General features: G+C 38.9%; 3 protein-coding genes and 1 long non-coding RNA gene across 25 annotated transcripts; 2 read left to right on the forward strand and 2 right to left on the reverse strand.

Annotated features, from left to right (window-relative positions):
* The first annotated feature begins 10052 nt into the window (after positions 1-10052).
* Positions 10053-29765, forward strand: Ivns1abp (influenza virus NS1A binding protein). 4 transcript variants are annotated; one of them, XM_034512823.2, is made up of 16 exons: positions 10053-10198; positions 14805-15029; positions 16419-16548; positions 16962-17131; positions 17252-17327; positions 19174-19347; positions 19887-20012; positions 20407-20546; positions 21380-21487; positions 24995-25124; positions 25331-25555; positions 26108-26229; positions 26320-26446; positions 26522-26653; positions 26839-27012; positions 28458-29765. In XM_034512823.2, the coding sequence occupies exons 8-16, from the start codon at positions 20544-20546 to the stop codon at positions 28709-28711; spliced, it is 1275 nt and encodes a 424-aa protein (XP_034368714.1). In that variant the 5' UTR covers positions 10053-10198; positions 14805-15029; positions 16419-16548; positions 16962-17131; positions 17252-17327; positions 19174-19347; positions 19887-20012; positions 20407-20543; the 3' UTR covers positions 28712-29765. The 4 variants fall into 4 exon arrangements, with proteins under 4 accessions (XP_034368714.1, XP_076797447.1, XP_034368713.1 ...); XM_076941332.1 differs by lacking the exon at positions 20407-20546 and having other exon boundaries at positions 21380-21508; XM_034512822.2 differs by lacking the exon at positions 20407-20546.
* A 4534-nt stretch (positions 29766-34299) lies between these two features.
* Swt1 (SWT1 RNA endoribonuclease homolog) lies at positions 34300-90542 on the reverse strand. Of its 16 annotated transcripts, none has more exons than XM_076941318.1 (22): positions 90360-90509; positions 89614-89667; positions 86319-86417; positions 85125-85193; positions 83761-83847; positions 81687-81770; positions 78820-78878; positions 76936-77614; positions 73146-73205; positions 70998-71136; positions 69440-69541; positions 68655-68843; positions 67102-67195; positions 63678-63823; positions 61171-61334; positions 59860-59998; positions 55081-55229; positions 51372-51559; positions 46899-47030; positions 38976-39042; positions 37300-37364; positions 34300-35198 (listed from the first exon to the last, which is right to left on the reverse strand). In XM_076941318.1, the coding sequence occupies exons 3-22, from the start codon at positions 86370-86372 to the stop codon at positions 35069-35071; spliced, it is 2796 nt and encodes a 931-aa protein (XP_076797433.1). In that variant the 5' UTR covers positions 86373-86417; positions 89614-89667; positions 90360-90509; the 3' UTR covers positions 34300-35068. The 16 variants fall into 16 exon arrangements, 15 of the variants coding, with proteins under 15 accessions (XP_076797433.1, XP_076797440.1, XP_076797431.1 ...); XM_076941325.1 differs by having other exon boundaries at positions 59860-59994; positions 61167-61334; positions 76936-77515; positions 90360-90459; XM_076941316.1 differs by having other exon boundaries at positions 59860-59994; positions 61167-61334; positions 90360-90459.
* Positions 90543-90596: 54 nt separating this feature from the next.
* Positions 90597-116839, forward strand: Trmt1l (tRNA methyltransferase 1L). Of its 4 annotated transcripts, none has more exons than XM_034512776.2 (15): positions 90597-91172; positions 95736-95840; positions 97876-97989; positions 101260-101324; positions 102621-102750; positions 104454-104577; positions 104946-105025; positions 106690-106933; positions 107416-107628; positions 109029-109219; positions 111977-112055; positions 114351-114517; positions 115375-115437; positions 116152-116278; positions 116368-116839. In XM_034512776.2, exons 1-15 carry the CDS (start codon positions 90953-90955, stop codon positions 116618-116620), a joined length of 2175 nt encoding a protein of 724 aa, XP_034368667.1. In that variant the 5' UTR covers positions 90597-90952; the 3' UTR covers positions 116621-116839. The 4 variants fall into 4 exon arrangements, with proteins under 4 accessions (XP_034368667.1, XP_034368668.1, XP_034368666.1 ...); XM_034512775.2 differs by having other exon boundaries at positions 90701-91172; positions 95736-95846; XM_076941330.1 differs by having other exon boundaries at positions 90701-91172; positions 106662-106933.
* Positions 92375-97445, reverse strand: LOC143443688 (uncharacterized). The gene is made up of 3 exons (XR_013112870.1): positions 97366-97445; positions 94062-94154; positions 92375-92625 (listed from the first exon to the last, which is right to left on the reverse strand). It is a non-coding gene; the product is annotated as an uncharacterized LOC143443688 (long non-coding RNA).
* Positions 116840-120865: the final 4026 nt, after the last annotated feature.

Raw genomic sequence — 120865 nt, forward strand, 5'->3', positions numbered from 1 at the left:
ACCCTAATACAAAGGCATATGGATCTCTTTGTGAGTTTCAGGTCAGCCTTGTTATTGAGGGAGTTCCCAGATAGTCAGGGATACCCAGTAGGATCCTGTTTGAAAAACAAAACAAAACAAAACCCCAGGCAGTGTTTTTGCAAGCTGTTAATCCCAGGAGACTGAGGCAAGCAGATCAAGGAGTTCAAGACCAGCCTGGGACCGGAGCAAGTTCCAAACTCAGGTGGTCCACACCTTTAACCTGGGCAACACGTTCTGCTGGAGGATTACATAAGGACAGTGGAAGAAGGAAAGTTCTCTCTTCGCTCCCTTGCACCTACTTGCCACCACATCTGTTGGAACCTACTTCTTCTTCAGGATCCCAGCTTATACAGAAGGCCAGCTGAAACACCTAACCTCCTGGGACTGAACAATTACTAGATTCTTCAATTTTCCATTCACAGCTGCCCACTGTTGGGCTATTTGGACTGCAGACTGTAAATCATTCCAATAATTTCCTTTAATATATAGAGGCATTCTGTGAATTCTGCGACTCTAGAGTCGCAGTCTAGTACAGGGATGTATCTAGGAGGAGTTGAGGGGAGAAGTGTGGGTAAATATAATCAAGATAATTTTTATCGTATGCGTGCATTAGACCCTCAAAAAGTAAAATGTTATATTAATCAACAACAAGAACTGAAACGGAAGGCTTTCCCTGCCTTCCCATTGAGGAGCCCATTTTGCTGCCTGTGGTGTGAGGCTCAGTCTCCTCTGGTAGAGGTCTCACCGGAAGGGCGACTCTATCTCACCTTCCCTTTTACCGACCTGGAACATCTTTTATTTATAAACACTTGTTGCCAGTGCCTGGAACTGAAGCTGGTGCGGTTTCCCGTCAGTGCCCCATCATGGCTGCCTGTGGCCTGACGACTTTACTAATTAGTAACTCTAATGAAATTCTAAAAGAGGAAAAACTAGTCCTCAAGGTGTAAAGTAAAAAGAAACTTTCAGTATATCCTATTACCTTCTTGGAGAATACTGGGGTTTTAGGGGGAACGAGAGCGACTAGTATGAAGGCTCAGAGAGTAAAGATACCCACTGCCAAGCCTGAAAGCCCTAGTTTGATCCATAGAACCTCTGTGGTGGAAGAAGAGAATCACTTGTCAAACTAGCAAGTTTAACATCCATATATACATCATAGCAAGTATGCACATGCATGCATATATATAATTGTAGGAGGAGCTAAGGTGGGAGGAGTAAAGAGAGGAAGAGGAGGAGAAAAGAGAGGAAGAGGAAAAGGAAAAGGAGGAGCTAAGAGAGAATGAGAGAGGGGGACATGGAGGCTGATGTTCGCTTGTCTGTAGCAGTCAAAGGTAGTTTGTATATCTAGGTTGGGTATTGGGTTACACCTCTGATTGTAAGAGTATCTTTCTTGTTATTGATCATTACTAAATATATAAGCCTTTGGATAATCTAAGCATTAGAGTCTCATCTGTACCGAGCCGGTGTGGTTGGCAGAACGGTCCGGGCACTGCCCAGCCTTGCAGAGACAGCGTGGAAGATTGGCAGAGCCATCTCCCACACTGGTGTCTTATGGGTGGCAAGGCTGATGTCTCTAGCTGACCGTTTCTAGCTGCTGCGCACACGTGGCCTCTGGCCACACAACATGGCGGCTGAGCTCAGCAGAGCTGCTGCAGCCTAGACAGTCAGCTTGACTGGAGGCTGCTTTTTAAAATAATTACTACAACATATAATACTAGATACTTTTAAATATATATGTTTCAAAAGCCCTGCCAGGCATGAGACACATTCCAGGAATCCCAGCATCAGGGGGTAGAGGCCAGAGGATCAGAAGTTCAAGGTCAATTGTAGGCCAGTCTGGGATACATGAGCACAAGCCTGCCTCCCCAAAGCCAAACCCAAGTCCCTACAAGCACTACATTGAAAGGTGACTTATATTACACTATGGGACAGGGAATGGCTATTTTTTAATCATGGTCTCTTAAAACGAGTACAATGTAAAGTGACGTGTCTCATGGCTTTTTTGTTTGTTTGTTTGTTTGTTTAGGTTTTTCGAGACAGGGTTTCTGTGTATTGCTGGCTGTCCTGGAACTCACTCTGTAGACCAGGCTGGCCTCTAACTCAGAAATCCGCCTGCTTCTACCTCCCAAGTGCTGGGATTAAAGGCGTGGGCCACCACTGCCCAGTGCGTGGCACTTTCATACACATGTGTTGTGACACTGACTGTGCTGAGTTCTTACTCATTCCCCTTTCTGGTCTTCTTCCTGTCCCCCAAACCATGTCCCGTTATCTTCCCTTCCCCCCTCCTTTAGAATCTCACTCAAACACATATTAGTAGAATTAGAACCTAGATTCCCCTTATGAGAGAAAACATGCAGCACTTGTTGTTCTATGTCTGGTTTGTTTTAACTCTACATCCAGATCTCTGGGGTCATCAGCTTTCCTGCAAATCTTGTTTCACTTTTCTATCTGGAATGAGCACATGTCTGGTGTCTAACATTAGAGCAAAAGCACATTCTTAAGCCGGCAGAAACCAAGTCAGAACTTTGGGAAGTGTATTAAAAACAGTGTTTAGTTATAACCTCTACTTTTGTTCAGAAAATCGATTCTCCAAATAGCTTGGCTAAGACGTTTTAAAGATATGAGCCATGTCAACTGACCGTTTTCTGTAAATTTATAAAGAAGTGCCTCTTGCAATGGGGAGAAGACTTTTTTTTTTTTTTTGTCAAAAGACTTCAGGACCCTAAACAGTACCTTTGTGCTTGGGTTTATAACACATATTTGAATATGAAAGACTAACAAAATACACATAATTTCTTTAAAACCTAGTGAAAAGGGACGTTAGTGTACTCACTTGGTTTGCTATGCAAAAGAATAAGAACGTCCCATTATCTGCATGAGAAACAGAAAAATTCAGACTCACAGACGCCACCCAGCTCTGCCCTGGTTTGAACGTCCTCACCCAAACTCCAGACATCTAATCTACATTGTTTGGATACAAAGAGGGTAGAAACAATGTAGATTATTCGAATGTACTCAGCTGTGGTCTCTGGGGATAAGGACATCTTTAGGGGGTTGTTGGGGTCTTAATCCACTGGCACTGTAAATTTGTGGGCAAGCCTCAGGGTCTCATATATAGTCCAGGCTCCCCTAAATTTTCTGTGTAGAAGCAGACGACCTTGAACTCTGTCCTTTCATTCGCACCTCCCAAATGCTGGGTTTTAGGGGTGTACCACCATGCCCAGCTGAGACTCTGGCTCAATATGAAGAGAGACCTGAGACCTGAGCTAGGACATCGTTTCACCACATAAATGCCCTGTGTCAACCTGGAACTCAACAAAGTCCCCACCAACAAGGAGGAGTTTAATCTTTACCTGCCCTGCTTTAAACTGGGGCTAAGTACACTTTTATTCTTTGTACCCAGTCTTCGAGTATACGATTGCTCACTTTGTCAAAAATTATGAACAATATTTAAATAGTTTTTTTAAGTGTTTGAATTTCATCCATATATGTAGTGAATTTTAGTTTGTTTTCCCCATTCCCTCCTCTCAGCCCTTCCTTCTCCCCGGAGGGAGGGTGGAGTGGGGGGCAGTGTCCACAAGTTTCCTTCTTGCCTTCATGCTGCTCTCTGTGTGACTGGCATTTCCCACATTGAATGCCAGCATGAACCGTTAAGCTTTGTCTATTATAAGTACTTACTGAAAAAAGGCCACCCTTGAGAAAACCTACCCAGAATGTAGCTCCTTTGACGACAATATACAGATACCTGGTTACGTGGAGAAAAGGCACGGCAACGGCTAGACTGTTGTTACATTGTAGGTGATAGAAAGCCAAGTTGTTGCCTGGTATAGAAAAGGAAAAGGAAAGCAAACAAACAAAACCAAAAGACACTGATTCATGTTAAGTACAAGCCTTTGGCCTCAGTTGTGGCTGGATTCCAAGGCAGCACCCTGGGCACAGGTCTTTCTGTCTCTTGGCCTTACTTCCCTCTTTTTGGGACAGGCGGGCTTTTTCTTCTCCAGCAGAGGAGGACTCTAGCAGCACCCGTAACAGATTTTCCACATTCCTAGGCAGCCAGTGAGCAAGGATTCAGTCTCATTGGACCAATTCTGTAGCTAAAATGTGCTAGTCCAGAGAGAGGAGGGATAGCGTGTAAGACAGTTGGAAAGCACGGGTTTCTACAACAGCTCCTGTGTGACCAACCTTTCAGCTATGAAAGCTCACAGTTTTGAAAAAAACGGATCCAGGAATTCACGGAGCTATCAGCTCGTATGACCACCTCAAAGTTTTATCATTGATCCGTATGAAAAAAAAAAAGTGAGAAAAGGCTTTCTAAATTGTGTATTTCAAAACCTGAGGCTGTAGCCTTCACAGGGGACCTCGTGACCTTTCATCAGAACCACCTACATGGCTTAGTGTGTGCTTGTTAGAATCAATAACCAGGCAGTCCCTTGCACAGAAACTAGCACTTGCTAGTTTCCCACAAGTGCTGTGGGCTCTGGGAAGTACAAACAGCTGTGGTATTATAAAGGGAAATAAATAAATGGAACAGAAACAGAGTGGCAAGCAGAAGGCCCACATAACAGTCTGTTCCTACAAGCTTTTGCTTTACACGAGATGAAGGTTTGCTTCCTTTACCTCATAGAAGCCTACAGTCCTCCAGTCCAGAGAAGGCACATAGATAGCAGCGCAAGGTCACCGGGAACTGGGCCGTTCCTATGGCACTGCCTTTGCTCAAGTCTTGTGAACTCACGGTCAAAAGCAATGACTTGACAGTCTGAGGTGGTGGCGGCTCATGCCTGTAATTCTAACATTCCAGTGCCTGAGGCACAGGGATTACTGTGAGTTAGTAGGCCACAGTCATTGTTTCAAAAAAGAGGGTGGGGGGAGATTTGAATTGACCCAAACTTTTAACCCTAACCAGCAGCGGAAAAGTATGGTTTGAATCCTACATTGCTTCAGTTACCAAAACTAAGTACAAGGAAGGGTGGGAGTCACAGCCTTCAGTTAAGGAAGGAAGATAAAGGCAAGCATGCATTTAGACAGACAGACAGACACACACACACACACACACAATCTCCATTTTCCCTTTGAACTGCCGACCCTCCCACTTTTGCCTCTAGAGTTCCTGAATTACAGGTGTGTAGTGCCTTGCCCTGCATCAAGTGCACCATTTTCCTGTGGAGTAAGACGCGAGAGACACACCTAGGAAAGAATGCATTTCATTCCATAATTCTGTCCCTGAGGATATCAGTTTTAGAGACACATGGCAGATGGTAGGACTAAAAAGAGCAGAGATCTCTCGAGGATGATCTTTAGTAGTTAGAAAACCTTGCTCTCATGAAAATGTGAAAGTTCTTCTTTTTCTTTTGCTCAGATGAGCTTTCACTAGGTAGCCCTGGCTAGCCTGAAACTCGAGGTGATCCTCCTGCCCCTGCCTCAGAGTTCCGGGATTACAGGTGTATACCGACATGGCCAGATCCAAGGCTGTCCATTTTCTACTTTCTTCGCCTAGTTGACTTCAGATAACAGGAAACAGGCTGGGAGGAAGAGGAAGAATGTTACACCCAAGCAGCTCTGCCCTTGCTGCTGTTTCCTTCTGCAAAACGGCCCTTGCCGAGTGGTCAGTTTATACTAGCAACAGCTGCCTGGTTGCTGTCACTGAACTATATTGTGTAACTTTCATTCACTGAGTTTTAAGTGAGGTCACACAATAAAAGGTCTCTCTGGATCGAACCATGAAAATCATGTTGCATGTTAATGTCATTTTGTTTTTACCCTTGAGTTGTGACATTAAATCTCAGTATGAAGGTTATTTCTTTCTTATTTTCAAGAATCAAACTGAGTAACCAAAGAACTTTTTTTTTTTATGATGGGTATGGGGGCAGATGCTTGTCATCTCAGCACTTGGAGAATGAAGGCTGGAAGACAGGGACTTCAAGATCATCTTCAGCTATATAGCAAGTTTGAGCCCAGCCTGGCCCTTCATCAAACAAACAAAAAGCAAAAAGCAAAAACAAAAACAACAAAAAACAAAAACAAAAACAAAAAAACCCTTGGGGGTATTTTTGTTGTTGTTGTTGTTATTTTGGGTTTTTTTTTTTTTTTTCCTATAGAAAGTCTAGAGTTACAAGGCAGAGCGTAACACCTGTGGCCATGTGTCAATCAGCAGATTTGACAGGCTCTACCACTGAGAGAATGTGAAAAGTTTTATTCTGTGTTATTTTCAGAGACAGGGTATGTATCCCAAAGACAGCCTGGAACTTACTATGTAGCCAAGAATGACCTTGGGCTCAGAATCCTCCTCTCCAACCTCCTAAACCCAGAGCTTTGAATAAGCAAGGCGGCTAACTCTAATCAACTGAGCTATCTCCTAGTCCTAGCTGGGATTCCTTAATTCTTAACTAGAAACTGTAGAAAAGGAAGGGGACCGTCAGGGAATCCTCATAGAGGGGGGAACTTGAGAAAACAGTAAATGAGACAGCTTGCTTCATTCTGGTGAAGATGGAGAACTTGCCAGGAGAGTGGAATCTTTATAGCAGAGAATGCATATAAAAGAAATGATATTTTAGAAAGGCCCCAAGCTCTCAATTTTTATGCATTACAAATCATAACAATTTCTAGTGACCTACTTTAATAGGCTCATGGAAGCTGGAGGACTTTCCCCTAGGCTTCTCGTGCCTTTTTTTGAGACCACTCACTGTTTTGTAGTTCTTGCTCCTAAGATTTCACTAATGTGTCCTGAAAATACCTTCAAGGGCCAAAGGGAAGAAGAAAAAGTAAGAGAAGAAATTGAAACATTAACTACAAGGAAGGAAAAAATGAGAAACAGTCAAGCCAGTCACTCAGAATACGGGCGAAAACTGGATTGGAGGACACAGGCTGCGTTCTCTGCCAAGCTGGACTGGCAACGGCTTTCATTAGGCATAGGACAGACAGAAAATGTCAGCAAACCGATCAAAATAATGTCACAGGGCACAGACGTTTTAAGTTGTAAACAAAAGCCCGACTTACGGTTAACGTTGACTAATTTATTGAGCATCAGAGTTGCTGAGCAGGTAATGTTTAACTAAATCAATCTGCCATAATTAGCATGGCTACTAAGTAGGAGAGGTGGAGAGTTCAACCTCAGAGAAACAAAGCCGGCTCATCTACTTAGAGCAATAAGAGACCGACAGGAGTTTTGTTGTTGTTTTTAACTTTGTTGTGGGAGAAAGTTGCTAGGATGCTTGTCAAATGTTTTGGGGCCCTTTCCCAGAGACTGAAAGTCATCAGGCGTAGGGCAGGGTTTCTAATCTTAGTACTATTCTCTGCAGAGTGAGGGGATCATTTTGTTCTGAGCACACTGAAACACACTGTGTGCGCGGAGGTGTTTGGTAGCATTCCACGCCCTTGATTAACAAAAGTTAAGACTTACCTCCAAGTTGATTCCAGATATTGCCAAATGTCCCCAAGGACAAAGTCAGTCCCCTCCTTTGAAGATTACCTGTCCCCAGTAAAGCCTAGAGACTTGTATGCCTCGTTTGTATGCAGTCTCCTCTCTAAGTTTTAAAACAAAAGTGCCTCCAAACATGGCATCATTTGGGAACATAGTAGGTGCAGATTTAGCTAAAATAGGTCACACTGGAATACAGTGGCCCTTACTCCAATATGACTGATAACCTCTTTAAAAAAATGAAAAATTTGATGACAAGCATGCAAATGAAGAAAATATCAAATAAATATTAGAGTCCCGTGTTGGTAGTGTGTTCCTGTATTTCTAGTACTTGGGGGACTGAGACAGGATACTACGTCCAAATTCAGACTGGGCTACATAAGATACATCCCCCCACCACCACACACACACACACACTCATTGGAATTAAACTGCTGTCTAGTAGCTGATGTGCAACCACCAGAAACTAGCTGCATGGCCTGGAGCAGATTCTTCCCTAGTCTTAGAGGAAGAACCTCAGGCTAGTCCCTTTATCTCAGACTTTACTTCCTATAACTGGACACAAACATTTGTCCTTTAAAATAGTCTGTGGTAATTCGTTACAGTAGCCCTAGGAATTAAGTACGTTGAGAATAAACAAATTACTGGCCAAAGTTCAGTATGGGACAGTATTTGAAACATGATCAAAGAGAAACAACGAAGATGATTGTCACCAATTTCCTAACATCTGACTCAAAAGGTACACTCAATAAATTAATAATGGGCAGGCACTCTTAGAAAATCTGTGCATATGTGTTTGTGTGTTGCAGTGTTACAGCACCCTAGTGCTTTAGGCAAGCATTCTACTGCTGAGCTGTTCTCAGCCCAGAGAGCAACATTATAGCCTTTGTTACTGTTAAAGACAATGCAAATAATCATTTATGGCTCACTTTCAAGTTATTACACAGACCAAGATTATTATATATTTCAAGCTATTATACAGACCAAGATGCCTGAAAGACAGATACAGTATGTTAATTATGCCAGCACTCGTAGAGAAATACGCAAAGGCAAAAATGCACTGACTCTGATCACACTGTTGCTTTAAGAGAAGTGTTGACTGTTTCAGATTACAAAGACGCTATTTAGTGTCCAGCAAGTAGGACCATGTGTCCAGCAAGCCAGTCATGTGCCTGTCCCAAGTGGGCAGTTCATATTCTCTCACTGCTAGAAAGAGCTCAGCAATCATGTTCCCTAAATAGTCTCATTTACAACACAAGTAATGTACTATCAGAGTAAGGGGGGGGGGGGGATGCCAGTCTTTTTAAGACACAATCATACCAGCCGACAGCTCAGTTTCTACTTCCTCCTTTTGTTAAACAACAACAACAAAAGAAAAGTCTCCTGGCCTTGAGATCTTATTTTTTAAAAGTAATTAAGACCACCCGTCGAATTTCCATTTTCTACCATATATTAAAAAAGGGTAGAAGCATTGTTAAAGAGCTCCAAGAAATGTCTACAAAGTAAGTGGGATGATCAACATCAGGTCTAGACTGTGTAAGTGCCCTCTATAAACCAGCACAAGCAGCTATTAATCTAGAAACCTGTACCTAACTCGAATATGTGTATAGTTTGTACACTTTTGGATATAATCGCACCAAATTCCCTCATCTTCAATCAAGAGTGTGTGCTTCAGAGTCATAAGTGGAGCCTAGCTTAAATCACACTTGACCTAAACAGGCTACCTCCTAGGGACAAGGTGGGTGGATAATTGTGCCTGGCTCCTGGGTTTTTAAAAAGGCCCCAGGAGGTAGAGATAGGGACTAACAATTCTCCAAGCTACTCTTCTTTGTCAAAAGAAGGCAAGACGTCAGGAACTGTCTACCAGCGGAGGGGGGGGGGGGGACACAAAAAGTAGAAGTGAACACGTTTTTTTATGGCACACTGATAGTATCTCTTTAACCTTTTTCACCCACACACTGAACGCACACCCAAAGCAGGCTCAAAGAGGGGTTGCTGGTTGTTCAGGCCCTCCTCTGACTTATCCCTTCTTCCTGCATTATTCTCACCCCTCCTTCTCCAAGGCAAGAGCCTAATACCCAACTACTGCGGGGGGTGGGGGGGTGGGGGGGGCTGTCCCACAACAGGCAGCTCCAGTCTAGGCTGGTTGCCTAGAAGTCAGTGTGACGCCGAGAACTCTAATCGCCACGTCGGATCTCTGGAGAAGGCAGGGCAGGTGAAGGAGGCAGGAGGGAACCAGTTCCTGGACAGTGGAAAAAGGGCAAAGCGAGGGTGTGAGGCTCGGGAGCGAGCGCGCGCAATAAGTAACACTAGGAGCGGTCCCCGCCGCCCGGCTCTCAGGGATCACCTTGCGCTGACCTAGTTGAGCAGGGAAGGAAGGAGGGGGCGGCCGAGGAAAAGAGCTATGAAGTGGGCGGGGCCCTGTCCGGGGGCGGAGCCTTAGAGCGGGAAGCTCGCCTGTGATTCGCTCAGGCATTCGAGCCGGAAGCGGCCGGGAGGCGTTGGCGGCAGCGCACGTGGTGACGTGCGAGGGAGTGCGGCGCGAGCGCGCGCGGCGGCGGCAGTGTGTTCGGGACGCGCGTGGAGGTCGGTCGCTCAGAGGTGCTGGGCGCGTCGTGGCAGCGAGCGAGTTCCTGCGAGTACCCAGTGGTCTTCCTCTGCCCGTAGCCTCCCGCTCGGTCGCCCCGCTCCCCTTCCAGCGCCTTCCGCCTGCAGCCCGTCGAAGCTCTGGAGATGAATTTCGCCATCTCTTCAGAGATGACCCAGGTAACGCGCTGTACGCGGGCGCCGCGGGAGGAAGAGGGCGGGGTGGGAAGATGGTGGCTGTGCCCAGCGTCCCGCTGTCCCAGGAGAAACGGGCATCACGGGGCTCCGCACTCGTGTGGTTGCCGGCTGGCGGGGGCCGAGCGTGGTTGTCCCGGACCTTCCTCCGCCGGGGCGGGGACCGTCAGGCTTCGGCGCTGGGTGACGGAGGTTCCCAGGACCAGTCCCAGAGGACGGCTAGGAAGGATGACCCGCCGGATGAGAGCAGCGACCACCGGGGACTGTGGGCATCGTTTTCCGCTGTCAGGAGCGGGTGCCGGCTGCGGTTCGGGGCTCTCCGAGCTAAGACTCCCCGCGGCCGGCGCGTGGGGACACGGAGCTGCCCCAAGAGCGCATCGGTTCTGGGGGTTAGGCGTGGGGTGGCATGGAATCCCTGGTCGCCGTGGACCGCGGGGTCCTTTGTTCCATCTCCACGTTGCCCGCTTTTCTTGCCAAGCGCGGGGAAAAGGAGGCGGGAGGAGCGAGGGAGCGGCTGCCCTGACGTGTCAGCTCTGAGTGACTGCGACGCCGGCCAATCGCGGCCGGGGGTGTGCGGGTGCCTCTCGGTACCCGCCGAGAGCGCGCCCCAGGCCTTGAAGCGTGGGGTCCCCGGCGCGCCGCAGCACAGGCTCCATGTTCTCCCAAAGAAATAGGTGGAAAGCATGCTTTTCGTCCGTTCACACCCTCCGCCCCCCACCTTTTATTTATTTATTTGAAGAACCTCGTTGTAGATTCCAGATAAAAAGATACTGGAGAATGTCAAACTGGAGATTAAGGAAATTTGTACACACACCCCCAAACTTGAGAAATATTTTTGCCTTTTCCATCAATACGTTGCAGGTAAATGATTTTGGAGAGCAGACATTTCAATCAAAAAGAAATCGGACGACCTAAAAGGGAACGTTCTGTTTAATGTCTGTCAGTAGTGGAGGTTAGAACATCCCGATAACAAGTTCTTGGGAGTTTTGTTGTGGTCTCCTGTTTTGGCAATACACCATAGCTCTGGAATAAGAGTTCACAAATGCCGCACAGACTAGATCACCATAGCCATAGTTTGTTTAATTTTATTCAACACTAGTGGTTGATTTAGGAAAAGATAACTAAGAAAATAGTTTCGGGTTGAATCCTGTTAAAACTTTAATATCTTAAAAATGCTAAAGGACTTATTTGTAAGCTTGGATGTAAACATTGACTGGATAGAACTGGATTGAAACCAGTTCTATGCTCTAATGCCACCTGGCAGGCATTATATCAAACCTGCACTTTTATATGACTTCTTGCAGGGGGACCTAGGGTGGCTTTCCTCTGCTTTCTTAATTAAATCTCGAGTTAATTAATAGATTCCCATTTCTGTAGCCCTTGTCTGAATTTATAGTTGTCTTCTGACTTTGTCTTTTCCAAAGACAACCTTTCATGCTTTATTTTAGGGTTATTAGTAGGAGGTTGGTCTTGTTTTTAAATGATAGGATTTTGCATTTCTTGTTTGGATGTTTTAAGTGCCATATAAATGTAGTTTTCCGAATAAGTTTCTTTGAATGCCTTGGCCAGTGATATTATTAATGTTACTCACCCCAAAGTATGTTTTAGCTTTTTAGCAGTGTGATGGTGTAGTCAGATGCTGCAGGTAGAAATTCTCTAAGGTTGAGTATATTCCTACCTTCTGTTGGTGTTAAAAGTATTATTGTAGAAATTTCTGGGATTTTACTTCTCTTGTGTCAGTGACCACTGTGGTAATGTTTCTAGCCCTACAACAGTATTCTGTACACTTTTTATGTCAGCCTGGATATCCAAAGGGTACTTTAGCATTAGAGCATCCCAAGCTCGGTTCTTTTTTCTTTCCTGTTTTTCCTCGATACAATGTCTAAAAATGATGTGTTGATAGCAGACCACCCATGTTAAAATACCTTAAGTCCTTACTCAGTGCCTTAAAGACAAGCCAGCATGGGTGTATATACTCTTCATTTAAATGTCTTGTGTCCACGTTTGCTTCCATGCCCCCACCACACCTTTTCAAACACCCTTTCTTATAAACCTTCATCTGGTCTCCATACTTAGCATTGTTTAAATCTTAAAATAAGTTGGTAATTTCCTCTCCATGTACCATGTACATCCTGCAATCTACCTTCGATTGAAACCAGAACAGCCACATTTTCTGGACTCTCAAGCCTTCCCTTCTCCTTTTCCTGAGCCCGTTTCTCTGCTTTATCTGCCTCTGCAGTGCTTAAGGCTGCAGAAACTGAGCTAACTCCATTTTGTTCTAAGCATTTTATTCTAGTCTGCATCTGCTATGTTTGGTATCACAAGTGTTTGTAGCTCAGTGGGTAAATGCTTGCCTGATATGCTTGAAGTCCTGGGTTTAATCCAGCACTGAGGAGGGAATTCTAAATTACTTTATGATTGACTTCCTTGGAAAAAATTACCTTGAAACTTAAATATTTGTGGTTTACCTTAGCAGTGTTTTGAAAATGTGATGTTTCCTTTTGCTTAGCGGAGAGTGGGAAATGCTAAGACCTGCTGGGTTCTATTCACTTAAGCTAGTCTTCTGGGCTCTAGTGACATTTGAATTCCAAATAGTAAAAGGAAATTCCCTGTCTCCCATCTTTTGTACTGCCCACGATAAGGAACTGAAATGTGTTTAGCAGTATATATTTCTTTTGACCTCAGTTTCAGTCTTAAAATTGGACTGATTCAAACTGTATTTTAAATACAAGAAGTAAATTTTATATTCTTACATGACTTAGGGATGTTTGATCCTTGGTCTGGTTTTTGAAAGACAAAATTTCTCCCCATTTTAAAATGTTATTAGTTACTGTGCATGAGTTTTATATATGAAATAAGAAACATGAAATTTGAGAATACTTTTAAGTTTTAAAAAAAATTTTATGTGTATGGATGTTATGTCCAGAAGGCATCTAATATACTCATTTATCTTAATGAAAGTGAACATGAACTTTTAAAAACGAGTTTGTATTAACTTAAAGGTCATTTGGATTTGGGCTAGCTTTTTAGAGTTATAACAATGGGTAGGTACTACTGATAAAGGTGAAATTCAGATTAAGGTCTTTTTTTCTAGATGGTCTCTTGTAGCCTTCGTCAGCCTTGAAATTCACTTTGTAACTCAAGTTGGCTTTGAATTCTTTTTTTTTGCGTTTGTTTTTTTTTTTTTTTTTTTTTTTTTTTTTTTTTTGGTTTTTCGAGACAGGGTTTTTCTATGTAGTCCTGGCTGTCCTGGAACTCACTCTGTAGACCAGGCTGGCCTCGAACTCAGAAATCCCCCTGCCTCTGCCTCCCAAGTGCTGGGATTAAAGGCCTGTGCCACCACTGCCCGGCCGGCTTTGAACTCTTAATCCTCCCAACTCACTCCCAAGTGCTAGGAATATTGGCTTACATGCCCATTTCATATATTAAGATCATAGTAGGCAGAAAGTCAGATACTAAATAAAAAGACCTTATTTCATAACATTCAAAACAGTATTGTAGCATGTTCAAGTGCATATGCCAGAATTACCCCAAACATTCTCTACAAAGTTTTTTTTCTTAAAGTCTATAGTAATTTTACCTCTGCCCCAATAAATCTAAGTTAGAACAACCAAGCTATCAAAATAATAAACATTTGGCCAAGAAGTTGGCTCTTCTAAAGGACTAGGTTCAATTTTTAGCGTCATGTAGCTGATCACACTGTAACTCCAACTTCAGCGTATTCATTGCCTCCTTTTGGCCTCTGAGGGCACTGCACACATGGTAAACAGACTTGTACAGGCAAAACTCAAGTTAAAATGTTTATAAAACTTCAGTCTGTTCTCTGTACATGGGATGGGATTACCTGTTTTCTGAGAGCATTTGTTTTGTTAAAACTAGTTTTGTAAGAAAAGATAGGAACTTTAAAGGAGAAGAAATCAACATGACAGTGTGATGGAGTTGATAGAGTTTCTGTTCTTAAGACAGTCGTGCAACGCAGGCTGTCCTTAAAAATGAGCAAGACAGAGGATTTGCCTGGAAGCAGAGCACAGAACAGATAATTCTGGACAATCATGCATGTCTTCAGAGAAGGCTCTGAGTGTGGAGCTTGGGGAACACTGCTTCCTAGCTCTAGGGAACTGGCAAAGGCTGCATGGCTAGAGGAGTTCACTTGTCAGGAAAAGCAACATGAAACAAGGGCAGGGTTAAATACCAAGCACACTTTGGAGAGTGGGTACTGTTTATAGCATATATATGTCTGGGAAGAGTGCCCGATGGTGCTTTCATGGCTCCTAGAGCAGACATTGTCTGTTGCATGTTAGCTGGGGTCTAATAGTAAGTACTTTTAGAGTTAATATTTATGTTTGTCCTTTACTTTTCAGGTTAGTATATTCTTTAACAATGAGAAAGGATTTTTTTTTTTAAAGAAATCACTGAGTATTTGCATGTTAAGTAAAAAAAAGAGTTGTCCATAGTTTATATTTTTTAATGGAATGTGAATATTTTTTGCCTTTTACCTCAAAGATTGACTTATTTTGTATGACCTGTTCTGCCTATATGAATGGCAGACTGATTCTTCCAAATATCTAACTTAGAAATGCTATTTTTACAGATTATGATGCATGATTATCACAGAAGAAATTCATGTCTATAGCTTTTAAGGACTTGATTACATCATTTTCAAGCCTGCTAGTTTTGGAACCACCATTAAAGCCTAAGACATCTACCTTCACTCGGCCACCTATCTTCATACCGTAACAAAGTGCTTTGTTTCAACACTCCTTTGTCTTTGGATCATTTGCATTCTCAGTGACACATTTCTCTTCAGGAATAGTTGGTAAGTAAATATTCTGCACGGTTAGCAGTGACAGTATGTGTGCTGTGAGCTGGCTCAGTGGGAAAAGGCACTTTTCTGCACAAGCCTGGCAGCCCAAGTTTGATCCCTGGGAACACAGGTACTGAGGTGGAAGGAAAGAGTGAATTAAACAAAGTTGCCTCTGACTTACACACACACACACTAGGACATGCTTCCCCCACCTAATAATAAATATCTATCTCCATGTTTAAACAGGCAGAGAGATGAATCCTAACCATTTGGATAGGAAAACGTTTTTTAAAAATGTATTATACCGTGTGTGTGTGTGTGTGTGTGTGTGTGTGTGTGTGTGTGTGTGTGTGTGTGTCTTGGTTCTTTCATTTTATCATGTGGGTCCTGGGGCTTGAACTCAAAGTCCTCAGGCTAGGTGGAAAGCACCTGACCTGTTTAGTACCCATCTTGCAGACCCCTAAAAAGCATCTTTATCATTTTTTTTTGTTTTTAAATTTTGATTTTTCTTTCCTCCCTTAGTGTTCCTCTTTGTATATTTTGACTTGTTACTTTAAACTGAGTCTTATACTACTACTCTTTAACTGTGTTTTATGTAGTTACTAGTTTTATAAGTGAAGTTGAAAACTTGTTTGGAGAACAATAGGCTAGAGGTATAGCGCAGTGGCTGTGTTTACCTAGCGGACTGGAGGCCCTTGGTTCTGTTCCTAGAGCTGTATATAGGAAATGCTATCTTTACAAAGAACTTTAGGTTTTCTAGGGGTAGGAGGACATGCCTGTAATCCCAGCCCTCTGGGAAAGGAAGAGGGATTGAGGAGTTGAGGGCCAGTCTCAACTGTGTTCTGAATTTAAGACCAGCCTGGGCTATATGAGATGTGTCAAATGCACATTGGTTTATTTTTGAGAGTAACAGATGGACAGCAGCCAGGTCCCTAGATGTCTCTCTTAAGCCACTTGCTGTATAAGTTTGGACAGGAAAATATTTCATTTTCCTCTCTTCAGGAGGAATGTGTGTTAGACATGGAAACCAGGTTTGGGTTGTTGAGATGTTAGATGATGGCTTACAAAGCCATAGCAGCAAAGTCAGGATGAAGACATGTTTATCTTGAACCACTGTTGTTTCAGCTAGGATTTTGTGAGATAAATTTTTTGATATGTTGGTAGGATAGAATTTGGGTATCTTTGAAAAAATAGATACATTCTTTTTTGAAACAGGGTTTTACTGTGTAACCTGGTTGTCATTGAAAGCTGTGTATAGACCAGGCTGGCCTCAAACTCAGGAATCTATCTACCTTTATTTCCCAAGTGCTGGGATTAAAGGTGTGACTCATTTTACCCTGCTTGAAAATTTTTAAGAACTATTCACAAATAAAATAACTTAGCTTTTTTTTTTCTGTTTAGCCAAATTTATAAGGAAAAAATGATTCCCAATGGATATTTGATGTTTGAAGATGAAAATTTTATTGAATCTTCTGTTGCCAAATTAAATGCCTTGAGGAAAAGTGGGCAGTTCTGTGATGTTCGACTTCAGGTATTTTTAAAACTTAATTCATGACCTTTTGTTACTAAAAAGGTAAACTCTTATAAGTTGTATTCCCCCTTCAAACAGGCAATCAATGAGATGACTAGGGTTTTTTTTAGATTTTTTTTTTTTTAATGCATATGGGTGTTGTGCCTGCATGCATGTCTTTGTACCACATGCGTGCAGTGCCTGTGGAGGTGAGATGTAGGATGTCCTGGGTCTGGATTTACAGATGGTTGAGAGCCACCATGTAAGTGTAGGTTCTGGTCCTCTGGAAGAGCAGCCAATGCTCTTAACCATTGAGCCAACTTTCCAGCTGTGGGATGACTTTTAACTAGAAATGTGAGACAAAGGAAGGTAGCTGGAATGCTGAGTGCATAGTCAACAAAACTTCTTTCTCATTTTGTTTCTTGTTATTTCAGGTCTGTGGCCATGAGATGCTAGCACACAGGGCAGTCCTGGCTTGCTGTAGCCCCTATCTGTTTGAAATCTTTAATAGTGACAGTGACCCTCATGGAGTTTCTCATGTGAAGTTGGATGATCTCAACCCAGAAGCTGTTGAAGTCTTGCTGAATTATGCATACACTGCTCAGTGAGTACCTTCAAGTGAATCTGAAAATCAGATAATACCAAGTGTCTGAATTTGAAAAGCCTGGTCATAACTAAAAAAAAAAAAAAAAAAAACTTTTTTTTTTTTTTTTTTTAAAAATAGGTTGAAAGCTGATAAGGAATTAGTAAAAGATGTTTATTCTGCAGCAAAGAAGCTGAAGATGGACCGAGTAAAGCAGGTAGAGTATTATACCTTGTGACAGTAGCAGACTTATGGCAGGGTGTTCTGTGAAGCCAGGCTGTAGAAATGACCACAAAACATACTATTAGGCCCAAGAATTAGAAATTATGTCCCTTTCTGTCTCGGCGGAGCATGTTGTTTTGGCCCTTGGGCTTTAGTAATGCAGAAGGATCGATCACCTGTCCTCTTGACTGACAGTCTTTCTCAATGAACTTTCCATTCAATATTTTTTTTATTTAAGCTACTTGTATATTTTTCTATGATGATGACAGGATAGTATTGGGAAATTGTTACATAAAATGCTACATCTCTTTGGATATATTTATTTTTGATAGTATGTTAAATGACATCACTTACACTGTAAGATTACTCTACAGAACTGTAGCTCGGCCTTTCTGGCATGAGCATAAACTGAAATCAGTTTCAAGGTTGTGTGTTTGCCCTAGATCAAATGCAAAAGAATCTGTAAGGAATTAAAGTGGTATATTGACAGTATCTGATGGAACAGATTCATGTATGTGTATCTTCTACATGTGTGGGAAAGTGCCTGCAGAGATCAGAGGAAAGCATTGAGTCTCCAGGAGTTGTAAGCTACCTGCTTGATGGAGCTAAACTCAGGTCCTCTGGAAGAGCAATTAGCTCTTAGGAAAGCAACAAGTACTCTTGCCCACTGAATCATTATCTCCAACACCCCTAGTCAAAGGATTTTTAAACAGAGAAAATGGCTTTGAATAAAGGCCAGCAAACTAAAAATTTTCTTAAAAGGGTCAGGCTTTTTTAAAATAAAGTTTTATAAAGAATAGCTATGTGGATTTTATATATAATCTGTTCTATAGTTACAGTAACAAAATTTAAACCAGTAGTTTTCAACCTTCCTAACGCTGGGACCCTTTAATACAGTTCTTCATGTTGTGTCTCCCAACCATAACATTTTTCATTTTTGTTGCCATTTCATAACTGTTGCTTCTGTAGACAACCCAAGTTCAATTCTAAGCACTTGTAGATGTCTCACAACCATCTGTAATTCTGGTTCTAGTGTCTAATGCCCTCTTCTGGCCTCTGCAAACACTGCATGCATATGGCAGCTTGCATAGACATGCATGCAGGCAAACATCTGTACAAAATGAAAGTAAATCTTTAAAAAAAGAGTCCAGCAAGATGGCTCAGCAGGTAAAGCCGCTTGCTGTGTCAGTCATGGTGACCCCATTTCTAACCTGTGTTAAAGGTAGAAGAGGTACACCTACTCCACGGTTGTCTTCTGGTCTCCATGCATGAAGCACACACACATATATACACACACTGATTTTTCATAGAAGTCCTATGATGCACATAGAGTTTTCCAGCTTCTTCCTAATACAGATACTATTTTTCCAAATTTATTTCCTAGTTCTCTTCTGCTACATTTTCTATCTGCTATGTACTCAGCTTTTCTATTGCAGAACCTCATTTACACATAACCTTTCAGAAAGCCTTATCTGACTGCTGCTGTTGACAGCTAGACTCCATACTGCATTTCCATTGTCACATTTGCTCTGTTGTACGCCATGTCTTTGCTATTTCTCATTTGCTTTTTGTTGTTTGAGTTGATTTTGAGACATCTTGTTATGTAGCCCAGGCTGGGTTTGAATTTAGATTTCTCTTGTCTCAGCCTCCCGAGTGCCCCAGATTCTAGGCATGTGTGCACCACCATCCTCAGCTGATGTCATCATTTGTCCATGTTCTGTCCATTGTTTAGTTTGATTTGATTTTTGGCTCATTTTTGTATTTTACACGATGTTCACATATTAACATTGAATATTCAGTAAACTATGCAAATGTTGGCACGTGTGTGTTTCTTTTCTAAGGTCTGCGGAGATTATTTACTATCTAGAATGGATGTTACTAGCTGCATCTCTTACCGAAATTTTGCAAGTTGTATGGGAGACTCCCGTTTGTTGAATAAAGTTGACACTTATATTCAGGAGCATTTGTTACAAATCTCAGAGGAAGAGGAATTTCTTAAGCTTCCAAGACTAAAGGTACGGAGTAGGCCACATAGGTCATACATACAGGTCAAGTAGTGTAGGCATGGTCTCTGTCAGGTGAATTAGGGTGACAATAATGCTGATACATTGAAGTGATTGTTACTCTTACATAATGGGTTTTTGCTTCCCTGTTTATTTACTTTATTTAGGTTTACTGATTTCTTTGCAAATTGAGAAAATTGATGGACTACAACTTTTTAATACAATTATTTTGAGAATTTAAAACAGTGTACAGTGTTTTACCATATTCACTTCCAGATCCATACTCAACTTCACATCCTTTCAAATTTTTTTTTGGCCCTATGTGCTGCTTGTTACTGATGGATATGGAACACTCTACTAAACTGTAGTGAGCCTACAGGAGCCACACCTTTAAAGAAACGAAACTGTCAACTATCTGTAGCACCTCAGCTAGTGGTGGGTGGGCTCATGCCTTTCACCTTTACTGTGAAACTGAGCATTTAGCTGAGAATCAGAATTTCAAAGCTGATGTGGATGTCACTGATATTTGTTTTATTTGTATACAATTCTAGTTGGAGGTAATGCTTGAAGATAATGTTTGCTTGCCCAGCAATGGCAAATTGTACACAAAGGTAATCAACTGGGTGCAGCGTAGCATCTGGGAGAATGGAGACAGCCTGGAAGAGCTTATGGAAGAGGTTAGTTTTAAAGTAAATGGGATCCAACAGTTCTTACAAATTATTTTTGCTATAACATGAAGGATTCCCTTTCACTTTTATTTTATAACCATGACCCTAAAGAATTTAAATTTTGCTATAGGTACCCCTAAGCTGAGAAACAGGGGGGGTGTCCAGGTGAGCTGAATGAACCGTTCAGTTTGGTCTTCTGCTTTTCTTTTTTTTTCTTTTTTTCTTTGCTTATTATGTGCTGTTAACTTTCTTTAAAGTAGCATGTAACTTGCTTTAGAAATGGGAGGTGGTACTGACATTTTCTGTAGATTCTTAATTTTTCTTCACAGGTTTTTGCTTTAAGTTTGACAAGTAGGTAAAGCTTCTAATGGTTGTTCCTCCCCGTTGGTTTATCTCCCCATAGGTTTATTAACAAAACTAGGATCCCCAAGACTGAAGAGCCGAGAAGAAACCTCGAGTGTATTGACACGTAAAGAAGCAGCAGTCCTGCCCCAGTCTCCTAAGAAAAGTCCGCTGTGGGCAGAGAGCGATGATGATTTAATGGTGTTTACTCCTTTACAGGGTTCTTACCTCTAGATTTTGTGTTTTCAATGATGTTGTTCTTACATATAGTCAGACTTGGGCTGTTTTTTAAAAAATATACAAGAAAAACAAAATTTGAAAAACTTGGGACTGGTCCATGTTGTGCTGGTTGGAGTAGTGGAGTAATTGAGTGTATCATCCCGCAGAACCTCCACGCTCACAAAGCTAGCCTGCTCTGTTAGGCCTTAGTCACTGCCATTACTGCATTCCATAAAGGCTAGCAGATGTTCTTTCAATTCTGTGACTTCCCTTATGGGAATCAGATGCAGTAGTTAGTCATGTATTTGCATCTGAACAGGAAGATTGCAGCTTGCTTGAATTTTTGCATTTGTTTTTCCTTTATGTGTTTTCTTGATATTACCTACAGGGGAGAAGTATGTTTATTCAAACAATGCCATTTATCTTCAAAGGTGTAAACCATTCAGTGTTTTGTTGTAAATATGTGTATTTGAGAAACTATGTGTTGTACTATACCTTTTTTCTTAATGTCACATAATAGAAGCTATGGAAACAATGAAGATTTCTTTCAAGCCAATCAAGCCAAGGACTCTTCAGCCAGTGTTAGAAGATTTTGTATTTGATCTTGATTTTTGTTTTGGTTTTTTTTTGTTTTGTTTTGTTTTCACTTTTTACATTTTTACTACTATGACATGTTTTTCTTTGCATCGGGATCCTGCCAGAGTAAGATGTCAAGACGCACACTGGAGGTTACCTTGAGGCGGTTGTGTAATCTGCGGACTAGCAAGTAGCCATGGTGACAGTAGCCACATGGGTGTTCTGTTGCTGTTTTGCAGGTTCAAACCTTGTACTACTCAGCTGATCACAAGCTGCTTGATGGGAACCCACTAGATGGACAGGCTGAGGTGTTTGGCAGTGATGATGACCACATTCAGTTTGTGCAGGTACACATTGCACAGTCTGAGGTAACCTCAGGTTAAAATTTAACTGGAGAATTTTATAGCATTCTTAAATTTTCCTTTAATAAAGGAAAGTGGACGAATTTTGCTGTTATAACTGGACAGACTTTTTGGGGAGAAAACAAGCATATTTTACAGCTTCTAACATTTTTGCCACACCAGTAGAAGCTAACTCAGCAAATTAAACAAACTCCATTTACACCTTTTCTCAAAATATGGGTCACAACTAGTAATAAGAAAAGTAAAATAAAGCAATGTATTAGGTTTTTGTTAATTTGGTTAGTTTTTTTAAAGTTATTTGTAACACGCATGACTAATAGGACCAGTTTTAAAAAGATAGAGTTGATTTAGATTGCTGATGGCTGTGAAAGAAATTTTGGCTATTTAATTACTGAATACTCATGAAATAGAAACAATATCATGCTTTATAAGTTTATACAATGTTGAACTCAGAAATGGTTGATCATGTGTTAAAGTGTAATCTGATGTTTCTCCCACCAAATGTATTAAAGCAGTATAGTTTCCTTGTGCTGATTGAGTTACTTCTGTAACCTCTTATTAAATACACACTTAAATTCAGACTCATTTTTAATAATAGAGAACAAACATTTGAGGTGTATGAACAATTTTAACTTATGGACACTGACAGTATACAGAAAAGAAACATCTATTGTTTTTGTAAGTTGAAAATTAAACCAGTGCTCTGCATATATTTTATGCCCTCCAACACTGAGCAACACCATAGCAGCCCCACAAATTGTGAATGTCACAGTGAGCCAGTCACTAAACCATGCTCTTAGTAAGAAGAAAAGCACTCTGGAGCCTTCCTCTTTTCAATAACCACCCTACACCTTCCAAAAAACATGATTGTCCTAACTTGAGACACAAACATTTTGCCTATGTTTGGAATTTTTATAAAATAGTCATGTAATATGCATTCTTCTATGGCCTTTAACTCAGCATTGAGAAGGAATATACTGAAGAGTAATCCCAAGCCACAGTGTTGGCTTTAAAAGTTGCCTCAGTGGTAGTATACTGACTATATGCTTATGTTATCTAGATGGTCGATGTCTGTGGTATCCCATGGCAATAATAGTACTTCTAAAAATCTCGGGGACTTGGATTGACCAAAATCTGTTTGTATTCCTACCTGAAGTATCTGGGGTTGTTTTAGCTTTAATTATAAATATTGTAAGTTAAAGTAGCCTTTCTAATGGCAAAAGATTAAACACCAGCCAGTGGCAGGCTGTGATGCTTGATGTGAAGGCATAGCCTATGTAGCTTCTATTACAGGACCCTACCAAGATATACTTCTGAGAAGAGGCTTCTACCATAAGAGGGCCTGAGGGAGCCTGTGGGATGAGACATGAGGTGGAAGGTGGCACGAAAGCAGGCGTGGGACTTACAGGATTAGTTTTAGATGAGAAGATTATCCATGCAAGGGTGCTGCTCTGTGGTTGGCAGTCTAGTCTGCAAAACAAAGCATGTACAACTGATGCTTTTTCCTATAGGCAGCAAGAAGAATTTTCTTTTTAAAATATTGTGTGGTCTGGGGATGAAACCTAGGACCTTTGCATATGGCAGGCAATACTCTACCTGAGCTATGTGTACAGCAAGGAGAATGTAGACAAGAGCACTAAGTGGAAAGAGTCATTTTTAAAAGTTTATAGTGAGTTTAGAGAGAGATGTTCAGTTATATTTCTAGTTGGCATTTGTTTTAATCATAGGAAATAGCTAATTTTTAAGTGGGTGTCTCTGGGCTGGCTATGTGATCTCAACAGATTTGTATTTTTCAACTTTACAAAGTTGGCTTGGACTTTTTTTTTTTTTTAATGGTTAGACAGAGGGTAGATTAAAGTTTGTGAGAGCAATTTGCAGACTATTTCAGGTAATAGTTTTAAGTTTTCAAGAATGATGAAAAGCTTAATAATCTAAGGCTCTGGAGGAAAAAGGATCAGTTCTTTGCCTGTACATAGCTCTCCAAAGGCTGAGGGTAGGTCTTACTAGTGCTTTAGGACGGTTTGAGAGTGAGATCGTGGGAATGTGTGAGATGCTGACCTTTCTGTCTTGCTAAAATGTTGTGACTAGAGTTCATGGAGCAGAAAAGGTGAAGGGTCATATTCTAGATTTCAGGGATGAGAAGAGTAGGTAGAGAGGAAGCCTGGGAAGGAGGAATGTGATTAGAACCTACTCAGACTGTAAAAGCCGCATAAGAAGAAATAAATTAACTGGGGGGGTGGGTGGGTAATATAAAGATAGGGTTAACTGTGTTTGTATAGGAGTCTTGAGGATTGTGTATCCGGTTGTTTGTTAATGCTAGTCATAGTGTGGATCCCATTCGTGTGAACACTCTCTCAGTTACAATTCGTATGGTAGAGCAGTCTTATTGCCACAGCAATAAGACCTCTTTAGTATAAATATCATCAATTTCTTATTTTGTGATACTTGGGACTTACTTCCACAGACTGAGGTGGAGATTTTAATGTGTCTTGTAATCTTTACAGATCAGAAGCCTTTTCTTTTACTGTTTCTTTGTTGCTTTCTGTCTCCGCTAGCAATACAAGTTTCCATTAGAAACCACTTGTTTGTGCAGTCTGTCCCTGGGGACCAGGTTAAGTGGGTGAGCAGAGTTTGTAGGTACTGAAGTGTGGTACCTGTTCTTTTCATGATAGACATTTTAAGACTCAGTATCAGGCTATGATTACAGGTATGCTTCACCATCAGACGTAGCACTTGGGATTCTGTATGATCCTTTCTCTTGAAAGTGGCAGGGGCTAAGGGAGTTGAAAGCAATCTACAAAAGAAGCTCATAAAAAAGCATTCTTGATTAATTAATTAATAATTAATAAATAAATAATAAATGAATAAATAATCTTAATTATGATTTGAGAATCATAATTCTCAAAAAGTCTTTCATTACTATTCCTGTATTATAATTTTGTGAGTGGTTCTTTTAGTATCACTTCATTTCTGATTACTCTATGTGTGTGTTTAGTTTTTACGGTATCAATAGTAAGTAGCCCTAAAATGTACATGCTTCTGATTGCTACTTCCCTGTAAAATGCTTTCAGAGATTGGCAGAACCTGTTTGTACTCATTCTCTGCTGCTGGCATTGTGTGAAGGATACTATTATAGACAGTTTGGTTGGGTTGACAGTTTCTTATACTGAGCAGGTGAGATGTGTTATTTTCTCCTTCCTGCTCTCATATTGAGATACCATTCTGGTGTTGATCTGTAGTGTGTTTTTGAATTGTTTAAATTGATCTTTTTCTGAGCAGTCAGTTGTGTAGATGTAGCTGTTTCGTTTTTAAGTGATATTGGAAGTGTGGCAGGAATCTGTCAGCTGGAAAGTGTTGGTTTGTGTTCAGGTTAGTGTGCTGTGTAGGTGGAAGGCGCTCAGTGTATTGGCAGTGTTGCACAGTAGCTCGGGAACAGAGGTCAGCAGGAATGCTCTCTGGCTAGGTTTCTGTAGCTGCCTTTTGATTTTGCAGAAAAAGCCACCCCGTGAGAATGGCCATAAGCAGATAAGTGGCAGTTCCACTGGATGTCTCTCTTCTCCACATGCTTCAATGCAAAGTCCTAAGCATGAGTGGAAAATCGTTGCTTCAGAAAAGACTTCAAGTAAGTTTGTCTTCAGTTTATCTATTTGTAAGGATAGTTGTCAGTTTAATACTTTGAGACTGAATAAGGAAAAACTCAGCAATGCATACAGAAAACTATAGCAGAAGTTCCGTTCTGGAGACTGGAATACAATTTAGAATTCTCTAACCACCCCAAGTGTTAATATTGATAGTTCCATGGTAAACACGGAGCTCTTGTGTTCACAGATAATACTTACTTGTGCCTGGCTGTGCTGGATGGTACATTCTGTGTCATTTTCCTTCATGGGCGGAACAGTCCACAGAGCTCACCCACAAGTACTCCAAAACTGAGCAAGAGTTTAAGCTTTGAGATGCAGCCAGATGAGCTCCTAGAAAAGCCCATGTCTCCCATGCAGTATGCACGGTCTGGACTAGGGACGGCAGAGATGAATGGCAAACTCATAGCTGCAGGTAAGAGCAGAACGCTGGCTGTGACGGACAAGCCTGTGGATGGACACTTAATATTGACTTGTGGCGAGAGGACTCAACATGCTGCATTTCAAGGCAGAAACAACATTAATATTGAATATGCCTAAGTTTGTTAGAGGTCTGTTTTAAGTTAAATGGGGGTGATGTGCTAGACCATGAACCCAGGCCCTCAGGGCTTGCTAGGCCTAGCTAGTGCTGTAGTAAGTACACTGATATGTTAGACTACAGAGTAGGTAACCTTGCTAATTTTCAAGCCAGAATAAGCAGTTTGCTCATATAATGAAAGCTACTCCTGTCTATTAGGAACATTTAGTTAAATACCTTTCTTGTTAGGTACATTAATTAAAGACATCCTAGCTGGACCCTGGTGACTAGCCACATGGTTTTTAATCTTAGTACTTGGGTGGTACAATAAGAGGCTCAAACTGTAAGGTAGCCTAGGGGACATAGTAAGATGCCCACTACCACAAGTGGGGGGAAATCCAGCCATTCTGATCATGTTTCACATTTTAAGCAAACTTACTCGTTTGCCAGGTGGTTATAACAGAGAGGAATGTCTGCGAACAGTTGAATGCTATGATCCACATACAGATCATTGGTCCTTCCTTGCTCCCATGAGAACACCAAGAGCCCGCTTTCAAATGGCTGTACTGATGGTAAGTACAGTATGCTGTGAAACAATCCTTTAGCTTTGTTTTTTCTTAGGACTACCCAGGGAAAATTCTTACTTATCACTTTTGATATAGGGACAGCTCTATGTGGTGGGTGGATCAAATGGACACTCAGATGACCTGAGTTGTGGAGAAATGTATGATCCGAGCATTGATGACTGGACCCCTGTTCCAGAGTTAAGAACTAACCGTTGTAATGCAGGTAACAATACTCTTCTAACACAGCCAGGGTTTAATCATGATAATTGAGTTATTAACATGTTTTACTCCTTTCTAGGAGTGTGTGCTCTGAATGGGAAGTTGTACATTGTTGGTGGCTCAGATCCATATGGTCAAAAAGGCCTGAAAAACTGTGATGTATTCGATCCTGTAACAAAGTCATGGACAAGCTGTGCTCCTCTTAACATTCGTAAGTTGATCTCTTTGTTTTGTTTGGGGTGGGGGGATAGGGTTTGCCTGGAACTTCCTGTGTAGCCCAAACTGCCTGGCCTTGAACTTGTAGTTCTTTAAAGACCTGTGAATTAATAGATTGTAGTACACATTTACAGTTTCGATATCTTTAATAATAATCTTGGTTTACCTTAATTTTTATAGGTAGACACCAGTCTGCAGTTTGTGAACTTGGTGGTTATTTATATATAATTGGAGGTGCAGAATCTTGGAATTGTCTGAACACAGTAGAACGATACAATCCTGAAAATAACACCTGGACTTTGATTGCACCCATGAATGTGGCTAGACGAGGAGCTGGAGTCGCTGTTCTTGATGGTGAGTATCTGGGGTATTTGGAGAGGTGAATAGTACAAAGTGGCAAGAGTTAGTTCCAAAATTCCAAGAAGGGTCAGTAGATTTCAGGGACTGGTGAAATGGCCCAGTGGGTAGAATGCCTGCCTTTCTGCCAAAACCCTGAGTTGGATCCCCAGAACCCATGTAAAGGTGGGAGGAGGGAACTGACTCCACATAGTTGTCCTCTGACCTCCCTGTGTGCTGTAGCATGTGCAAACCTACACCCATGCTATACACAGAATAATTATGAATCATTTCAAAAATTCAGATGTATTCTGTCTCTTGTGACACAAAGGGAGTGATTAAGGATTTTCCCCTGTTAGTAACCTAAATATATTCTTTTAGCCATCTTTTGGTGAGTGTTCTTAACTAAGTTCTAAATTTCCCTCTGTCAGCTGTATCCATAATTCAGTCTTAGATTTTGAATTGATCTGTTTTTAGGATAGTAGCTTTAAGAATTTTATTTCAAGGCATAATCTCTCAATCAATTTTGTTTTGTAGACAGTGTCCTTTCACATAGTGTTTATTGATTGCTTTATTGTCTATAGAATTAATATCATTTGGAACAAAGCTGAATCTTAGCAAGACTTTGTGGCTCAGCTAGTAAGCATGTGGCTGACAGTAGTAACATCCTCCTGACCCAGAACCCAGACCTTTGTGAGCCCTACCAGTACATACAGTTGCAACTGTATTTATGCATGTGGGAGAAAGTGATAATTGGAAGAGAAAACAATAAAGCTGAAAAATTTCCCCCCATATTTTATTGCTGACATTTTTGTTCTATTTAACTATTGAGTATGTAATTTGCAAACATCGTATGTAGACGAAAGCTCTAGAAGTTTAGTCATTGGTCTGTTTTCTGTAACACTTGTGGTGCCACTTTGACATATAACCCTAGTCTATAACTTTGAATATGTAGAACTATGATAGTTTTTCACCTAACATTTCTACCTTCTTTGTGTCTCTTAATTGTTCATCTGTCTTATGATCACAGTAGTAATTACTATGGAATTATGGGTGATGTATTTAACATGGTGCAGTTTCTGCCCTTTTCTCCCCGTAGTCGCCTAATTTTCCATAGGAATGGATTCTTTTCCATTTAACTCATCACCATGGTTTCCAGTATCCTTGCTACAATAACAGACATTTTCTTTCTTTTTGTAAGATAGATTTTATTATGTGGCCCAGGCTGACCTCATAGTGATAGTCCTTAGTCTTGGCTTCCTGAGTGGTGACATCACTAGTGTGTGTTACTGTGCCTTGCCTGCATAGGTATTTAACGCCCCCCCCCCCCTTTTTTTTTTTTCAGAATGGACAAGCATTTCTAGTTAAGACTCACCCAATTTTGGAGGCTTTTTTTTTTTTTTTTTTTTTTTTTAAATGTGTTTTCTGAGCTTCTTTAGACTAACTGTCTTGTTTGTCTTTAGGAAAACTGTTTGTAGGTGGTGGCTTTGATGGTTCTCACGCCATCAGTTGTGTGGAGATGTATGATCCAACTAGAAATGAATGGAAGATGATGGGAAATATGACTTCACCAAGGAGCAACGCTGGGATCACAACTGTAGGGAGCACCATTTACGCAGTGGGGGGATTCGATGGCAATGAATTTCTGAATACTGTGGAAGTCTACAACCTTGAGTCAAATGAGTGGAGCCCTTACACAAAGATTTTCCAGTTTTAACAAATTTAAGAACCCCAAACTAACAGGCTTAGTGATGTAATTGTGTTTAGTAGAGGTACCCTTGTGAATAAGGAGGGTGGGTGGGGTAGATGTTGCTAACAGCAACACAGAGCTTTTGCATATTGCATATTATTAAACATGCTGTACATACTTTTTGTGTTTGGAACGGAATGCAAAGATGAAGGTCTGTTTGTGTATTAAGACATCTTTGGTTATTTTACTTTTTGAAGGTTGATACTGTAAAAGAATAAACCACAAATTGATTGGGAACATCATTTCAAGAAGTCCCTGCTCCTCCATATTTGTTTTGCCGATTTGCACATTAAATGACTCTTCCCTCACTTCTGTCTTAAGAGGCAAGAGGGTAGGGTTTACAAGTAGGCAGTTGGGTTTTTTAAGGGCCCCTTTTCAATAACTGGAACACTCTATTACAAAATACTTATTTAAATAGATAACAATGACTATTTTTGTTTTTATTAAAAGAAAGTTGACATGCCTACCAATATTTAGTCTTTTATGATTACATTTTTATAACTTTTTATATTCTCAGCAGAGTGCTTTATCTGTTGAAGTAAAATATGACAGATTCACGTTATCAAAACAGAGTGGCAGAGGAAAGGATGCAGAGTGGGGTGTTTCTTTTAAATGCTCAGAACGCAGACTTTAGCATTTGCCGCAGCTGTACTTTTTTCTTTTTTCTTTTCTATTTGAGAGTGCAGTATCGATGTTTATTTGGATGGAGTTGCTGAATAGTAACAGTAATAATTCAAACCCAGGTTTGATGAATTACTTGACTTACTGAAACATTTAAACTGTCTTTATTTATCATTAACCAAGCAATTGTAAGTGGAAGCCTTTGATTGAAAACAATTAAACTGTATTGGGTTTGTGAATGCACCCCTTTTCAGAAGTGTTTTGTTCAGCTTTCTTACCTGGATTAACTGGTTGGGATGACTCGGTGTCTGTGTAGTGCTACACCTAATTTATGGTGCCCAAATAAGCAAATCTAATGCTTGCTGCAGATGCAAACACATTAAAGGTACTTTGCAGTAAATCTGTGCACTGTGGGATTTAATGTTCAATTGTCACTCAGTTCATTACTTATCATGGGGGTTTTTGTTTTGTTTTTTCCCTGAAAGGATGAGTTTACAGTATTGGTGGACAATACTCATTTGCCATATCTTCTTTATAGTAAGGGATGGTGTTTTACATAAACCAAATCTGCCACCTAGCATAAGATGACCGTAAGTGGCTGACTTGGGATGTGAATGCATTTTCTTCAAATGTTAGATTGGTCCTTTGCCACCTCATTTTTCTGCTGTACATCCACCAAAGAAGAAAGGTAGTTCACCTGCTGTGTAGTTCTTACCTTTTCCTGGTTTGGTTTTGGATTAAACTAGTTTGGCAGGTTAGCAGATTTGATGTGGCCTAATAACTGTTCCTAATATGGTCTGTATTCTGTTCAGCCATGAAATAGTTTGATTCAGGAATCTTAATCACTTCACTGCATAAGTCACATGCTTCATGCAAATGCTTGATATGAAAGGTCGCCTGAATTCACTGTTGGTGACGTAAAGAAGCTGCAAAAACCTATCTCAATACAAAACAAAAACCCAGACAGCCTTCAGCAACCAGTTAGTGTTCATCTACATCTAAAAGTTCTGTTTTCTTCAGGGGAAGAGAAAATGGCATTGTCTGCATATCTGTTAAAAATTAGGGGATCATTTTACCATTATGCAGTTTAGTATGATTTAAAAATAGTATTGGCAATAGCACATTTTTTTTTTTTTTTTAAAAAAGCTCTGTATTGTTTAAAGGTGTATTCAACAACTGCTGGCTATGTCTCCAGCCCATTCTACACTTTTTGATCAAATGTAATAGTACACAAAATTTAAGAAACTTAGAACTTCAAAGTATTTTGCATGAATTTTCTTTTTAAGACAGACAAGGTCAGGATCTCATAGCACTAAGTTGGCCTGGTACTATTTTGTAGACTGTGTTAGCCTCTGACTAGATTCTTTCTGTCTCTGCTTCCCAACTGCTAGGAGTAAGGGTATGCAGCCCCAACACCAACTGAGTTTTCATTTATTCTGACTTTTAATGTAATATTTTGATGTTTAGAATAGTTTCCGTTTCTCCAAGTGTCTTACAATTCTCTAATTTTTCCCCAATACAATCATTTAACCCATCTTTGGCAGGCCAGTCTTAAGTCTTCAATTGCTTGGCCTTGACTTAGGAAAACTCTTGAGGCCAGTCTTTAGATGCTGACCACTGTACAGGGTACTTCGACATGATGGATACTGTTTACAGCAAGTGTTCATGAGGTTGGCATCTGGGAAACCTTTTCCTTTGCTGTGATGTCATTTAGGCTTTTCTCTTCTGATGAAATAATGTAGCTACCGCAATTCCATTTCTACTTGGCCCAGCAGAGCAGTGGCATAGCAACTTTCGGTGTCATATGGCCTGACCACTTACATTCTAAAAGCACACCAATGGGAGCATCCTGGATGCTGCTGGGGTGACCATCTCCCAGGTAGCTACATGTCAAAAATTGTTCATATTTTAAATAAGGTGAAGAAACAAGTGAGGGAGATATCCCTGTATGAAACTCTAGCTTCCACGTGGGCAGGGACCTGTTAAGTAGTAATGTAAGTAGAAAGCACAACACAAAAGGCTCCAGTTCTGTAGCATTATGGAGAAGAGGAAACAAATAGCAAACTTATCTGGCATAAACCCCAAAGTGGGAAGAATTATTTGTAGGGGCAATGGGACTTCTTACTTTAATGAACTGGTAATCACACAGTTGTTCATTCAATAAAGCTCACAGTAACATACAAGAGAAAATTTTTTTCTAGCTAACCCATAAAGTAGTTCAAGTAGGTTTAAAAAGAAGAGTAGGACAGACTGTATCTTACCTCAGTAAAGAACTAATTACTTTCACCGTGGAGGCATCTGTACTGAGCTGATAATTGAGCTAGTAACCATTAGTTCACAGCAGAATTAGAGGTTGAGAAAAGATTAAAGCTCAATAATAACATTAATCATAAAATAACATTAAACATTAATATTAATATAATAAACATGAAACTATGGGGCTATGGTAGAGTTGATAAAGTGCTTGCTTAGCGTGCAGGAAGACCTGTGTTTTATCTTTAGCACCTTATAAACTCAATGCGGTGACAAGCCTACTGTAATACCAGCCAGATGAGGCGAGGAAGGAAAAAGTTAAGATTTGAGCGCCTTCCCTGTAGCTGAAGCTAGCGTTAGACTAATAGCAATCCTGCCCCAGTCTCCTGAGTGCTGTGATTAGTTGTGCAAAACATAGCTTCACGGATATATTTATGTTTTTTCAATTTTATGTGTGAGAGTGTTTGTCTACATGTATACTGATGTACTAGATACATGCTGGCCAGAAGTGGGGTTTGATGTCCTGAAACTTCAGTTTCAGATGGTTGTGAGCTATCAGTCATGTTTTGTAGCTATGTCTGGCCTCTGGAAATAACTATGTAGACGAGGCTGGTCTCAAACTTGTGGTCTTGCCCTTTCTTTCTGAATACCTTAACTACAGGCATAAGCTACCATTTCTGACCTCCATGGGTATGTGTGTGTGTGTAGACCAGAGGTCCACATGTACTGAATTCCTGCCACTTCCTAGAGACAGAATCACTCTGAACCTTAAGCTCACTGACTCAGCTAGACTGTCCAGCAAGCCCCAGGGATTCTCCTGTCTCTGCTCTCCACTAACATTACACATATGCACCATTACTGGCTTTCTCATCTGGGTGCAGGTATCATATTCAGGTCATCATGTCGGCATAGCTAGCCTTTACCAAATACCTAATCCTGTTTCATGTAAAATTCTATACAGGAAAGATGGCTCAGGTTAAGAGCACCTACTGCTTTTACAGTGGATCCAGGTTTGATTCCTAGCACCCAACTGTCTGTTAGTTTCAGTGTACACACTGCCCTCTTCTTACCTCTGTGGGTACCAGACAAATACCTGGTACACATAGAGAACGGTTATTATAAACAAATGTTTTTGAAAATTCCCTATTTTGTACCATTTTATGAACTTTGCAACCTAAGTTGATCTATTTCCTTCCTAAGAGAGGATACTTTTTTGGACCAAGGAAAACGGACTAAAGAATACTCCACCAAGATTTGCAGTGGACAACTGTGACTGCAGACTAGAACTTTATAGTTCTATTTCACTTTATGACATTGTGGTAATAATGTCTCATAGAATGGTCTCATAGAAGACCATCACACAGATGGGCTACTTACTTGATATTTTGAAAGTCGTCTTAATGAAGAATAGTTTTCTCAGAGTCAATCCATGTTTATGTAGTGTCTCAACCAACTCTCAGAGCCCAGGTTGTATTCACATTCCCAACTTGACACTTTCTGGCCCAGCTATCTGGTGGAATACTTTACAGCCTTGAATCATGATAGGCTAGGATGCATGACTTCCCTAGCGAGTATTCAGACAAACACTCAGAGTACTTGCAATCTAGAAACTGGACAAGTTAGCCACCCTGTATGTTCACTGTTCTTAGGCTCTTTTGTTAATCTACCTACTTGAGTGACTAAACCTCCATGCAAGTGGGACTACACTATCCTATGTTTAATTCAGTGTGACCAGTTGTGGTCAGTGTTGACAAATTGACTACAGATTCTACCTTTACTTAGACTTGAAAACTCTGGTGTGTGCACTGGGTAACAAGCCAGTTATATTCAAATCATTGCACCTCTATTAGATCTTGGAATGTGCCACAAAAAGACATTGTTCTGGCATAAAGTACTCTGAAATACTGCCTTTCCTAAGGGATTTAAGACCATAGGTAGCACATTAAAAAATATCCAGGGACAGGGACATAGAATTCTGTCGGTAAAGGCTTGCCATGCTGACATGACAACCTGAGTATGACACTTGCACCCAGATGAGAAAACCAGTAGTGGTACATACGTGTAATACTAGTGCAGAGGAAGCAGAGACAGGAAAATCCTCTGAGCTTGCTAGACATGGTCTAGCTGAATCGGTGAGCATAAGGTTCACTGAGGGACCCTATTAGCTCAGGAAGTGACTCAAACATTCTCCACCTTATTTTTGAGATCACTGAGCTCTGGGATCTACCGGTCTCTACCTCCACAGCATGAGGACGATAGGCAGGTGCTGCTGTGCCTGGCTTTTATGTGGCAGCTGGAGATCTGAACTCAGGCCCTCAGGCTAAGTCAGCGTGGTGGTGGTGCATGCCTGTAATGCTTGCCTTGTAGAGACCAAAGCAGGAAGACTGCCACAAATTCAAGGCTAAACTGACCTATGAGGCCAGCCAGAGTAATGTAACAATCCTGTTGTTTCAAGAAATGAAGAGGAAGACTTACTGACATACCGAAGCTTCTAGCTGCCTAGGCTCATGGCCTTGCTGGACACTCATCTGCCCACAAACCTTAACGTGTAGGTTTTCTCACCTCACAACCATCCAGCTAAGCAGTACCTGTACCAGAACCAATTTCTGCTGGAAAGATTTTTATAATCACACCTTAAATTCATTTCAGAGACAGTATTTAGGAGTAAACTGAAAAGCAAATTACTACTAAAATAAGTTATTTATTGTTTGAAAAATAAATTAACTTTATAAAATATCAAATTTGATTTTATCTAATATATTATTAACAAAAGCATAATATACTCCAGTAAACATGGATTTCCAACTTAATGTATAACTAAATCAATTAAACACTTGAGTTTTAGGTAGGACAAACGGCTGCCATTTAATTCCCCAAATCCACACTGCTTCACATTTAAGGGGAAACATCAGAGGGGCTCCTCCCTATTGAAAACACACAGAAAAATGACATCCCCAAAACAGCTACAAAGAAGGTGCTAGTTCAAAATTCTACTTCATGTCCCTGAAGGAAGTGGTGGGTTTTCACACAAGTTTTATATAAATGACAGTTTATTCACGAAAGCAGCCCACGTGGAATGTGGTAGCATGGTCACATCTTAAGTCTTAAGGTTTGGCAGTGTCTGGTCATGTGCTCACATTCAGGGTTAGGAGAGATACTAATAAGGCTGTGGGCTGCCATCATGTCACAGTGATTCCTGCCTCAGGAACACTGAGAAGATGGCTCTCTTCTCCTTAGAGGTAGGAAGTATTCGTCAACTCTAGAAGAACTGGGTCTACAGTTTATACTACCATCTCGTTGAATCCAATGTAGTATGGTCAATACAACATTTTGGTTTTTGTAGCTATGAACATTTTTTTTTTTCAGTTCTTCTAGGTTTGGTTCAAAAAAAGCAACCAGGTTGAAAGTTACTGTGTTACTCATGAAGACAGATGCCATTCCTCCTATGAACTAAGTCCTGTGGTTGAGCATATCTTCACACCATCCTCTGCTTTTGGCCTCCATATAGACAGATGCACTGCATTGCTGCATGGTGTATTCCATCTCAATCAGCTGGTGACATCCAATGGTTAATTTTTCCCTAGGAGAAAAAGAAGTGGTAAATCACCACAAGACAGTCAAGAATCTCAGAGGCAGGCAGGTATCTGTGAGCTCTAGGCAACCTGGTCTATGTAGTGAGTTCTAGTCTAGCCAGGGCTACACACCCTGTCTCAACAATTATTTATTTTTAAGTGTATACACATATGTATGTCTATGTGTGGGTTTATACATGAGTGTAGTACACCAGAAGGACATGTCAGATCCTCTTGGGGTGGAGTTGCAGGTGGTTGTGAGAAGACCAAGTTGGATGCTGGCAACTGAACTCCAGTCCTCTCCAAAAACCGGTATGACTTCCTAACCCCTGAGCTATCTATCCAGCCCACCACCTGCATCTGACTCCTGGACACACAGAGTAGAAGGAAAGAAATGATACTCTTAAATTATGCTCTACCATCACTATGTGTGCTGTAGTACACACACACAAACATACACACACACACACACACACACACACACACCATGTAATTTTTAAATAAACAGTTCTACATCTGGACGTGGTGGCTCTTAAAATTGGGTGGGTAAGCAGGTGAGAAGACTGAATATGATCAAAATACATTGTATGAAATTCTCAAAAGAATAAAAATATTATAAAAATTTTGGCTTTGAGTTAGCATACACCTATTTCCTATATTTAAACTTAAAATTAAGTTTTGATTTTGCTTCCAATTCACAACTAATCAAAAAATAAATTAAAGTATTTTCAGAAGAGCCTTGTACAAAGTTCAAAAAGTAGAGATGAAAATAATTTTCTTACTATTTCTAAACCAAACCTAGAGAGGTTTATATTCCTATCCTTGGTCATTTATTCTAAAGTTCAAAACAAGCAAGCAAACATAACTTTCAGTAACTGAATCTACTTCTCTATCCTTCCTTTTTCTTCTTTTCCTTACCCTCAAGGTTAAGAGGGGGCTCCTTCTCCTCTTCAGCCTAGTGACACTGAATTCCCTGTATTCTGACAGCTACCACTCCTAGGTATTTCCTGTAGCGAGTTGTCAGTGCAGAAAGCTGTTTATAGTGATAGAATTCCTGAGTTCCTTTCCTCAAGACTTGTCTGCTGGACAGATAACCAACCTCTGACTTCCTTACTCTAGCATCTCCAGTGAGTCATCTTCCCTCAGCACTCACTTCTTGGTAATGGAACCCTCACAAACATGAGAAGCACTCAATACATTTTTGGATACTTCCTAACTTCAAAAAGGTTCTTCCTTGAGGTCTATAAAAGCCATTTATCTTAGTCTAAGTTAAAATGAAAACTATTTCTATTTTCTTCCTCTGATAGTTGCCTAACATGGCTTAAATATGTGACCTTCAAGACTCAGCCTTCCAAGTATCTGAGATTATAGGTATACACCACCACACCAACCTAACATCCTAAAGTTCTGAGTTCACACAGAATGGGTAGGATATGGCCCACATGAACAAAAGCTTTTTAAAGTCTTCAATAATCTACAGAAATAGATGATGGTACATGTCCATAATCCCAGTTATTAGGGAGGCTAAGACAAGAGGACTTGTTGGCTCTCACAAATTCAGAATCAGTCTGAGCAATACAGAAAGACCTTGCTTCAGAGTAAATAAGACTGTACATAAAATCATATATTAAAGAATCTTGAGGTCAAACGTGAAAACAATTTAAAACTATATAGCTGATAAACTAACAGGCTTTTTGCATATATGAAATATTTTGTAGTATTATGAGTTGAAAAAATCGTGAGAAATTAGGAAGATCACTTCAGTAAAGTGCTTGCCATGAAAGCCTGAGGGCCTGAGTTCAGATCTCCAGCTGCCACATAAAAGCCAGGCACAGCAGCACCTGCCTATCGTTCTCATGCTGTGGAGGTAGAGACCAGTAGATCCCAGAGCTCAGTGGCCAGACCCTATCTCAAAAATAAGGTGGAGAGTGACTGACACCCACTGCTGGCCTCTACAAGCTTTTACATGCATGTTAACACACACACACACACACACACACACACACTCACTCACATACCATAAAAAATGGCTTCACTCTCCCACAGTGATAGCAAACAGGGTAAAAGTTTGTTGTAGATATCTTATTATCTACATATAGATGTGCTTACCGATACTCAGTCTGAGAAACACAATCATAAAGTTCCTGGGCAGTAAATGTGACACTTTTGTTTACCTGAAAAGAACCAAAGTACAGTTATTAAGGAGATAAGATAAACTGAATGAGCAATGAAAGTATAACCACAGTGGGGCATATCCTGAGAACAGAATCTCAGCTCTTCAGTAACTAAAAGACAACTGAACCAGTGACTACAATGTTAACACCACACTCTGTGCAAACTTTAGTCCTCTTTCTACAACTCATCTATTCATTGAATTAGAAATAGTAGAAATGAGTGGACCTGAATGTAGTACAATTTTATTTGAAAGCAGATTATTCTGGCATTCAACTGGACAGAAAAAAATACTTCTATAAGCTATTGAGGGCTGGATAGATGGCTCAGCAGTTAAGAGCATTGCTCTTCTGAGGACCTGAGTTCAATTCCCAGCAACCACATGGTGGCTCACAACCATCTGTAATGGGGTCTGATGCTCTCTTCTGGTGTGTCTGAAGAAAGCTACAGTGTGCTCATATAAATAAAATAAATAAGTAAAAATTTGAAAAAAGGTCTGATTTAGGAAAAGGTTTGAGTTGCAGGTATTTCTGTCCCTCTTCCCTTCACTCACTCACATTCATTCATTGATTCATTCATTTATTCCTTTTCTTCCTCCCTCCCCACTTCCTATGGCTCTAGGAATTACACTCAGAGCTTCATGCATGCTAAACAAATGCCCTACCTTAGAGTTATTCCCTAGTCCATGGACATTTTCTGAAAATTTGTTTTTTAAAAAATCTGTTACAACCCAGAGATGTAATTTATAAAACCATAAATAAATGTAACAGTCTATCATTCAAATTGTTGCACACCTGAAACTAAAAATGAAAAAAATCTTTTCTTTTTTGAAATGTTACTTTGTCATTAGTATGTGGGTGTGTATGTTAGTGTGGTGCATTTATGCCATGTGTAAGTGTCAGGGTCAGAGGACAAATCGGAGTCACTGGATTCCAGGTATGAAACTCACATCACCAGGCTTGCACAGCAAGTGCTTTTGCCAGCCGAGGCATCTCACTACTACTAATGCAGATGATATTTTATTTATGTGCAATGAGTCACTAGTCTGTTTCAAGGCCTCTGGCTTCTGCTACACTATCAATACTGGATCTACACTGGAACTCCTCTCAGCCCATTGTTGCCCTGTGTCATGGAGTCCTGCAGCTTTAGATCTGCAGGACTGGCCCCTTGACAAGCTCCAGTAGTGTTCATAGATGGGATAGATGTTGGGGTGCGCCACTTCAAAAGCCCTGGATCTGGGCCTGGGTAGTAGCTGAGTTTTTCAGTCTGCCAGCTCTCCAGCACTGCCCAAGGGCAGCTCACCCAAGTGCCTATGCTGGCAAGGGGTAGGGCCAGCTTTCCTTGTATATCTAAAATATATACTATGCGTATATGTGTGTGTGTGTGTGTGTGTATATATATATATATTTTTTTTTAAACAAGTAAGAAAACATGTTATTGGCAAATTTTTATGACAATCAGAAACTTTAATTTAGGCCAGCCTATACAAGACAGCAAGATCCTGGCTCAAAATAAAAAAATCATTTAAAGAAAATATCAATAGCAATCTTATATTATTTATATCCAAACAATATATAAATATTATATGAATAATATATAAATACTTTTCATACCTCATACTTGATTAGGAAGTTATAGAGAGTCTCAACATCTTGGTAATTACTATTAGGAGCCAAAATCCTAAATAAATAAACAAATTAATTAATAATAAATTAACAGACCATGAAAATTAATTTTAAACAAATCTTAAATTTTCTCCTTCAAACTTATACATGTCATTCATGTTTATCAAGTTTATTCAAAGGACAACATGAAGAACTGTTTTAAAAGGTCACTGCATTAGGAAAGTTGAGAACCACTGATCTAGAAGTAGAAAAGATACACCATGAATAAAGTAGGTCAATCCTCAATGAGTAAATCCCTCTAACTTAGGTCACTAATAAAATGTTTTGTTTCAACAAACTAGCAGACTCTAGATACAAGTAGGCCGAAGTGCTGTCACTGTGCCAACTGATCCTTCTTTTTACAGACAGGGTCTGGTAGTACAAACCAGTCTGACTTCAAGCTGCTGCTCTTCCTGCCTCAGTTCCCTGATTATGACTATGAGCCACCAAACTGTGCCAACTGAAAGAAGAGCTTTTATAAATAATCTTGCTTACACTAAAGAGGTCAGCTATCCCAATATCCCAATTAGTAAGTCAAAAATATTTGCTAATAAAATAAATAAAAATTTAAATGTAAAAGTGAGTAAGCACCAGTGGATCTGAAAAGATGCTGTGATTATAGCCCTCCTTATTAAGAAATGGTGGACCTGTCTGTGGATGGACATGGCCTTTTCAAATGTTAAAATGGAGTAGGACTTATGCAAGGCCCTAGATTTGATCCCCATTTGAAAAAAATTGGGCAAGAGACTAATAGACAATTAACTTTTGGAAATTTCATAAAATCATACAAGAAATACAGAAATCTCAGATCTTGTGTCTGTAATTGTTTGCTCAGTGGGTGAGAGAACACTTGCAACACAAACACAAGAACATAAATTTGCATCCCTAGTACCACAGGAATAGTATACCCCAGTGCTGTGAGAGGTAGAGGGGTGGAGGTACTCACTAAAGCTTGCTGTCTGCCAGCTTAGCACCAGCCTAGCTTCAGGAGTGTCTACCTTAAAGAAGTAAGGCAGAGAGGGACAGAACAAAACTGTGCCATCCTCCTCTGGCTTCCACATACATGTACAGGTGGAGATATCTGCACACATGTGCAAATATACCCCCACACACACACACGGGGGGTGGGGGGTGCGGGGGTGAGAAATGCGCTTATATTACAAGGTATTTCAAACCAAAACTGTAAGATGTAGTAGAGGTTTTAAAACAACTAATAGGAACTATCTTTTCTTAAAACCAAGAACAGGTTTAATTTTTTAAAATCATATTTTATGGTTAGGCCTACATAGTCAAATTTGTTAGTTATTATTTGTTCCTACAACTAAATATAACTTAAAAAGAAAAAGAACAGAAAAAAAAAAAAGCCATCTAAACTTAAGAGACAGCCTCAAGGTCTGGGAAAATGGTTCAAAAGGTAAGGCTGCTTACTGCACAAGCAAACATTATGATCTGAATCTAGTTTATTAGCACCGCACATCTGTCACCTCAGTGCTAGAAGGTATAAACAGATAGGTTCTGGGGCTGACTGACCAGCCAATCTAGTCAAAATCTCCATCTCCAGGTTCAGTTAAAGACCCTGTCTCAAATAAGATGACGAAAACAACTGCAGAAGGCACCCCAACAAAAACCTCTGTCGCACGCATGCACGCACACACGCACGTGCACAGAAATGTGTCATGTTTTCTTTAATAAAAAAAAAAATTGCCTGTTTCTCCCTCTTTTCCTCTTCTGCCTAGGCTACTGAACTAAGAAAACATTTCAAATACTTCATTTAAAGTTACTACAGGCACAAAACTAAAACTCACGAAAACAGATGTGTAGTTTACATATAAAACCAAGCAGACTTAGAAGATGACTTTGTGGAACTGGTTCTCTCCTTCCATTGTTATGTGGTTTCTAGGGACCAAACTGACATCATCAAGCTTGTGCAGTAAGCACCTTTATCTGCTAGGCCATCTTGTCATCCTCAAATAGCATAGATTTTTGTTGTTGTTGTTTTTCTTGAGACAAGGTTTCTCTGTTTAGCCCTGGCTATTCTGGAACTCACTTGGTACACCAGATTGGCCTCAAACTCAAGAGATTCACCTGCCTTTGCCTCCTAAGTACTGGGACTAAAGGTTTGTGTCAGCTCTGTCTGGCTAGGGTATAATTTTTTTGGTCATTTCAATCTTATTTATAGAAGTAAAACATAAACATTGAGCTAAACAGGTTGCAATTCTCACCCTCACTCTCCCTCCTGTCCTTGGTTCCTCTTTCCATATGGCTGACTCTGTCTCTTTCTCTGTTTCTCCATGTAACCCTGGCTGTCCTAGAACTCAGAAATCTGCCTGCCTCTGCTTCCCAAGTGCTGGGACTAAAGGTATGCACCACCACTGGACCTGTCCTTGGTTTCTAACTTAGCAGAAACTCATCACTCGCTCACTCTCTCTCTCTTACCTCCCTCTCTTTTCTTCTTTCTTTTCCCTCCCTCTCTTCCTTCCTATCTTTCTTCTAGGACTTTGTTAAGATAGGGTCTTCTCATGTAGTCTAAGCTGGCCCTGAAATTTTGATCCTTGTGCTCCCCACAGTGCTGGGAATTATCAACATGTGCCACCACTCTTGTTGTCTATTTTATAGACACAAAAACATACCTAGAACACTTGCACTGGTGCTTTGAGTATTCAGTTCCCATTTTAAGCTATGTACATTTATAGTGTACCCTAAAGTGCATCTGTAAAGACCTGCTTTATTAATTTTGTAGGGATATCATATAAGCACAAAGTAAATGTATATATTTAACAATCCTCTATTAAAAGTAGAACATACCTGATTTTTAGAATTTTTAATCCAACCCCACAATTAATTTTTTCACTCTAAACAAAACTTTGTCATCTTTATTTACTACACAAAAGGTTTTGTGCTCATAAAAGTAACTGTTTTGAACTAAGAATGTAGCACAATGGTAGAGTGACTGTCCAAAATGTATAAGGCTCTGGATTTCAACTCTTATCACAGCAAAAATGTTACTCAATCTAGACTATTAACAAATGTAAAAAAATGGTAATAGACAGTACTGCTTTTTAAAAACCACCTTAAACACTTTTGTTTATATAAAAAGAATTATGTATGTTGCTCTAATAAAAAAGAAAACCAGTTACTAAGTCAATTGCAAATAAGGTAATTCAATTTCCTTTCCAACCCTCCTAAAAAGCACAAGAATCGGCAACACTGGTATGTTTTTTCAGCCTTACACAATTTTCTTTCTTTACCTCTGTCTTCTCGGTATTGAGATTAAAGCATGCACCACCATGCCTGGCAAAGAAGGATGTCCTCCCTGTCCAGACCCAACACTGGTCTCCCAAGCAACAGGCAGGGATATGTTGCGGCCCCAGCTGCCCCACGTTTGGGGGCCCAAGTGTCTCGGACCATTCTGTCAGTGTTGGAACTTGCACTGTCAAAAGCCTTGGGGGCTCAATTGTCCTGCACTGTCCCAAGCAGCTCCGGTCCACCGGTCGGGTTCAGCAAGAGAGAGAGGACGGACACGAGGAATGGAGACCAGACAGAGTATGATTCAATCCCATTTATTCTTTGGTCTCTCTTCCTAGTCCAAGGCCCAAGTCTTGAGTTCCTAGTCTCTAGTTCCTAGTCCCTAGCGCCTCCAAGTTCCAAGTTTCTTCTTCCAAGTGCCAAGTGCCTAATGTCTAATAACTAAGTTGTTCTCTCTAACCTAATTCCTAGTTCCAAGTTGTACTCTCTGAAGTGTCTGATTCTCTGTCTTCTCTTCTGTCTGCCTCTTATATGCCTCTTTTATATGTCTCACTTCTAAGCCACGCCTGTAAGTCACGCCTTTAAGTCATGCCCTTAGGCCTTGTCTCTAAATCTGATCTCTAAGTCATGCCCTTAAGCCACACACCTTTAAGTCTCACACACCCAAGGGAAAATCCTGGGTATCTAAAGCAAGATGTTATCAGAGTGTGCTCAGCTGTTGCAGGCTGATGTAATCAAGTCTCTTTTCAGGGTATTTGGCTCAAGATGGCTGCAAGGATGATAGCCGCCTTCTGTTGGCTCCCCACAGGGGTAGTCATTGCTATACTAATAGGTTTAAGGAAAAAGATAACTAACCTCTGTAACTTCAAAGTATTTCAGTATGCATTTGAAAGTAGCATGAGGATTTATATCTAATAAAAACTGACAGAGAGTAGTCAGATTGTAAGGGATAAATCTGGAACTAGAACCCAAGCTTCATCTTCATTTGCCTCTTTAACTTAAGGTCATGCTGATCAGGCCACATTTTTTTTTTTTTTTAGGTTTTTCGAGACAGGGTTTCTGTGTGTAGCCCTGGCTGTCCTGGAACTCACTCTGTAGAGCAGGCTGGGCTCGAACTCAGAAATCCACCTGCCTCTGCCTCCCAAGTGCTGGGATTAAAGGCCTGCGCCACTACCGCCCAGCACCACCACCGCCCAGCTGATCAGGCCATCTTATTGTAGATAAGCACCATATAGTGTACTGCTTTTAAGAAAAAGGGAAATAAATAAAGCTAAAAGGTGTCATTGAGCAGGTATCTGAAAATGAACAAAATGAAACTAAGCCACTTTAATAAAAATGAACGATAATGAATTTCAATCATTATAAAACTATCATTTATGTTTAATTTAATCCATCCCTATTATTTAAAAGAAAAGTTAAAACATTTCTTTTTTAAAAAAATTTTTTTTAAATTTAAAAGTCTTGCTAAGCAGCCTAGAATGGCCTTGAACTTGTCATGGTCCTGCCTCAGCTTCCCAAGTACTGGAATTACAGGTGTGTACCACTAAACTTAGCTAACTAGGCTTATCTGACTTAACTGGATGCTGATTATAGGAATATTTTAAGCACTGTATGTCTAGTTGCCAAAATGTATAAAATATATAATTATATTTTATATAATTATTAAATTTTTATTTATTCTTTTTTAAAAAATTGTTTCATCTGTATTTATGTATGTGAACCATAAGCATTCCTGGTATCTGAAGAGACCAGAAGAGGGCACTAGATCCCCTGGAAAAAGGGTTACCTACAGATGATTATGAGCTGTCCTGTAGGTACTAGGGGCCAAACCAAGGTCCCCTATAATAATAGCAAGAGCTCTTAATCGCTGAGCCATCTCTCCAGCCCTTTAGTTTTCATCCAGATGTCTAAAGAATTTGAATGCATATTGGACAGCTCACTGGTTAGGAGCACTGATTGACTGCTCTTGGCAGAGGAGCCAAATTCAAGTCCCAATACCCGAATGGCAGCTCACAACTCTCTAAAACTCCAGTGCCAGGGAATTGGAAGTCCTCTTCTAGCCTGCATGACCATCAGGCACCCACATAACTTACATGCAGGCAAAATACTCATACAAATAAAAGAAATACAATAATGAGATAATAATGATGACAACTTATGCCAGACCACTATGCCCATAACTCAAGCACTCAAAAAGCATTGTCAAGAAACAAATATGCATACATACATGAGTTCAAGGCCAGGGTGGGATACATATTGAAATCCTGTCTCAAAAAAAAAAAAAAAAAAAAAAAAAAAAAAAAGGAACAAAACAGAACTTTGTAATTTTGGTAGTTTCTTTGTGATCAATGAATGATAAGTAGTATACTTTTTATTCATGTCTACTTGTAGCTCAAAAGATTTTTTTTAAAAAGGCCAAAATGTACAATTGCAGAGAATTTCCTAACTACTTATACACAAATCCTCTGGAAAACTTACTAAAAATATAACTTCTTTTATGTATAAAATATAAATATAAAATATAAAATAAGTATGGATACTCTTATTTAAGTAAGTTTAGATTAAGACATTTTTTATAGATCGTAATTTTTTAAAGATGTATTTATTTATATTACGTATGTGAGTACACTGTTGCTGTCTTCAGATACACCAGAAGAGGACATCAGATCAGATGGTTATGGGCCACCATGTGGTTGCTGGGAATTGAACTCAGAAACTCGGAAAGAACAGTCAGTAAGTACTCTTAACTGCTGAGCCATCTCTCCAACCCCTAAGATTGCATTTTTTTTTTTTTTTTGGTATTTTTGAGACAGGGTTTCTCTGTGTAGCCCTGGCTGTCCTGGAACTCACTCTGTAGACCAGGCTGGCCTTGAACTCAGAAATCCGCCTGCCTCTGCCTCCCAAGTGCTGGGATTAAAGGCGTGCGCCACCACCGCCTGGCAAGATTGCATTTTTAACAAGTTCTCTTACAAACAAATCATAGAGCTGGTTAACGATACCAATTCCTCATTTTCAAAGCATAATAATTTATAAAACACTGAAGAATATGCTTCTTATTTATATCTTCCCTTGAGACAGGGTCTCCTGACATAGCCCATGCTTGTCTTAAATTCAGGATGTATCCCAATCTCATCTCGAAGTTGAAATCCTCTTGACCCAGCCTCTCAAATACTAGTATTACTTTCAAACAATCTACAGCTTAACTTTATAAAGCAATTAATATGCTAGCAGATGTAAAATGATTTCAAGAGGTAATATATTATGCAATATTTCCCAAGTTATTTTGATCAGAAACACTTCTGTCAAGGAACTCTTACATATGCTTAATTTATAAATTAAATTTCATTATTGATTATATATAAAAAGACACAGTATGTGTCACACTCAGTTATTTGTACTTTCAGGAAAGCTCTAGTAATACTGAGATGCACATTCAGCACATAAGAGGGCACTACTGCATCTTTTATTGTTGTTGTTATGAGACTGAGTTTCTCTGTATAGCTATGGCTGTCCTAGAACTCCCTTTGTAGACCATGCTGGCCTGGAATTCTACCTGCCTCTGCCTCCCAATTGCTAGGATTAATGACATGCACCACCCCTAACCCCACTCCAGCTACTACTGTATCTTTAACATGACTGTTTCCATGTTGGAGTCTGAGGTTGCACTGTATTCACCTTCCGTTCCCTGGTACCTAGTATAATGTCAACCCCAGCTGGTGCTCAGCAAGCATCAAGTGATTGAAGACAAAGTTTATATCCTTGCTTTCTTCAAGGTGTTGTAAAGCATGGTTTTATACATGCAACGTGAGCAATAGCACTTTAGTATTTATTATTCTTATTACTTGAAGTTAAAGGATTTATTGTATATAGAGACTGTATTTGACTCATGTTAGGATCTGCCATTGGTAAGACTTTGATAACTGCTTATCCTAAAAACCATTTAAACAAACTATGGTCCAAAATGAGATAAAATATCCTTTAAATATTAATAATGAGATGAATTTTAAAAAGCTATAAAAGGAAAAACTATTATTTCCTAAATATGACAAATATTTAAATCACACATGTATAAAATTCCAACAATCGTAAGACCATATTGCCTCTCACACTGTATTTCAGTTTGTTGTATTATGAAACTGTATCTGAGAAATTAGATTCTGTCAAAAATTAATTAATTTCTTTTAGAGGAGCAATGATAGTTGACATATTTCTTCTGTGAGCAAATGTGCCTGGCACTGTCCCAGAAGCTGTAACATAAAACAAAACAAAACTCTTCAGGAAGGGAGTGTCTAGTATTTTTTTTTTTCCTATAAAAGGAAAAGGTAGAAACATTTTGTGTTCTAAACTAGAAATCCATATTATCTACAGAAAAGAGAGAAAGGCAAATCTAAAAGCCAATCATCTATTAGGTGCAGTGCCATACGCCATCAATCCTAGCACTCAGGAGACAGAGATAGGCAGATCTCTTTGAGTTTGAGACCAGCCTGGTCCACACCTGACCATCCAGAGCTGAATTAGAGACTCTGTCTCATAAAAATCCAATAGTTTATAACTTGCTGGTAGACTTTTAACAGATCTAAATTAGGATGATAAATATAGAACTATAAAATTTAATACAATGTTTACCTTTGAATTCCTTCAAGAATATCCTTCACAGCCACCATTAACTTTTGAAGATATATAAAAGCTTCTTCAAATGATGCTATTTTTGAATTTGTCAGGGTTGAACTTGAATCCAGTGTTTGAAATACATCTGTGCTAAAAAAAAAAACAAAGGATGTACTCACTTAGTACTTATAGCTGTTTTCATTGATGACATGTAAAAACGTAATAATATGTCAGGCGGTAGTGGCGCATGCCTTTAATCCCAGCACTTGGGAGACAGAGGCAGGTGGATCTTAGTTTGAGGCCAGCCTGGGCTACAGAGTGAGTTCCAGGACAGCCAAGGCTATACAGAGAAACCCTGTCTCGAAAAAACCAAAAAAAAAGTAATAATATGACTAATCTTGTGTAATGTTTACCTATATAAGTTAGAAATAAAAGACAATGACATGAAAGAAGTCTGGGATAATAGCCACACAACAGATCTAGGCCACACATCGTACAGATTTAAAAGAATAAAAAAGGTACATTTCACTCTAAAAGGCCAAAAAGATAGAGGGGAAGCAATATTATTAACATATATTCAAGTCAGTACTCAAGAATATAAACAAAATGAATTATGTATCTAATTAAACAAAAAGCTGGAAGATTATCCTTGTAAATTAATAATTTAAATAATCAGTGAAACCTTTAATGTCTACTTAATAAAATACTAAGATTTTAAAAATATTTATGCTATATATAGATAAAAAATAAGACTAGGTACTGTGCTGCATGCTTTAATCCTAGCACTTGGGAGGCAGTAGCAGACAGGTTGAGAACTACTGATGTAAAGCCTCAGTACAGATCTCATTTGAAACAGGGCTCTGGCAAATGTAAACGGATAAGGTAAATGAGGGCTGGACTAGATTGGGCCATACCCTCTCCATAAAGACAAAAGTAGAAACTGGAGAGATGCATTTACTAGGCAAGGATTGAGGTTGACCACTGGAAGACAGAAAGGCACAGAGCAGATTCTCAATTAGCACTCCCTCCAGTCTTCTGCTTTTCCAGTTTCGGGCATTCATAACAGTTCTCAAATGGTTACTGCTTTAAGATATGTAGTTTTATGGTGATTCATTATGGTACCTCTGGGAAACTATTCATATGCCTAGAAGCAAAGGTGGACCTACAGAACGTTAACACTAACTACAATACCTTTTACATAACAGCATTAAAAAAACACATAAAGCTGAGCATGGTGGCATGCATGGTGAAAACAGCATTCGGAAGTAGAGGAAGGAAGATCTCTGTGAGCTTGAGGTCAGCCTTGTCTACATAGAGGACTGCATAAGAGAGCTTGTCTCAAGAAAGAAAAAGAAAGAAAGAGAGAGAGAGAGAGAGAGAGAGAGAGAGAGAGAGAGAGAGAGAGAGAGCGCGAGAGAGAGAAAAGGAAGGAGAGAGAGAGAGAAAGGAATAGAAAACAGAGAAACACAAATGTGTTAAAACAGTCCAAAATCTAAGTCATGTAACTTAAGAGTCTGTAGACCTTAGAGATCATGTGATCCGATTCTGCATTAAGATGAACTTTCCCAAAGACTAGATGGTTTCCCAAAGTCATTGTCTTTATTGTCCCATAGAAATTTTGGTACAGTTTTAAGTAGCAAAATTACTAAACCAAAGTGGTTGCCCATGTTTTTTATCCCAGCACTCAGGAGGAAGAGACAAGTAAGTAGATCTTCTAGGCCTGCCAGAGCTATGTAGTAAGACCATGTTTCAAAAAAAAAAAAAAAAAAAAAAAAAAGTAGCAAAATATTTTTGTTTATTTTTACACAAGGTAGAATGTGAAAATATAGCTTAAATAAACATTATTAATGTAACTTCTCTTAAAGTCACACTGAATAATGAGGTGGTTCTGAATAGAAACATTTCAAATCAAGAGTTATGTATAAAAGCTGCAATATACTGTCAGACTCATTAGCTTCAACATTATGAAGTAAACTATTCAACTGGCTAAGTAGTCAGTTTATAGACAATTATCAACTGCCAAAAGCAGTTTCTTGTTTTTGTGAGCACATGAATTCTGAGTCACTGAGAACAGTAATGGCAAAGGTAAAAAGAAATTGCGCTTATAAATCATTTTGTAAACTCAAACATACACATTTAAACAAGTGCCTCAGAAACTTGAATGATAAATCTCAGGAAAGCCTTGCTTTGTTTTGTTGTTTTCAAGACAGGATCTTATGTAGCCCAGGCTGGCCTCCAAGCCACAACTATTCTATCTCATCCTTCTGAACAGTAGGATAACAAGACTGTATCACTATGCCCAGATAAAAGATTATTTTTTTGACCTGAATTAGCAGTAGCACTCAACATCCAATTTCCTCATAAATAGACAACAAAAACTTGACCTAATGTAAGTTCAAAACTGCATTATTATCAAGCCACAAAAATGATGGCATTTATAGTTTGTGCATAAGAACTTATCTGTTTTTTTTTTTTTCCTATATTGCTGTAATAAAATACTCTGGCAAAAGCAATTTAAGCAGGAAAGAGTTTACTTTAGTTCCCAATTCATGGTAGAGGATTAAGCTGCAGGAGCTTGAGGTGGCTAGTCACACGCACACACAGTGAAGAGCAGAGAGGAAGAGATGAATGCACGCTGCTGCTCAGCTCCCTGTACTTCAGACATCCAGAACCCAGGCAGGAAATGGTGCTGTCCACAGCTGGCAGATCTTTCCACCTCAATTAAGCAATCAAGATAATACTCAACAGGCACACCCAAAGGCCCATCACCCAGATGTTTCTGGGTTCTGCCAAGTTGATAACAGTAACCACAAACGTGTTCTTACTAACTTTGTGTAAGAATACTTACCAGACCTCCAAATGAACATTTTTATATTAAAGAATTATATTCAATGAGTTCCACTGCAATTCTGGTATACAACTAGACTAGTGGAAAAAAAACTAGGCTAAATAAATATGTATTGTTATGGTAATATAAACATTGTTACTTACTGATATTAAGTCAATTATCCAGAAATAGCACAGAGCGCTCTAGCATGCAATACAAATGCATGAATATTATAGATCAATGCCTATGTTTTAGATATGGTTTTGTATTTAAAGCAGTCATTCCTACTTCCTATATATGGTCATTTTCTGTAAACAAGAATATCTGATTAGCCAAAATATCAAAAATATTTTGACTAGTAAAACAAACATAAAAAATTATTAAATTCATAAAAAATTATTAAATCTGTAATATAATCTTCAGTTCACACAGCTGCACTTATCTTTTTAGTATAATGGGTAAGAAAGCAAAATAGCAGGACATAAATTTGTTGAAAAATAATTACAGTCAAGGAGACAAAAAAAGCTCCAAGAACAAAGATAGATGGGTAGAGAAAAGGGAAGACAGATGAGATACGCTTGCATAAAATTTTTAAGTAATTGGATATATAAGTAAATAAATAAAAAATGAGCTCCTAATAGCCCATGCTGTAACAGACAACTGACAATAGATATTTCAGTAGACTGCCAATATACTCTGATACTTTTTAAAACAAATAGATGATCTTAATCCAAAATAATAGTCACACTGGACCTTGAACCAAAGTCGTATTACCTGGTCAATTAATTATATAAAGAAAATGGGCTTGAGGAAAAGTGTGCTTATCTATTCTAAAATCAGTGGCTTTAAGTTATGTAAGCTAGTCTAACAGCACCTTATTTGAAAAATTACTCAAAGAGAATGTAGCCCAGTGTCAGAACATCTGTCTAAAATACAACTGGTCCTAAACACTGGGGGAAAAAAAAAGAGAGAAAGGTAGCAAAATGGCTTAACAGGTAAAGATACTTGCTGCTAAGCCTAATGATCTGAGTTTGATCACTGGAAATCACACAGTAGAGGGAAAGAACCCACTTCTGCAAACTGTCCTCTGACCTTCACACTGTGACACCACCACACCCACATAGACATAAATATAAAATGAAAATTAACCAAGAATGATCTCTATAGTTCTTCATTTCAGAATTCTAAATTCAGTGTTTTATGTTTACATACTAAGGTACCCTTAGTTTATCTACCCTTTTAAACAACAGTATTTATCCACCTTTAAAACTTTTATATGAATTTTCTAAAACCCAAGGAACTTTTCTCAAGTTATTTCTAGTTTAATTACAGATTCCAAACTGTTGAATCAATCAATCTAAGTGACCCATTGGTTGTGAGAGATTTTTTAACGCACTCTCAGATTTACCTTTCTTCTACTGAATCCAAATTTCTAATAGTGTTTAGATATAGAAACTTTAAACGTTTCCAGGTAATTCTGATATTTACCCCTATTTAAACATAAATATTTCTAATGTATCAATCTGACAAAAGGCCCTTGGTATGACTGTCTAACACAATAAACTCATAACCCAAACACTACCTTCAGAGGAAATATTAAGAACAGAAACCCTATAAAAAGCAAACTTGTAATGACAAAGTTGAATGTCTTGGAAATTTAGTACCTGTTCTGATATATTGAAGTCCAAACATTCTCCAGGACAGACCAGATTTCTTGATGCTTGGTGAACTGGGGAAGATGAGAATCCAAGAAAACTGTGACTTCTTGGTTATGAAGCTTCATCAAAGAAGGGTCTTCCTGCTTTCTACTCATTGTGCTTTCTGAAGAATTTGGCTTAAGTTTTGTCTTGACCTGTGACATAAGAATTACACAAAATGTATTCTAATCCTGCACTAGCAACTGAGGAAACACAGATTCCAGTTTTTCAGACATGCTGGCTATTCTTTTTCTTTCATATGTACAGAATATTCCTACAAAAGCATTAGACTTAGAAAAAATATTTTCCTTTTCTATTTAAATCAAATGTGCTCAACTTAGAAAAATCTATAGAAACCTACTACTGTAGAAGCTTCCTCAAACGTACATATATGAAAGGAATCTAAACGGAGTCACCAAATCACTGGGGAGGCAATACTGCTATAAACATGTTATGTCACCATGTAAAATCTCCAATGCCAGGAATGAATTATATCTTGTTCAACTGTTGGTCAAAGGAGCCCCATGGGAATTGCCAAGGCTATTAGTTATCCTCTACAACAATGGTAAGGCCCTACTGCTAAAGACAGCATTCACATAGAACCACAGAACATAGAGAAGGTGAACTGGTGCCTAACTAGAGCCTTCAGTACAAGTGACTAGTATTTGAGGTACTGGAGGTACACTACATGCTAGCAGAAGAGAAAGGTCATCAGTATTTCCCAGTCACAATATACTGGCATAATAGTGACACAAATGTTATCGGAATAACCAACTACTTTCTGATTGGATTTAAAGCCCACTTTTAAGATGGAACCCATCTCTGATACTACTAAAGTGGTCAAGAACCCGAGACTAGATAGGCTATGGGTCTAGAGAAAACCTAGTACTATTATTCTGCTAAAAGAACAACAATAAAATGATGCTTAATGGCAGACAGCTGTACCCATAGTTTAGGGCCTTGCTCAGCTCTCATCAGAGATGCTTCTTCTTGCACTAGATGGGACCTAACAGAGACCCACAACTGGACAATGTGCAGAGAGTGAGAAACTTTCAAGTACTCGGTCCTGAATGGGATTTCATCATCAAAGCCCTTCCCTCGAGGCTCAAGGATCTATGTGGAAGAGGAAATGGAATAACTTTAAGGGTCAGAGTTGATATATTACCCCAAAGAAACTGTCTTGCAGACACAAGACTGAAGCACATGAATTCAGAGACACTGGCAGCACACACACAGGTTCAAGACAGATGAGGTCTGAGCACTAAGAGGATAGAGTGGACAGAGGCTCTCAAGCCTAACCAAGAAGCTATTTGCAACTAATACCTACATATAAAGGCAAAATTAGTTTTCTCCAATGGAGTCTCACTGGATATATTAACCATACTTTAAGGCTGACCCCAATGCCTAAGAAGAGTTGGCCAACACAAAACAATACTTTATTTCCCTAGGGTTAAGTTTCCACATTAATAAAAGGATTGGTTCATCAGTAACTCAAACTTCATGTCTTACTAATTTTATGTAAGACATAAAATGTCTTGTAAACAAAATGTCTAACACTATAAATAGTAACTGTTACTATTTATACAGACATGCTGTATACAGATCTTTAAAGGTTTTATATTAGCTCACTAAATTCTCATGAACACCCAGTACTATGACATAGAACCGAAACCCTATGAAACAGAAAGAAACTTCAGATTCCTAAGTAAAGGAAATAAAGAAATAGAAAAATTTAAAAACTTATGCAAGATGGTAAGATGCCTAAGAAAGTTTTGATTCTCAGCAGTATACAAAGGAGGTTACAAGCCCATTCCAAGTGCACAGGTTTTACCATTCTCTATTTTGTGGGGCAGAAAGCAAAAAGAGATGATCTCATTTTGTCTGTTTATATTAAATTAGGAACTTAATAAACATAAATAATGGACCTGTATTTTCTTTCCTGAAATTAACGTTTGTGGCAGTGTTGGGATGGAACTCAGGACTCTCTGTCCATAAGCAAGCTCTCCCACTGAGCAATATCTACAACCCAGGTAACTGTTTTAATTACCATAAACATTTAAAATTAAACATTTACATATTCCTCCTTTGCTCTGGCTCTTAAATCAAGAGCATACATAATCATTCAAGTGGGCTTTTAAAAAAAAAATAAACACATACATAGCACTATTTACCTTCAGTAACTTTGTTCATTCTTATGGAAATTCTAAGAATTATTATTGTACTTATTTTACAAAGAAGGGAAGTTTAAAGATTCACAAGTACTAGAGGCAAAAAACAAAACAGCAACAGAAAACCCACAGGTCAGGATCCTGAACATGTGAAATCTAAACCTAATCAAAAAAACTGATTTGAATTATTCTAACAGTGGTTCATCAAAATTTTTTGGTGTCTGGAAAGCTAACAAGACATGAATGTTTTTATCCTTTTCCTACTTCCACCCATCTTAGATACATAGCTAAAAATCGGGCTAATTGTCTCATCTAGGATACCTAATTAGTCAAAACTACTTTTCAAGTTCTATTAAGATATTTTATTTTTGGAAATAATGTATTTATTGTTTAAGTTAGAGACATAAATAAGACATGTATCAAGGGTTGGAGAGATGGCTCAGTGGTTAAGAGCACTGACTGCTCTTCCAGAGGTCCTGAGTTCAATTCCCAGCAACCACATGGTGGCTCACAACCATCTGTAATGGGATTTGATGCTCTCTGCTGGTGTGTCTTGAAGACAGTGACTGTGTACTCAGATAAAATAAATAAATCTTTTTTTTTAAAAAAGGCATGTATGGAATCTAAATGAATTATACAAACAATTCTCAGTAAAATATATTTTTAGGGTTCAGAATGTTATCTCAGTTGATACTCTAGATTAGATAACCAGCACTACATAAACAAGAATAATAGTATTCAGTTATAATCCCAGTATTCAGGAGATAAAGGTTAGAGGATCAAGAACTTAACTTTATCCTTGGCTATATACCAAATCTGAGGCTAGCAGAGGCTACATACAACCCTGTCTCAAAAAAAAAAAAAAAAAATCCAAAAACCATATTTTTTTCTCTTAAATTATTTTATGTGTATGAGTATTTTGGCTGCATGCATATATGTGTACCAGGTGCATGCCTCGTGCCTGAAAAGGTCAAAAGATGGTGTCAAACCCCCTGGAATTAAATTTAAGGATTGTAGTAAGCCAGAATGCTAAGAACTGAACCTACATCTTCTGCAAGAGGAACATCTCTCCACTCCTCTTTTATGTGTGCACAACTTTCTCTTGTCCATAAAGGAAATAATAAAAAAATTCAACAAGAAAAAAATAAAATCTAAAGTAGTGTATAGTGGTATGTACCCATAATCTCTATACTACAAAGTCCCAAAAAGAAAAAACACATTCATTTGAGACTAGGTGAACTACATACACAAATTCTATCAAATAAATAAATAAATAAATAAATAAATAAATACTTCAACAACTATTTTGATACAACTTTTATAGAAGGTGTATGTTCCATAACCTGTGATATGACCTGCCTATATTTTAATGTAATTTGTATTTATTCAATGCCTTTAGAATACTAGAATAAGTCAAGGTAATAGAATCCTTTTATATTTGGCCAGTAAATTCATGTTTGGAATGTATGTGATGAGCTCCTTCCTCTCAATAACTATGGGTATCTCACCTCTGCAAGTACTTGCAGTAGTTTGTTTACTTGAGCAAAGGTCTGGGGAAGAATTCCATCATAATTTGACCTTGTACTGAAGGCATGTAACAAACTTTTAGAATCCTGAAGCAAGAATTTCACTGTTGTAAAATCCACTGCCTTATTTGCTGGTAAGAGAAAAATTAAGAAAAATATGAAAGAACAGGTATACAACACAGGAATCCCATGAAACACTAATCAAGTATTAATTTTACAATTTAAACAAAGTAGACATTTACATATGCATGTCAAAACTAGTATGTCTCTATGGTATAGAAAGCAACAATTGAACACATTCATAGACAATGTGTTTATATTGACTCTGGTATTCTGTATTCAGATTCTAGTTCATTGAACATAGTCAACTTCAAAGGAAAGAAAAGTAAGATATTTTATTCTTCAGTAAAAAGGATTAATCACTAAACAAAAAGCCCAAGCACAGAGTTTTCAAAGCTGAAACTGTCTCACATCCGGATGACTACTATAAAGGAGTGAGTCACATGTTAGAGGCAAGCAACTTGAAATTCTATCACATGTAAAATAAGATTTACTGAAAATGGTATGTTATCTCTTTGTACACAAGCGTTCAGCTAATAAGCAGACTTTGGATAACAATAAGAAACAAAAGCTAGACTTGTCCTCCTGTAGAGTAAGATAACCTACCACAATAGCTTTCTCTCAAGAGGCTAAAACATTCCCACTAAATTCCCAAGTTATTAGTGACAATAATTTCAAAGGTCTAAAAGTTATTTAAAAAAAAAAAAAGCCAGACGTAGTGGTGCATGCCTATAATCCCAGTACTCAAGATGCAGTGGGAGGGAAATTGCTACAAGTTCAAGGCCAGACTTGTCTACATAGTGAGAAACTGTCTGAAACAAACAAAAATATTTGAAAACAAAAGTAAATTTTAGTATCACAATACAAATGAGAGAAAAGATCTGTCTTTTCATCATTAAAGCATGATTGGTAGTTGCTTCCAAAGGCAAAATCATCATGTGTTAATGTCTGCTTTGCTTCTGTTTTAATATTCATGGTTTTGGAGGCTATTTTTTACAGACAGACACACACACACAAGCACAGAGACACTCACAAACACACACACACATATACACACACACCAACCAACCTCAGATTTTTTTTTCCTCACAGGTGCTTTTAAATCAGGTCCATCACTCCCCTGGGCTCCCCTAAGCTAGCTAGCCAGCAATCCCCAGAGATCTATCCCCCCTCTCCTATCCTTGTATACAAATATACACTATTGCACCTAGCTTTCTTGCAGGAGTTCTGGGGATTGAGTTCTCAGGGCCTTATGAGTATGTGGAACCACTTCACTAATTGACCCTCACCCCTAGAAACTATATTTACATTTGAACATGGCTTTCCTTGGCATGTGAGTTAAAAATGAATAAAGCATCCCTGTGTATCACATACAAGAGTCTGCTTATGAGCTTCTGAAGAGTCAAGTAAAATTTTAAAACAATTTTAAAGGCTGAAGAGATGGTTCAGCTCTTAAGAGAACTTGTATTTGTGTAGGATGTGAATTCGATTCTCAGCACCTATACTGTGGTCAGCAATGCTAACTCCAGTTCTAAGGAATCTGGTGCCCTCTTCTGGCAGTCATGCATGTGTATAGAATGACCAAGCAAAACATCCATATAAAATAAAAATAATAAGTCTTTTTAAAAAGACATTTGAATAATTAGTCAGTAACTCTTTTTACTTTATACTTATTTTGTATTTTGAGACAGGGTCTCATCGTGTAACCAGGCTGGCCTGCAACTTGCTATATAAACCGCACTGGCTTTGTACTCAAGTACTAGGACTAAAGGCATGTGCCACCACACCCAGCAATATTTAACAATTCTAACTTACTAGGATGATTACAGCCAAGACTCTTCACTTTATCCATACTCCCACCTCCCACACCAAATCAGCATTTTTCCTGGTAAGAACACTTTTAGTTCTTTTAAAAATCAATGACTAGTTTAAATTTCTCTGGGGAAAAAAAAAAAAAATGAAAGATGCCCCATGTGGAACAGACTGTAGAGCTGATGAACTGCATAAATCTAAGGAAGACCTAACTGGGACAGCTTCTTTAAAGAGTGCTTCTCCAAGGTAGTCTGTGTTTAATAGGCCTTTTATCCTTGAATAAATTCAATTTCCACTTACAAAAAGGCTTTATTAATGGGTACACTGGCACACTGAATCTCAGTGCCTGAGAGGCTGAAGAGGAGAAATAGTAGATTAGGGTCAGCCTCAGCTATTTGGCTGAACTATTTGGCAAGCCTCAAATTTGACATTTGAGACATGAGAAGCTGTCTCAAAAAAAAAAAAAAAAAAAAAAAAAAAAAAAACAAACTAAAAGAGAAAAATAGTGTTTGTTAAAATTCTGAAAGAAAGCAAAATAAGAATGAATTCTATACATATATAATAAAAACAAAAAATTCATATAGAAACAAAGCTGAAAGTTAACCAGTCATTTCTAAACACTTCTCCATGAATTGATATAAGGACAGTAAGCTTGGTATACTGAAGTCACACCCATGTACAATGCAAGAATTATGGACACTGCTATTCAAAGACATTATACATCATTATTTTTTTAATTTAAAATCATTTTAAAAGGTGGAAATGGTGGTGTACACCTGTAATCTCAGCACATAAAGGGCAAGCAGGAAAAATATGGGTTCAAGGTCATTCTAAGGTACATACTGAATTCAGGGCCAGTTCAAACATAAGATCACATCTCAAAACAAACAAAATAACCTTAGAGAACCAATTACATATTCTCCACAAGCCACTAAACAAGAGGTTTATTCCAGATCAAGACCCAATAACTCGGAACCCAGTAACTGCAAAAATAATTTTTAATAGAACATAAGCCAAGCCAAGTAGTGGTGGTACATGTTTAAATCCCAGTAGGAGGAAGGCAGAGGCAGGTGGATCTCTGTGAGTTCAAGGCTAGCCTGTTCCACAGAGCTAGTTCCAAGACAGTCAAAACAACACAAGAAACTCTGTCTTGAAAAACAAAAAGAAAAAAGAAGATTAGCCATCCTATCTTTAGTTTTTCTCCTTACTATAAATAACAACTACGGAAGGGCAGAATACTGCTCATCCTTAAGAAGACAATCACGCAATAGCATCTAGGTAAGAATTTTTGAAACCACTGATAATAATGCTATCATTGTTAATGTTTCTAGACATTGTGAATATATAAATGTTATTAATACACACTTTTAAAAAGCCACTCATGGAGCCAAAGAAATGATTCAATCAATAGTTACAAGTATTTGTTGTGCAACCATGAGGACCAGAGTTCAAATCCCCAGAACTCCTAGAAATGCTAGGTGATTGTGGTGACCCACACATTTGTACATCTAGACTCAAAGGAAATCACCAGAGTAAGTTGGCTAGTAAGAGGAGCCATATTGATAAGCTCTGGGTTTGGCTGATTCCTCACTTTCCACCTCATTTTTTGAGACAGGGTCTCAAAATTCTGAACCTGGAGCTAGACTCACAGGCCAACAAGCCCTAGGGATCCTGTCTCTGCCTCCCCAGCACAGGCACAAACTACCACATCCAGCTTGTTTACATGGGTGCTGGATTGAATTCAGTTCTTCATTCTTGTTTTGTAAGCATTTTACTGACCGGACATCTCCCCAGCCTTTTTAATGTTTGCATGTAAGTGTGTGTACACACATGCGTTGCATGTATGTACTTGACATTCTGAAGTTGCACATGTATGTACTGGACATTCTATGCATGTATGTACTTGACATTCTATTTCTCAATTGTTTTTCTACTTTATTCTCATTCCCTTCCCCCTCCCCCCTCTCTCTTTCTTTTCCTTCCTTCCTTTCTCTTTCTTTCTTTCTTTCTTTCTTTCTTTCTTTCTTTCCTTTCTTTCTTTCTTTCTTTCTTTTTCTCTCTCTCCCTCCCTCCCTCCCTCCCTCCCTCCCTCCCTCCCTCCCCTTCTTCTTCTTCTTCTTCTTCTTCTTCTTCTTCTTCTTCTTCTTCTTCTTCTTCTTCTTCTTCTTCTTCTTCTTCTTCTTCTTCTTCTTTCTCTCTCTCTCTCTCCTCTCTCTTCTCTCTTCTCTCTTCTCTCCTCTCTTCTCTCTTCTCTCTTCTCTCTCTCTCTCTCTCTCTCTCTCTCTCTCTCTCTCTCTCTCTCTCTCTCTCTCTCTCTCTCTCTCTCTCTCTCTCTCTCTCTTTCCCAGACAGGGTTTCTCTGTATAGCCCTGGCTGTCCTGGAACTCACTCTGTAGAGCTGTAGAGCAAACTCAGAAATCCGTCTGCCTCTGCCTCCCAAGTAATGGGACTAAAGGTGTGCACCACCACTGCCCGGCTTCTTTATTTTCTCAAACAGTGTAGCTCTAGCTGAAAGCTGGCCAGCAAGCTCCCTGAAATCTACTGGTCTCCATCTCCCAACCACTAGATTAGAGCACATTGCCACACACAGCCTTTTCTGGGCTCTGGGGATCTGAACAGGGTCATTATGCTTATATAGCAAGTGCTTTACCTACTGAGCCATCTTTTCAGCCCATTTTTGGTTGTTTTTTTTGTCTGTCTGTTTTTTTAGAAAGAGTCTAATATAGTTTAAGCTGGCCTTGCACTCACTATATAACAGAAGTTTACCTTGAACTTCTGATCCTCTTGCCCCCACCTCCCAAGTTGCTTGGATTATAAGCATGTGCCACCACACTAGATTGACTTAATACTTTAATGAATTATTGTGAAAGAAAATAAAAAGACTCATACCTTTAGAGAGATTTTCATATAGGCTCTCAATAGTTACAAGCAAGTTATTTTCCATAACTAATCCAAATACAGCCAGCCAATGTTTTTTAAAGCACTGTAATAGATTTATTAGAGTCCATGGTGGTTTCAAATACAGTACCTAGAAAGTATTACAAAATAATTATCTGATTTATTTTACCTATTGTGTATATGTAGGAACTTCTATATATATCCCTAATAAAAATATGGCTAGTCAGAATATTTTTAAATTAAGAAGTACTAATGACAATTTTAAACTGTGAGTCTATTACAGACTGATTTTATAAAATTCATATCACTAACCTTTAGTTTTGTAACTTTTTAGTATACAAAGAAAGCAAACTCTAATTAGTGAAGTAGCATAGCTTTAAACCAGAAAGGTACCTCAACCCACCTTTTTTAAAATTAATGCTTTTAAAAATGTGTATGAGTCTTCCTGCATATGTTTGTATACCATGTGTGTTCCTGGTCCCCTCAGAGGCCAGAGGAAAACATCAGATTCCCTGGAATTGACTGCTTGTTTTATTTGGAAACAAGGTCTCTTGCATCCCAAGCTCCAACATAGCCAAAGATGATCTTGAGCTCTTGACTGTCTTACCTATACCTTCAACTCCTACGATTATAGGCATGTGCCACTCTACACAGTTTGATGTGGCATTGGGAATAAAACCTGTAGCCTCATGCATGCTAGGCAACCATTCTACCAACTGAGCTATATCCCTAGTCCTTGTGTAAGACTTTTAAGCTCTAGGAGACCAATGTATCAAATATTCATAGTATATGCACAATAACTATTAGCTAATTAAAAAAAAAAAACACACACACTCTTCCGGTAAAATGCCTCCTTTTCCTTATTTTTCCTAAATATATCTACTTTTGCTCTCTTCAAAGTAAGTAAATACTATATAGTCATAATCTTTAAGGATTTTTTATCATATAATTATCAAAGGATAGTCAGCATATTAAGACATTTGCCACCAAGTCTGACAATCTGGGTTTAATCCAGAGAACCCACGCAATAGAAAAAGAGAACCAATTCTTGCCAACTTGTCCTGACTTCCATAGAAGCACCATGACAAACACATGCTTGCACATATACATACACTTGTGCACATACATACACAAACATAAAATACATATATAAAATCAATTTAAAAATTTCTAAGTTATAAAATTTAAAGAAAATGTGTGATATGTATTGCTGTAAAGCTTTATAATTTATACAAATACCTTCTAAGATAAAAAATCATCAATAATAGAAAGAAATCTTAACTAATACAGTTAAATAGGTACCTCCATCCAAAGATTTCCAAAAGCAATTTTCATTTCTGTTTCTAATATTGAAGATAAAGCTGTCCCAAGACATTTTTCAAGATCACATATAATGCGTTCAAGTAGAATGGACAGTCCAGAATTTGTAGATTCTTCCTTAGAAGTCTCTTCTACAGGTGGTACTTCTTTAAAACAAAGTTTCAGGTGTTACTAAAAGAGGTGGTTATCTTTGGCTTTGTTTTAGGGGGCAGGTTTCAAAGTTACTATATCACTGAGGATGAGTTTGCCCTTTGGGTCCTCTTGTTTACACTGCCCAGTGCTGGGACTACAACCATTCACACCATGCCAGGTTTGTGTGGGACTAGGATCAAACATGAAGAAAGAGATGCTAGTGCTAGGAGAGCACTTTCCTCCCAGGGAGCTGCATCCTCCCGGGGAGCTGCATCCTCAGTTCACACTTAGGGTTTTATTTACCAAAACAAACAAACAACCTAAAATTTTTTTTAATAAAATAGAAATATGGGGGGGGGAGGAATGTTATTTTAACTAAATTCAATTTTATTATTTTCTTTGTGTGTGTGTGCAGCAAGTGATTTTATTTTACACTGTCCATCTCTTAACATTATGGTACTGCTTTTTATTATTAAAAAATCAAAACAAACAAAAAAACAGTAAGATAAAAAAAATTCCAAAAATGAAAACAATAAAACAAAAAGCCCATAAAAGGAGAGAGAAAAAAAAAAAAAGAGTCCAACTTGTATTAGCCAACTACTCCTGGACTATAGCTGAGACTTCATTGGAGAAAACTGATTTTCTCTTTTCCAGCAAGTATCAATCATAGTTTCTTGATTAGGGGAGAGATTTTGTGTCTACTCTCCTTCTCAGTGCTGAGATGAATTTTATTATTTTCAAACTATAAGAATATCTTGTTTTCTGTTTGTTTTTCAAATACCTAGCAGTTATACCAAATTTGGTTTTTTTCCCCCGAAAACAGTACATTATTTCAATCCATTATCAATAAATCGTTTTAAAGTTACCAAAGTTTCTGGTTTATCTACATTCATGCCATCCTCTTTCAAAATAAGCTGTTATTAGTTCAGTTGTTAACATTATACATTATATGTGATATATATATATATACACACATACATATGTGTTTATATGTATATACACATATATACACACATATGCATATATATACACATACATATTATATATAATATATATATTATATATATTTGAATTTTTCTTATGGAAAAATTCAAATACTAAGTGAACTCTCTACAAATACCAGCTAAGGTTTAAGATGACCGTAATATAATGAGCAAACTAAAAGTTTACTCTTAAAAAAAACATAAATAGCCAGGCAGTGGTGGCGCACACCTTTAATCCCAGCACTTAGGAGGCAGAGGCAGGCGGATTTCTGAGTTCGAGGCCAGCCTGGTCTACAGAGTGAGTTCCAGGACAGCCAGGGCTATACAGAGAAACCCTGTCTCGAAAAACCAGAAAAAAAAAACAAAAAAACAAAAAACCATAAATAAAATATCTTATAATTCCTCCCAAGGAATGATATTTTGAATATCATAACAAAAATATACTACTCCCAAAAAGGGAAGGAAGCATTAATATTTATACAATTACCTATAAAAGTATACCTAATATTAAAACCTCAACAATTACTTTCCCTACAAAGAAGCCAGAAAAGGTAGACAGATCCCTAAAGCTAGAATTCTACATGGTGTGACAAACATGCATGCTGAAAACTGAACTCTGGTGCTCCTAAGCACTGAAGGTAAGTTTTCCCACAGACAGGAGAGTTGGGACACATTTATATAGTGCCATGCAATGTAATAGTCCCTCAAATATCAAGTCACAATAGATTATTCTAATAAAAAAGCAGCACTGCCCTTATACTTCCTTTTTTTTTTTTTTTTTTGGTTTTTGGAGACAGGGTTTCTCTGTGTAGCCCTGGCTGTCCTGGAACTCACTCTGTAGACCAGGCTGGCCTCAAACTCAGAAATCCGCCTGCCTCTGCCTCCCGAGTGCTGGGATTAAAGGCGTGCGCCACCACCGCCCGGCTTGCCCTTATATTAGTTTAAATTAAAAAAAAAATTTTTTTTTACTAGAGTTGTATATTTTCTTTTTCTATATTAACTGGGGGTTAGGAACATGAAACTAATTTTACAAAAGCATTAGAAAGTTCCACTTCCAAAGACTATTTCCAGCCTAGTGGTGCTGGTGCATGTCTTTAATCCCGTACCCAGGAGGCAGAGGCAGGCAGATCTTTGAATTCCTGGCCAGCCTAATCTACAGAGCAAGTTCCAGAACAGCCAGGGTTACACAAAGAAACCCAGTCTCATACCCGGCTCCCTCCCACTTACAAGTATTCATTTAATACATATAAGCAAGTGTTCTAAACTTACTAGTATTTTAAATGTACAAGATGAAAATTTGTGATTAGTTTCAAATGTTACCAAAACTATTAGGGCATAAGACATATTTCCCATTATTCATAGTAAAAATATTACCTGCTTTCAGCTGCTGCTTAGGAACACAAGGCTGATGACACAAATCTGTGTTCAGAGTTAAATTTATTATCTCTGTATCCAGTTCTTCTTTACTGAGTGACTTCACACCACTTATCAGGCCTTTACTTCTTAAATTTCTATCATCCCTAACGGTGGGGGTTGGGGAAAATAAAAACATTTTAGAAGATATGTCAATTCAAACATACAGGTCAGGGCTGATGACTAATTATCAATAGAAACATTAAAAAGGGTTAAAAAGTTTAAAAATGAACTTGATAGGAACATTTATATGGGACTGAAGAGGCCACTCTCCCGGTTAAGAGTGCTTCTGGCTCATTTACAGTACCAGATGCTCCTGGCCTCTGGGGGTACATGCACTCATGTGCACATACCCATATTTACATATGCACATAGCCATAATTAAAAATTATAAAAGTAATACTTAAAGATTAAAGCTTATGTTATTGGAAGTTTCTATAAACTTCTCTTTAAGCACTGATACAGCCCACAATTTTTATATGATGCCTTTTTATTTTCTTTCAGTATTTGCATGTTTGCTCATGCATGCATGTGTCACATGCACAGGTACCCACAGAGGCCAGAAGAGGCTGTCAGATTCCCTGAATCCCTGAGTTGAAGTTCTAGGTAGTTGTAAGCTGCCCAGCATAAGGCTGTAAACCAAACTCAGATTCTCTGCGAGAGTAGTGCAAACATTTAACTGCTGAGACATCTCTCCAGCTCCTAAGCTTCATCTTAAGAAACAAGTGGGGTTGCAGGGTTGGAATGGGGAAGCAAAGAAAGCCATAAGTACTTTCTGGGATGATGGAAATGTATTACATACTAAGAGAAATATGAGCTATGCCACTATCAATTTGATAATGCTGGCAGTTATTAATATATTTGTGCAGTGCAATATAAGTATGTTTTTCCTCAAAAACAAAAAACTATGTAAAAATAATCAAGATAGATAGGGAGGGAATAAAGATGTAAAGGACAGAAAGAATGGCAGACTCCTAATAACTGTTACAGCTATATTAGGATTTCATTCCTTCTTCCCTTCTGAAAAAGGGAATTGAGTAAGAGCCTCATGGATGCTAGTAAGTGCCCCGGCCCGCAGGGCAGTGAACTGGGACTAGGCAACCTGAAAAAGAACTGGGGGGACAAGGATACGTGAAGAAGGACAGCCAGTCAAGAAGTCTGATCAGGCTGTCAAATTTTTATTTTTATTTTTCCTACACCAGGTTATATACACATAGAAGCAGGATATGGGGTGGGAGATGACGTAGGGTCTCTATGTTTCTGGGGAGCGCAGGTGTTCTCAGGGGGAGTACAGATGTTCTCAAGAACAGGATATTGGCTAGGTGAAAAGTTCGCAGAAAAAGAGCAGAACAGGTTGCTAGGTACCTGTCCATAAGATCTATTGGTCATTTGTTCTTATCTAAGCTAGTACTTTCCTACCAAGGCTATCTGTCCATAAGATCTATGATTATTTGTTCTTAACTGAATTAGTGCTTTCCCACAAAGGCCAAGACTTTGTGACAGTAGGCATGTATAGCTGACTAGGCCGTTAATGTTTAAGCAAGGTCACTCTCAACAAGTAAGTGCTCTGCCACTCAACTATATTCCAAGCCTCAGGAGTTTATTCTTCTTCATTTTCAATACTATTGGGATTCTCCATAATGTAAATCTTCTTAAAAAATAAGAAAGTACTATTTTAATTTAGAAGAATATGGGCAGCAGGTGTGGAAGTAGAAAGTATGATGGTATTAGAAGTAGAAAGGGAAAAATAGCATGTTTTAATGTGGAGATGTGGCAGAAAGATAACAGAGACCCAACAGAATTTAGTATCACCAAGACTCTGTGTAGGGCTTTGGAAATGGATAAAATGTGGTACTTTTCATTCACTTAAAGAACAGGTTAAGAAAAACCAAGAGTTCTCTTTTTCTAATGATGATTGATTTCAAATAAGTAGATGAGTATATTAGTATGGAGCTTAGAAGAATCATATGAACTAGATATAATAATTGAGGTTGTTAGCTGCTTTACAATAATAAACCTGAGTAAAACACTTAAAATAATCCATAGCAGTGCATTCTGATTCCAGATCCCCTCCTTTCATAAGGAGTCTGCCTTCTCACTTACTTTCTCCTTTAAATAAAATTTGTTTTCCAAATCTTCAAAGAAAAGAATGCTTAATACACCGTGGTGCAAGTTTTTCCTATTAGTACCATCAACAACAAATAACTGTAACATCATTATCCAGACAACCAAATAGATGTATCCTCATAGTAGGAGGTACAAGTAGATGACTTCCCCAGTATACAATATCATCACTTAAAGAAAAATCATGTTGAATGTGGCAGCACATACCTTTAGTCTACTACTCAGGGAACAGAGACAGGTGGCTCTTTGTGAGTTTAATGCCAGCCTGATCCATGTAAGAGTACCAGCCCAGCCAAGAGATTGTGGCACAGGCCTTTAATCTCAGCACTAGGGATGCAAAGGTAAGCAGATCTCTGATTTCAAGGCTGGCCAGCCTGGTCTACAAAACCAGTTCCAGAATGCTAGGATTACATAGGGAAATCCAGTTTTGGTGAAACAAAAAACAAAACAAACAAACAAACAAACAAAAATCTAGACCAACCAGGGATACATACTATAAGAAATCCTGTTGCAATTAAAAAAAAAAAAAAAAAAAGAAGAAGATATGACAATGTACTAGGCACCACCCTAATTCCTTTACATACACTATCTGATAAACCTTATGAAGCCCAATTCTTCTGCTTATTAAACACAAGAAAGCTAAGTTAGGAGCTTCAGATTCATATAGCTGACAACTGAAAAGGTCTAAGATTCTAGCCCAAATTTACTGCAGAAGGGATACCCATGACATAATATAAGCTACCCTCTATTTGTATATGAATAAATACTTCTTCAACTTCTTACTTCATATAACTAAAAACTTCTTAACCGGGCAGTGGTGGCACATGCCTTCAATCCCAGCACTTGGGAGGCAGAGGCAGGCGGATTTCTGAGTTCGAGGCCAGCCTGGTCTACAGAGTGAGTTCCAGGACAGCCAGGGCTACACAGAGAAACCCTGTCTCGAAAAAAAAAAAAAAAAAAAAAAAAAAAAAAAAAAAAAAAAAAAAAAAAAAAAAAAAAAAACCTGTTTAGCATTTTGATACCAATTTTCCTCCTTCCTCTCTCGAAAGTATTCTGAATACTATATAAACTAAAATAAAATTTCATCTATTTAGTATCACATTCCTCTGGAATCGCATATCATAAAACAATAATAGCTGAGTATGATTAGTGGTAGATTTACAAAGTAATTATTTGATCTCTGAGTTGGTAAATATAATTCCTAAAAATTCTTTGCCATAAGGTATTATTTTTAAAAAGCAAAAATGACCATGAAACTCACGTGCACAGAATAACAAGGGAACATGGGAATAATTCCTGGTACTGAAGACAGCACTTTAATACTCGATCATCATTGTTCTCGTCACTCAATCCATCTGCAAATGTAGCAAAGCAACTATTAGTAAGTACATTAGAAATCTAGATAGCACTTGAGCAAGTTGACCCTTGCTTGTAATTCCTGTTTCAAGAGGCTGGAATAGGATGAGTGCCACAAAATCAAGGCTAGCCTGAACTAGAGTGAGACACAGGCAATGGAGAAAAAAATCTGGGGTGACAGGGTAAGCTGGGACAATAGCTCAGTCAATATGTGCCTGCTTCAAGGAAGACGCCAAACATTAACCTTGGCAGAGGTGTGTAGGTATATGTGTGTGTGTGTGTGTGTGTGTGTACATGTACATCATAAAAATATACCCACACAAATATAGAAAATAAATCTGACATCACCTGATTAATCTAGGTAGTATTTACAAATTAAAAGTATCTATGTTTTGAGGCAATGAAGCTACTCTGGGGGTGGATACACACACAGCACTATATATTTCTCCAAACCCATACAATGTAAACTAGGTAACGAGGACACATCAATGTAGGTTCACTGATTCTCATACCTTTTTCTTCCTTTTTGTATTTTTGAGACAGGGTTTCTCTGTAGACTTAGCTGTCCTGAAACGCACTATGTGGAGCAAGTTGGCCTCAAACTCACAGAGATCTGCCTGCCTATGCCTCTTAAGTGCTAGGATTAAAGACATGTACCATATTCTGGTATATTCTGGAGGTACTGATTATAAGAGAATTATTATGTATGGAACTAGAAAGGATAAGAAAATTTTCCATACCTTTTGCTCCATTTTGTTGTAAAGCTAAAACTGTCTAAGCATTTATTTTTTAAAATATATCTGAAAGGCAGAAAACTCACTAAATAAAATGAAGATGCAAAACAATGTCTTCACACTCTGAATGTCCAGATTCAAAGGACAGAAGTGTGATCTGAGTGCTAAAGATCTGAACAGAAACCAGAAGCTATGAATTCTAGTCTCAACTCATCACTCAAATATTATGAATATATAATTGCATCCTGCTTGAAATTTTCTCAGTTTACAAGGTGTGTAACTATATCTCTTGTGCCTGCTTTTCCTTAACCTCTAAAACACTGCATTTAGAGAAGTGCAAGGGAAAAACAACAAAAAACAAAAAACATGGCCCCTTGGCAGAAAACACACAAAGTGAGGAAAGAAGACAGAAAAGGAGAGAAAGATCTGAGAAGAGAAGATAGGAAAGGGACAAGAGAAGAAAAAAGGTTGGGGGAGGGAAAAAAGGGAGAGGAAGCAATAGAATGGAAATGTAAATCATTACAAAACAAAAGAGATGGGGATCCAAAGTTCTATAGTATAGTCAAGTATGCATGAAACTCTATCTTCACTCTGAGAAATACTAGCACACATAGCCTAAGAAAAAGTATAGAAAAACCATTTCCTTTAAACCATTTCTTTCTAAAAATAAGCAAGCATCCAAACAAATCTTTATCAAGGCATACCCTCAACAAACAATACTTACAAAGTTTTTGAGATGCCAGCTGTAATGACTGACCCCATAGCTTTCTATCTTGACTTTTGAGGCTGTCGTTGATAAAATGAATTGCAGGAATAGCTTTATGCTGGACATGTTTTAGTAATTTTCCTGCCTTCATGCGATCTAGCTCTTGCATAACCACCCAGGGAATTATTAACACAAGTGTGTCAAATCCTAAAAAGTAGAGAGATTTTTTTTTTTTTTAAAGAATCCAACATGTATTGAGCTACTAAACCAATTTCTGTGGAAGTCAAAGTTTTAAAGTACAGTCTCTAGGCCATGAAGATGCCTTGGTGGGCAAGTGCATTTGATGCCAAGCCTGAGGACTCACATGGTGGCAGGAGAAAGAGACTCCTACAAGTTGTCTACAAGTTGTTCTCTAACTGCCACACACATCCTGTGGCATACACATATGCACGCACACACACACAAAACACAAATAAATAACACATAAATAACTAAAATATGGAATTTAAAGAGGATCTAAAGCCAAAAGAATGCTAAGAATTTAAATTAAAAATTACCAGATAACAAGAATGAATCTGGCAGACATGACTGCTATAATCAAGATTTACAATGCAAACAATTTCACAATAAACAATTTTAAAATATAGTAAATGCCATCTAAAAGTTTATTCTAGATTTCAAAATTCTACTATTAAAGGTATCTTCTTATAAACTTCAGATGCTAGAGTATAACTGTCAACTATGTTAACATAAAGTACCAACTCAAAAAGGAAAATCAGAATCTGTGAACAGTTTATAAATACCTGGTATTTCTGTTGTCTTCAAAATTTTAACAAATTTGAGATGATTCATCAGAATATTTGTGTCAATAACAATTAGAAGCTTTTTGTCTGAGGCAGTATTTGCTAGAGAAGAGCAAAGTTAGTATTTCATGACACTTGATAATAATAAATTATGACATTTGGTATCATAAAAGCACAGATAATTCCTTTATATTTAAAACCTGTCTTGTAAGCTTAATGTTATAAGAGAATCAATAATAGGATTCTCAACTGCTGCCTAACTGGCCCATCACTTGCTGCCATGTAAATTTCTTTCCAATCAAGGGTTCCCTGAGAGAACCCACAACCTTGTTTAAGCCGGGGAGACTAAGCAGAAGAGGGTAAAGGAGGACTTGTCTAGGTCAAAAAAGGTAAGGCCTGGTAAGCAGAAATGCAGGAATGAACAACAGAGCGAAGCCTAGAGAACTACCCATAGAAGTGCTTTTGGGAGCATTCTTCTAGGAAGAAGTCCTTAAAACAGGACTACAAAATTCCTGGTACTTTAATTCTTAAGAAAAAAAAAAAAACAGAAATCATAAGGTCCCACCCCAGGACACTATAATAAACTGTTTGGGGATATATTTTAATCACAAATTGACCTGCCCAGCAGTAACTATGGTTCTAAATCTTGCCCTGCATCCCTGGTAGCTATGCACTCAAGAATTATAAATTAATTTTATTATATCTTCAATAACATATTACTGAAATGCTAAGTATGTATAAAAGAGAAAAAAGATATAAAAGCAAGAGCATTATTTCATAGGATCTTTATAAAGATCTGGTTAAATTTCCTATTAGATCATATAGGAAAATGTTTAGAAACTTGTAAAATATGAGTATTTTAAATATGGACAAAAGGTAGAAGTATAATTTTTACAGAGAATTCAATATGGTATACTAATTTAGGTAATCTTATTTATTTTTACTTATTTTGAGACAAGGAACATATAAGATCATATAGAAAAGGGGATCCTAGAATTCTATGTAGTCCAATATGGTCTTTTTTTTTTTTTTTTTGGTTTTTCGAGACAGGGTTTCTCTGTGTAGTCCTGGCTGTCCTGGAACTCACTCTGTAGACCAGGCTGGCCTCGAACTCAGAAATCCGCCTGCCTCTGCCTCCCAAGTGCTGGGATTGAAGGTGTGCGCCACCACCACCCGGCCCAATATGGTCTTAAAGTGTTAATCTTCCTGCCTCAATTCCTGAGTGCTGGGACAACAGGTATTGACCACCATGCTTTGATTGTTATTACCAGTTCCCAGTAGTTAAAATAACCAAAACTTTACAATATTAACAAGGAAACCATGAAAATAATACCTTCAAGCAAACTATCTGATCAGTGCTTTAGAGATTAAAAAAACTAAATGTTATAAAAGAGCAAGAATAAAAGACAGTGCATATAATAATAATATGAGAAAGAGAAAATGTCTAATGGTCTAACAAGACATATACCATGATTTTAAATGAACACACTTTAACATTTTCATCTATACACTGTAAAATTTGAATACTGACACATCAATTCCTAGAAAACGAACATACAGAGTATACCAGCAGAGGAATGTGCATCCTCTTCCACCAAGTCAATCTCCATACTCATTAACTCTCCAGACGGTGGGACCACAGGTAAATCCACACTCTTCCCCACACGTGCAGCATGGAGCTCTTCTACTATCTGCATCTAAATTGTAAAAGACTCCAGTCAAGTATCTGAGTCACTTACTGCAGATACTTAATAAGAAAAGGAAGCAATACATCACAAGAACACCCCAGAAATACAGACAACACAGTAAAACATGGATTTATAACCATTTTTAAACCAGTTCCTTTCTGGAGTCTCAGGAAAGCAAACTGTTTTACTACTTTATAACTTAATTTATCCATCTATAAAGAACATTAAAATTTACCTATTTTCTTTAGAAATTTTTGTTTTGTTTTCCTGACACAGGGTTTCTCTGTGTAGCCCTGGCTCTTCTGGAACTCACTCTGTAAACCAGGCTGGCCTCAAACTCAAAGATCCAGCTGCCTTTGCCTACTGAATGCTGGAATTAAAGGTATACACTACCACAGCTCAGCAAGAATTTTATATTATTAAACTAAGTCATGTGAAATTCCTTATATAAAAACTAGCATACAGGTATCAAAATAAGTTCATTCTTATTCTCACCTCAAAGTACTTGAGTCAGCTTTCTCTTACTGTGAGCTGAGGCAATAGCTTAGTGACAGAAAGCTTACCGAGCATGTGTGAACCTCTGCATTCAACACCTGGCTCCATTAAAAAACCAAAAATGTCTCATCAAGTGTTCCTGAAATTTCTAATATTGTTTACCAACCATCCAAAACTAAACACTAAACCTTTTATTATTGACCGTATTACACTTTGAAAGTTTATTTTGTACCGGGGAACAAAAGAGTGCTTGTGCACAAGCACCTTTACCCACAAGCCATCTCCCTGGCTCTGAACTATAAATCTTAAGATCCTTCTCACTTTAGAAGTATCTCTGATGATGATATCTTGATATAAAAAAAAAAATCAAACTATGAGCTTGGGATGGTGGCACACACATATAATTACAGTACTCCGAAGGCTGAGGCTACAAGATCATGAATTCAAGGCCAGTCTTCTTTATACAACAAGAACAAGGCCTGTTTGAGTTACACAGTGATAAACTGTCTCAGATTTTAAATTAAAGAGGAGAAGGAGGAAGAGGGGGAGGAGGAGAGGGAAGAGAAGGAAGAGGAGAAGGAAGAAGAGGGGAGGAAGAGGAGGAGAAGGTGGAGGCAGCAGCAGCAAGAATATATTCTCTTTAAAGCAGACATAAGCAGTCTCCTATCAAGGGGCACCGACTCTTAAGACAGAAAAATACAAGTAACTACTACAAATAAAAGTTATCCATAATTGTTTAAAGAAAAAAATAGAAAATGTTAGTGAATTTTAATTTACTAAGACAATATAAAGTTATATAGAATAATTTTATGAATATAAGTCAGGAGATTCTAGGTAGAAAAGAAAGCAATAGGAAAAAATAAAATACTTTCATCTTTACTCTAACAAATTCAACTTATTTCTGAGTAGAAAAATAAAGACCGTGTAGGTGTCGCATTACATTTTGGCAACTCTAGGTATATTATACATACAAAAGCATAACATTAAACCAAAATAAAAGTAACTTGTGGCCCATGAACATCACCCTCTGTTTAAAACAGATTAGCTTATCAGAAGTGAAAGCATAAGGTAAGTAATTGTAAAGACTTCTCCCAGTATATTTTTTTCGAATACTAGGATCAAATTCAGAACCTTATACTGTCAAACAAGCACTTTACTGACTGCCCTACATTCCTAGCCCACGGCAAATGGTCTTTGATGACCATTTTAACACTTACAAACTGAACTTCCTAATAAACCATAGGATGGATAGGATTTTTATGGAGTTTAAATAGACATCATTATTTTCCTACTGCTAAGGTTTTTACAGACATTTTACTAAAAGTAGGAACTACTTATCGAGGCACCCTGGCATATACCTGTAATTCCAGTATTCAGGAGGCCAAGACAGAGGAGGATCACAAATTTGAAATCAGCCTGGGCTACATAATGAGACCCTGTCCCACATCACACCCCCCAAAAGGAAGAAAGAATGAACTTTGAATTTCTTTAAAATAATCAAAGTAAATAAGTGCATCGGTAACCTCTTCATCTGTATCTTGGATATTCTCAGATGACACTGAAGAACACGGCGTTTCAAAACTCTGAAATGAAAAAGAGTTTTGAGTCAGGCCTTGTATAATGTATAACAGCATCTCTGGACTCAAGTTTCCAGCTATCAGAACTGGTTCTTTTTCCCCTCTCCCCCCCCCCAACCCCCACCAGAGGACAACTTAGGGAAGTCAGCTCTCTCTTTCAACCATATGAGTCCCAGGGATCAAGACCAGGTCATCAGGTACCTCTAGAAGAGAAAAGCCTTGTGCTACCGAGTCATAAAATGTGAGTCATACTCTTTAGGACTTTTATAGTCATTAAAATACTCATCTTTCAATAACAAAATTATATGCCACTTTGAGGAATATCAATCATAAAGATAAACAAACAGGCTTTCAATGGCAGAAACATTTTTTTTCAGAAACCAGTGAATTGTGCTTCATAGCCCTAAAGTTCACTGAGCCATGTCTTAAAGTGATCTAACCAAACAACTGAAGAAATATAAGGACTGTATTATAGCTAAAGAGAAAAGGCAAAAAACCAGAGTTGTATGAGCACTAGAGGTTGACTTTGTTTTCTGTCTTCTAATAGAGACTGAAATACCTTTCCATAAATTCCAACTATGTGCCAGCATTTTAATATTTTACGTAAGATTTATAATTCCTTTTCTCTCTTACTTTAAATCTTATTAAAATTTCTTTTTCTTAATTTTATTTAATTTTTTTTTGTACTCCAGATTTTATCCCCCTCCCAGTCCACCCTGACTGTTCCCCATCCCATACACCTCCTCCCACTTGCCTGTCTCCATGAGGATATCACCACCCTCAACCCACCAGACCTCTAAACTCCCTAGGGCCTCCAGTCTCTTGAAGGTTATGTGCATCTTCTCTGACTGAACCCGGATCCAGCAGTCCTCTGCTATATATGTGTTAGGTGCCTCCTATCAGCTGGTGTATGCTGCCTGGTTAATGATCCAGTGTCTGAGAGATCTCAAATGTCAAGAAAGCTAGAATGATGAGAACTGCTTGTAACTAGACATTGTAAATTCCTATGTGGTCTTGTTTAGACCAGTCCTACCCGAGGCTCTCTAACCTCACATGACCTCCAAAGAGGTCAATGAGTCTATCACATAACAATGCAGGAACTTATGTTAACCGTTTTTTGAAATTTTCTAAGTCTTTTACAAATGCAAGGAGTGGGCATTTTACTTATAATGTACCTTACTATGCTTTCAGAGTATTTAATAAAATAAATACTCTGAATGAGGTCAATAGTTTTATTTGGAGTCAAATTGACTCTAAATGAGAAAACATGACTATATTGCTTCCCTGATTCCCTCTCAGTGCCTCTCTTCCATCTATGAGATACAAAACAAAATGCTGGGCTTTCCTATGAGACAGTCTTAACTATTGTTCTATTGCTATGAAGCAACACCATGCCAAGTCAACTCTTATAAAAGGAAGTATTTAATTGGGAGCTTGCTTTCAGTTTTGGAGGGTTAATCCATGATCATCATGGCAGGAAGTAGACAGGCATAGCACTGGAGCAGCAGCTGAGAACTACATTCTATCCACAGGCAGCAGGCAGACAGACACTGGGCCTGGCAGAAATCTTAAAGCCCAGAGCAACACACCTCCTTCAACAAGAAAATACCTCCTAATCCTTGCACAGTTAGTTCATCAATCCAGGACTAAGCAAATATGTGAGCATATGGGACATTCTCATTCAAATCAGCACAGACATAAATCATCTATTATTTAACCCTGGATCCCATCCAATACTTTTCTATATCTATGTGTCCTGGTGTCTTTTCTTCTGCAACATGCAGAACATGCTAGCCTTGAACTTGTGAAAATATCCTGCCGAATGCTCCAGATAAGCATGCAATGCCACAGATTCTCTGTGTGTTTTTGTTTTATGTTTAGGACAAAGTCTAGTGTAACTCAGTCCAGGCTGGTCTTGAATGCACAAATAGCTAAGACTGAATTCCTGTAAATTCCTCAACCTCCTGCCTCCACCTCCCAGGTGCCAGGATTACAGTTGTGTGTTATTACACCCAGACTTTAAAGTACCAAAGTTATAATATTCCAAAGTTCTAAAAGTTCTCTTAAAGGTCTATAATTTTATTCACCATAAAAAAAGGTCAGAGAAAGGTTATTAAAGTGATTCACAAATGCCAATGTAATCTAGAAGAAAGAATGTGCCAAGGTTTCTAGCCTGGATTCTGTTCATGAACAGAATCAGAGAGACAAGAGAGACATCAAGATTAGGACATGAAAGAAGCCAGCTCACAGAAAGACTGAAAATGCATCTCTACCAGGGTTACATGTAAAATCAACACATGCACAAGAAAAGCTTATGATATACAAATATGGGAGAAGGTGATCAGAACCCCAGGGAACTGGGGCTTTTGAGCCCTGGACTTGTGCAGCCTACAGGACCACCATTATATTTCTTAATAATCAGTCTTTATTTCTCTAATTATCAAATTGCACAATTCTTTGTTACAAGACACTAGAACCAAGAAATCTCAGAGATACACTGCTGCTCATATAAACAGTGTAATACCTTCTGCCTAGAATACTCCTGCTTCCCCATTCCATTCCATTTCACCTTCACCTGAGTAACCTCTACCCATTCTTTTATTCTCAGTGTAAATGTTCGTCTCTCTAGTCAGTGTCTCTTAAGTTATAGTGTACCAAGGCTGTATTATTCTTACATTATACATCCTAATATTAAGTGAGAAGTACTTTATTATATTTAAAGAACTCTTTCTCCTACATGAGTAAGTCTTTAAAATCGAGACCATGTGTCTCTTACAGGCTATTTTATTGCAGTGTCTGAAACAGCAGAACTGAGAAAGTAATCTGTTAAAGAAATAAGCCCTTTATAATAGTAACTCCTGCAGGCTCGTCTATCTTGAGTTTAGAAAAGCCTAAGAGACTACTACAGAGCTTATGTCAAAGGACTATGAGAACTGACTCTTTGAATAACCACATTCCTTTCTGTTATGAATACTTAACATCTGCCATGAGATTGAAGCAGAACAGGGCAACAGTTAGTTTCACAAAGCCTTGGCAAAAATAGTATATAAGGAAAATAAGTAGAAAAAGAAGTCTGAAACACGACATGAGCACACACATTGCCCCAGGAATGACTAGCACTCACCATGGGCACAAGCACAAAGGTACTCCAGTCTCTGAAAGTGCACCTACTATAATACTATATACCCTGGGTAGAATAAGATTCTAATTTAAGATAGAATAATGCAACACACAAGGCTGTATGTAGAACCATATGTAACAGAACACCTACAGAAAAGTCCAGTGCTAAAATAAGCCAGAAAGTCCACACTAAAGTAACATAAAACTGCAATTCTTTGTGCAGCAGGCAGGAAGCTGAATGGCTAAAGTTCACCTCTGCCCAGGCCAGCTTCTTCCCCTTGGAAGCATATCTTCTCCTAATAAACTGTCACTGCCTAGAATGGGATTCTTTCTGAATGAATTCTCTCCTTTTGCTTACAAATATCCACATGTCTCTGTCCAGTTCTTTGTCCCAGAGCACAAGAACCCAGATATTGCACCATGATTCCAAAACCAGGTGGTATCAATATTATCCTAAGAAAGCTGGAATGGAAAAATAATACAGGACACAAATACATTATGTGCATGACTAAACTAGAATCAGTCCTCTGTGACTATCATCAATAACAAAAGCAACTAAAACCTGAGTATTTTAAATACTTTTACTAAAAAACAAACCCTTTATTTTATACATTACCTGGGTATGATTTTCCTGAGAATCTGAACCATTCGTTTCTTGGTGCTCACGATGTAACCGCTCACCAACAGTCTGTTTATGTGTAGAATCTGAAAACAAGTTTTCAGTTTTGTGCTTGGCCAGATTTAATGACATCTGGTGATTTTGCAAGTGTTCCTTCTCCTCCTGCTTAATCTTTGACTTACTAGAATCTATACTAAAGATGTTTTCTTCTACAAGCTTCTGGAGGGTACTAGAGGATTTTTTTGGAATTTTGAAGCTGATCTTCTTTCTTCCTGATTCAAATGGTCCCTTGATTATACCACTGAAATTATAATTCTGAGGAAGTTGATTTTTCTTGCATTTCTCCAGTTCTTCAGAATTGTCTATATTATTTTTTTCTTTCTTGAGTTCTTTCATCTTCTTCTGGATAAGTAAGGAAGGCCAATTCTTTTCCTTTGTCTGGCCTTCAGCTTTAGATTTCATATCTTTAGTAATTTTAATGTGGCTGTGGTTTTTTACTTCATAATCAAGCTTACTTCCAAGGTTTGTCAATTTACAATCTTTAAGTTTAGTATCTTTAGTTCCATTTGATGAACAACTGTGTGAAGTAATTTGATTATTATTTAAATATGATGCTACTTGGGTTGAAGAACTGAATTTTGGTCTCTTTTTAGGCATGCCAACTTCTACACTCAATCTATAAAGCAGCACAGAAACTTAGGTTAGTTTTATTTGTCATACATTCTGTTGCAATGTGTCATTATGTTAGAGTTAACCAGGCTCATTCTCAACTTCTTAGAAATATAAGAAACAGGGCTGAAGGCTCAGTGCTTAAGAGTTTGTACTGCTCACAAAGAAGGCCTGAGTTTCATTCCCAGAACCCAAACTGGATAATCATAACTGTCTGAAAATTAATGTATACATTATATTTTTTATATTTATTCCCATTATTCACAAAAATTCCTTAACTATACTTTGAAAATTTTATCCAAAGAATGATAAAATTAAAGAAAATTAATTTCCCTGTGTCTACCTGTCATCATTCTTGACATCTTTAGTTGTAATCACATGATGGTTAATTAAAATAATTTTAGAGCCATATCTATAATTTGGAAATTTTCATATTTTCTCATATATATATGATATATAAAAATAATCTATATATGAGTTCTAAATTAGCTTCCCAAGCTCTCTACTAGCAATATAATAAAGTTATATATCTTATTATAATTATGTAGCAAAACCAAGTCCCTAGAGTTAATAATAATCCATACTCTAAGTGCATTTATACAAAGTTTTGATGAATTTTTACTTAATTTTTTCTTAAACTTCTAGTAATGATATTAACAGAAATATCTGCATGTACTAATCAAAGTAAATACAAGGTTTTCAAATTTTAAATATTTAGTCCTAGGCCAGCAAAATAGCTCAGTGGGTAAGGGTACTTGCTGTCACCATGCCTGACAACTTGAGTTTGATGCATGGACCTCATGTAGTAGAAAAAAGCCTACTCTCCCGAGTTGTTCTCTGACCTCCACAAACATACCACACCAAGACATACATACAAGCCCCCAACACAAAATAAGCAAACATAAAAATAATTAAAATTTGAATAAACAAATATTTAGTTCTGATGTTTATCATGGTAGCTCAAGATAAGGCAAGAAGATCTTGAGTTCAAGATCTAACCTAGGCTACAAGGCAGGTTCCAAGCCAGGCTAATCTATATGGATAGCAACACTAAGTCCCTAAATCTCAAGGATGTTGATAATAGCCCAGTGCTTGCCCAGCACACAAAAAATATTTGAGTTCAATCCCAAGTACTAAAAAAGATTTTTTAGTTTAATTCTGAGCCAAAACTGTAAAAAGATGTCACAAAAAAAAAAGAGAGAGAGAATTTACCTTTTCAAACTGTGTTTTCTGTTTGTATTATAGTATACAATGTCTGTATCATCTGGTTTCTGAAATTTAAAAAAATATATTTGGAAAATATAAATTGTGTACTGTTGTTGCAGTTACAAGGAAGAATGGAAAACATTTGTGCTTCTCAATAGGTTGACATAATAATTTACTTAATTTTTGTAATCATCTTAGGGCAGACATTATTATATTTATTATAAACAAAGCACCCAAAGCTTACAAAGTTTGGCATCTTTCTGATCATCACAGTAAGGTTAGTGGCACTGTCTTGATCTGACACACATCTGTCTGACTCAATGCCATCGTCAAATCTATATAATCTGCTGCAATTTGTCAAGTGCCTTTGAGCAAAGAGACCAGAAGACTGAACTTGTCCCCAAGGAACTCAACACCTTAATCATCTGGAATCAGTTTAGAGAGGTCTACACCCCTTTTTCCCTCTCCTACCTGATGCTGGGGGTTGGCTGGAAGGGGTTGGGAAGGAATAAAGGTTGGAAGGGTGAGAGATACAAGAAACCATTAAAGTAGCTCATAAAAAAAGTGCATCGACAAGAGAAAGGGGGGCTTTCTAGAGTAGCAATAAAGTGGGAAAGGACAGTGAGAAGGGGATAAATTAAATAGTTAATACCGGACCAAATTTAATTTGGCAGAGGACAAATAAGACTTGGGCCGGCAGTGTGTGCATTCAGTATGCATAAGGTCTGATCCTCAGCACTAAAAGACTGATACAGAGAACAATAAATTGAAACAAATTTAATCACAATCATATACCACATTGTATTTCAATCAATGACAAACTGTCAGGGGCAGCCCTGCTTATACACTAAAGGCCTAAAATCAACCATAGGCCTAGAATCAGCAATAGGCCTGACATACATGGCTGCTAACACAAAGTCTTGGGTCTCTGTGGAAAAACACTGAAACAGACAGCTATAAGCTATTGTAAACAGGCAGCTTTGGTGGAAATTTACCAGCCTGGATAAGAACTAGTAGTCTCAGGTCTTGTGGCTAGTCATAGACCTTGTGGATAGGTAGCCTTCTTGGATAGTACCAACTTAAATAAGGACAAGTGAATTATAGTCAGAGTCATAGTGACATGTTCCCTGAACCTTCACCCAGCCGATACCCTGTTCTGGAAGATATCTGTACTCCCCCTTCCCCACATCCTGCCTTTTTGTGTATATAACCCCTGTGTGAAAAAGTAAAAATGACAATTTGATCAGACTATAGACAAATCGTGGTTCTTTGCGTTCGCCTGTTTCCCCCATTCTCTCTTTCAGGTGACCTCCCCCTGCTGGACGGGGCAACAGACCACACATGTAACAGTGACCCACGATGAAACTAGAAAAGAATGAGTAGCTGCAAAAAGTCATAAGAAAAGGAAACCTCAGGAAAACACAAACAACTCCCAAGAAAAATGCTCAGTGAAAGATACTGCAGAAGCTTTTGCAGACCTCAACAAGCTACATGAAAGTTTTAAAAAACAGCCCACAACAACAAAAGATTTCCATTAATAGAGAATGTTTATGCTACAAGTAATACGTAGCCTGTTTACTAGTCAAATTTATGAAGACAAAACAAGAAAACTACAAACACATTTCTAAAGATGTTAGCTCTCAAAAACAGTCTCAGGCAAGTTTGTGGAAGTATGCGCAAACAAAGCACTAATATCACAAAAAAGATGACAGCGCCATGTGCTGTCACAAGTGCCAGATTCTGACCCTAACCTTGTGTGGAAACTGGCAATGTCTGTGTCTGTATATCCCCGTGTGTGTAAGTTTCTAACCAAAATTTTTAAAGAAAAAATTTAAGTTACATAGAAAAAATTCAGAGAAAGATACAAAAAAAGTGTTTCATATATTTAATAATGTGTCTTTTAATCTGTTATTACAAATGAGTCAAAAGGCTAAGTACTAAAGTTATAAAGTGAAAAGGCTACATTAAATTAAGGTTGGTCTATTATTGAAAAAATACTTTAATATATCTAATATAGCCTAAGTATATAGAATTTTTAAACTTTAAACTAATATACACTATTGCACAAGGCATTCACATTGACTCACTACTTATTCATGTTGAACAAGCTCTAGTCTTACAATCTTTTGTGACCTATTTTTACTCCTTCCTTCCTTCCTTCCTTCCTTTCTTCCTTCCTTCCTTCCTTTCTTTGGAAATGGGAATCTTACTTTATACCCCAGGCTGAACTATAGCTATGTAACTAACCTAGGCTAACCGTAAACTTATAGCAATCGTCCTGGCCTTAGCTGTCTGAGTGCTGGTATTACAGGTTTGACCTAGCACTGTGGAGGTGAAGACAAGTGAATCCAGGGAACTTACTGGCCAATCAACCTAGCCAAATTAGTAAGCTCCAGGTTTAGTGAGAGACTCTGCTTCAGACAATTAGATGAGAATGACTGACAAAGATATTCAACATTGCCTTCTTGCCTCCATGTGCATACACACACACACACACACACACACACACACACACACACTCATATGAACAAAGAAGTAAAAACCTAATATATTACTTGTGGCAAATAAAAAGGAAAAACAAAACATTGTTTTTTCTATTGGTTTTCACAAACTAAGCATAATAGAAAAAAATTACAAAAAACTACAAAGAAAATTTTTATATCATAAACCCTCTAACTATGCATTAAAACTTTACTATGTCCAAGTGTACTGAGTGTCAAAGCTCAGTTCCAACTACTGGAAAGAGTTAATCAGAAGGACTGATTCATCCAAGAGTTCAAGGCCCAGCAATATAGAAAGAATCAATCTCTTGAAAAAAACAAAAAACCTTAAGAAAAATAATATTCATTGAGTTATGGTATCTGAACACTTACCAGTTTTCTCTTCTTGGTTGAAACAGGTTGAACACAGTGTTCTGAACTAGTAGAACTTGCTGAGATTTCTCCCTCTTTCTTGTCCTAAGAATGTCATTCAGTTGAAAAAAAAAAATGAACAGAAAAGCACAAAATAAAGCATGACTTAATCACTATTAACATTTTCATAAATTGACATTTTCATTCAAAACTGAGCTGAGACCACTGAGAGACACAAATGTTAGTAAGAAGGGAGACTCAACTAGAAGGAAGAAAGAGTCAAGGGGAAATGAGATCTCTCGGTGCTTATACCGGAGGTGAGCTAAGGACAGGCAGAAAAGAACATAGTGAGACGGTATTGCCACAGTGAGATTCAATCCATAAGATAAAACCTTATGTCCCATTTTCAGTGGATCTTAAAGCTAAAAGGCATTGTCTTAAGACAATGTTGTTTGAGTACCTACTATTTTACCAAAGATATAGCAGACCATGAGCTGAATCTTAAAAAAATAAAATAAACCCTAAGTTCTTACCTCCATAAAGGTTAAACCTAGTGTAGAAATATAGAAATGTCTACTATGTTTATCATGTTAGATAATGCTATAAATGAAATAAAATAAGAAGTTGGACAAGAAAGGTGAAGAGCTATAAGGAAGATCTGCAATTTTTAAATGTATTCCTAAAAAACTCTACCGACAAGCTGAATGGAGGAGACCAAATAAAGAAACGCGGGCTGGGGATGCAGCTCAGTTGGTAGACAGCTTGTCTAGCATATTGAAGGCCCTGTGTGCAATCTCCAGGACCACATGCACCAGGCCTAGTGGTACACATTTGTAATCCAAGTGCTCAAGAAAGGAATGGCAAAGTAAATAGGGGAGAGTGGATGGCCTTCCCAGTCCCAGAACCAGCTTTTAACATGAGGATCCACAGGAAAGTACAAAGCCAACACGTGACATAATCTGACTCATATTGTATAGGATCACATGGGCCACTGTGTTACAAATAAACCATGAGGAGGCAAAGGCAGTGGCATGGAGAAGAACTTAGAAACCAGTGGAATAACTAAGGAAAACAAGTTCTTTGCTAGGATTATGGTAACAGTAAAAACAGAAATAGTGAGACTCTGAATATGTTAAAAAGATAAAACTGACAGAAACTGATTACGGGCTGGCTGCCCCATACCAAGTTTGGGCCTGAACTGAAAGAATGGAACTGTAGTTGACTAAAATAGGGAAACTGAGCTTGGGTACTTGAAAGGTTATAGCTTAAGAAAATGAATAAAAGAGCTGGGTAAGTAAGTAGCACACCCCTTTAATCTCCGCACTTGGGAGGAAGAGGCAGGCGGATCTCTTTAGGTTCAAGGCCAGCCCGATCTACCTATTGAGTTCCAGGAGAGCCAGGGCTATACGTAGAGACACCCTGTCAAAAAAAAAAAAAAAAAAAAAAAAAAAAAAAAAAAAGAATAAAGAAAACAACAACAAAAAAACCAAGAGAGAGAAAGAGAGAAAAAGAGAGGGGGGGGGAGGGAGGGAAGGAGGGGAGGGAAGGGAAATGGCTAAGAGCTGTGTGTGTACTGATGCATAACTATAACCCCAGACCTTAGGACAACTAAGACAGTGGGATAATGAGTCTAAAACTGGATTGTGCTATAGTAACAATGCCTTGAAGAGCCTGCTTCAAGAAAAAATATATGGAAGAATCAGCAAAAGAAATCTGAGAAACAGTCACCAAGAGACAAGAAAAATTAACAAAGCAAAATATCTCAGAAGTCAATTCTGGAAAGTATTTCAAGGCAAAGGTGTAATCAACTACAGCAAACACTGCTGGGATGTCAAAGCAGACTGCTCTCACAGTTAACTGTGGAGTTAGCAACAAAGAAACCGTTGCCAGTCTGCCAGAGAGCACATACAGAGGAATAAGGACAAGAAGACTCCTCACTAAGCCTCAAATTCTTATCTGTGATTTGAATAATAAAAATAACTACCTCATAGATCTGCAATAAAGTTTCACATATCACTGTAACTTTAAGGTGCATTTCTTTTCATTTCACATTTTTAAAAAAAGGTGTCATAAGTCAGCAAATTAAAATTCTTACTTCATCAAAAGTTGGTGAAGAGGCAGTCTGTTTTTTCTGAGACTTTTCTTCCTTTCCACAAGATTCTTTGATAGACATCTTTAGAAACTAAAATAAACATTCAAAACATATTTTTAACACAGTAAAATGTATATCACAAGCCATTTGTCACTTAGCTATATAGGACTCAAGTTTCACAAAATTATTTTCATCTTCTTGATACATCCAGCATAGTAAAAGCTAAACCACAGAGATTCACAGGGACTCTGAGTTTCCTTCACTGAGGAAAGAGAACAACTTTATTTTACTGGAAATATCAGGCTTATCTAGAGATACTAGGTGCTCAGAGCTCTCACAAGACATACTTCCCCAAACAACACATCCAAAAGCATTTCCTCCTGGCTATCAGATTGCCCTGCAGGTTTCTAAAAGACACACAAACTCCAGGGGGAGGGCTTTCTGAATCACATGCTGCCTTTGAATCTAGGTTTGCCTTGATGGAAGCTTTAAAGGCTCTCTGCACAGCAATCACTCACAGCATTTGGTTCTCTCACCGTTCACTTGTCTTTACTCAAATTCTCTTACTCTTTCAGTTATCAAGCAACTTTTCAGGAACGCTCTTTAAGACAATGCCTTGACGCGCGTTCGAATCCTGTGCTCCCGCTCCCAAGTCTTGTGGGAGAAAAAAAAAAAAAGTTTAAAAAAAAAAAAAAGCCGGGCGGTGGTGGCCCACGCCTTTAATCCCAGCACTTGGGAGGCAGAGGCAGGCGGATTTCTGAGTTTGAGGCCAGCCTGGTCTACAAAGTGAGTTCCAGGACAGCCAGGACTACACAGAAAACCCTGTCTCAAAAAAAAACAAAAAACAAAAAACAAACAAAAAACAAACAAACAAACAAAAAAAAAAACAAAAAAGACAATGCCTTGAATCTCTGCCTTCTCCTTTAAGCATCAGATCAGCATTTTGGCTGCCTAAAAGATTGCTGATTTTGCCCTACCTACACCTGAAAACAGATTAACAGTAATTCTTGATTTCTTAATACACTGTCACTATGTAATACTTCAAACAAACTGCATACATTTTTTTCTAAGTCCCAGTTTCATCTTCTGTAGATAGAGATAATTACCCTATAACTTTTTTTTAAGGAATCAAAGAGTAAAGTAGATATAATAACTACTTTGAGGCTGGTGAAATGGCTCACTGGACAAAAGTGCTTCCTGCACAAGCCTGAGGAGTAGACTTCATCTCCTAAACCCATGAGAGGAGTGTCCTCTCATATCCAAATACACTGTAACATACCTGCTCCTACTCTTATGCACACACAATAAGTAATAAAAATGTTTAAAACTTTGTACAAGGTTGTATATAGTTGGATCTAAATAAATACCTGTTGGCTTTCTACCTGCCCCGGCCCGCTGAGCCGTGAACTAGGATCCCGAGGACCTGGAAGAGAGAACTGGAGGACAGGGGAACGTGAAGAATGACGGCTTGTCTACAGTCTGATCAAACCGTGATTTTAATTTTTTCACAGAGGGGTTATATACACATAGAGGCAGGTTGTGGGGAGGGGGATGACGCAGGAGCGTAGGTGTTCTCAGGGGAGTACAGATATCTTCCAGAACAGAGTTTTGGCTGGGTAAAGAAGCAGGGAACAGGTCACTATGATTCTGTCTATGATTCATTTATTTTTATCTAAGCTGGTACCCTCCACCAAAGCTACCTATCCACAAGACTTATGACTACTTGTTCATATCTAGGTTGGTAGTTTTCCACCAAGGCTGCCTGTCTACAAGATCTATAGCTATCTGCTCTAGGGCTAGTGTTTTCCCACAGAGACCAAGACTTTGTGTTAGCAGGCATGTATGGCTGACTTAGGCCTATGGCTGATTTAGGCCTTTAGTGTATAAGCAAGGTTGCTCCTAACACTATCAGACCTAAAGTTCCTTGAAAAAGTGCTATATTAAAAACTTAGGTTTTGGGGCTGGTGAGATGGCTCAGCGGTTAAGAGCATTGGCTGCTCTTCTGGAGGTCATGAGTTCAAATCCCAGCAACCACATGGTGGCTCACAATCATCCTGTAATGAGATCTGATGCCGTCTTATGGGGTATCAGAAGACAGCTACAGTGTACTTACATATAATAAACAAATAAAAACTTAAAAAAAAAACTTAGGTTTTTAGTTCTAAGTTATCAAAAAAAAAAAAACCATAATAGATAAAATATGCCTATAATTCTAGCACTTCAAAAGCTACAGCAGGATTGCAACATGTCCTAGGGCAGACAGAGCTACATAATAAGTTCTTCAGAGTAAGACTCTATTTTAAAAAACAAAGCAAAACTCTGGAGAAATACTCATGAATGACTGGGTGAATGAATGAATGAATTCATTTTCCTCAGTATATCAACATTTTTATTCTGAGTTATTTCCAATCCTTTCTTAAATCACATGTTCTCTGTCCATGTCTTAACCCAGTTTTACTTTTCCAGTCCTACTTTAGAACAAGTAAATACCATTCATTAGCCAATAACCAAACCAAAACAAAAAAATCCAGAAAAGAAATGTAAGACAAGCACAGCCATACCTTATGGTCATAAACAGTCTCAAGCTTGTGGATACTGGTAGTACAAAGCAGCATCCTGTGCTGGGATACAGTAGCCAAAGACTGGAAACATCATCAGGTCTGCTGGGGCAGGACATGAAAGTGAAATCCAAAGAACAGGTAATAGTTGGCAGCGACAATATGAATATAGCAAATGCTATAAGCCAAGTAATTTCAATTACTCCTGGTCATTCATGATCTAAATAGGTAAAATTGTATAAAATAAGATCTCCCATCATTTGGGAGGCAGTGGCAGGCTACTTAGTGAGACCCTATGGCAAAAATAAAATAAGATTTTATGAACTTGAAGAAAATAAAATGCTAAGAGGGAGAACTTAAAAACATTACACGTCAACAGTCAACAAACTTCTAAGAACTATCTTTTAAGTACCAAAAATTGTTTGCCTTCAAAGATAGTTTACCGTTAACAGCTGAATTCATGCTAAACCTTCTGGCTTAGAATAGTCTTCTTTTCTCTTGTCTAAAGGACTTCATTCCAGCAGGATGAAAGGAACAAGAGAAAAGAAACAGAAAAAAAAAAAAATTCTAGCCTGCCATGGTGGAAGGAACAAGAGAAAAGGAAAAAACAAAACAAAACAAAACAAACAAACAAACACCCATTCTAGCCTGCCATGGTGGCCCATGCCTAGCTATAGTCTCAGCTACTTAAAGGCTGAGGTCAGACAGACTGAGTCCAGGAGTTCTAAGTTCGAACGAACAAACGAACGAACAAAAGAAAGAGAAAAGGAAGAGAAGAAAAGAGACAGAGACAGAGACAGAGACAGAGAGACCCAGCAGACCTGCCTACAGGCCAATCTTAAGGAGGTGTTTTCTCAATTAAGATTCCCTCTTCCCAGGTATGTCTCCAGCCTATATCAATTTGATCTAAAATTAGTAAGCACAGCATTATGTTGTGCTACAACATATTTTATATTCACACAAGGGTGAAGTTCACATTCCTTTTAAACTAACTTAGGAGGGCTTCCAGTGTAAGCAGTTCTCAAGATTTCAGCTTCTTAAACTAGGGTTACATACAACCCTACATTGGCAACATTAAAGTTTCTGAACACACAAAGACTAAAAAATTGTAAATCATGTGTAATGAATGCTAGGTGTTTCTATGCTAGGTGTTTCTGGTCATACTCTCCCACTACATCCTGTGACTTCACTGCAGCCTTGAACACAATACATGTGCACTTTGCATTTCACATGCCCGCATACCCACAAAACCCCAACTAATCTTGGCTGAGTCACCTGGGCTCATATTCATGACTACTGTATGTCATGAACTGCAGTGTTTTTACTGGAAATGCAAATTTTTTTTTGCTCTTATAAAAACATATTAAAAATGGCTTTTGAAATAATCCTAGACATAGTTCTGCTGGTATGTATTACTGTTTCTGTGAGGCCATGTCCTCAGCACTGATGATTATAACAATCAAACTATCAGTCAATCAACTCTGAAAAGTTGAATATTTTCTTGCAGTATCAAATATTCAATCAAGATTTAATTCAGTATGTAAAAATAAATAAGCACACAATCATTAGCACACAAACTTGCTTTTACCTTTAATGGTAAAATTACACATATAAAGAATTCTTTTAAAATAAATTTAAGATTTTCAGAAACATTTGATTTGTGTACATTTTAAATCCCTATAACCTTCGGTCCAATAAAATCATTTCAAGCGAAAAGAGATCAAAGACAGAAAAATTCTAAAAAGCCCTGCCATAAGATGATCCATCCAAAACATTGAAGCTTTTGATATTATAATGCTTATGTAGTGTCTTCCATAATAAACAGGGTTAACTCATATAGTCAAAGTCACTGCCTGGTATATATTAGCTAGGATTTCTATTGCTACAACAAAAACCATTGATTAAAAGCAACTTGAGGAGGAAATTTCACTAACATTTTCACAACATAGTCACTCAAATAGCCCAGCAACCAAAACCAAGTTTCTGGCATGAGTAACTTTGAAGTTGACCCTTGTCACCTACCAGGTAGTTTCAGTGTATCCTCGCTAAAGACCCAAAGCCTGATATGCCCAGGAAGGTCATTTTAATTCCTGATCCACAAAAACTGTGGAAATTAAGTTTATTGTTGTTGTAAGATATGAGATAACAGCTGGATATTGGTGGTACACGCCTTTGGTCCCAGCATTCACGCCTTTGGTCCCAGAGGCAGTCAGATCTCTGAAAAAAAGGCCAGCATGGGCTATCGTGCGTTTCAGGACAGACAGATCTACATTGAGAAACCTTGCCATGAAAAATGAAAAAAAACAAAACAAACAAAAAATATAAGATAGTTTATGCAGTAATGCAACTGAGGCTTAACATGCTCTCCTAAGTCTTTAAACTGAAAATTCCTTCATGCTTAGAAATCTGAACTAAAGCTGCCATGAAATCCCCATGCTAACATTTAATTGTTGTCATCTGTTTTCTAGCTGGTGTTAAATAAGGTTAAAATATCGAGTCAAGCTCTGAAATTAATCATTTACTCTTTTTATAAATTAAAAAAAAAAAAGCACTGAGGATGTTATTGAGAGATAAGATACAGTGCTTGCTAGGCATTCCCAAAGGCAGAAGGAGGAGTGAGGGCTGAGGTAGAGTGGGGTGTTCTGTAAATTAAAATACCATCTTTTTTCAATATAATATTTATTTATTTATGTGCATTGATGTTTTGTCTGTATTCATGTCTCTGTGAAGGCAACAGTTCTCCTTGACCTGGAGTTACAGATGGTTTTGATCTGACAAGTGGATGCTGGGACATCTGCAAGAACAGCACATGACCTAAACCAATGAGCCATCTCTCAGGTCCTAGTTACCATTTCTATAGGTTGTGATAGGTGCTATGGTCTCACTTTTAATTGTTAAATAGTCAATCCCCCATATAGGAATCCTAGTCAAAAAGAGATGATGGATTAAAAGGCTTTTAGTTGTCTTGTGATGCCAGGCTTCTGACCTTTAAGCTTGTACTGAGGAGCTAAGCAAATAGTTTACCACTGAGATAAGTACATTCGCAGCCCTTAAAGGCTTTGGAACTTGCAAAAGATTGGTGGAGACAAAGTTTATATTAAACTGGGGAAGGAAAAACACCCTCAAACACTCCAACTAGGAAGGGCAACGAGAGAGCAAACCTCCAGACAGCATTTCAAAGTGGCAAACAATAACACACCGCCTCCTATGGTTTCCCAACAGAGGGAAAACAAAAACCAAAAAACCGCACCCGTGAGCAAGGACTTAGCTTTATTAACTCAAAGTTAGAGTTTTGTACCTGAGAACCTTCCCTCCTGCCTTTAACGTTCATGACAGTCCCAAGGAGGGCAACCTGAAAGAAAGTTCAAGTTGGGGTTGTGTTTTTCTTTTTTCCCCGACCGCTCCGGTGTGCTTATTAGAAATAAAGAGAAAAGAACGAATAAGGCTTCGGTGATAAACAAGCTCAGGATTAAAAAAAATATATAAAACCTGAGGCGCAGAGGACTCCCTGGTGATATTCCTTGGAGAAGCTGAAATACATCAGAGTCCGCAAGTGCAGACCTTTGTTAGTAAAAGCTTTGAAAAAAAAAAAAAACCCTCAAACAACAACAAAAACGGGTCAAAACCAGCAAAACAATCTCTTACAACCACACCGCGCCTATTCTGGTAACCTTAAGGTTGTAGCAAACTTGAAAAAGTGAAAAGTGATCCGGTCACAAGTGTGAGGAAAGTTGTGGGGCGCGAAGCCAAGATACTACCTCAGGGAGCTGACAGAAAAGCGCTTCTGGGACTCCCACACAGCCAAGGCCCACTCCCTCCGAAGCCGCCACCCGTCCGCCCAGCGCCTCAGGTCCAGCTGGAGCAACCTGGCTCGCGGCCACACACTCCACAGAGCGGCCCGACCGCCGACCAGCCCACGGAGTCGTCCGGCCCAGACCTCAGCTCGCGGGTCCCGAGACCGACCGGCGTCCGGGCACCTGAGGCCGGTAGTGAAAAAGCTGTCGCCCAGAGAAACGCCCACGCGCCCCGAGTACCCTAACTTACCTGCGCCCGCGGCAGCGGCAGCGGCAGCTACGGCGACAGCCGCGACTACCCAGTCCAGTCGGATACCAAAAGCGCCTTCCCAGAGCCCGCTGCACACTGGGAAATGTAGTTCTGTACTCGGACCCCCCCCCCCCCCACCAAGCGCCGAACGCTCTAGACAATCCTAGAGTTCTGAGCTCTGTGTGTGTTTCCTCCAAGGACCGGAACTGAGCACCGCCCAGGGGGGCGCGATGCCTCCTGGGTGTTGTAGTTTTATCTCGGTTCGGTGGCGGCCAGTGATGCAGAGACGTACCGAGGAAACGGAACTCTTTCTCCTCATTGGACACTGTCCGCGATACGCTTCTGCGCAGTCTGTGGTGGCGTCGTAACGCCTCGGGGAAGGGGAAGCCGGCTAAGGGTCGAACCGCTGCCTCTGGCTTTCAGTTTTTCTGCTGGCAGGGTTGGGTCACTGGCGCTTCGCCGTTTGTCTGTGGCACGCGTACAGCCTTCCCAATTGCTTCCCCGCCCTTGGATCCAGCCCTGTGTGCATTAACGTCTATTATCCCACTCCGCCGCGAGTCCCCTCCGCGTCCCCTGGCACGGAGGCCGTAACTATGGAGAATATGGCGGAGGAGGAGCTGCTACCCCAGGAGAAGGAGGAGGCCCAGGTCAGGGTCCCGACCCCGGCCCCGGATTCGGCTCCGGTCCCAGCTCCGGCCGCAGATACGGCTCTGGACTCGGCTCCGACGCCGGACTCGGATCCAGCCCCAGCCCTTGCCCCGGCTCCGGCCCTGTCCCCGTCCCTAGCCTCTGTCCCCGAGGAGGCTGAAAGCAGTAAGTGCAGACGGCCTGATCTCTCTGCCGCAGAGAAGCGAGAAACCATGCCTCGCTGGGGAATAGGGGAGGCCCTTCTCCAGGGTGGTTTTTAATGTGGAAAGGCAAATTTAGGGAAATGGGAGGAGGAGGAATCAGAGCGGCAGGTAAGAGTAAAAGGAGTACAGAATGGAAAGGGATACTTCTATAAACCTCGAGGACATCACCATGAAGGATATGTGAAGGCCAGGCGTGAGGCAGATAAAAATAAACAATGGAAATAGTGGCTGTGTCCGTTAGTGTCTTTAGTAGTTTCCAAGTCAACCCAGTCTACAATAGTTTAAAAACTTTTCACTGTATTACAGTAATGGAGGTATTGAGGTAGGAGATCATGTCACGATTTAGAAACTGAACCAATTTTTCAGTGAGGACTTACACACACTGGTGGATTTGTCTTATTTCTGTAGTATATTTTGCTCCCGAGAATAGAAACCTCATGTCTTGTATGGAGAGGAATCCGCTAAATACAATTGAGCTTTGTACTTCGTTCCAAAGGAAGATGATCATGAAAACTTAATAGCCCATATTTTTATACTCTGAATGTATTTATACGTGTTCTGAGTGGTGTTTTATCGGTTCATTTAGGAAACGTAAGACGAATAACTATTAGCACTTTAAGGATCTTCTTAACATTTTGTACAGTGGGCCTAAGAAAAATTCATCGAGTTCCTTCTGCAGATCTCTGGTCCATAAATTAATTTTTATACTCCTGAATTATCACCTATGAGAAATTAATTCATATTTACTATTTCTAGGCTAATTGGGGGTTTGATGTACATAAAACAGTCATAATCTAAGAAAACTTATTTTGGCAATTCTAAAACCACATTTAAGAATAGCAGGATTGATCGCAGGCAGGAAGGACAAAAATCAGCCAGTAGGCTCATCATTTGGAGTCACAGCTTTTAGTGCAAAACAAGGCTGGCCCGCTCTCCTACCCCCCCCACCCCCACCCCCCGCCCCCCAACATGATGGATAGGGACTTTTACACTGTTGAGGGAGTAGCTACTGCCTTCCTGATTATGTTTAAATTGGAAGTAGATGAGCAGTTTGGGGAATGCTTCTTCACTTGCTCACCATTTTAATACCTTAAAATGCCCAGTGGGGCACAATGACTCCACCTGGTAATCCTAGCACTCCAGAGATTCAGGCAAGAGGGCTAGTAACTTGAAGATCAACCTGAGCTACTTAGGAAGACATTGTCCCAAAAGTCTGTCTAAGTGCTAGGGGAAGGGTGTTGGAAACATTTGCATATATGTGCTTATACTTACAGATTTGTAGTGTGAAGAATGTGTGCTGTTTAAGAAACCTTTAAGCACACACTAATCATTTGAAAAATGTATTTTCAGGAGATCTAGTTAGTGCTTTGAAGGCAGTCACAGCAGCCAGGCATGATGAAGATGGTGCTTCTGAACTAGAGGGGAAATTTGAGGAAAAAGTAATAGAAGTTGTGAAAGAACCTTCTAGTATATTGGGTTTATCTGATTTAACAACAGGTTTACTTTCTTGATTATGAGTGTTTTTTTTTTTTTAACGTGACTATTTAAATACAGAATGATATTACCATGTTGAATCAAGAAAGGATTACACAGATATAAAAAGAATCTTCAGACAGGTTTTGAAATTTTCCTTCAGTAGTGGACTAGATCATGTTTAGTTTTCTTTTTCTAACTTAATAGGATTCTCCTCTCATATTGTACTGCCGACTAGAATAATTCAGTAGGCATACATGTATGCAGCATTATATATCCTGTTGCACATACATGTCTGAACAATGAAACAGAACCTTTTACAATTTCAAATGTGGTAGTTTAGTTTGTATAAATGAATTCTTTTTTGACCATTCTTATCAGGGCTAAAAACTAAAAGATACTTTTTTTTTTTTTTTTTTGCCTATATTTTATTCTAAGTTTTTGAACAAGGCCTACTATATGAAGTTAAGCAAACAAGCATAGTGGCTCATACTTGTAATCCCAGCATTTGGGAACCTGAGGTAGGAGGAAAATGAATTTGAAGCCAGCATGGGTTACATAGTGAGTTCCAGAAGAGTCTTCACTATATATTGAGCTCCTATCTCAAGAAAGAAAAATATAAAGACAGTAATACAATGATGTTTGTCACTCCTTGCTTTTGCTTAGAAAACTATCATTTGAGCAGAAATGTCTGATGATCCCAGAATTAGTGATAAAAATGTGCTACTACATTCAAAAAGTCTAATGGCTTTTAAAAACAATTTAACTATCCTTGGTGGCTGCTGAGTACCAGTTCCTGAACTTGACACTTAACCACCAGAAAGATAAATCAAGTACAACTACGGCCCTTTTATTGTTTACTATAAGAAAGGCAAAAAAGGACAAAGATTATACACATGAGTGAATGAGGGGACTGAGAATGAATGGGAGGAGAGACAGGACAGTGGCAGCAAAATCAAAAATTGAATTTAAATTCTTTTTTTTTTCTTTTTTAAGATTTTTATTTATTTCATGTATGTGAATACACTGTTGCTATCTTCAGCCATACCAGAAGAGGGCATCAGATCTCATTACAGATGGTTGTGAGCCACGATGTGGTGGCTGGGGATTGAACTCAGGACCTCTGGAAGAGCAGTCACTGCTCTTAACCACTGAGCCATCTCTCCAGTCCCTAACATCTTTTTTTTTTTTTTTTTTGGTTTTTCAAGACAGGGTTTCTCTGTGTAGTCCTGGCTGTCCTGGAACTCACTTTGTAGACCAGGCTGTCCTCGAACTCAGAAATCCACCTGAATTTAAATTCTTAAGGCTTTAATTACTGAGCATATTGACTGAGCCCTGAGATTCATCCCATTATCTCTTTCTTTTTGGAGATGCTTACCTGTGAGTTAGCATCACCTGGTCTTATGCATTCCGATTTCCATTTTGTAAATTCCCTTCCTTTGGAATGCACGTGCATTCAGAACTCTTCATCCTTAGAAAAAACAAATTGCAATTCCATCTGTCTCCTTTTCTGCACTAAAGTTCTTGAAAAATCAACCACACTAGTTTTCTGTGTTTACTTTCCATTTGATCATTTATTCCCTGCAGCTTTTAAAGATCACAGGAAGCTGGGCAGTAGTAGTTCACACCTTTGATCCCAGGAGGCAGACGTGGGTGGATCTCAGATTTCTTTGGCTGATGGCACTGTTACAGCTGCATAAACCCAGAGCCGTCTTTACTTTGCCACCTACCCATACCTCTCACAGCCCAAATCCTCTTTCTTTTTTTCTTCCCACTTTTTTCTCACACACCTTTCCATGACCATTTCCTCATTCCCTGATTGCTGCTACAGCTACCAGATGCTTCCCCAAAGTACTCACATTCAAATCATTTACTCCTTCCAAAACCTGAAATGACTTCACCATTCCCCAAAGAATAAAGTCTGAGCTAACGTGAACAGATTTTTTTACCACTTTGACTTAGGCCTTACTTTACTTGTGTGTTTTCCACCCAGCCTACCTATGCCCAAATATATTATATTATAGACAAGGGCTGTGGTAGCTGCAAATTTTATTCCACAAACTTCTTGTTTTGTTTGGTTGTTTTGTTTTGTTTTGTTTTGTTTTTTCAAGACAGGGTTTCTCTGTGTAGCCCTGGCTGTCCTGGAACTCACTCTGTAGACCAGGCTGTCCTTGAACTCAGAAATCTGCCTGCCTCTGCCTCCCAAGTGCTGGGATTAAAAGTGTGTGCCACCACTGCCTGGCCTTCCACAAACTTCTTGATCCTGAGGTTACTTTTGGATTTATAAGACTAATCACCAAGTGTACTTAATTGAATTTCTGTTCATAACCTAAATCATGAAGTTGTATTCATATCTTAACTCTTAGCCACTTGTTAGAATTAACCAGTCGTTCCTTGGTATCATGCTACCTTTACATCTGAGACTCATTTCATTTTACCTACTATTACATTTAAAAATTAGAATGTTAATTGCTCACATGTAATTAATGTTCTTTGAAGACACAACGTACATTATAGCTCTCAAACTATTTTGTACAGGACAGAATTTTTTTGTTTGTTTTTCTTTTTCTGGGTTTTTGTCCTGGTCTCATTTATCCCGGGCTGGCTTTGAATTTATTTTGTAGTTGAGGATGGCGCTGAACTTGCTGCCCTCCGGCCTCTATATCTGCGTGCTAAGATTACAGGTGTGCACCTCTATGCCCTATTTATGTGGTCATAAGGATCAGACTCAAAAGTTTGCTGGATGCTGGACAATCATTCTACCCACCGAGCTACACCTTCAGTCCCCAAGCTAGAAACATTTTTCCATGGAATTACCTTGACTCAATAAAATTCGAAAGCTGAAAAGTACACAGTAAAGTTTTTCTCTGGAACTTTCTGCATTCTGAAGTACACTTGCCATTTTCTTAACCTGAACTGTAGCAGTCCCCATGAGGTACTAGACTCCATAGAAAACAAAAGCGTGCACTTAGCATGGTGTGAGTAACTGAAAATGGAATGGGGAAAATTGCTGAAACAGTTTTCTGACTCGTAAAAAATGTTTCCTTTTCAGAGAGACACATCTCAATTCAAAGGAGACTTGCTGATCTGGAGAAGTTGGCTTTTGGGACTGAAGGGGATGCTGACTCCACCAGTTCATTGAACTCAAATAATCTAGGTACAGGTATGCCCATGTTTGGGGCCACACACACACACACAGAGGCATCACACACACACACAGGCATGCACAGGCAGACACACACATAGAAGCATGCACAGACTCAAGCCCACATACACGAATGCATGCACATTCACATACACACTGAATTTCTATTTTGTCCTTTTTGATTTCTTTAGACAAGGTGTCATATCTTTTTGTTGTCGTTGGTTTTTTTGTTTTTTTGAGACATTCATTTAACTTCTAATGGGTCATTTTTCAGCTCATGAAAACAATTTGTTAAGAATCAATTTATTCCCATTGAAGTAGAACAGTAGAAAAATAAACTTCTTGAGGAGATAACAATTTCATGGTTAAGGATTGTGTTTTTATAAGGTGGTAATTAAATTAGCAACAAGTTTTGGACATCCTGAAACCGTGTTTTAAACAACATAGCTGGGACTAGAGAGAGACGTGGCTCAGTGGCTTTGAGCTCTGGCAGCTCTTCCAGAGGAATTAGATTCAATTGACATGGTGGGTCACAGCCATCTATAACTCCATTTCCAGGTGACCCAACACCCTCCTCTGGCCACCGTAGGCACCTGGCATGTCCACGGTGCACAGATATCCATGCAGGCAAAAGACTTAAGGTAAAAATAACTAACAGCAGTTAAAATTCCCTGATATAAAAGGGAGGCAGCATGGTTGGTACAAAAGTTGTAAATGTTATCAGTGCTCCACTGTCCTGCCTCTGATCTGCTATTCTCCCTCTCCCTCTCCCTCTCCCTCTCCCTCTCCCTCTCCCTCTCCCTCTCCCTCTCCCTCTCCCTCTCCCTCTCCCACCCTCCTTTCCTTTCCCTCTTTCCTTACTATTTTATTTATTTGGTGAAAAGAGCATGCCACGCCATGCATGTTAAAGTCAGTCCTTTTCTTCCATGTGGGTTTCAAACCAAGGCTTTACCTTAGTGAGTGTCCTTACCCACTGAGCCATCTCCTGCTTCTGCTCTACTCATCTAAGTGCTTAGTTTTCATGTTTGTCTAAAACTGGCAATGTCTATACAAAAATTAATTATGCTTATTCTTGCATTATTCTATATGTGAAAGATATTTATTTGTTGAGTTAAAAAATATCATAATTGATTTGTTATTTCTGTATATTTTATTGCTTTAAGCTTAAGTTTGAGGCTTTAATTCTTACTTGTTTACTTGCTTATTGGTGGAGACAGGGCAGCAGGCAGTGTGTGGGTCCCAGGCATTGAACACAGGTTATCAGACTTAGCAACAAGTAAATAACTTTACTGCTGAGCCATCTTGCCAGCCTGAGATTTTAATTCTTGGACACTTTGTTAGAATTAGTATTTGAAGTATACTATATTGCTGAGTTAGTGCTCGATTTTGATGATCCATATCATCTTTTCAGGAATACTTCATAAATAGGGGAAAACATAAATCATAAATGTAGTAATATAGTGAATGAATTCAGGATGTGATGGTTTTACCAGGTCCCTGGTCTCAGAATAGCAATTTTGTCTTCTGTTTTTCTTACCTTATGTTTCGGCTATTGTTGCCACTGCCAGAGTAGTAGGGAAATACCATAGCAGATGCTCAGGCATCTCTCCCCAGCCCCAGCCCTTCAAGAAATGCTGTACTGCTGGTTTTCCATTCTAAGGTGCTGAGTGGTAGTCTCTCTGGCAAAAGCTTAGCTGAAGGGAATTTCACTTTTCAGACTTCTCTGCTCCTACTGGCAACAGCCACCATCAGCTAGCCACAGATCGCTGGCAACAGCACCGTCAGCTAGCCACAGATCGCTGGCAACAGCACTGTCAGGTAGCCACAGATCGCTGGCAACAGCCACCATCAGCTAGCCACAGATCGCAGAGTTTCAAAGCTAAAAATAGTCATTGTTTAACGAAGGACATCCAGGATCAGAAACAAGGATTTTCTTCTTATGGTTAAACAGTCTTTATCCAAGGAAGGGCGGTGAGTGCTGGGGAGGCTTCCTGTTACTTTGTAGCCCTGGCATTAATCTGATAGTTTGCTTTTTCTTCTCTTTAAGAAAACAGTCAGACTTGCCCACTGTGTCCTAAGGAAAAGTTCAGAGCATATAGTAGTCACAAGCTTCGTCGGCACCTTCAGAATTTACATTGGAAAATCTCCGTTGAATTTGAAGGTTAGTATTTTCCTGCTTCCCTAAGAGTAATGTACGTGAAATTGAACATTTGTTACTAGCTTTGGGATTTTATTGTAAACATAGTCAAGTATTTTCACATTATATTATGATGATTTAATGTCCCCACTCAATGTATTTGATAAAAGACAGCATCCAGTCTTGTAGGCAGTAAACACATGACATTTAGTTCAGCAGACATTTATTAGCTATCTGTGACTGTGATATATTGGGTAACTCTGACCTAGGAGTCCCTGTTGCTTATTTAACAATGTTTTAGTAAGTTTCTTTTCCTCTTGTAGAACAGCTACTGTTTCACCTATAATTTTAAAGACAAAGTAATTGCAGAAAAGCAAGAAAATTTTAAAAAAATGGATATTAATTTTAGAAAAAAGTCAATAAATTTTCAGCATGTTGATAGAATATAAGACAAATATTCAGAAATTAAAGCCTTTTTATAGATAAGTAGAAATTATTAAAAATATACTCTTGTAGTGACAAAAATGATGTAATTTGAAGTAATATATTTTTAACAAGTGGGATCATAAGAAAAAGAAAAAATTGAAAGACAAAAAAACCATCACATTGAGAGACTGGATTCTGAGGCAGCTAAGTATCATAGTTTCTTCTGGAAAAGATATGGCATCATCTTTTACACTTTAAAATACATACATTAATTCCTCATGTAAGTTTCTTACCAATAAAATAACCAACAGAAAAAAGTAGAAACACAATGATAGATGTGTGAGGATATTCATTGCACCATGTTCTTTGTGACAAAAATTTAGAATTAAAAGGAATATTGACTACACTATTGTGTGTGTTTATGTGTGTGTGTGTGTGTTCATATGTGGGCACTGAGAAGAATACATTCTATATATTGTAGCAAACATTGAAGTTTTTATTTCCACAGTAAACTACAGTCTTAGAGTACAGTCTTAGTTGAGATTCTATTGCTGTGATAAAACACCATGACCAAAAGCAACTTGGAGATGAAAGAGGTTTTTTTCATATTACAGCTTGTAGTCCATCATCCAGGGAAGTCAGGGCAAAAACTCAAAAGAGGAAACTAGAGGCGGAGCTGAAGCAGTAGCCATGGAGGCGTGCTCTCACTGGCTTGCTCCTGATAACTTGCTCATCCCGCCTTCTTATAGTACTCAGGCATCATCCACAATGAGATACATCAATCAATCAAGAAAATGCCCCATAGGCTAGCTCACAGGCCAGTCTAGTGAGAGCATTTTCTCATTTGTGGCTCCCTCTTCCAGAATGACTCTAAGTTGACATAAATTAGCCAGTACAGCTACTAATGAAAATAGCAATCTGTGGGGCAGATTTTTTTAATATTCCATTTGTATAAAACTGAAAGTCCTCCACTCAAGAATAACCTCTAAATACCAATATAATACCTAAATGTATATGGAAATACACACACACACACTTTCTTATACATGTGTATCCAGACATACTTGTATATTGTTATGTGAGATAGAAATTGTTGCCTGTGTGGACCAGTCAACATCCTCTCACTGAGCTACTGGTTACCTGGGATGGAAGAGGCATTTTCTTTAGTAGTTTGACCACTAGTAAGGTACCTGTGCTTCTGAAAGCAAACCCTCACCTACACTCCTATAAATAACAATGAAACTCACTGAATCATGGTTCTTTTTTCAAAAAGACTTGAAAATAAAAGCAGGTCCAGTAGGGAGGAGCCGGAAGATCAGCAGGAGTGGGGTGGGGACAAGGTAGTTTTGTCATAGTTAACGGGTGTTAAAGTAACTGGCAACATTTTCAAGGGAGATAATGCAGAAGGAATGAGGAACGTGAGACAAGCCACAGATGCTTGGGTTTGGGACTTGAGTAACTAGAGAAAATGGAGTTGCCCTCCTGAGCCAATGGCAAGTGCAGTGGGAAGCTATGGAGGTAGGCCAGGGCCAGCTTCCGGCCTAAGCTGAGCTGCGTCAAAGTGAAGACTCCAGTATCCTGTAAGGCTCTACGAATGTGAAACTTAAGAAGGGAGCCGCTGGGGCTAGAGACAGACATTTTGGAGATGCTAGAATATAGATAGTATTTAAAGCCATGAGACTTAACAAGATAACCTTGAGTATACGTACCAATAAAAGAAAAGCCAGCTGCAGCTGAGTTCTCCGGCACTTCAACAATATACAGCAGGAGGAATGATGGAAAGCATTGGAGTAAGGGAGAGAGAAGTACAGACTTTGGTGTTGGGGGAGACGAGAAGTTACTTTGTAAGCATAGTAAAACTAAAGAGATGTAGTTTAAGAAAATTTATAGGGCGTGAGATATAGCTCAATGGTAGAGTAGTTCTTTATCATGTAGACAGCTCTAGAATTTATCCCTTAGAGTTATTCAAAAAAGAAAGGGGTGGGGGGAGAGGAGGAGAGAGGGAGTAGAGAGGAGAGAAAGAGAACTGAAGAAACACAGGCTGACATAGCTAAGAATGACATCGTTCTCCTGCCTCTGCCTCCCAAGTGCTGGTTTACAGGCATGCTACACACACCAGTATTTTGACAAATGAAGTTTGAGATAACTAATAATCAATTAAAATTTCATAATAAACATTTAGAATTAGGGATCTTAGCATCAAGAATAAGTTAGTAACACTGTAATTTGAGATTCCTTCCCGTAAGAGATCCTTGAAACCATGAAAAGAATTAAAGTTACCAGAGAAAAAAAGGACATAGCCACCATCCAATCCAAATAAATATATTTTAAGGTATGGTGGAAAAAAATCTAAAAATCAACACTCAAAACTAAGAATAATAAATTCAAAAATAAAGTAAAAAAAAATGTGAAGGTGGGAGGAAAAGCAAGATTACGTGCCATGGTTAGTGAAAAAGCAGGAAGCAAAGAAGCTGAGGTTTGTGAAGCTAAATGACTTAAAAAACAAGCCATCGCCACAAGGCTGCAGTGAGCACAGGTCTATCTCATTTATAAAACAAGTGTTCTTCAAGCAATTGTGTTATAAACAGAATAATAATCCTAATTAATCTTTTTTTTCTTTTTCTTTTTGAGACAGGGTTTCATTATACAGCCCTGGCTGACCTGGAACTCACTATGTAGATCAGGCTGACCTCAAACTCACAGACGTGCACCTCCTGCCTCTGCTTCCTGAATGCTGGCATTAAAGGCATGTGCCAGCACACCTGATGACCCTAGTTATCCCTAGAAAATTAAAAATATCCTTGCAGCTCTCAGTGCCAGGAGGCTATGTAATGAGTGATAGTAACCAGCTGGCTATTCCCGTTCCAGGCTACAGGATGTGCATCTGTCACTTAGCCTGCCGGCCGGTGAAGCCAACCATTGTTGGAGAGCAGGTAACCAGATGGTAGATCCTTACTTTCAAATTTAGTTGACTTTAAAGAGAGCAAACTTTTATGTACTTTAAAACTATGCTTTGCCAAAGGCCAAGAATCTATGCTTGATTTAAAATTAAAATGTACATGTTTAACCATATGATGTCTAGTCTTTCTGTAGCTCACATAGAACCTCAAATTCACTACGTAGCTAAGGATAATCTACTTCCTGAGGGCTGAAATGATGGGCATGGGCCATCAATTCCTTTTATACAGTATTGGGAATCGAACCCAGGACTTTGTGCATGTTCATCAAGTCCTCTGCCTGCTGCACTACACCCATAGCCTGCAGTTTCCTTTAAAATACTAATCTTAGTGCTTCCAGATGATTATGAGGGAATAATGCAACATGCACAGAAAAAAAGACTGTTGATCATCTCATTGTTTTTCATTCTGTTTTATGTGTATCACTGTTTTGCCTGCCTGCATGTCTGTGCACCATTTCCATGCCCAGTGCCCAGTGAGGTCTGAAGAGGGCATCAGACGCCTGGGAGCTGGAGTAGCATATGGTTGTGGGCTCCCATGGAGGCAATAGGAACCAACCCTGGGCGCTGCAGCCACTGCCCTTACTCAAAGCCACCTCTCCAGCCTCATCTTAAAGTTACACAAATTATTATTATGCTGAAAGTGAACATTATCCATTAATATGAGAATTTTAAGAAGAAAATTTTTTGCTTTGGTAATAAATTTTGATGAAGGCCTTTCTGATATCTGAGAGCTACCTTCACTTTTCAATTTCATATTCTCTTTCCCTCCGTTCTTCCTTTTAAATTTAACTTTAAACAGTCAAAAGTCTGAGGGCTTCTAGTTTGACTCTTGGATTTGTAGGTGGCATCTCAGTATGCAGCGCTGAACTTGTTCTATAGGCCAGGACAAAGTGCATATGTTTATTAAGATCAGTCTGGCCAACAGTGAATACATCCTATAAAACTATTTTAGTGATGCTAAAACAGTTTCTAAGAAGACAACTAAACTTAGGAGTAGCAGGACTGTTAACATCATCCCATCAGTAAGTGTGCCTTATATAAAATAACAGTGCAGTGAGTGATTTACTGAACAGAAAGAATGGAAAAAATAGGTAAGCTAATTTGTGGCCTGCTGTAACAGCATACATAAGCAACGTTAGTGAAGTTATCCTTTCAAAGACACATCAGGAAATTAACATCACCTTTTATACTGTTAAATCCAATTCACTAATGTAGTACAGCTTGAAAGTTGCCTTAGTAACCTGCTTACATCCAGTGCTCTGTCTGATAGCTATCCAGTAAATTGGGTGCCCATTATCACTGCGTCATTTGTTCAGCGACCATCACCAGAAGGACGGACATGCTAGGGCATGTTAAGCGCCATGTGAATAAAGGAGAGACTAAATCCAGGTACATTGCTGGTAAGTGAAGTGGTCTCATTAACATTCATAATTTGGTCCCTAAACAAAATGGCTCAGTTAGATACATAAAGGATGTAATGATTTTTCCAAATTATGTATTCTTACTTCTTGAGTATTTAAGACATTATGTGTATGTTTTTACATCAGTATTCCATTTGAGTTTATAGCTACAGGATTATAGTGTATACTAAATATAAAAATGTTCTTGTCAGTTCTTAATAGCCATTTGAATGCAATGTTTAGTTTAAAATTATAATTATGGGAAAGTGGGGTCCACAAAGTTGCTTAATGTGTATAAGTCCTTCTTATACATGCATGTCTGTGAACTAAGTTCCCTCCCTGGATCCACAAATTAAACATAATGATTTAACTAAATAATTTGATTATCAAGTAATCCATTACTTCACTTTTTTTTTTCTTTCTACGAGGTTTCCAGTAACATTCAACTATTCTCAACATATATTAATAAATGTTCTAAAAACTGCAAATGACACTCATACCAAAATAGGTATCTTAATGAGTTTATAATTATCTATAATGAAAAATTATAGAATTATAGTCATATGTAGAGCTGTAGTCATAAGTCTTTTTTATATCAGTAACTGTTGTATTGTTATGGAAAAAGGATGCCCAACAGAAAAAACGTTTATTCTGAGGGATGTAAAATGTCAAGGAATAAGCTAGCCTTTAGGGCCGAGAGCATCATGTCATTTCTCACAAAGTATCATTTGCAAGAGAAATAAGACACGCCTCTCCGGTGAGTATAGAAGGATATGCACCAGTAGGAAAGGCTACTTTGGTTGATATTATAGAAGGGAAATATGGGTGTCATTTAATGTCCTGTATATAATACTGACAAAAAAAGAACAAAGAATGTAATTATTTTTCCAAATTGCATGTCTTATTTCTTGAATACTTAAGACATTATGTGTATATGTTTTTACATCAGTATTCCATGAGCCTATGTGTGTGTGTGTGTGTGTGTGTGTATGTATATATATGTATATATATATATATATATATATATATATATATATATATATACTAAATATAAAAATGTTTTTGTTGGTTCTTAATAGCCATTTGAATGCAATGTTTACTTTAAAATTATAATTGTGGGAAAATGGGGTCTACAAGGTTGCTTAATGGGTAGAAGTCCTTCTTTGCATGCCTGTGAGCTAAGTTTCATCCCTGGATCCACAAAGTGGCAGGGGAAAATTGACTCCCAAGGCTGTTCTGAAGTTCTGTATGTTCAGAAAATACTGATATTATTATTCAGCCAACTAATAGAAAGCAAGCATATAAATACTCCGTTTCTGTAATATGACAAGACCCTCCGTGGCCAACCTGTGACAGCATAATATAGTACTTAATGGGTCATAAAAACGTTTTAGGATCTTGTGATGTCTGACCGTGTTGGGTCTTATAATACTGATATAGTGATAAGATACACAGTCAGAATTTTCAGTGAATAAACTTCCTTGTACTCACCAAATACCTACCTAGGCACAACTCTTTCCATAGAAAGTGAATAAATTTGTCCTGTGGTTTTCATTTGGTTTGGTTTGGTTTGGTTTTGTATAGCTACAAAACTATTTGCTTTCTGACAAAATAATATAAGGTTTATTTTTAAAATGTATTGTGTTGGGTGTTTAGCATTATTTTCAATTACCTTATAATAATCTTCTTCTTCTTCACTTTAGCTTCTACTGCCAAATCATCTAATGAAATTTTGAAGGAGACAGACACAGATATACAAGTTTTTCCTAACTACTCTATACCTCAGAAAACAGACTCATATTTTAATCCCAAAATGAAACTAAATCGGTAAGATAGATTGAAAATAGTAATAGAATTTTCAGATGTGCCTCTTATAACTTCTGTGTTCACATGTATAAGATTAAAATAAACTATTTTAACATTTTCTCAAAATACTTCTTTTTTTCTACCAACCCAGTTTTTCAGTCAGAGACTAAAGTAGGTCCAACTTTATGTAATGAAACATGAAGAGATTGATGGATAAGTTTTATTAAATAAATGGATGCTTGTTAAATAGAATTCAGTTAGATTCATAGTTTAACTTAAAAAACTTTCAGGTTTTAAACTATTAATTTGGGAATTGTATATTAAGTAGATAACTATGTTCAAAATTCTACAAAGATAAACAGTTACTCCAGATTCTCCCTTCTTTCTAGTCAGATAATATTCTGTACGTTGGCTGCTCTGGCTGAGGAACGAAAACCTTTGGAGTGTTTAGATGCCTTTGGAGCCACTGGTAAGTTAAAAAAAAAAAATAGTTTGTATTTTTTTCTTTTTTTTCAAATTTATTTTCATGTGTATTTTGACTGTGTGGATGGCTATATATCAGATGCAGTACCATCAGGCCAGAAGAGGGCATCAGATCCCCTGGAATTGGAGTTCGAGATAGATGTGTTGTGAACCACAGTGTGTGCACTCCAAATCTAGCCCAGGTCCGATAGGAAAGCAGCCAGTGCTCTTAACTTATAAGCCGTCTTTCCAGTCCTTATATAATGCCTTTTCTTAGAAAACTTAAAAAGGTATTATGTCCAGCAAAATATTTTTGTGACCCATACATGGTGGCACTTGTCTTTAATCCCAGCACTCAGGAGGCAGAGGCAGGCAGATCTCTGAATCCAAGGCCAGCCTGCCCTACATTTTAAGTTCCAGGATGGCCAGAGTTACAGAGTGAGTCCCTGACTCAAAAAAAAAAAAAAAAAAAAAAAAAAAATTGCAAAAAAAGAAAAAAAAAAAGATCCAAGGTAAGATTTTCCAATTTTTTATAAAATTTTTCAAAAAGATTCTATACAAAAATAAAGAGTATAATGAATGAATTCTTCCTATGTGTCACTTCAGAAATAATTCACCCATGTTCAGTCTTATTTTATCAATATCTTTACAGTTCAGATTCCATCAGATTTTATACATTAGTCTCTTTAGTTTAATTTAAAACAAACCCTGGGCATATTTTATGTAAATAATTAAGTTGGATTACTTAAAAAATAAGGCTTTTCCCCACTGAGGCAGAGTATCAATTTGTGACTGGCTTTCAACTCTTTGAACTCCTGATCCCCCCACATGCTGAGATTACAGCTCTTCCTCCATACTCAGCTACAAGGAATTTTTTTTTTTAAGTAAAGCTATAGTAACATTATACCTAGACAGTAAAGACTACTTCATCAATATCAATAATTATTTAGATATTTAAACATCTTTAAAAATTCAAATCACAATCCAAAGCGTATGTATTTTTATTGTTTCAAATCTAAGTCTCTTCTTTTTTGTTGTTGTGTTCTTTTGAGACAGAGTCTTACTGTGTAGACTTGGCTGACCTGGAACTCACCATGTACCCAAGGCTGGCCTCAAACTCAAAGAGAGTCTGAGTTCCACCTGCCTCTGCTGGGAATTAAAGGCATGCACCACCATGTCCAGCTAAGTCTCTTCTTAATATGGTCTCATATCATTTTGAGTGTATAAATGAATGAGTGTGTGTGTGTGTGTGTGTGTGTGTGTGTGTGTGTGTTGTGCACTCATGCATAAACATAATAATTATTTATTGACATAACCATTTTTTTGACATGTAGTTTCTGGCCATCTGGGTTTTTTTTTTTTTTTTTTGATTGTCTCACTGTGGCTTCCTCAGGCTGGCTTTGAACTGGCTATATGACTGAGTATGACTTTGAACTCCTGATTCTTCTGCCTCTACCTTCTAACAGGCATGTACTTAAAATGTCTTGTAGGAAGGGAAAAAAATGTGTGTGTGTGCGAGAAAGAGAGAGAGAGAGAGAGAGAGAGAGAGAGAGAGAGAGAGAGAGAGAGAGAGAGAGAGAGTTGCTTTTAAGACACCTAACTTTTCAGTGATTAACTATAACTTAAATTTCTTTAATTTGAAGCTTCATCTTCTTCCCTGTTTCTCCCAAGGAATAATGGGATTACAGTGGGCAAAGCACCTTGGAAATGCAGTCAAAGTTACAATTAATGACTTGAATGAAAACTCTGTGACTTTGATTCAGAAAAACTGCCACTTAAACAAGTTGAAGGTGGTGGTGGACAGTGAGGAAAAGGAAGAAGGTGATGTCCTTGAAGACGACGGCACTCTGGGGGACATCCAGGTGACCAGGATGGACGCCAATGTTCTGATGCACCTGAGGTCTTTTGATTTCATGTAAGTGAAGAGCATTGGTCGGATTACCACCAAGCAGATCTGATGGAGGGCAATGCTTTAAAATTAAGGGAATTTGTGGTGGTTTACTTTAATACAGTGTTTGGCCTTGGCCTGAGATATCCAATGAAACTTTCAGACTTTCTGGAAATGAACTTTTCCTCTTCGGCTGATTTATTTCTCTGTGTTTGACATGTCGTAGACTATTTTATTACTTACTTTTAAAACCTAATTAAGTATTTAAAATAGATTTGCAAAGTACATTTTTTTCTCTCAATTTTCTAAGATAGTTTCTATTAGCCCAGGCTGGCCTCAAACTGGAAATTCTCCTGCCTTTGCCTCTTGAGTGCTGGGATTATAAGTGTGTTGCCATCCCACCTGCCTTACAAACTTTGAATCCATGAAATTTTATCATTAGAAATAATATTGTTATAATTTGGATCACTGATGTCATCTTAGATATGTGCATTTTTTTCTGGTTTTAGCCACCTGGATCCCTTTGGAACATCAGTGAACTACCTCGACTCTGCGTTCAGAAATGTAAGGAACCTTGGCATAGTGTCAGTGACTTCTACAGACATCAGCTCCTTGTATGCCAAGGCACAGCATGTTGCCCGGCGTCACTACGGATGTAACATTGTCCGAACAGAGTATTACAAGGAGCTAGCGGCCAGAATTGTCGTAGCTGCAGTGGCAAGGTACCAAACTGCCAGTAGTGCACCTACTATGTTTTAGTGTGACTTGTGGTTTTGAAAAGAGAATACTGTGAATGAGTGCTTTTTTTTCAAAATATGCATAAAGTTTTTAATTCTATATCCCTTACATATAATTTAATTTGATTTACTGTTTTAATTTTATAGTTTTTTTTAAACATATTCATTTACTTTGTTTGTATTCATATAGGCACATGTGTGGAGGTCAGAGGGTAACTTGAAATAGTTGGTTCTCTCCTATCCTGTGGGTTCTAGAGATCAAACTTAGTCGTCAGATTTGGCAGCAGGCACCTTTACCCCCTGAGCCATTTTGATGGCCTACTATTCTTGTGTTTTGTTAGAACTTTATTTAAATGTTTGTATCTGAAACATAAAAAAGAAACAATAAAAGTGAAAATTAATTTTAGACCTGTCTTAATTCAGTAATTACAAGAGTAGACAAGGTAGCAACATGAAAAAGAGAAAGAAAAATTTTTTTTATGTTTACAAGCTACTTGAAAGATCATTTCATCGTCAAATAGTCTGAATAAAATGATGGTTTCTAACTTGACTCTGAAAATAACCCTGTAAGAAAGGAGGGTCTTTCCGTTCCCCTAGGTGGAAGAGGACTATTATCTACTGTGTACACAACTTTATCCTGCTAGAAAAGACCTTTTAATATTTCTCTGTGTGTGTGTGTGGGGGGGGAAGGGGGTGTCTCACCATGTGCATGCAGGATCCTGCCAGAGTCAAAAGAGGGCATCAGATCCTCTGGAACTAGAGCTACAGGCCTACAGGCAGATGTAAGCCACCATGCAAGTGCTGGGAAATTAACCCCAGTTTTCTGCAAGAGCAGCAAGTACTCTTAACTGCTAAGCCATCTTTCCAGCCCCTACAAAAATAATAATGCAATTTGACATTGAGAGTATCAATAATAGATGGTCAGCCCATTCACTTGCTAATACAAACACAAGTTTGCAGCACTTAGAGGGAAATTCTTACCTCAGCATAATAAGTTATTAGTCTCCATAGGTCTTCAGTGACTGTTAAGTGAACAACAGAATTTGCAAATGATTTGGAAATGATGTTATCTTATAGAACTTAATCCAAAGGAACTTTAAAACGAGTAGAGAAAAGGGCTTTGACTATTTTTCAGTAACTAATCAGCAGCTAGCATATAATTCTGCATATGGTCAGTATGGTCATAAATATATATGGTTTGGAAGAAGCTTTTTAGGAAAAAAATAGATTAAATTCAGACTAGTAATCGTGATTACAGAAAAGTCCTGATGAAAACCACAGTCCCTCCATAGTTTGCCATCCAGGTTAGCTCTGTCAGCACGGTGCTATACAAAGGAAGTGATGAGCCATCAAAATAGTTCCGTGTTTTGTTTATTTTTTAACAGAGCTGCAGCACGGTGCAACAAAGGTATAGAAGTGCTGTTTGCGGTGGCTCTGGAACACTTTGTGTTGGTAGTTGTGAGGGTCTTAAGAGGCCCTACTTCAGCAGACGAGACTGCCAAGAAAATCCAGTACCTGATCCACTGCCAGTGGTGTGAAGAGAGGATCTTTCAGAAGGATGGCAACATGGTGGAAGGTAAGCTGACGCTCCTCTGGCCTGCACACTGTAGCAGTACCCAGCGAACAAGCTTCATCACATCCCCAGTTATACGTGCCGCACTGCGCTTTCAGAGACTACTGCTGGAGTGTTGACATGCTCTTGTTGAAACATCTAGAGATAACATATTTTTTCCACTATCAACTAATTTTAGAAATGTTAATCAGATTACCTATATATCTATACTATTATAAATTATTAATTTTATAAAAATTATTTTCATGTTTCTGACTAAATATCAATGCTACCAGTTACAAATTTCATTCAGTAAGCATTGAGTCCCTGCTGTATGCCAGGCCTTGGGACACACAGGGAAAGCTGCAGCTTAAAAAACTGGGGTGTTTGCTTTCTTGGGATCCAGCAACAATCTTGTCCATTGTTGTCTATTAAGTTCTTGGTTCTTGGTGTTTTTTAATGTGAATTTTTAAAATGTATATGGGCGTTTTGTGCGTGTGTGCGTGTGTGTATCTTAGTATGTGCGTGTGTGTATCTTAGTATGTGCCTGGGACCTGCAGAGGCCAGAATATGGCATTGGGTCTCCTGGAACTGGAACGGACAGTTGTGACCCTCTGTAAGTGCTGAGACTCAAACCCCAGGTCTCTGAGAGAGCAGCCAGTGCTCGTAACTGTTGAGGTTTCTTGTCAGCCTGTGGTGTGAATTCTTAAGAACTCTTTACAAATCCAAGTTATTTATCTCTTGCTGCATAAATTGCAAGGCTTTCGTGTGGGTTGATTGGTTGGTTTGGTTTCTTCCGTTGATCATTTGCTTGCTTGTTTAATTTTAATTTGGGTTTTAGGGTTCTTTTGCTGGGGTGGAGGATGGGAAGCTTGGTTGGTTGGTTGGTTGGATTTTGCTAGTGGTAAAGTTACATATACTCTGGCATCTGTTTGTAAAGACGTGGCTCTTCCTAGGTCCTTCAGGGTGACTATGTTTTACTGGTTAGCCCAGCACTTGCCCACTATTAGACAATGTATTCTCTGTCGTGTTCTAAGCCCACATGTACTTGAGTTTGTTTCTGGGTTTTCTGGGTTTTTCTCTACAGAAGGTTGTCTATTCATACGCCTCTATCACACCAACTGAAGCTTTTTAGCTGTTGTTTTTTAACAGTGTCTGATATATCCCAGCCAATAATGACCTTGAACGTTTTTTTAGCTTTTATTTTGTTTTGTTTTTATTTACTTATTTTGTATGTGAGTTTGCCATGGCATGCATGAGAAGATCAGAGTATAACCTATGAGAGTCAGTTTTTTCTTCAAACTTGTGGGTCCAAAGAGATCAAACGCTTGTCATCAGGATTGTCACCAAGGTGGCAAGTACCTTTACTCTCTGAGCCCTCTCACTGGCCATAGCCTTGAACTCCTGACACTCCTGCCTCGATCTTCCAGATGCTTAGATTGTAGATACACTGCCGTGCCTGCTCTCTGAGGTGCTTCAGATGGAACATAGGGTTTTTGCAGACTATATAAGACTCTACCGACTGACCTACACCCCAGCCCTGACACTTGTTACGCTAGAGATCAAAGCTACCCTGCCATTTTGTTTTGTTGAGTAACAAAATAATATCAGATAGACTAGAACTATTGATTTTATCAAGCTATTCCAAAAAAAAGTCAGTGATTGAGTAAGGAATAACCTGGAGTCAGAGGAAGACAGGGTCTCACTGCATTATGTAGCTATGGCTGTCCTGGAACTCACTGTGTAGACCAGACTGGCCTAAAAACATGCATCACCATGCCTCGTAAGAGGTTCTCATTTTGTTGTTGTTTTCTTTGACTTGGTTTGGTTTTCGAGACAGGGCTTCTCTGTATACCCCATCTTTGTGGGATTGGAGCATTACTAGTTAATACCAACCCTATTTTGAAAAAATGAGAGGGTGATGATAGTCATGGAACTTGAACTGCGCTTTGTTTGTTTGTTCGTATGCGACAGGGTTTCTCTGTGTAGCCCTGTCTGTCCTGGAACTCCCTGTAGACCAGGCTGGCCGCAAACTCAGAGATCTGCCTGCCTCTGCCTCTTGCTGGTTTTAATGATCATATCCACTTTATCTTAAATCAAAACTGTTCAACAATAATCTGTTAGGTATTCACGATCTGAATTCTGATTCGTGAATTAAGTCGTGGTATACATTAAACCATGAGCTGTCCTTTGTAATAAATAAGGCAGAGGTGGGGCTCATTAGCAGACTTTTAAGGTAGGCTGTTAGGTCTGCCTTTCCTCCCTTGTTCTTCATCCTGGGGAAGATTGTCTTTGTTCCAAGGACGTGTCTCTGGGACTCTCCAACTACTCTGTTGTATCATCTCTCCAGGTGCTGCCTTAGCTCGCACCATGTCTGTGAGGGAGCCTAGCAGTCTACGCTAGCTTCTGCCCACACACCATGGGGATTTGGTCCAGTCTCAGGGTTGCCTCCCTTTTTCACAATGGGGCACTGAACACACTTCTGAGCAAAAATCCTCCTGCATTTCTCAACATATTTCATTTTCAATGAATTCTCTCCCCACTGCTCAGCACTGCAAACATTTCCACCCAAAGCTGGACATCCTGCTTCTTCGTGATTGTGGTTTTTAACAGTACCTACCTTCAAAGAGTCTTAAGTTTTCAACTACATATAAAATTCTTAGCACAGTACCTGGTACACAGTAGGTCCTCAGTATATAGTCATTATTATATAACTTATAACACTTATATCTGTCATGTATTCTTTATATATATATATAAACATATCTTTTGTTTTTACAGAAAACCCATATAGGCAGCTGCCCTGTAATTGTCATGGAAGCATGCCTGGCAAGACAGCGATTGAACTGGGGCCTCTATGGTATGTACCTAAGTACAGCATCAGGTTGACTTATGTCAGCTTCTGGAATCTAAACAAGAATGCATGACTCTTCTTCTGAGAACCTGAGTATTTTCAGATTTCTCTCTAATAGTCTAAGGGTGAAAAGTAAGCTGGATCTGCAAACTAAATAGTTTGCATCTGAATAGTAAGAAAGAGGCTGTTTGGATTTGTTTTTGAAAGAATGTATCTCAAAAGAAAAGATGTCTCAGCAGGTAAGAGCCCTTGCTGCTGGTGCAGAAGATGGATGTTGTTTCCCTGTACCCATGTCAGGTGGCTCACAAGTATCTGTAACTCCAGCTCCAGGGAACCCAGTACCTCTTTCTGGCTTCCATAGGCACCTGTACTGCCATGCCCCGCCCCCCTGCCACCACCACTACCACCCCCCCACACACACACACACTCATACCTCACCTCATTCAAAATACAATTAACCTTTTATTTTATTTTAAGGGAGAGTCTCATACAGTTGCTCAGTCCTGGCTTCAAACTTGCTGGGTTTTGTGCTTGGTGTTTTCACCTTTGTGTCTGAGTACAGGTGTGTGTGCACATGCCACAGTGCCATGTGGAAATCTGAGGACAGCCTTGGGCGTCAGGCTCCATTCTGCCTTGGTTGAAACTGGCCCCTTTTACTGCTGTACCTACCAGGCTAGTGGGTCCAGGGCCTCCTGGGATCCTCTTGTCTCCACTTCCTCGCTCGCCGTAGGGCACCAGGATGAGCTTGCTCTCTTACAGACGTGAAGAATGATGGAGCCAGCCCTAGCTTCCAGTACTTTCTTAACTATACCATCTCCCCCACAACGATCAGACTCCCTGGTTACAGAACACAAAGTGAGACTAACAGCTGGCTGCCTCCAGAGGATCTAGGCCAGCCAGCTCCTCAGTTTATAAGCAAGGAAATTAGGGCATGGCGTTTTTAAGACTGACCAAAATAATGACAACGGTAATGATGTTGATTCTTATTAGCAAGCTAGAACCAGAATTTCCAACTTCCAGGCCAGAATCTTGGCTGGAATCCCTGACTTGTCACTCAGGGCCATTGTTCCCGTCCTTACACCAGTCCAGAATCCCTACCCTGTCTCCCACCTCAGTTCAGGTCATACTTCCCGTTTCAAGTGTCTGTTTAGTGTTACTTACTCTGACTGCTCACTCGATACTTTAAATAGTCCTTCCATTTATTCTCACTATTGAATCTTTACGTTTACTACCTCATAGCTGCTACTCAGTGAAGAAACTTTGTACAAAGCGTGATACATAGGCTGTCTCATTCCTATGACAAGTTTGTGAGTTTTCCTTACAGTAAAGGGGAGGTGGGGCCTGATGTTATAAGCCAGTGATTCCAACTACCCCTGAAGCAAGAGATCACAAGGTCCAGGCCTGCTATACAGTGAGGTTTTAGCCAGTTCAAGGCCAGTTTGGGCAACTTAATGGAACTTTTGAAGAAACTATCAGAGAAAGAGTGGTTTAAAAAAAAATGGCTGAGGATACAGGTTGAGTGCTACAGTGTCTTGTGTACATAAAACTCTAGGCTCAAACCCCAGTCATGGGAGGAGAAAACCATCCTTAATCCTCAAGGTGATCTATGTAACTAGTAGACAGAGCCAGCAAGGAATGCAGTCCAGGCTTCTCTGTCTCGGAATTCATTTTGTCAACTGTGCAGGTGCTGCTCAAATTCAATGGAAGTGTTTAGCCCTGAGCCTTTGAAACAGCCTCAGTATGTCGCCTTAACTAGTCTGAAACTCCCTGTGTAGACCAGGCTGGCCTTGAACTCACAAAGATCCACCTGCCTCTGCCTCCTCAGTGCTAGGTTTAAAGGTGTGGTGTCCTGGACCATTTTTAAACTACAATCCTCACGTAGGCATCAGAATGGAGGGTGATGTCACTGCTAGAGAGCGCACTGTGGAAACCTGAGCTTGGCGCCGTGTTTGGTGTACAGTGACCTCATTTTACAGGCTTTTATACAGGCAGCCAGCATCGTCTTTTCTGTCTGACTGTGTTCTACAGATACACACTCGGTTTTTCATGTACTCTACAACTTATGAGGGCCAATAAATTCTTGTTAATTTTATGTGAATTAAATGTTTTGGCTAATTGTAAGTTACAGAACTAAAATAATTTTTTAAAAGATTGAGAAATTAATATATAAATAATACTAAATCAAAAATTCCTGAATTTATTCAGTAGTTCTTTATCCCATAATTTGTTATTTGTTTGTTGTATAATTATGGAAAATATTTTTGTAAAAATATAAACATTTCTCAAACATTTCTTTTCCAGGTCAAGTTCCCTTTTCAATACTGGATTCCTTAAAAGGATGCTATTTGAATCTATTCACCATGGTTTGGATGACATTCAGCCGCTAATAAAGACATTAATCTTTGAATCAGAATGTACCCCACAAAGCCAGTGTTCAGTTCATGCTCCTTCAAATACCAACAAGCAAGGTGACTCTAGCTTGTCAGATTATCCTTGATGTTATAATGAAAACAATGTAGTAATATGCTTTAAGTAATCCATCTTAGTGAGTCTAATCATAATTTGTTTGTTGCTTTTTTTTTTTCTTTTCTGGAGGCAAGGTCACATACAGCCCAGGCTGGCCTTGAACTCCTGATCTTTCTGCCTTCACCCCCAAAGTGCTGGGCACACACTGCAATGCCTGTCATCCCTTTGTAAACTTTCTACTCTTTTATAAAAAGAATTTGCAGGTAATTGTAGGAGTGGTATAGCCAGAAATTTTGCTAATACCCATGGAAGTACAGAAAATCACTTCACGTATCACTCAGTGAAGCCGGATTTTACTCCTTAGACAGGGCGATTGCAGTGTGTGTGGCTGTTGATAGATGGGAAGGCAGACTAGTCTTCATGCTTCCTGAGGCATAAAAGGAGGTTGCCGTAAAACATCAGGTATATCGGTTGCCTTTGTTTTGAATGCGGGCTCTTTGCTTAGCTGGCCTGGAACTCACAGAGATCCACCTGCCAGTACCTTCCATGTGCTGAAATTAAGATGTGTGCCACCACACTCAGCCTAAAATAGTGTGTGTGTGTGTGTGTGTGTGTGTGTGTGTGTGTGTGTCAGAGGACAACTCCACAGTCAGTTGTGTCCTGTCTTTACATGGGTTCTGGGAATTGAACTCAGATTACAAGTGCCTTTACCTGCTGAGCTATCTCAGTGGCCCAGAAAGTTTAAAAGTATCATTCTTATATACACGAAACTGTAGTTGGGATTCCAGTTTTATTTACACATTAAGTTGTTAATGTCATCTATAAATATGTTCCCTCCCCCCCTTTTTTTTTATTTTAGAAGAAAATGGTGTATTTGTTAAAACCACCGATGATACCACAATAGATATTTACAGTGCACAGGGTATGTATATATTATAATATGTAACTATTAAGTATCAGTGCATTCTAAATATGTCGTAAAATATAGGTTTAAAAACAGAATATACATAGCATTAAAACTTGTAATTACAATATTGTAGTAGTAATGTTTACTTTAAATGTTCATCTTCAATGGCGACTTAAAATTCTTGTTAAAAGTATATGGTTTGGCTGGGCGGTAGTGGCACACACCTTTAATCCCAGCACTCAGGAGGCAGAGGCAGGTGGATTTCTTGAGTTTGAGGCCAACCTGGTCTACAGAGTGACTTCCAGGACAGCCAAGGCTACACAGAAAAACCCTGCCTGAAAAAACAACAATACACACACACACACACACACACACACACACACACACCATGTAACAGTAGAGCATCTGTTGTCCCTAGGAATGTAGAGTGTAATGTGTAATTTAGGGAGAAAGGGTTTATGCAGACACAACCTGCATACAAGAAACAAGGAAAAGGAATGACAGACTTTGTCAGATTTGAGTGGTGACGTGAGGACTGCAGTGTGCAGTGAAGTAATTCACCCGAGTTCAGAAACAGGAAGTGGAAACAGTAGAGGTTTAAAGGAGACAGAAGGAAGTTCTCACCAAGCAGCAGGTGGACGGGTAGCGTGAATGAGAATTGTGTGACAAGATTATAAAGCATTCATTCCATCTGCAGTTGTTAAGAGCATGCTTGTGTGTGTCTTCCAGGCAAGAGAAAAAGTAATGAAGTGACCGTTAATGTAGCCAAGAAGCAGAAGAGCGACGCCAGCACTGCCCACCCTCCCTTTTATTACAACATCCACAGGCACAGCATCAAAGGGATGAACATGCCAAAGTAAGATGGCCGTGGCAATGTGTTTATTCCATATTTTAATAATTTAAGTAAAAACATGAGAGCCTAATAACTCTCTTTCTCTATTGCAGGTTGAAGAAATTTTTGTGCTGTCTTTCCCAAGCAGGCTTCCGAGTGAGCCGGACTCACTTTGACCCAATGGGCATCCGCACTGATGCCCCTCTGATGCAGTTCAAGTCTATCCTGCTAAAGTATAGCACCCCCACATACACTGGAGGACACTCAGAAGGGCAGATGCCGCCAGCCCCTGAGGACACAGTAACCGACAGGGTGCAGATGTCTGTGAATGACAAAGCGGAAGCCAGTGCCTGCAGACGATGGTGACTTAGAGGGTGTCTTCTCAGGGTTCTGCAGTGGCCCAAGTCTGTATGACTGCAATCCTTTTTTTATTCTTTCAATTTAGTGATATAAGATAAAAAATTTAAAAAGCACTGTTTTCATTCAGAAAATTGGCTATTTCTGACTTGGCTGGTGTGAGAGCGTTGCTTTTTAAGTTTTTATTATTTTAAAGAAAAAAATTTAATAAAAACATTTGAAGCCAAATTTCTGACTGTGATCACATTACTTACTGTTCAGTAATTTAGAAATGTTTTACCTGTATTTCTTGGAAATTGGAGCATATAATAACAGTCATCCTTTACCTTCTCTGATACCTGGGATTAAACCAAGAGGCTCAGGCTCTCAAGTTGCTGGAATGCAGGCATGCACCAAGTACCCAGCTTAGCGTTTATTCTTAATATCTCTACTGGCTTATGGTATTTTTTCCTGTATATAGCATAAAATAAAGCTGGATCCTTTTATATACTAAAAATGACCTGTATGAAATCGTAAGAATGTTGTTCTTCAGGATGATTTGCTTGAAATACAATTGTAAAATACTTCCCTACCATTGAGAGATCATACTTCTCATTGACTGGTTTCCTTGTAGCTTTTGAGAAATCTAGTACTTGCCTGCCACAGAACGATATTTTTTTTACAAGTTTGTATTCTAAATGACTAATCCTCAGAGTAAGATTTTTTTTGTTGTTTTTGTTTTGTTTTGTTTTTTCCTTTTTTTTTTTTCTTTTTGGATATCTTATTTACATTTCAGATGCCATCTCTTTTTCCCATTTCCCCTTCTGAGAAAACCCCTATCCCATGCCCCCATTCTCCTTTTTGCTTTTATTCTGTTTTTTAAAGTGTTAATAAAAGGCTTTATAAGTTTGGTAATGCTCAATAACAAGATGCCCATACAATCAGAAGTGTAACCCAATACCCAACCTAGATATATCAACTATCTTTGACTGGCGAACATCCACCTCCATGCCCCACCCCCACCCTCTTGTCACCTAGCTCCTCCTCTTCTTCTCCTTTTCCTCTCCTTACTCTTCTTCTTCCTCTCCTTACTCCTCCCACCTTAGCTCCTCCTACATATCACCCTTCCGGTTAAAATAAAACTTTTCTCTCTCTCTCTTTTTTTTTTTTTTTTTTTTTTGGTTTTTCGAGACAGGGTTTCTCTGTATAGTCCTGGCTGTCCTGGAACTCACTTTGTAGACCAGGCTGGCCTCGAACTCAGAAATCCACCTGCCTCTGCCTCCCAAGTGCTGGGATTAAAGGCGTGCGCCACCACCGCCTGGCAAAACTTTTCTCTTAAAATACAATTAGAGCATAACTATACCAATTTGTGTCAGTAAAGTACAAGATAGACCCAATACCCAGTCCATCATTTTGTTGACTAACCAGAACCTCTGTCATCCCTCCTAACTAAAAGACTTAGTTCTGAACCTGGCTTTTTTTCTTGGCTTTAGAATGAATGTCAGCTGAAAACCATCCACTCAAATCTTTTCTCTCAAAGTAAATAGCCAGGATTGGCTATGAGACTATAAGTCTTCAACCCCGTCAGAAATCCAGAATGACTGAGTTAACTGAAATTATGGGAAGCACAAAGCAGCTTCTAAAACTTAGCCAAATTATAGAGGCTGCTGAACACCTGGACAGTCCCTATACTACAAAACGTTGGAGCATCCAATCTTTCTCACCACAACTTGAGTAACTCCAAAGATGCTCAATTTCTTCTTAGAATCCAAGACAGGAAGCTGTCAGGAGCAGACAGGTCTCTAATCAAAATGAACATTAATACAGAAATGTTTGTAATGTCAATTCTGTGGACTTTGACGTTTTGAAAACCAACTATCCATGTAAAGCAATCTAGAGTGTTGTCTGTTAACTCCTCTCAGCTATTTCTAAAGAAAATATAGAAAACACCCTAACAATAAACTCAGAGCCATGAATTTGCTATAGGCCCTTAACTCACAGGCTAACCATCTCAAACCAGTTAAAAAAGTTAAAGAAGGACTGAGCCTAAGCCTTGTATTCCTAAATGTGTTATACAGGCACAATGCCTATGAAAGTAACAATATTCATCTCACTTTTATATTAATAAGAAGCTCATACCAATGAAAACCTTAAATTTGAAATCAAAGTAAATGTTGTACCATTTAAGAAATTATAACTTCATCTTAATAACATTATATATATTTCTACCAATAGGTTATGGCTATGCAATAAATCCTAGCTAATCCTGTTCCAACAAAACCACTACTTTTCCCTAGAAAGACAGCCCAATATTAAGCACCTCAGTCCCCAAGCCCAGGGAATAGGGGCGCCGACTCTTAATTAACTTCTTCAAGCTGATTATGGGCATTGAGATATTAGAAGAGGGGCGGGGGGAGTGAAGAGTAAATTGATAAGCCTCTGATGCTGTGTCTTCACTGCATCCCGCTGCAATTCCAAGACATCAGAGGTTGGAGCAGGTCTGCTCAGCTTGCTTGATGAGTAGATACACCGAGGCTGTGTATTCTGCAATATATACAATTCTCAAAACAAATTTTAGTATCAAGATAATTTTTTGTTTGAATTCTGGAATCTAGTCTTCTGGTGGCCTGCCTCTGTCATGTCTAATCCATATAATTCTGGGAGTTTCTATGAGGGTGTGCTCCCACCATCCTCCCACTCCAGCCTCCCTGCTCTCAAATTCCCCAACACTAGGGAATCCAAACTTCCAGGCACCAAGGCCGTCTACTTCCACTGATGCCTAACCCCATACCCCATACCCCCTCCTCACTATGAGGGTGTACTCCTACCATCCTCCCATTCCTGCCTCCCTGCTCTCGAAATTTCCCAACACTAGGGAGTCCAAATTTTTAGGCACCAAGGCCGTCCACTTCCATTCATGCCTGGCAAGACCACCCTCAACTGCCTATACAAATGGAGCCATGAGTCCCTCCCTTTGTGTTCTCAGGCTGGAGATTTTAGAATGGCTATTCCAGCTTGTTTCTTAGGTCTCTCAAGAGACCTGCCTGCCTCTGCTTCCTGAGTTCCAGGACAGCCACAGCTACATAGAGAAACCCTGTCTCAAAAGACTTAGGATTGCTATTGGTGAGCTAAAACAATGACCACTTATTTTGAAAGTGAAGTAAAGGAATTACTATGTATGTAAATTCTAAAATGGATAGGGAGTTCAAGAATGCTAAGTTCTTGAATGTTCTTAAAATTGTCAGAAGCCTTTGGTTAATTCTAGGACTTGGAAGAAACTCTTGAACCTTTCTTCCCCAGCCAACTGTGGCTTTGCACACACAGAGATACAGACCTGAGTGCCTGCTCACATACACACAGTGTGAAATACCTTTTGTCAACACAACACATACTACAGTCATCAGGAAAGAGACCTCACCTGAGAACCCAACTCCACAGCGGCCTGTTGGCATGTTTGGAGAGCATTTTCTTGATTAAGTATGAAGAGCCCAGCCACTATAGACGATGTCAACTCTTTAAGAGATGGTCCTAAGTTGTATAAAAACCCCAACTAGAAGCCAGGTGTGGTGGAATATGGCTTTAATCCCAGCACCATGGAGGCAGAGGCAGGTTAACTGAGAGTTTGAGCCTGCCTGACCTACAGAATGAGTTCCAGGACATCCAGGGCTACACAGAGAAACCCTGTTTTAAAAACAAAATTACCCAAAGAGAAGGATCAGTGGAACAGGGCTCAAGGGCTGGGTAGAGGAGCTTGTGTGGATTCATTATTCAGGATGAACAGTCTCTGTTTAGGAAGATGAAGTTTTGAAAATCAGAGGCATCATAAATGTAGATGTACAAACTGCCACTGAATTCCACTCCGTGGTGTGTGAAAATGAGTATTGTGGTCTGCTCTTAGCATCCCATTACTCAAGAGACTGAGGCAGGAGAATAAATTGAACAACCCAAGGACTGTTTCCTTCATCAAGGACAGCAGCTGGTGGAGGCCTTCATCATACAAAGCCTAAGTCTCCTGTAGAAGACCCCCTCTTCCAGCCCCTTAGTACTTGTGGCACTCACTTGGTGCCAGGCTGGATTCCACCCCCGACCAGGACTCACTGCAGGCCCTGAGTCATTGGGCATGTCGGTTCAGCATCGAGGAAGAAGCCCAGCCTAAAATCCCTGAGTTTTGCCTTCTCTGGATGACATGTCAGCAATCTAGCATCCCAGCAGTAAGACGGAAACACAGACCAACAGTAACAATCTTTCTTCTGCTATCAACAGTCTTCTTCCAAA

The sequence above is a fragment of the Arvicanthis niloticus genome, chromosome 10 (assembly GCF_011762505.2).
Source record: "Arvicanthis niloticus isolate mArvNil1 chromosome 10, mArvNil1.pat.X, whole genome shotgun sequence".
In the NCBI taxonomy this organism is placed as follows: Eukaryota; Metazoa; Chordata; class Mammalia; order Rodentia; family Muridae; genus Arvicanthis; species Arvicanthis niloticus.

What these genes read in the sequence shown, in the direction of transcription:
- Ivns1abp (XM_076941332.1), top strand. Translation starts at nt 16,438, where the DNA reads ATGATTCCCAATGGATATTTGATGTTTGAAGATGAAAATTTTATTGAA. An exon ending in AATTATGCATACACTGCTCA is followed by an intron (nt 17,132 to 17,251) that starts GTGAGTACCTTC and finishes TTTTAAAAATAG; the next exon opens with GTTGAAAGCTGATAAGGAAT. An exon ending in TGCTTCAGAAAAGACTTCAA is followed by an intron (nt 25,125 to 25,330) that starts GTAAGTTTGTCT and finishes TTGTGTTCACAG; the next exon opens with ATAATACTTACTTGTGCCTG.
- Swt1 (XM_034512771.2), bottom strand. Translation starts at nt 86,372, where the DNA reads ATGCTGCTTTGTACTACCAGTATCCACAAGCTTGAGACTGTTTATGAC. An exon ending in GCTGGCATCTCAAAAACTTT is followed by an intron (nt 67,196 to 68,654) that starts GTAAGTATTGTT and finishes CTACATTTGCAG; the next exon opens with ATGGATTGAGTGACGAGAAC. An exon ending in ATATGAAAATCTCTCTAAAG is followed by an intron (nt 55,230 to 59,859) that starts GTATGAGTCTTT and finishes TTCTCTTACCAG; the next exon opens with CAAATAAGGCAGTGGATTTT.
- Trmt1l (XM_034512775.2), top strand. Translation starts at nt 90,953, where the DNA reads ATGGAGAATATGGCGGAGGAGGAGCTGCTACCCCAGGAGAAGGAGGAG. An exon ending in CTCAAATAATCTAGGTACAG is followed by an intron (nt 95,847 to 97,875) that starts GTATGCCCATGT and finishes CTTCTCTTTAAG; the next exon opens with AAAACAGTCAGACTTGCCCA. An exon ending in CAACCATTGTTGGAGAGCAG is followed by an intron (nt 101,325 to 102,620) that starts GTAACCAGATGG and finishes TCTGTCTGATAG; the next exon opens with CTATCCAGTAAATTGGGTGC.